The sequence below is a fragment of the Leptodactylus fuscus genome, chromosome 6 (assembly GCF_031893055.1).
Source record: "Leptodactylus fuscus isolate aLepFus1 chromosome 6, aLepFus1.hap2, whole genome shotgun sequence".
Lineage (NCBI taxonomy): Eukaryota > Metazoa > Chordata > Amphibia > Anura > Leptodactylidae > Leptodactylus > Leptodactylus fuscus.
The window spans coordinates 92,219,810-92,363,988 of record NC_134270.1 but is presented as its reverse complement, the minus strand read 5'-3'; positions in this window follow the sequence as shown (position 1 = coordinate 92,363,988).

Genomic DNA, 144,179 nt, shown 5'->3' with positions numbered 1-144,179 from the left:
CATATTATATTGTGTTTGGCTGCTGTGGAGAATATTATACTTAGAGGGGCCACTATGTAGAGTAGTTCCTCCCTTTGAACAGTTCCTCACTTATAAATAATTGTTTGCTTATATATAACAGTTTCCCCTTTTATATTTCACAGCTTCCCTTATAAATAATCGTTCCTTTCTTACATATAACAATTCTTTATTATACGTAATAGCCCTCACTATAAATAATTATTCACTTCTTATTACAAGGAGGAGCTATTAATTATGAGGGGATTATTTTTCCTAATATTCATAAGGGAGGAAGTATTATATGTAAGGGGGGAACTGTTAAAAATAAGGGGGCTATTATAAGTGGGAGACTATATATAAGTCAGGATATTATTTACCAGGGAGGAACTATGATATATAAGTGGGAAACTATTATATATAAGGGGGAACTATTATTTATGGGTAACAGTGTTTTGAACTTTTGATTGTAAGGCTCCATATCTCACTGTAAGGCTCCATATCTCACTGTACATGAAACTACCATCATTTTATAAATCATCTCGGCTATTTTATACATAAATCTGACCTGTAAGTAGTTCTCCAGCTACTTGTCATGTAATTGTATTGCTGTGGTTTTGCTCCTGGTGGTGTAAAAATCCTTTTCTTCTTGTATACTAAAAATTAGAACCTGCTTTCACATTCACTAATAGCTTAGTGTCTTATTAGATTGATCCATAAGCAAATGGTCACTGGTTCAAATTGAGGATCAGCTATGAAGGAAATTTTCCAAAATAAGAGAAACAGCATAATTCAGATCAGCAGTTACAGTCTCTCAGTCAAGAAAACTGCATCATGTGAGAGCCATGACAGTTGGAAGAATACGAAATGAAGTCCGGCCATCCATTTAAAAGCCAAGAGGTGGACGTTCACATGAAATATCAGAGTCAACAAGTTGGCTCATCACAAGGTCTCTCAGTTCTGGTGCGACAAACATGGCGGTGGAGGAGGCCCATATGCTTAGTAATAGTTAGTTCACAGATGTTCAATATCATTATCATCTCTTTCAACTGGAGAAAGTCAATGACCAATGTGATTTGGCAAATTGACACTATCATAGTACATGAAAAAATAACGCTACTATTAATAATAATAACTTTATTTATATAACTCTCTTATATATAATAGCCCCCTAATATATAATCGTTCCTCGCTTATAAATAAGATTCCCTTATAAATAATAGTTCTACTTGATGTATATAATAGTGTTCTAATACAGAGGGAACCTCTGCAGACCTTCTGTAAAAAGGGTTGCGGGAAAAAAAAAGCAAAGTGTTTCTCCTACGGTTTTTCCTCACAGTGGTTTTTTCCTGCAGCCCGCTAGGTAGTTTAAAAAAAAAAAAAAAAAAATGTTTTAATCCTTTTACAAAAAGTCTCCATATTCTGAAGCCATGAACTTTTTTATATCTTTTGTGTATGGGCTGCATAAGTCATCTTTTTTTTTCGGGGCCAGATGTACTTTTTATTTATACCATTTTGGGGAACTTTTTATCACTTTTTATCCAAATTTTGATGGAGGTGAAAAGTAGGATTGAGCTGATCTTGACTTTTCAGGATCGATTTTGAAATCCGATTTCCGATCATTTTTCATTCGAACCCGATCTCGATCCCAATTCCGATCCCAATGCAAGTCTATGGGATTTTTTTTTTTCTAAGATAGGTTTTTTAAAAGATAAAAAAAGGTACCCAAAAACACATACAAGTTCTTAGAATGCATAGAAAGGGCAAGAGAACACTTAAATGGCCATAAAACATTGTTTTCTAATCACTACACAGCATGGAGTCCAAAAATTGAAGCATATGAGCCTCAGAAAAATTGTAACCTATACAAAAAAAATTTTTATGTGCAGGAGGAGCTACAGAAAATCGATGAGACATTTTGTAACAACATTGTTTTCGTTATAATGCTCTCTCTGCCAACGGTGTAGGAAAACTCTCCCTGGCGCTATGACGGCTGATTAGGCCCTGCCTGAAGGTGTTGGTTAGCTACACCCAAGCTAAACCTGGCCCTGACAACTTCTGACTCTCTAAACGCGAAGACCTAAGAGACAGGTGGGGAGAGAGCTGAAACAGGTTAGGGACTGGGATGCCAAAGGCAGTCACCCCTAATGAAAGAATGGGTGCAGCTACAAACAGAAACAGCCAGGATGGGACGTGCTGGAAAACAGACGCAGCACAACCATAAACACACAACAGGAGTTTGAGGAGAGGAACAGTGGAGTAGTGAGGAAAGGGTATCACATGACAGGGGCAAAATAAACCTGAAGCCCTAAACAAAATCTCACTAATACCAAGACAGTGTCAGGCAACCAGAAATACAGGACAGGGGTTGAGTAGAAATGTTGAGGGTTAAACAGACTCTCACACAAGGCAACACTCACATCACTTTCAAATCAGCTCCCAAGACTGTGCAACTTCCACAAAACTCTCCTCCTAAACTGGGCTAAGAATCCTGGTTAGTAGCAACGAAAACCGGCGAGGACTGAAGCCAGCCGTGAGTCTTTTACAGACCCTGAAACTACTTGATTGGTTGATGACAATGTCAAACACCTGAAGCTCGCATCTACTGAGACACCCAGCCAGCTCAAGTATATACTAAGGCAGATACCCAATTCCTGACTCCACAGCTTAGTGTCAAAGAGAACTACCAGAGAGCCACAGGACACCGGCTCTAAATCCCCAGACAAACACCATCAGCAAACACACAATTTTACAAAGAACTCAGGTCCTGACGCAGTGGTTCTGAAAAGAACTTATTACTTCATTTTTAGAAGCATCTTCTTCTGGAAGGAATTCCTCCTCATATTCCACTGAATGAAGCTTTGGGTCATTTACTGCACAAAATGTTCAATGGGGATCCAGTTCACCCCCTTCTAAATTAACCTGTCCAACAAATTTGGAAGAAGCTGAAGGATCTGCTGCATTATTTTATCATTCAATGTCCAAGTTCACAGACATACTGCTGTCATCTGACGATGATGAAACACAAATTCCAGATGCGGCTGCCTTCACCATCAGTCCATGCGATAGTGTGGAAGATTGTCAGAAGAGCCAGTGGATGATGATTATGTTGACAAACTTGGTCTCCATGTGAAGAGGATCAGGGAACTACTTCTGATGATGAGGTTGATGTTCGTTTGCCAGTGCCACCAAAACGTCATCCAACTAATGCACAAATCCCAGTTATAACACAGAGCAGTAAACACTACTCCCGCCGGCATTGTGCAACCCAAAGTGCGTAAAGGTGCTAATACAAAAAAGAAAGGCTCAAAACAAACTGTGTGGTTATATTTCACAAAAGATGAAAATGACCCAACGAGGGTGATATGCAAGACTTGCAAGCAGTCACTTAGCCGAGGAAAGGACACTAGGCACCTCAATACAAATGCTATGTCTAGGCATTTGAAATCTGTACACCCAACACTTTTTAAAATATTTAAACACCAAGAAAGTGAAGAGAGGGATGTGCCTGTGAACGTTGGACCACCCCGAGCTTTGGCTAGTTCTTCCACCTACTGTTCCAATGCCAGTGCCACGTACACACCAAAGTCATGTGTGCCAGGCAGCAGTGCTGGACAGCAGTCAAGTAATTAGCATAAAAGAATTACAGGAACCACTGGCCAAAGAGCCACGTCAGAATTTGACATGCCAATTGCTCCAACATGTTCCTCTATTTCTGGCTCTAATATTCAGCCTACCCTCCAGCAAGTAATGGAAAGGAAAAAAACCTATCCAGCCACACATGAGCGTGCTAAGCTGCTTACCCCCAGAATTTCAAAATTACTGGCCTTGGAAATGGTCACAATGCAAAAAGGTAAGTATATCCAGCAACCAAGGAAAGTCCAGTAGTAAAATAAAACTTAACTTTTATTAATGCATAGTACAGTCCATAAAAAAAACATTAAGATACTGTGTGTGGATAAAAAAAAGGTATTGCCTACAAAAACATACCCAGATGGAAAAACGAATTCACATACGCATGGCTAACCGCTGACGTGTTTCGAGTACTTCAACTCTTAGTCATAGCGATGACACTGATAGTGAGTGCGCAGGATATATACCCTGCCAGCCAAATCTGAAATTGAAATCAGGTGATTTGCACCCGTGGGTTACATATACACACAGCTGATAAAAACAAAACATATGCGTATGTCAGTAATATCAAATCCGTTATAATAATAGTGATACAAATACTATCTGTTAAATTATAAAACATATATAAGAGTAATCACAAATCCATAGGGTAGATAACAATAAAAATCGCATAATCTGCATCATGATTGACATATAGACTATGATCAAGAGCTTGCTGAGTGTGAAAGCATACCTTGGAGGAGAAGATTTCTACACAATGAGACAAAGAAACTCATGATTAATACCATAGAAAAGTCCATTAGATGTTTCCACATGAAATTCATATAGCAAGAGGAATCAGAAACATTATCAGAGAAAGGAAATGACTACAAGAAACACGATCATGTGATGGTCACGTGACTTCAGGAAGTGAATGCAAATCAAGTACAGAAGCAACACATATTAAACTAAAAATCACAAACATATAAACCTGTTTTATCTTTGTACGCTATGGCATAAATGACACAGTGACATGATGAAATAATAAAGTATCATATAGCAAAAAACAAAAAACGATTGACCATATAGCTAGCGTGTGTAATTCAAACAACACATGGTAAGTATCAATGGTAATATAATGATATAATAGCACTAGCAGTATTTTCTGCGAGTGGATAATCAAAAAAAGCAAAAAAAAAAAAAAATATATATATAAAATAAAAATAAAGAAATAAAAATATAAAAAGAAATTGGAAATGGTCCCCTTCTTCTTTGTGGAATCAAAGCTTTTCGCTCCCTGATGGCCCATGCTGTGCCCCAATTTGTTGTATCCAGGCGCCATTACTTTTCTAGAAAGGCGGTCCCTGACTTGCAGGAGCATGTCAAGCAACAGATCAAGCGTGGTGCCCTAAAGCAATCTTTTAGTGGATGTGTGCATTTGACAACGGACACGTGGACTAGCCAGCATGGGCAGGGCCACTACCTATCCCTGACCGCACATTGGGTCAACATTTTTGACCCCTGTCAGAATGTGGACGTCAGTTTGTCGTCTGTTCTTCCAACACCAAGGAGTGTCGTTCATAGGTCTTTGGGGGTTCCAACTTCACCTTCAACAAAATCTGAAACTTCATTTCCTGAGAGTTCCGGGGACGGAATAAGTTCTACAACAGATCCGCTACCAAATGATGGAGCTGGAAATGCACCTCATTTGTTTCAGTGTGCTAGCGGGCGGAGGCAGCAAGCAGTACTGAGATTAATTAGTTTAGGGGAACTGAGTCACACTGCCGAAAACATCAAAGATGATATAATTGGTGAAACTGAGTTATGGTTTGGTCTGCTAGACCTCAAAATAGGCAACGGGGTCTGCGACAATGGTAGAAATTTGGTGGTGGCCCTGAATTTGTTCCCATTGGCGCATATACCTTGCCTTGCTCATGTATTCAATTTGGTGCTGCAAGCGTTCTTGAAACACTATCCCGATCTTGCACCCCTGATTGACAAAGTACGAACATTGTGTGCCCATACACGATGGTCCAGGGTAGCTTCATCTCTCATGGCTCAGTTTCAGCGCAAACACAGGCTCATATGTGGTGTCCTCACCAGGTGAAATTCGACTTTTGATGACGAGAGGGACCTGACGTACAAATGTTCCTCTGGTAACCCTCCATCTTATGGCTGTGTAGTGGGCACAGCTGCATGACGTCTGTTTGGTTCTTCAGTGTCTGGAATACTGCACAAAAGTGGTCAGCGCAAACAACACCAGCATCAGCATTATTGTGCCACTTTTGAGCACATTGAAGGACAGCCTCATAACTTTGAGGGATCAGGAGTGTGCAACAGAGGAGGAAGAGGAGATTTACTTTGAAGACAGCAAGGACTTGGAAGACCACCATGGCCACGATGACTCAAGGGCTGGACAGATCAGGCAATGGTTGGAGACTGGGTCACAGACTCAAATAGCCTCTGTGGGTACTTATTTGCAGCAGGAGGAGGGGGATGAGGATGAGGATGATTTTGATCAAGAGATTGATGTCACTGAAGAGAAGTCATTCCATCAGTCCCAGTCAACAGGCATTGTGCATGGATGGGGGGGATGCAGAAGAGACTATAGTCTGCTTAGTTGGACAGTCATGAATCGCCACCTGACACATTGGTACACGTGTCATTTCATGCTAAATTGTGTTCTGGAAGATAAACGTGCTTGCAGATCCTGAATACTGTGTGGCAACCCTACTTGATCCTCGCTTCAGTGATAAAGTTCCGAGCTTCATTTCCATCACACCACAGGCTTATAGGGATATTGATATGTACCATCAAAAACTGTTGGACAACTTAATGGACACATTTCCGACAGAAAGCAGTGAGTCAAGATCATCTCCAACTCCTGCACACCTTTCACAACGCCATGGTGGTCCCAGAGACAGAAGCACAGCCTGTTGCAAGGGAAATGTGGGCTTAATGGCTAATGCTTGGCTGTCTTTGTTGAGGCCTACTACACCAACATTAAATGTAGAGATATCAGAATGGAGACAGCATTTTTTGTTGCAGGTGCAAGACTATATGAAAACGCACATAGACATCTTACCACAAGAGTCTTTACTGCTGGACTACTGGGTGTCAAAGATGGAAATGTGGCCTGAACTTGCCTAGTATGCCCTAGGATTACATTCCTGTCCAGAAGCTAGTGCCTCTGTGGACTGGCTTATCAGCATTCAGAATACCGGATTCACCACACACCAGCAATACTGATGCCTGCTTTTTCCCTTTGCCAACAGGTGGTTGAGCACTGGTCAGAGCACCTCTGTTTTGTCCTTTTACTTTTTTATTTTTTGGGGGCATGTCTTTTAATAAAATAGTAACTTTAAAGGATATTGCATATGGACAGCCACTGGTTGTTAGAAATAAACGTATAACTTTTTTTGGCTAAGATATATATATATATATATATATATATATATATATATATATATATCTCTGAGGACAGGACTGCCTATTGGATGTGGACAGCTGCTGATTGTCAGAATTAAACGTATACTTTTTTGGCACAGGTATGTATATATATCCCCCTGAGGACAGGACTACAGGACTGCCTATTGGATTATAACAGCCACTGGTTGTCAGGAATAAACATATATCTTTTTGGCATATATATATATATATATATATATATATATATATACAGTCCTATGAAAAAGTTTGGGCACCCCTATTAATCTTAATCATTTTTAGTTCTAAATATTTTGGTGTTTATAACAGCCATTTCAGTTTGATATATCTAATAACTGATGGACACAGTAATATTTCAGGATTGAAATGAGGTTTATTGTACTAACAGAAAATGTGCAATATGCATTAAACCAAAATTTGACCGGTGCAAAAGTATGGGCACCTCAACAGAAAAGTGACATTAATGTTAAGTAGATCCTCCTTTTGCAAAGATAACAGCCTCTAGTCGCTTCCTGTAGCTTTTAATCCGTTCCTGGATCCTGGATAAAGGTATTTTGGACAAACAATTCAAGTTCAGTTAAGTTAGATGGTCGCCGAGCATGGACAGCCCGCTTCAAATCATCCCACAGATGTTCAATGATATTCAGGTCTGGGGACTGGGATGGCCATTCCAGAACATTGTAATTGTTCCTCTGCATGAATGCCTGAGGATTTGGAGCGGTGTTTTGGATCATTGTCTTGCTGAAATATCCATCCCCGGCGTAACTTCAACTTCGTCACTGATTCTTGAACATTATTCTCAAGAATCTGCTGATACTGAGTGGAATCCATGCGACCCTCAACTTTAACAAGATTCCCGATGCCGGCATTGGCCACACAGCCCCAAAGCATGATGGAACCTCCACCAAATTTTACAGTGGGTAGCAAGTGTTTTTCTTGGAATGCTGTTTCTTTTTGGACGCCATGCATAACGCCTTTTTTTATAACCAAACAACTCAATTTTTGTTTCCAAAATGAAGCTGCCTTGTCCAAATGTGCTTTTTCATACCTCAGGCAACTCTATTTGTGGCGTACGTGCAGAAACGGCTTCTTTCTCATCACTCTCCCATACAGCTTCTATTTGTGCAAAGTGCGCTGTATTGCTGACTGATGCACAGTGACACCATCTGCAGCAAGATGATGCTGCAGCTCTTTGGAGGTGGTCTGTGGATTGTCCTTGACTGTTCTCACCATTCTTCTTCTCTGCCTTTCTGATATTTTTCTTGGCCTGCCACTTCTGGGCTTAACAAGAACTGTCCCTGTGGTCTTCCATTTCCTTACTATGTTCCTCACAGTGGAAACTGACAGGTTAAATCTCTGAGACAACGTTTTGTATCCTTCCCCTGAACAACTATGTTGAACAATCTTTGTTTTCAGATCATTTGAGAGCGGGCTGTCCATGTTCGGCGACCATCAAACTTAACTGAACTTGAATTGTTTTGTAGAAAGAAATGGTCCAAAATACCTTCATCCAGGATCCAGGAACTGATTAAAAGCTACAGGAAGCGACTAGAGGCTGTTATCTTTGCAAAAGGAGGATGTACTAAATATTAATGTCACTTTTCTGTTGAGGTGCCCATATTTTTGCACCGGTCAAATTTTGGTTTAATGCATATTGCGCATTTTCTGTTAGTACAATAAACCTCATTTCAATCCTGAAATATTACTGTGTCCATCAGTTATTAGATATATCAAACTGAAATGGCTGTTGCAAACACCAAAATATTTAGAACTAAAAATGATTAAGATTAATAGGGGTGCCCAAACTTTTTCATAGGACTGTATATATATATACAGGGCAGCAGTCCTGGCTCTTACCACCACCAAGCCTGGCTGAGCCACAGAGCCCTGAGAAAAACTGATACCCCCCAACCAAGCATCAGCCATCTGCCAAGCCAAAACCCCCAACATGCCCTGTACAAGGCTCAAATAAAAGGAGTCATTGGGAGAGACAGAGAGCGGTACATCGAGGAATGGAGACGCGCAATAAATAACTCCAAGAAACTCACCGTGTACCAGTCACTGCAAAGGGACTACACCATGGCAACCTACCTGGAGAGAATACGCCACCACAAACACAGACAGACCCTGAACCGGTACAGACTGAGCGTCCTCAACCTGGAGATGGAGACGGGGGCGACACAGGCAGACGTACAAGCCACGGGAGAACAGACTGTGCCAGCACTGTGACCAGGGGGCCCTAGAAGACGAGACCCACTTCCTGCTACACTGCACCAAATACTCAGCTGTGAGGGCTGTCTACTACCAAAGACTCTCTGCCCACATCCCAGACTTCATATCTGCAGACGAGAAGAGGAAACTCTACATCCTACTGGGAGAAGAAGAGGCCACTGTGGAGATCGCTGCCCAATACATGTCCAGCTGGCACCAAACAAGAGGAAGATGAGACTCCACGGACTGTTATACCCCAAACCACCTGCCTCACCCCACCCCACCTCCCCATATAGCAGTCACCAACTAAGAGGAAGATGAGACTCCACAGACTGTTATACCCCAAGTCAGCCACCCCCCCATACAGCTGTTACCAACTAAGAGGAAGATGAGACTCCATGGACTGTTATACCCCAAATCAACCACCCCACCCCACCCCACCCCACCCATACTCTCCCCCTCGACTCCAACTCCCCCCCCCCCGACTTTACTAGCTTTGGCAATGCCAAATATCCATTCGGACGTGCCAATAAAGTCTATTTCATTTGATTTGATTTATATATCTGAGGACAGGACTGCCTATCGGATTATAACAGCCACTGGTTGTCAGGAATAAACGTCAACCTTTTTGATGTGAACGAGGCCTTAGACTAAATCTTCCCAGTCTGGACCAGATTAATTAGACTTCAGTAATAGGACAACAATTTTCTGCAGACCTCCCTGGGTAGTATGACAGTTCTGCATGTTTATAAGACATATACTATATGTGGAAGGATCTTCAGGATGGGGGAGTTTACAGAGCTATGTCACAATGAAATAACTGACTTTAAAAAAGCACGAAATCCCTGGTGGCTCAGAAAAATGCAGTTGTTAAAATATATGAGTTTTAGAAAAAATAAACAGCCGGAGGTTGCAATTACAAAGAGGAGACCTATTAGCTTTTAATTAGCCAGATAAGGAGCAGCTGTTGCCGCACCATCTTCTGCTGTTGAAGAGCTGTGTAAATTACGCCCAAACTATTTTGAAATCTAGAACTTGGGGTTTATTCACATGTTGCAGTCAAGCCACAATTTCCCCCCCGAATTTCAGAAACAGCAGTTTATAGCATTAATAAACTGCAATGTAAAGTAATTACCAGACTGTAACACCTTGAATCTCTGTCATATGCACCTTTCTTATCTCATAAGGAATGGAGTAAGAGAAATGCAAGGGAGATATTACTGTCATCTCAGTGACATCTGTCTGAAGTGGACATTTTGGAAGGATTGAGGAACATTGTATTATGTATATCATGAAAGGTGTGGTGGAGGTGTAATGAAAAAAAGTCGGGGGGCAGAGAAATATGTAGCAGGTGGAAAGGGTAATTCTTGAAGGGAGTATAGGATGCTAATATATTAGTATATATAGTATAGTATATGTAGTATATAGTATATATAGTATAGTATATATTAGTATATTAGTAGCCACATGTAGCCCAAATCCCACCCACAGGCAGACATAAATAAAAACATGGATATACTGCATAGTTGTGCATCCATTGGCTACAACTAGAGATGCGAGAACTAATTTGTTCTGAGCCATGTTCATCATGATTATTCCAAACATTATTTACCCATCAAACCAAATAAATAATAATAATAATAATAATAATAAGAAGAATAATAATAATTCATCTCAGACAAGCTAAGATGGCAAAGTTCCAACACCATGCAGCCATCGCTTCTGAATACTCCTCTCTGGAATGTTTCACGCTCCTACGTTCACAAAGGCAAGGTGTTGTTTCCACTTCGTCCTAGTTTCATGAGTATAAGGGTTCATTCACACAGAGGAAAATGGTGAGGAATTTGGTGTGGAATTTTCCACGCTAAAAAAAGCCTTCCATTGATTTCAATGGGTTCTGCTAGCTTTTTTTCCCACTAGCGTAATTTTCCGGTAGTGGAAAAAAAAAGCTAGCAGAACCCATTGAAATCAATGGGAGGATTTTTTTTTCAGCATGGAAAATTCCACACCAAAGTACCCTGCAAGTACCCTGCTGGATGGCTCCTCACCAACTGCAGCTAGACAGTGTTGCCAGCGACAGTGGTACCAATATTGTTGCTGTATACAAGACTTCTCCCGAGCTGCACCACTTCTCTGGAATGCGCTACCCCGGACAATCAGATTAACTCCCAATTTCTACAGTTTCAAACGCAAACTAAAGACGCATCTTTTCAGACAAGCCTATCACAATGTCTAACGTAAACCCTCAACCCTCCTCTGTCCCCTCTCCCACATTTCCCCACATGATATGATGCCATCTCATGCTAACTTTATAGGTCCAAGCTCCATCCACATGTTAAAGGACACGACTGTCGACGGCTCATAAAGTCTTATGTATATGTAATGACAGTCACCTCTATTACAAAAGTGTCTGACCTCTGCATAAGCAATACCGCCCCTGCTACCTCTTGTGTCACCCCCTCTACCTCATAGATTGTAAGCTCTTGCGAGCAGGGCCCTCAGTCCCATTGTGTGAAATGACTTTCTTTGTAATGTATCTTTCTGTCTGTATTTGAACCCTACAAATTGTACAGCGCTGCGGAATATGTTGGCGCTATATAAATAAAATTTATTATTATATTATTATTATTGCTGTGCTGAAATTGGCTTGAATAACACATTATTCCTATATGGCTCTTATGCTGAATCTACAGTAGTATTGTGCCACTTTATTAATTTATATAGTGACTTTAAAGAGGCTCTATCATTGGTGAAAATCATTTTTAGATAAGCACATCCTTGCATAGCCTTTAGAAAGTCTATTCCACACGTACCTTTTGTATGTAAATTGCCTCAGATCTTGAATAAGTCTGTTTTAATTTATATTTTAATGAGCTTCCACCATGCACCGGAAGTGTCTGTGATCACAGTTTGCTCTATGTGTATTTATAGAAGAGATGAGTCATCAGCACAGCAGCCTCTGCTATACATACACATAGAGCCACTTAGAGACACTTCCGGTGCACAGTGGAAGCTCATTAGCATATGAATAAAAACTGACTTATTTTAAATCTACTGAGATAATTTACATACAAAAGGTAGGTGTGGAGTAGACTTTCTAAAGGCTATTCAAGGATGTGCTTATCTAAAAATGACTTTTCCCAATGATAGAGCCCCTCTAAAGAGGTTATCCTCATAGCCAGAAAAATGTTTGTTCATTTCAGCTGGTTTTATATTGCAAAAAACTCTCGCCTTGATTTGCAGTGATAAAACGGTCTCCCTTTTCACTGCGTTATCAATAATCCTCTAACTCAGTGGTACTCCACCTTAGGCTAAGGCCCTACAGGCCGTAATCACAGCGCTTTAAGCACTTCAGTACCAGGCCAATTTGTGGTCCAGGACCAGACACATTTTCGTTTTTTTTTGTATGTGCGGTTTTGAGGGCTGTAACATTTTTCTCGTATGTCTCATTCAACTAATTTTTTTGGGGACACATAGGGCTTTATTTTTATGTTGTTTTTATTTTCGAATGTGTTTTAATTTTTTTTATATCCGGAAAAATATAAACATAATAGGAGGGAAATTGTGTCTGGTTTTCACTTTAGATTTTTTATTTAATAACATAAAGCGCTAATAAAAAACTTTTATAAAATAGTTTTTCCTCTCTGTTACGGTAATTTTTATTTTGTATGGTGTTGTCTGGGGTGGGGCTATAACCTTTAATAACGGTGTTTTATTAGCGTAATTTATTTATTTTCTGAAATTATTTTATTTTCATTTTCATTATTTTCATCTGATCACTTTTTTTGTTAGGTAGGCTGATTTCCCCTATAACTGAGGCTGCTACATTTAGCCTCAGTTGCAGGAGGAATCCAGCCTCCTGTACACTGTTCTTTAGACTTACTGAGCTGATCTGGGTCCTGTAGGACCTAGCAGCTCTTGTAAGACACTGAGCCCGACGGATCACGTGACCGCCGGGTCAGAGGGCGGCCGCATCATTGCATCCGGCCCTCTGACTGCTTCTGTCCATCCCGCATAGCTTATAGAAGTTCATTCAAGAACCTGAGATGATGTCATCACAGCCTATCACCAGGAAAGGCTATGACTCGTTAGTGGGCGGAGCCACATAGGACTGTGTGCTTTCTGCAAGCTGCCGGTAATGGAGGCTGCTGCATGGTAGAGAAGAGAGAAGAGACAGCATATGTGAGCAAGAGGGGGGAACTAGGGAACTAGGGGAAGATGTAGGGGGCAGTTAAACTGAATGAACATGGAGGGGGGACATTAAACTAGAGGGCAGATGGAGGGGGCTGGAGGAGGATATTAAACCATGGGGGGTAGCTGGAGGGGGACATGTCTGCCTCTAGTTGCCCCCAGTTTAATGTCCCCTCTAGTTTCTGCTAGTTTACACTGGGGCACCTGGAGAGGGACTTAATACTGTGGGACATTTGTAGGGAAACATTATAATGTGGGGACATATAATGTACAGGTGACTTTAGGAGGATTATACTTTGTGGGGCCACATGGAAAAGTGTGAATGTGCATGGAAAGTGAATGGGCGGACTCAGCGAAGAAGTGGGTGTAGCTAAATTTGCCACGGCGCACATGGCCCTGTAGAACTGTTATAATTTCTCATGTGGCCCCATGGGAAAATTAATTGCCCACCCCTGGGCTAGGTTCATGATTGCCCGACAATGGAAATCAGCATTATGTTTGACTGTAAACGAGTTGTTCCATCATGTCAACCTAGCTTTTATACTGGAGCGTATGCTGGTCAGTAAAGGGCACAAATTTTTCTAAATTTCAGACCAAATGGACCCTTTGGTCTTCATATGTAAGGAACGAACGGGACACCCAACCCCGAATTTTGCCTCCTTCCTCTGGAGTTCCCTGATAGCAGCTTTTCTTAATTGAGTTAGTGGTGACTGTACCGCTGGGCATCTCCTTAGTCTCTTGACCGAGATTTAAATTTTATATGCTGTGAAGCTGAGTTGGACATAGATAAGTGTTATTTCTATTACGTTGTTCCGGTTGCTATTATTTTACTGTTTTCTCACATCCTCCCTCCCCCTTCCTTCCCTCCCCTCCCTTTCTTTTTGCCCAGCTCCCAGATCCAGTTGAAGTGACCTTGATTTGTCGACGGAAAGAGTCGTACTTACTCATGTGGTGTGCAGTTGTTCTTATTCTTCAACTGTATACTGGTATTGTATTTGTTTAATATGTATGATGTCACTCCTTCCTTCCATTTATGGTCTGTTGTAGGAGCCTGTTATTATTTTCCCTGCATTCTTTTTCCTTTCCTGTATTTGAAAATTTTTTTCTCAATAAAAACTAAATTAAAAAAAAAAGAAGAAAGTGCAGCGTCGCAGCAGACTTGCCACTGTCCCTACCACAGTGCGATGTAAGGGATAAACATTAGAGATGAGCGAACAGCGTTCGATCGAATAGCTATTCGATCGAATATCAGGCTGTTTGAGATATTCAATTCCAATCGAATACCACGCGGCAAGCACATTAAAAATTCGTATCCCCTCCCATCTTCTCTGGCGCTTTTTTTGCACCAATAACTGTGCAGGGGAGGTGGGACAGGAACTACAACAACGTAGGCATTGAAAAAAAATAGGAAAAAGCCATTGACTGCCGAAATCAGGTATTCTCTGATTCATAAGAATAATGTCGGTCATGTTCGTCTCATTTTCGTTTTGGAGAGATAGGGAGAGCTTGTTCTCAGGGTGAGAAACAGATTGTAGCATTTTCTAGACAGGAAAACATTGTTATAAAACAGCTCTTTTCAGAGCTACACTGCAGGAAAACTGTACACATACAGTGAACCTGCCAATGCAGCAGGGTAGCAGCAGGGGACGTGGATGAGAACGTGGACGTGGATATCCAGCTGGGTATCCAATCCACAGTCCAGGTACTAGAGAGGGGCTGCCAGCAGTGCCCCTTGTCAGTAGCAGAAGGGGGCGAGGACCTGGAGGTGGATATCCAGCTGGGTATCCAGTTCACAGTCCAGGTACTGGAGAGGGGCTGCCAGCACCCAATTTACTCATCCTCCTCCTCTAACCCCAGCCCCTTCACCCTAATGTAATACTGAAAAAACCTCACTGAGGCTCCCCCCCAAGGGCCTGCAATGCATTTTTTTAGGGCTCCCCCTAAAGGGCCTGCAATGCAATTTTTTTAGGGCTCCCCTCAAGGGCCTGCAAATCAATTTTTTTAGGGCTCCCCCACAAGGGACTGTAATTCAATGTTTTAGGGCTCCACTTCAAGTTCCTGCAAATCAATGTTTTAGAGGTCACCCAAAGGGCCTAACACTCTGCTGCTACAAGGCTCAATTCACCATAAGGGCCTACCATTCTGCTGGTGCAAGGCTTAACTCACCCCAAGTAAAACACTACTGGTGCAAGGCTTCTGCTGGTTAAAGGATCAATTCACCCAAAGGGCCTAACATTCTGCTGGTTAAAGGCTCAACTCACCCCAAGGGCCAAAAACTAAGCTGGTTAGAGGCTCAACTCACCCAAAGGGCCTAACATTCTGCTGGTGCAATGCTCAAGTCAATTAAAGGTGCAACGTTTAGATGGTTTCTTTCCAAACTGAGGGTGATTCCTTTTGGTAAGATCTGATGGCTGTTTCCAGCCCTGATTATCCTGGTTGATCTTGTTCAGTAATGAGGCCAGCTCAGCATGAAGATAATATAATAATACATTTTATTTATATAGCGCCAACATATTCCGCAGCACTGTACAATTTATAGGGTTCAGATACAGACATACATAACAAAGAACGTCATTTCACACAATGGGACTGAGGGCCCTGCTCAAAAGAGCTTACAATCTATGAGGTAGAGGGGGTGACACAAGAGGTAGCAGGGGCGGCATTGCTTATACAGTGTTCAGACAATTTTGTGCATTAGGAATTGTGATAGGCTTGTCTGAAAAGATGCGTCTTTAGTTTGCGTTTGGAACTTTAGAAGTTGGGAGTTAATCTTATTGTCCGGGGTAGAGCATTCCAGAGAAGTGGTGCAGCTCGGGAGAAGTCTTGTATACGAGCATGGGAGGTTCTGATAATAGAGGATGTAAGTGTTAGGTCATTGAGTGAGCGGAGAGCACGGGTTGGGCGGTAGACAGAGATGAGGGAAGAAATATAGGGAGGTGCGGCATTATGGAGAGCCTTGTGGATGAGAGTAATAACTTTATATTTTATTCTATAATGAATAGGCAGCCAATGTAGTGACTGGCACAGACCGGAGGCATCGCTGTAGCGTCTAGCCTGATAGATGAGCCTGGCCGCTGCATTCAGAATAGATTGTAGAGGAGAGAGTTTAGTGAGGGGAAGACCGATTAGTAAGGAGTTACAGTAGTCAAGGCGAGAATGAATCAGAGAGACAATATGTGTCTTTAGTGTATCTCTGGTAAGGAAAGGGCGTATTCTGGAGATGTTTTTGAGGTGGAGGTGACATGAACGTGCGAGTGATTCAATATGAGGGGTGAAGGAAAGGTCTGCGTCAAATATGACCCCGAGGCAGCGGGCCTGCTGCCTAGGAGTTATAGTAAGGCCTGAGACTGCAATGGATATATCAGGGACAGATCTGTTAGATGGTGGAAACAGTAGTAGTTCAGTCTTAGAGAGATTTAGTTTCAGATAGAGCGAGGACATGATATTAGAGACAGCAGAGAGACAGTCACTGGTGTTCTGTATGAGTGCAGGGGTGATGTCACGGGAAGATGTGTATAATTGGGTGTCATCAGCATAAAGATGGTACCTGAAGCCAAATCTGGCGATGGTTTGTCCAATGGGGGCTGTGTAGAGAGAAAAGAGCAGGGGGCCTAGGACTGAGCCCTGAGGAACCCCAACAGCAAGGGAAAGAGGGGAGGAAACAGAGCCCGCGAATGAATACACTGAAAGTGCGGTCTGAGAGATAAGAGGAGAACCAGGAGAGCGCAGTGTCATTGAGGCCGACTGAGCGGAGCATAGTGAGGAGAAGTTGATGGTCAACAGTGTCAAAAGCTGCAGAGAGGTCCAGAAGAATAAGAAGAGAGAAGTCACCATTGGATTTAGCCTTTAGTAGATCATTAGAGACTTTTGTGAGAGCTGTTTCAGTAGAGTGCAGAGCGCGGAAACCAGATTGTAAGGGGTCAAGCAGAGAGTTAGCAGAGAGATAACGGATTAACCGAGAATAAACCAGGCGTTCCAAAAGTTTAGAGATGAAGGGGAGGTTAGAGACAGGTCGATAGTTAGCAGCACAGGATGGGTCCAGGGAGGGTTTTTTCAGTAGCGGGGTTATAACAGCATGCTTGAAGGAGGATGGGAAGATTCCAGAAGAGAGAGAGAGGTTAAATATTTTAGTAAGGTAAGTAGTGACAGCAGGGGACAGAGATTGGAGAAGGTGTGAGGGGAAGGGGTCACTACTGCAGGTTGTGGGGCAAGATGAAGAAAGTAGCTGGGAGACTTCCTCTTCTGTGACAGGTTCAAAAGATGAGAATGGACAGTCTGAAGTGCGGCTGGTGAGGGGATCAGTACTATCGTAGGTGTGGGAGTCAATGCCACCTGGGGCTTGGGCAGTAATTTCCTGACGGATCTTATCAATTTTATCATGGAAATACATGGCCAGGTCATCAGCACTAAGGTCTGTGAATGGCGTCTGCACCTTGGGAGTGAGTAAGGAGTGAAAGGTTTCAAAAAGCCTTTTAGGGTTGCTGGAGAGAGAAGAGATGAGGGCGGTGAAATAGTCTTGTTTGGCGAGGTGAAGGGCAGAGCTATATGTTTTAAGCATCTTGTACGTTAGGTTGTCCATGCCCACTAACAGGGCCGCCGATAGGCCAGTACTACTGCTACTGGCGTCAGGGGCCCGGCCAAATTGAAAAATGGGGGGGGGGCGGTTTTGGCTCGCCACCGTGTGCCAGCCCCCTGGCGCCCGTAGCAGTCATTGTGTCCGATTTCAACTCAGATCTGCATCCAGAGGACGCAGATCTGAGTTGAAGACATACGCAGCTGAAGCAAGGAGCTGACAAAGGTCAGCTCCTCGCTTCGCCGCTGCGCGCCTCTCTCGCTGACACATATGCAGCTGAAACGAGGAGCTGACCTGTGTCAGCTCCTCGCTTCGCCGCCGCTGCTACTGGCTTGTAGACGCGATGTGATGATGTCACATCGCGTCTACAACTGTGCGCCAGTGAGAGAGAGGCGCGCAGAGAGCTGCGAGGGAATGAAGGAGAAGGTAAGTGTAATGTCGTGTACGCTGAGGTGGAACGTGAAACTGGGGCAGATGAAGGAGAGGACAGCATGACACTGGGGGCAGAGATGGAGAGGACGGCATGACACTGGGGGCAGAGATGGAGAGGACGGCATGACACTGGGGGAAGAGATGGTGGGACATGACACTGGGGGCAGAGATGGAGGGGACATGAATCTGGGGGCAGAGATGGAGGGGACATGAATATGGGGGCAGAGATGGAGGGACATGACACTGGGGGCAGAGATGGAGGGACATGAATCTGGGGGCAGAGATGGAGGGACATGACACTGGGGGCAGAGATGGAGGGACATGAATCTGGGGGCAGAGATGGAGGGGACATGAATCTGGGGGCAGAGATGGAGGGGACATGAATATGGGGGCAGAGATGGAGGGGACATGAATCTGGGGGCAGAGATGGAGGGACATGACACTGGGGGCAGAGATGGAGGGACATGAATCTGGGGGCAGAGATGGAGGGGATATGAATCTGGGGGCAGAGATGGAGGGGACATGAATATGGGGGCAGAGATGGAGGGGACATGAATATGGGGGCAGAGATGGAGGGGACATAAATATGGGGGCAGAGATGGAGGGGACATGAATATGGGGGCAGAGATGGAGGGACATGAATCTGGGGGCAGAGATGGAGGGGACATGAATCTGGGGGCAGAGATGGAGGGGACATGACACTGGGGGCAGAGATGGAGGGACATGAATCTGGGGGCAGAGATGGAGGGGACATGAATATGGGGCAGAGATGGAGGGGACATGAATATGGGGGAAGAGATGGAGGGGACATGAATATGGGGGCAGAGATGGAGGGGACATGAATCTGGGGGCAGAGATGGAGGGGACATGAATCTGGGGGCAGAGATGGAGGGGACATGAATCTGCAGCAGAGATGGAGGGACATGTATCTGGGGGCAGAGATGGAGGGACATGAATCTGGGGGCAGAGATGGGGGCATGAATCTGGGGGCAGAGAAGGGGGGCATGAATCTGGGGGTAGAGATGGGGACATGAAACTGGGGACAGAGATGGAGGGGGGGACAGGAAACTGGGGGCAGAAATGGATGAGCGGACATGAATCTGGGGGCAGAGATGGAAGGGGAGACATGAAACTGGGGGCAGATGAAGGGTGTATATGAAGCTGGGGGAGAGATAGAGGGGGGACATATAATGTACGGGTGACTGTAGGAGGAGTATACTGTGTGCGGGCACAAGAAAAATTAATGAGAATGGGCGGAGTCAACATAACAGTGGGTGGGGCTAAATTTGCTGCGGCGCGCACATTTTATCCCTCTTTTCGTTCTTCAAAAGTTGGGAGGTATGGGTACAGGGGGCAATGGAAAGATGTTAGAAGGTGGACGGGGGGGGGGATTGTTGGGGCATCGGGTGTGCGGCACTGCGGAGAGGGAACTGGGGCAATAATATATAAGTTTTTAGCTGGAGAACTACAAGGCACACAATCGCTCCAAAGGTATGTGTGCTTTGTATTAATAATGGTGTAGGCTGCTATGCTACTAGCATAGCAGCCTGTTTGGGGTGGGACTTTCACTTTAAAGGAGTGTTCACATTGCGTTTTTCGTGTACGCTGAGGTGGAACGTGAAACTGGGGCAGATGTAGGAGAGGACGGCATGACACTGGGGGCAGAGATGGAGAGGACAGCATGACACGGGGCAGAGATGGAGAGGACGGCATGACACTGGGGGCAGAGATGGAGAGGACGGCATGACACTGGGGGAAGAGATGGTGGGACATGACACTGGGGGCAGAGATGTGGGGACCTGAATCTGGGGGCAGAGATGGAGGGGACATGAATCTGGGGGCAGAGATGGAGGGGACATGAATATGGGGGCAGAGATGGAGGGACATGACACTGGGGGCAGAGATGGAGGGACATGAATCTGGGGGGCAGAGATGGAGGGACATGACACTGGGGGCAGAGATGGAGGGACATGAATCTGGGGGCAGAGATGGAGGGGACATGAATCTGGGGGCAGAGATGGAGGGGACATGAATATGGGGGCAGAGATGGAGGGGACATGAATCTGGGGGCAGAGATGGAGGGACATGACACTGGGGGCAGAGATGGAGGGACATGAATCTGGGGGCAGAGATGGAGGGGATATGAATCTGGGGGCAGAGATGGAGGGGACATGAATATGGGGGCAGAGATGGAGGGGACATGAATATGGGGGCAGAGATGGAGGGGACATGAATATGGGGGCAGAGATGGAGGGGACATGAATATGGGGGCAGAGATGGAGGGGACATAAATATGGGGGCAGAGATGGAGGGGACATGAATATGGGGGCAGAGATGGAGGGACATGAATCTGGGGGCAGAGATGGAGGGGACATGAATCTGGGGGCAGAGATGGAGGGGACATGACACTGGGGGCCGAGATGGAGGGACATGAATCTGGGGGCAGAGATGGAGGGGACATGAATATGGGGCAGAGATGGAGGGGACATGAATATGGGGGAAGAGATGGAGGGGACATGAATATGGGGTAGAGATGGAGGGGACATGAATCTGGGGGCAGAGATGGAGGGGACATGAATCTGGGGGCAGAGATGGAGGGGACATGAATCTGCAGCAGAGATGGAGGGACATGAATCTGGGGGCAGAGATGGAGGGACATGAATCTGGGGGCAGAGATGGGGGCATGAATCTGGGGGCAGAGAAGGGGGGCATGAATCTGGGGGTAGAGATGGGGACATGAAACTGGGGACAGAGATGGAGGGGGGGACAGGAAACTGGGGGCAGAAATGGATGAGCGGACATGAATCTGGGGGCAGAGATGGAAGGGGAGACATGAAACTGGGGGCAGATGAAGGGTGTATATGAAGCTGGGGGAGAGATAGAGGGGGGACATATAATGTACGGGTGACTGTAGGAGGAGTATACTGTGTGCGGGCACAAGAAAAATTAATGAGAATGGGCGGAGTCAACATAACAGTGGGTGGGGCTAAATTTGCTGCGGCGCGCACATTTTATCCCTCTTTTCGTTCTTCAAAAGTTGGGAGGTATGGGTACAGGGGGCAATGGAAAGATGTTAGAAGGTGGACGGGGGGGGGGGGGATTGTTGGGGCATCGGGTGTGCGGCACTGCGGAGAGGGAACTGGGGCAATAATATATAAGTTTTTAGCTGGAGAACTACAAGGCACACAATCGCTCCAAAGGTATGTGTGCTTTGTATTAATAATGGTGTAGGCTGCTATGCTACTAGCATAGCAGCCTGTTTGGGGTGGGACTTTCACTTTAAAGGAGTGTTCACATGCGTTTTTGGCCTCCCTTGCCGGGATACGTTGGTAACCAGTCACAATCAGCTCCCCACTTATCCCTGCACGGAGAACTGCAGGCCCCCCTTTTTTTTTAATGGCCAGTTCTTCGTGCAGGTATAAGTTGACTGCTGATTCTGACCGGTTACCAACGTATCCCGGCAAGGGAGGCCAAAAACGCAATGTGAATAAGCCCTGAGGATTTATTAAGAGTGCTCTTATAGATGGTGTTGGCTCTCTATAGGCGCGGTCACACGTAGCAGATTGTACCTGCAAATAGAATCTGATGAAGCCTTGTAATGGCTTTTCCTGTTCTGGTTCCAAAGAATCTTGTGACTTAATTGAAGAAGAGACAATCTTAAAGGGATATTCCCATGATGCTTGTTCACCAACCTGCAGACTGTTGTGCCCTATTCACTTCTTGCTTTTCTCGGCACATTGGTGGGCAGGGTTTCACTTGCACGGGATTGGTTGTAAATGAATTACCACAGTGTGAAGCTGATGTAGCAGAGCTGGATTTGAGTCAGTTTGCATTACATACAGAGGTAACTGACTCCCTATCTCAGCCCTTATCAGCCAAATTCAATTAAACCGACTGATAAGAGCTCAGAAATCCCGGAGCTCTCACCTCCCCTATCTGAGAAGCTCCGCTACTTATCAGACACAAACAGCTCAGAGCTGCTCCCAGCCTCTCCCTCCCCCCTGAGAGCAGGCAGCTAGATCACTTGACAAATGAGCAGATAATCCCAAGGGTCATAGAAACGGAGTGTAAACAATAAAGTGAATAAATTAAGATAGCGACCAAACAAAGCAGTTTTGATAAAGTAATGCATTTAGGAAAAGTCTTAAATCCACATAAACTAGCAGTATAGATAGGATCCTTGTGATGTGACAACCCCTTTAACCTGAATGCTGGTTGCTTGTGCTGCAGCATTTGGAGTTGGGTCTGTCAGCCTTGTGATGAACTCCTCACAAACACACATACATACACAATAAGAGTTATGGGTGGGTACTGTTGGATTGCCCATTGCCTATTCCATCTGTGGTTGTCATGGGCAACGTGATTTAAAGGGGTGCTTGTTAAGGTTTCATTACCATAAAATTTGGGTTTCAGTCCATACAATTGGGGAGGAAAGAAGGTTTCCAAGTATTTTTCTACTTTCATAGAGGTTTTTTTGAGTGTGGAAAGTGTCTAGTTGATAGGCTGTGATAGTGGGGTAAAAATGTGACTTGGGCGTGTTAGATGCCTCCAGGCATGCTTCCCCTGTGGTCCCAGTTGCATTCCAGAGGTGTTGTCATCATTTGCTGAGGTGTCATAGTGGACTTGGTGACCCTCCTGAGTCGAATAGTGGTTTCCCCTGAAACGAGCATTTTTTCCCCATAGACTATAATGGGATTCGATATTTGTTCGAATAGTCAAATATTGAGGGGCTATTTGAACAAATATCGAATATTCCACTGTTCGCTCATCTCTAATAAACATGACTCACTGCTGGTAGGGGAAGGGGGAGGAAGCCTGGGCTGCACAGAATGCTCTTTATAAGATGTCAGCAATAGCTTCTGCCCCTGGTGTCCTCAGTTCTCCCGATGTATACTTTCCCTATATTAATAGGGAAAGTATGCCACTGATAGGCAGCCCCTGTGTGTGTCAGGGCCCTGGGAAACTGCCGGCAGTCGGCCATCTTTAATCATTACAGCGCTGCTGGCAGCCTGGGGCCCCCAAGCTTACTGATCCAGGCCTCTGCCACTATCAGTGCTCATTTTGTCAATACAAATGCATTGGACAGGGGCCTGACCAGCCCCTGACATCCCGATTGGGCCCCTGGCCAATGCATCTACATCGGGAAAATGAGGACTGATAGTCAGGGCTCGGGGGCCACCAGGGGATTCACCGGTTCCCTGGAGGACCAGTCTGACCCTGCATACAGTCATATACAACACACACACACACCTATCTACACACATACAGGACTCACACAGTATATAAAACACATAATGTAAACACATATACACATATTTTAACAAAGAATATATACCTTTGGCTGAATTGCTGGGTGCACAGGACATTAAGGAAACTCCCGTGCGGCTCTGCCTGGTAATGGAGAAAGCTGTGACATTGCAAGAGACTTCTCCCCTCATACTCCGATGCTGAGGGGAAGGGGCAGCACAGCAAGCTGATGTGTGCAGAGAAACTTTTACAAACAGCGATCAGCAGCTCCTGCAAATGGCAGTGATTTATCTGCTGCTGATCTAGTCCTGATGGAAGAGAAAGTTTGGGGCCCCTGAGGATGTTTGCCTCCCGTCCCCTCTCCTAATGGACCCTGGATAGATACCGAATTGCAAAAGGACCTTTGATGACATCATCACTGACATCATCAAAGGTCCTTTAACTTTAATACTGTTTAGGTAAAAAAAAAAAGTCCCGTGGCTGCCGCCCCCTCCCAAACTGCCGCCTTAGGTGGCTGCCTCACGTCGCCTCATTAGAGGTGTGGCCCTGATTGCAAGCAATAGTTACTAATAGGGGGAGAATTTAGTCAGATATAAGCAATTACAGGCAGATTAGTGATAGAAATCATAGATAGGAGTGATGGAGCAGATCTGTGCTGTTGTATACTAAATGTTTAAAAATACTAACCGGTAGTTTTTATTAGTGAAAAATCTTTTGTTGGGCTAAGGCTCCACATAGCGGACCACAGCAAAGAAGCACTACGGGAAAAACCGAGATAGAAATGCATTGTAAATTTTCCCACAGTGCTTTTCACAGTAAATCTTCCTCTGCAGACTTTCTGCTTCAGTATTGCCTATAGGGAAAATGTTGGTGTTTCCTTAAGTATTATTGATATGCTGCAATTTCCAAAAATCAATTCTGGAAATCAATGGTTTTGGAAACCATAGTATTTTCACTGTGCATATTTTTTTGCAATATGTGGACGGGATTCACTATTTTGCAAGGAATGTAAAATGCTGTGTTTTTTTGCCACGGCATTTCCACTGCGTCTGAGTTATATTTAACCAAAAAACACACTGGAATTAAGTGTGGTATGACTATCTGTCTAAAAAGCAGAGCATTTCACATTTTAAAAATAGCTTTTTTTAAAATAAAAAAATTCAACAAATTTATTTTATTTTTTATAAATAAATATCAAATGATTGATAAAAATAAGACATGTTTGTAGATGAATGCCCACAAACTATGGTTTTTAAAGGGCAACGACATAGCCAAGAAACTATTAAACATTGTACATGTAACCCCCTCACAGGAGTTACTAATGGTTATTTGGCCATATAAGTGCCTTACATGTTATGATAGTTTGTATGTGTTGTCATGTTCATTCAGTATTCATTTGTGTAATGTTTTCAAGCTATTGTTCTCTGGTATCACTTGTCCTAGTGAGCTGTGGTCTCCATAGCAACACACACTATGGTGAGTGGATCTGTAGCTGGAACAGGAAATAGTCATAGCAGGGAGAGGAAGTAGTATTCTGTAAGCAGCCAGGGAAGGAGAAGCAAGGAGAAGTGTGGCAGTGGCCATCTTGTGTTTCAGACACTGTGTGCTGTGAGGATTGCCACAGCAGCAGCAGGGCAGAGAAGCTGTGACAGCGCCCTGCATTACTATCAGTAAGAGAACAGGATTATATCAGTCTAAGCAGAGCTACAACCCTGGCAGCCTGCACCTACCTCTACAAGGTAACTGAGCCCCTGCAGTAAGCCAGAATATGGATCTGCAGACATCTTAGACTCTCTGCTAATACATGGGAAGGTGTCAGCCAGCTACAAGCCACTGTGCCACAGCTCACTGCTACAGGACAAGTGACCAGCAGATGCCTGTTACAATAACGCAGTGAGCACTTCTACTGATCCTGGCCTGGACATTGCCTTCCTTGTAGCTAAGCCCTGGGCTAAAGCTTTTTGTTGGAGGGAGCACTGGCACCCACATCACCATCTCCAGCCCAGGGACCAGCGGGTGTCTCAATACTCCAACTGGCGTCACATCTAACTGACTCTGCCTATTACCCTGTGCACCTCTCTTGGGAGTTCTGGTGCCAATAAGGTCACCGTGACAATCCAGCCTCCTGCACGGTCCTCCCGGGGTGGTCGCATGCATAATTACCAAAGAGCTATTTTATTCGAACAACACAAAAAGTTGCAGATATTGGCAAAAAACATTGCTATAAAGCATAAAGAGCTAAAGAAAAATGTATTTAATAATATTTATAATATTACTAACCAAAAAAAACCAAAACACTATAAGCTGAAGACACACGTAGCAAAAACAGTCCCTGCCAAATCCCATCCACACATTGCAGAAAAATACTCACAGTGGAAATGCTGCGATTTCCAAAACTGCTGGGGTTCTGGAAATTGCATTATGTCAATTATACCTACGGAAACCATGGTGGTTTCCCTGTAGGTAAAATCAAAGCAGAAAGTCCACAGAGAAAACTCTGCATACTTTCTGTGAAAGTGCTGCAGGAAAAAACGTGATGTGTTTCTGCCGCAGTTTTTCCCACAGCACTTTATTTACTCAGTGAACCCTAGCACTTTATTACTGTGGTACGCTATGTGGGGCCTAAGCCTTAAGTATTTCTTCTTTTTGGCTAAGGCCCCATGGGACGACTCACAGCTATAAAGCGCTGTGTGATAAACTGCGACGGCAACGCATCGTTCTTCCCACAATGCTTTAAACAGAAAGTTTGCGGAGTTATCCTCAGCGAAATTTCTGTTTCAATTATATATATGGGGAAATTGCCAGCATTTCCGTAGATATAATTGACATGCTGTGATTTCCAAAACTGCGCTGGTTTTAGAAATTGCAGCGTGTCCGTGCTGCAGTTTTTACTGCAAAGTGGACATGGGATTCGCAAGAATCCCATCCACTTTGCAGTTACTGTAAAACGTCGCAATTTTTCCCATGGTGTTTCTGCCGCGGACAAATCGCAGCTTTTCTGACCCTTTCTTGAATTTGGTTGGCAAAGATTGAACTACAGAAAAAGAGGAGCTCTCTTCACTTGACAAAGTGAATGGATTTGATGTCATCCTTGCAAAACCAGAGAAGTCACTTGTTTATTCTTCATTAAATACCATTCTCTATGGTGTTTGAGCTTTATTTATTATGTAGTTGCGCCTTTTGATAAATTAGGTACACTGAAAACACCTGATCAAATAGGCACAACACACATGGTGACAACATGCGCATTTAATTTATCAACACCATGCGTCTGATTAATAGATCACACTAGAAATAAAAAAGGTGCAAATAATAAATCAGCCCCAATAAGTATATATATTTATATAGAGTAAGTAAATAGATATAAAATATATACTAATGTATACATATATAGCAATAGTACTAATCTCAAAATTTAGAATATATAATTACTAGCCTGTGCCCGCGACTTCATCTGTGTGGTGTTGTTATTTATTAGGGCTTGTACATCAGTTTTATGCCATACACAGCATAGAAAGTCACTATTGTTTTGTACAAATCTGATGTTTGCACAAAAATTGCAACTTTTTTTTATCCTTGTGCCACCCTTGCCACATTCTTGAAAAAAGTGGAGTAAATGATGCTGGAAATCTACACCAGCTATAAACTGGCATAGATTTCAAAGCAGGCAGGTGCACATACAGTAATTTATGAGGAGGCGTCATAAATGAGAAGTACCCTCTAGCTGACGACCCACGTTGCGGAAGCGCATCTTTTTTTTGTTGCAGGTTTTTTGATCCAAAGCCAAGAGTGGAAGGTAGAAGTATAACAGCTTATATATATTTTCTATTCCATTTCCATTCCATTCCTTGTGTGGCCATTCTTGGGTTTGGCTCAAAAAATTGCAACAAAAGAAGCAGCGTTTCTGCAAAGTGAGGCCTCAGCCTCCCATGGTGAGTTTCATTAATAATCCTAATTTTAGACAGTGCAAAGATAGACAGTATTGTAAAATATACTCCATGGTGTGTCTCTGCCCTAAGCCTCCTTGCAGAAGACCGTGTGTTAGGTCAGTGTGCTATCCGGGTTTGTCCTGAATAGCATACTGACCATTTCATTTCCATGGGCATGTACACATGACCATGAATCACATGTGCGGTTCAACAGTCCGGAACAAGTCCTATTCCTATCTGATTATGCACCCCGGTTCTGTCGCTCCTATTCATTAAATGAAAGGGGCCACAGAAGCATGGCCGGTGCATGGGCAGCACAGGGTGACATCCTTTGTGTTCCATCAGTGCCGTTCATTAACGGCAGCTGGTTAGTACACGGTTGAGTTCAACTAGCTTTACTGTGATGAGGCCAGTAATGACAAATACTCTGAAATTAAATAAACAACCGCTAAATGAGGAACTCCTTTAGCCGTGGTAGGACAAACCGTGCTCTTATGGGGTGGATGGAATCACACTATCCCGTGAATTAGTTTGATAAAATCTTGTTTATTGAGGGTAACAGGCACAACTTATTTTGGGTGTGCCTTTTATCCTCAATAAACAAGATTTAATTGAACTAATTCACTGGATAGTGTGATTCCATCCACCCCATAAGAGCATGGTTTGTCCTACCACAGCTAAAGGAGTTCCTCATTTAGCGGTTATTCATTTGGTTCATTTGACGTTGCTCCAACGTACAAGGACAAAGACGCTGCCACCCCCACTTGGGTTTATGTGCCTATATGTGGTTGGGACTATTCACAACCAGTGAAGGTAAGAGGCCAATTAGGCCCCACCTTTATTATTATTTCTTTAACATTATTGAAGTTTTTTAACTGTACTACACTATTGTGCCGCTTGGTGTTTCTTTCCTTCTTGCTATACCCTGAAATTAATGAGTGTATCACTTACTTATACAGCAAGGGAAAGCATCTGTGCCCAAGAGCTAAATGCAGTTATGGTCTTGAAACAGTTTGTAGGGATTGTCTAGTCAAAACTGGATATTAAATTTATTATTTAAATAGGCCGAGGGAAGTGAAAATTAAAAAAAAAAAAAAAAAATTCACCTTTCCCTGATGCTCCGCTGTCTCCCAGCATGATCTGCTCTTCTTGGTCCAGTATTAACGTATGGCGGAAGTCCCAGCCACATGTGACCACTGAGACCAATCAGCGGCCTCAGCGAAGGGCATGAGATATCACTGTCTGTGACATCACAGGTCTCTTCCTGATTGACCTCAGTGGTCTCGTGACCGCTGACACCAATCAGCTACTTCAGCAGAAGGGATATGCCTGAAACATTGCTGTGGTCTGTTTTTCTGTGGTGAATGTAAATTTTATCAAATACTTAACTTGCATCATAATTACTGAGTGTTATCTCTCAAAGAGGATGCTTCTGCATATATGTGGTTGCCAGTGGACACAATAATATGACTGACTTTCTACATATTGGCACCAGTATGCAGCTTAAATGAATGCAAAGTTGAGGAGTGAAAAAGAAACTTTGCCCTCATCATACCAGTGTAGTTGGCATTGCTATCTATAGTGGTCCCTAGATGTACTCTATCATTCAGAAACTGACACTATTCTATATTGTTACCACCTAGACTTGGTCGCACCTTCATCATTTCTACTACTGAAAACTTCTCTCCGGCAGAGAATGTAATGCAGTGTCCAAGGTCATGAAGACTGTTTTAACTGGCACAGCTTCTGTAAGTAGAAAATGGATTTTTCCCTCTTTCCCTCTCCTAGATTTGGTCACTGTAAGCTGTTAAATTCTTCCAGATCTCCACTTGGATATGACCATAAATATCTTGATTGTGTTGTGTTGATTGACAGGACTGGGAAGGATTAAGTGTGGATTTACATAGTGTAGACTCACAATGCCCTTACACGGTCACTAGCTGTGCAGAGAGTCATAGTTATCACGTACATTAACGCTATAATGAAATTAGTAATGCTGCTTAATGCTAACAGTTCTGAATGCAGACTTACGAGTGTTTAAGAAAATGTGGAATCTCACCAAATGGACCTACTCCTTGTGTTTGTTCTTGTTGGCTGCCAACAAAAACACATAATTTTCATTGACAGGCGAGAGAAGTGGCTTAAAGCAACATTCCTGAAGAATTTAATCCCCCTCCTTTTACTGTGAATGCTCACTAAATGTTCAGCTATCTACAATGAGCAGCACTAAGGGCACAGATTCAGGAGCTCTCACATTGCTTTATGCTGGGGGGGGGGGGGGTCACATATTGTTTACTGATGATATGAAGCACAGGTACAGAAAAGCAATAAATGGGTTTAGTACTAAACCTGCCCAAATAAATAAAGATTTGCTGATAAAAATGCAGCATAAGCAGATGAGTCAAGTGGCAATGTTGAGCTATTTAACATGGGCATATTTGGCACCAGTGTTGGACTGGGATGTATAGGGCCCACTAATGGAATTGTTTCTATGGGCCCACTGCCAGGAGTTGAATGTCCTGCTAAATATCTGATCTGCAGGGGCCTAACAGTTTAAGAGATCTAAGAGATCAGTGGGGGTCTAACTGATCAACTGTTTAAAGGGACCGTGGCGATTTTGTGAAAACCTTCATCCCTTCACTATTTACATCACACAAATCTGTTGTGACCATGCAATGTAATTACATTCTGTGATAATATCCACTATAAAATGTGTGATGTGTGTGATGGTGTATATAAAATGATGTGATGTAAATAATGAAGGAGCCCTATACAGTGTAAAATGCTTGATCTTAGCCCCCTCACAGTATAATAAGCTGCACAGTGGCCCCCACACAGTAAAATGTGCTCCACAGTGGCCCCCACACATTATGTGTTCCACAGTAAAAGGAAAATATTTGTTCTCGTACTGTGTTAGCCAGTGGGTAGGAAATATAAAAAAAACTAAAAACTTGATAGTCTTTAGTAGTTGATACCTTTTTAATGGCTAACTAATAATGATGACAGATGACAACGTTTCGGAACTCTTGGCTCCTTTATCAAGTAAATTTAAAAACATTTCTGAAGGATGCATATTTATGTACAAAAGGACACATAGGGATAGAATTCTAGGAGGAAGGGGGGTAGAGGATTACCATCCAAGAACAATTGATAACCAAATCACCAGGGCCACCAGAATACCAAGATCGGATTTATTAAAATACAATACCAGACAAGAAAACAATCGGGTTCCCCTGGTCATCACATATAACTCAAACCTGGAGACGCTGAGAGGAATCACACGCAAATTACATCCACTACTACAAAAAGACCACCGTCTAAAATCCATATTTCCAGACCCCCCCCCCCCTCTCCTGTGCTATAGACAGCCACCAAACCTCAGGAATATGGTTGTTAGCAGCTCACTGTCACCTCCACACAGGACATTTCCATGCAGACAGAAAAGATGCAAAACCTGCCCTCAGATACTGATCACTGACAGGATAGAGATACCAAACTCTAACAGGGAATATCAAATCCGAGGTATGTTCACCTGTAACACACCTAATGTAGTGTATTTAATAATGTGCACCAAATGTCCCACTGAAAATCTGTATGTTGGAGAGACCGGACAGCAGCTTAGAATGCGTATGAATTCACATCACCATACAATTAGAGAACGAAGAATGGACCTTCCCGTGTCAAAACATTTCTGCAATGAGGATCATAATATCACCGATCGCATGAAAATTTGGGTTTTAAGAGGGAATTTTAAATCAAGGAAAGAGCAACGGATTTATGAGTATAAACTTATGACCCTGCTTCAAACTCTGGAGAAAGGGTTAAATCTGTCACATGGGTTTATGGAATCTTTCAGAAATCACTGACCTGAGACCCTGAGAACTGATAAGAACCTGGAATTGTTTACATTGTTTCTACCAATAACTAATAACCCTCTACCCCCTCTTCCTCCTAGAATTCTATCCCTATGTGTCACTTTGGACATAAATATGCAATCTTCAGAAATGGTTTTTAAATTTATTAGTTAGCCATTAAAAATGTATCAACTACTGAGGACTATCAAGTTTTTCGTTTATTTTTTTTGTGTTCCACAGTCGCTCCCACACAGTATAATGTGCTGAACAGTGGCCTCCACAAAGTATAATGTGCTCAACAGTAGCTCCCACACAGAATAAGGTGCTCAGCAGTATCCCCACGCAGTTTAGTGTTATCTACAGTGGCCGCACAAGTATTATATTGTCCCTACAGTGGCCCCAAGCAGTATAAAATGCTTCCAAGAGTCCCACTTAAGCCACTTCAGGTGATCCCCCCCGAATATTTGTGAGGTTCGGAACTATGATTATTTTTAGTTCTATTATTATATTTTGGGGTCGCCTCAGACCACACAGTATGATAATCAGAGGCCCAGGGAAAATGATGGAAAATAACAAACTATTATACTCACCTTACCTCACCTTTCCTGGACATCTTAGCTCCTTCTGGCTGTCTTCTACATACTCTTTGGTCTACTTCAGTGTGTGAATGAGGTCAGGCGCCTCTGATGTCACTGCTGGGGCCTGTAATTGGGTCTGAGCGGTCATGTGGGGCATGCTGATGTCATTACACAGTGAAGTCTGGGGTGCATGACTTCATTCATAGGAAGAACCCCAAATAAGATGCTGGAATCCATAAGCATCCCACTAGAGTATAAGTATTTGTTATATTTAATCACCACCTCTGGGCCTCTGATTATTATATTCTGGGGTATTAGATGACCCCAGTGTATAATAATAGCACTATTGGAAAGGGGACGATATAATACCGGGCCCCTTTCCATTAATGGCCATTTTAGTGTAGTTCTCTGGAGAACTGAGCTTTGAACTGAGATTTGTGGAGGAGGGCAGACGGAGGAGAAGGAGTGCCTGGGAGGAGGGCAGACGGAGCACAAACAGTGTAGGCAGTGGCGTAACTAGGAATGGCGGGGCCCTGTGGTGAACATTTAACATGCCCCCCCCCCCAAACGACACCGATGCCGAAGACCTCGACCGACCCCCTCCTACGCATTCCTGCGCACTCTATTATGCCCCATAGTGGCCCCTACACACAGTATTATCCCCCATAGTGGCCCCTGCACACAGTATTATGCCCCACTGTTGACACCCATAAACAATTATTATACTCTGGGGTCTTTTCAGACCCCAGAGTATAATAATCGGAGACCCAGGGGGAGAAAAACATAAAAAAACACTGTTACTCACCTATCTCCCAGCTCTGCTGCAGTCCTCCGCTGTCAGCCTCCGTTGTAGTCCATCTTCAATTACGTCAGATGTGACATGACCCGCAACGCAGACCGGGGTCATGAGACATCAGACGACTAGGCCTGAAGCCTGTCCGGATCGTGGAGAGGTAAGTAACAGTGATTTTTATGTTTCTTACTTCTCCCGGGCCTCCGATCATTATACTCGGGGTCTGAAAAGATCGATAAGTAAATAGGGCCCGTTACCGGCTGGAGTAACTATTAAGAAAAAAAAAATGCAGCAGTAGTGGCTGTCACAGGGCCCCTAATGTCCCGGGCCCTGTGGCAGCTGCCTCTGCTGCTACAGTGGTAGTTACGCCACTGAGTGTGGGGCGGTATTAAAGGTATGATGTGGGGGTGCTCTGAGGCCTTGGGGAATGCCCAGGGTGTTCCGTAGGGTTAATTAGCATAAAGAAAAAAAAGCAGTTTAAAAAGAAACGGCGGGGACAACAGAAGAGTTAAAGGTAGCAGTAGAATAGTCTTTTTAAAGGCTATTCAGACATGTGTTTAGCTCAAAAGCCCTTTTTCCAATGATAGGATCCCTTTAAATGTTAATAAATATTTACGTGGGAAAATTTAGTAAGGAATCGAGATTTTTCTGGTATATTGATAACTTGTTCCACAGACATACAGGAATACCTTGATGTCATGACGTCTAGAAACTGTGACATGACATCTCTCTTTGGGAACTGGTATGTGTCGCCACCAATGTCCAGTGGGCCATTATGGCATGGTTGCACCTATTTTTGTGGTGATCTTGGGGAACTTGCACTTGAACTTGGCTGCATTGTAGAACATAGATGCCTCTCATTGGCTTCATTGTAGTAAACATGACTATAAAAATGGCCTAGCTGAGCTGTGTAACCTATCCCTCAACCTCCTACCCATGGATCCCCAAATAAAGACACTGACACTAGAGGTTGGAAGAATAGGCCACAGCGGCATTTTATTAACATAACACCTTAAATTAGTGGTTCTCAACCTTTCTAATGCCGTGACCCCGCAATACAGTTCTTTCTGTTGCGGTGACCCCAAACCAAAAAATAATTTTGGTGGCTACTTCATAACTGTAAAGGCTAGTTCACACAGGAGGCAGTATAGCGGATTTATAGCGAATTTAGGCACTGAGAGTGACGCGGGGAGCCGCATCACTCTCGGGTCAAAACACGCTTGCCACGACTGTCACGGCTTCCCCCCCGGAGTCGGCTCAAATTAATGGGCCGACTTCGGAGGTTGCTGCCGCCAGGCGGACGCCACGGCTCACCGAGCCACAGAATCCACCTGAAGGGCAGCCCCCTTTTTTTTTCCCGTGAGCGGCATGTTGCAAAAAACAAGCCTGGCGGTCTAAATAGACCTCCATTGTGAGAGGGCGGATTATGACGTGGATTTCGCGCCATAATCTGCCCCCTCTGTGCCCGTGTGAATGGGCCTTAATTTTGCTACAGTTATGAATCGGAATGTAAATACCTGATATGCATTATGTATTCTGAAACACCCCCCATTATGTATTCCTGAAACGACCCCATCTTGCTCACACACAGCCTGAACCCCTCTATCATTCTCACACACAGTCTGAACCCCACTATCATGCTTGCACACAGCCTGAACCCCACTGTTAGGAGTATTTAGATTCATTGCTTTCTATTTTTCTTACCTGGGGAGTTTTTGGCTGCGCGGTGTCTGGGGTGGCATCCTGGCGCTGCGGGGTTGTCCTGTCGTGGGTATTGGTGCACACCTTCTGACTTGCACGCGCGCACTGTTGGTAGGCAGCTTTATTTCCTGGTTGATTAGTCTGTCCTCCCATTTGCACCTGGGAGGAGTGGTCTCTACTCTGTATTTAAACCCATGCCTCCCATGGTTCTGTGCTGAGTGTCTCTTTTACAGTGCTAGGCCTTAGCAGGAGGAGTAGGTGGTGATCTGGGATAGAGGAAGTTCCGTGGTTGGTTTTTGGGAGGTTTGGGTGAACTAGTTGGTGTTTGAGTTTTCCCTTCTGTGTTCACCAATCCTACCTCTGTGTGTTATTGACTGTGTGAGTGAATTGCCTTATCCTTTGATTTCTACTCAGTTTCCCTGTGTTTGTTTCCTAGTGTGTAAGGTACCTTCCCATATTGATTTGGGGGAATCCTTTCCCACATTTTTCCTGTGTGCTGCTTGTGTTGTTAGTCAGCGCACACCCTTGTCAATCCCTGTCAGTAGCAGCTTCACTTGTTCGTTAGGGGTGACCCCCTTTTAGTCTCCAGTCCCTAGAGATCTTATAGGGCATTCCTTCTCCCACTTCCCTCTAGGCCTACGGAATCAGTGAGAGAGGAGCTGTCGGGGTCAGGCTTAGCCTGAGTACAGCCGACCCACACCTGTGAGGCAGGGACCGGGATAGCTAGTGGGAGTAGTGCAGGGCGAGATTTCCTACTGCTATTCCTTAGCCCCGTTGCAGCTACCTGGACTGACATAACAGTACACTCAGCCGTAAAGAAAAAAAAAAAAAAAAAAAAAAAGGTTCATTTGCATCATGACGGACCTGAAACAGTTGTACCAGGCGGTGCAGCAGATTTCCACTGAGATGGAGGGGATCAAGCTACGAGTGGATGCCATCCAAGCTTCTGACGTATCTCAGTTACAGCAGTTGGCTCAACACACAGCCTCTCAGGTGGAGGGCATACAGAGGCAGGTAAGTAGCGCCCCTGTGGGTCGGCCTCTGGAGCCAAAAGTCAGCTTACCTGAACCCTTCCGAGGTAAGAGGTCAGATTTTTTCCGATTTCAAAAGGACTGTCTTTTGTATTTCCGGCTACGGCCGTTTTCCTCCGGTTCTGAGGTACAGAGAGTTGGGATTATTATTACTTTATTGAGAGATGATCCCCTCATCTGGACACATTCGTTACCAGCCGACTCAGCTTGCTTACTAACTGTAGAGGCGTTTTTCTCCACAATGGGGTTACTGTATGACGACCCAGACAGGGTACGCACGGCTGAGTATAACCTACGACGTTTGGTGCAAGGGGATCACGCTATAGAGAAATATTGCACAGAGTTTCGTAGGTGGGCAGCAGAAGTACACTGGAATGACCCCGCTCTACTTAGTCAGTTTGAGACAGGACTCTCGGACCAGGTTAAAGACCATCTAGTTTCTCACCCTGTTCCGAGAGATCTAGATGAGGCCATGCAGCTGGCAATTAGAGTTGGACGGCGCCTCCGGGAGCGTGGTGACAAGAGTCCTGGGGGGGTTAGCCCTCCTCAATTCTCTGTTTTTAGAGAGGACCCGGGGGACCAACCCATGCAGATTGGGGCCACTGTGCGAAGTGCTAGACCCAAGAGTGAAGGGTCCCGCACAGTATGCTGTTTTGTGTGTGGAGGGATGGGACATGTAGCAAGGGTATGCCCCTCCAGAGAATGGTTCGCCAAGGAGAGTAATAACCCCAGGTCTTTTGAGGGTAAAGGGAGAAAACCTACTAAGGAGGGAGGTGTGTATGTTTCCTGTACTCAGACTGCCGGGTTGACCCTTGATGGATGGGTAAATGGGCAGAAGTGCCGGATTTTGGTTGATTGTGGTTCGGCAGTCAACCTTATTGACTCAGAGTTTTGCGAGCAACTAAGGGTGAGTCCTTTGGTCTTGAAGTCTCAGATACCGGTGTGGGCTATTGATAAGACCCCTCTACAGCAAGCTGTCATCTCCAAACAGGTGGAGGGTCTGGAGTTTATTGTGGGTGGCCACAGGGAAGAGATTAACTTGTTCGTGTTGTCTAAGTTACCAGCACAAGTAGTGTTGGGGTGGCCCTGGCTGAAGTAGCACAACCCTATTATCAACTGGGAGACCGAGTCAGTAGTTTCTTGGGGGCAGGGGTGTAATGGTCGATGTCTGCCCATATCCATTATGTCTTTGTCTATAGACAATTTGCCTCAAGAAATATGCGAGTTCAGGGAGGTCTTTGAGGAAAGGGCAGCCAAGACATCACCACCACATCGCACCTATGATTGCTCGATTAAATTTATACCAAATGCAGTGCTACCCAAGACACGGTTGTACAATCTCACTATTCCGGAGAGGGAGGCGCTCAAGGAGTATATTGAGGGGAGTCTAGAGGTGGGGCATATTCTCCCATCTAAGTCCCCAGTAGCAGTGGGGTTTTTCTTTGTAAAGAAGAAAGATGGAGGGTTGCGCCCTTGTTTGGATTTTAGGGAGATAAACAAAATCACGGTGCGGAATCCTTATCCCATCCCGTTGATCTCGGATCTATTCAGCCAGATTACGGGAGCTCGCTGGTTTAGTAAAATAGATTTACGTGGGGCGTATAACTTGCTGAGAATCAAGAAGGGGGATGAGTGGAAAACAGCGTTTAACACACCCCTAGGACACTTTGAGAGTCTTGTGATGCCTTTCAGTCTAACCAATGCGCCCGCGTTTTTTCAGAATTTTATTAATGATGTACTAAGTGCCATCATAGGGAGGGGGGTTGTGGTCTATCTGGACGATATACTCATTTACACCCCGGATTTGGAGACTCATTGGGAGAGAGTGAGAGAGGTTTTAGATCTCCTGAGGGTTAACCAATTAAGTGCTAAGCTGGAGAAATGTGTGTTCGCGGTCAATAAATTATGTTTCCTTGGCTATATCCTATCGGAAAAGGGATTCGAGATGAACCCTGAGAAGGTCAGGGCAGTCTTGGAGTGGCCGCGACCCGAGAACCTAAAGGCGGTCCAACGGTTCTTGGGATTCTCCAACTATTATCGCCAGTTTATTAAGGGATTTTCTGAGGTTGTGAAACCTATCTCGGACTTGACTAAGAAGGGGGCTGACTGTGCTAAGTGGTCGCCAGAGGCGCTAGCCGCGTTTGAAGAATTGAAGAAGCGATTCTCATCCGCTCCCATTTTGAGACAGCTGGATGAGAGGTTGGCCTTCCGAGTGGAGGTGGCTGCCTCCTCGGTGGGGGTGGGAGCAGTACTTTCGCAGGAGTTCGAGGAGGGTACGCATCCCTGTGCCTTCTTTTCTAAGAAATTCTCTGCCTCTGAACGGAATTATGACATTGGAGATAGGGAACTACTGGCAATAAAACTAGCGTTCGAACATTGGCGTCATTTCCTGGAGGGGGCCAGAAGGCCAGTACAGGTATTTACTGATCACAAGAATTTGGTTTATCTTGGGTCGGCGAAGAGATTAAATGCACGGCAGGCCAGATGGGCTCTATTTTTAGCGTGGTTCCACTTTACCGTGACTTATGTGCCGGGTTCGAAGAATGTTAAGGCTGATGCTTTATCCCGGTATATGTCGACCGAGGAGGAACGAGAGGCGCCTGCCACTATTCTTGGGGATGGAGTGGTGGTAGCAGTATTGGGCGCGAAATTGGAGAAGGCCTTGATCGAAGCGCAACACGCTGCACCTTCCAAGATACCTAGAAACAAGCTGTTTGTCCCAACTACTCTCCGACAAAGTCTCCTGAGGGAGTGTCACGAGTCGGTTCTTGCTGGTCACCCGGGGGTTTCAGAGACCATGAGATTGGTGTCTAGGAATTTTTGGTGGCCAGGGTGGAGTAAGGATGTCTTGCAGTTTGTTCAAAATTGTTCGGTCTGTGCAAGAGCCAAGGCGTCGCATACCCGTCCCCACGGTCTTCTACATCCATTGGAACCTCCTAAGGCACCTTGGACTCATCTGTCTATGGATTTCATCACGGGCCTTCCGGTGTCTAAGGGTTTCACGGTCATTTGGGTAGTCGTTGACCGCTTCACAAAAATGTGCCATTTGATCCCGTTTTCCAGGCTGCCATGTGCCAAGACACTATCAGAGGCGTTTATTAAAGAAATTGTAAGGTTGCATGGTCTTCCTGAGGAGATCGTTTCGGACAGGGGTCCGCAATTTGTGGCTAAATTCTGGTGGGCTTTTTGCAGCAGGTTGGGAGTTACACTGTCGTTTTCCTCTGGGTTTCACCCGGAGTCTAACGGACAAACAGAGAGGAAGAATCAGGATGTGGAACAGTTTTTGAGGTGTTTTGTTCGAGAGAACCAGAATAATTGGGCTGCCTTTCTCCCCCTGGCAGAATTTTCCCTAAACAACCATGATTCCAACGCCACAGGTACCACACCTTTTTTTTGCTCCGGTGGTAGACATCCTGTTTTCGGAGTATTTTCTTCCATTTCTTCCCCAGTTCCGGAGGAGGAGCTATTTTCTAAAAAGCTGCAAGGGGTATGGTCCCGTATCCGAGAGAATCTGGTGCGGGCGTCGCACCAGGCTAAGGTCCAGGCGGATAGGAAGAGAGGAGAGTTGCAGTTCTTCCCTGGTGAGATGGTTTGGTTGTCCACCAAGAATATCAGGTTGAAGGTTCCTAGCAAGAAGCTGGGTCCCAGGTTTGTGGGTCCTTTTAAGATCATCAAGATGGTAAATGAAGTGGCGGCGCAGCTGCAACTACCTAAAAGGTGGAAGATAAACCGGGTGTTCCATGTCTCCTTGTTAAAGAAGGCCAAGAAGGGAACGTCTCCAGTTAAGGTTCCACCAGTTTCTGATTCCGGGGAGTATGAGATATCCCGAGTTCTGGATAGCAAATATGTTCGGGGGAAGCTACGGTATCTGGTGGCATGGAAGGGATACCGTCCTGAGGATAATTCTTGGGTTCTGGAGTCGGATATGTCAGCCCCCAGACTCGTGGAGAAATTCCACAAGGAGTTCCCGAAGAAGGATGCTCCTAGAGAATCCGGAGTCTTCTCCTTGAGGGGAGGATACTGTTAGGAGTATTTAGGTTCATTGCTTTCTATTTTTCTTACCTGGGGAGTTTTTGGCTGCGCGGTGTCTGGGGTGGCATCCTGGCGCTGCGGGGTTGTCCTGTCGTGGGTATTGGTGCACACCTTCTGACTTGCACGCGTGCACTGTTGGTAGGCAGCTTTATTTCCTGGTTGATTAGTCTGTCCTCCCATTTGCACCTGGGAGGAGTGGTCTCTACTCTGTATTTAAACCCATGCCTCCCATGGTTCTGTGCTGAGTGTCTCTTTTACAGTGCTAGGCCTTAGCAGGAGGAGTAGGTGGTGATCTGGGATAGAGGAAGTTCCGTGGTTGGTTTTTGGGAGGTTTGGGTGAACTAGCTGGTGTTTGAGTTTTCCCTTCTGTGTTCACCAATCCTACCTCTGTGTGTTATTGACTGTGTGAGTGAATTGCCTTATCCTTTGATTTCTACTCAGTTTCCCTGTGTTTGTTTCGTAGTGTAAGGTACCTTCCCATATTGGTTTGGGGGAATCCTTTCCCACATTTTTCCTGTGTGCTGCTTGTGTTGTTAGTCAGCGCACACCCTTGTCAGTCCCTGTCAGTAGCAGCTTCACTTGTTCGTTAGGGGTGACCCCCTTTTAGTCTCCAGTCCCTAGAGATCTTATAGGGCATTCCTTCTCCCACTTCCCTCTAGGCCTACGGTATCAGTGAGAGAGGAGCCGTCGGTGTCAGGCTTAGCCTGAGAACAGCCGACCCACACCCGTGAGGCAGGGACCGGGATAGCTAGTGGGAGTAGTGCAGGGCGAGATTTCCTACTGCTATTCCTTAGCCCCGTTGCAGCTACCTGGACTGACATAACACCGACTATCATGCTCATACACAGCCTGAACCCCACTAACATGCTCATACACAGCCTGAACCCCACTATCATGCTCACACACAGCCTGAACCCCCCATCATGCTCACACACAGCCTGAACCCCACTATTATGCTTGCACACAGCCTGAACCCCACTATCATGCTCATACACAGCCTGAACCCCACTATCATGCTCACACACAGTCTGAATCCCACTATCATGCTCACACACAGCCTGAATCCCACTATCATGCTCACACACAGCCTGAACCCCACTATCATGCTCATACACAGCCTGAACCCCCCCCATCATGCTCACACACAGCCTGAACCCCACTATTATGCTTGCACACAGCCTGAACCCCACTATCATGCTCATACACAGCCTGAACCCCACTAACATGCTCATACACAGCCTGAACCCCACTATCATGCTCATACACAGCCTGAACCCCCCATCATGCTCACACATAGCCTGAACCCCACTATTATGCTTGCACACAGCCTGAACCCCACTATCATGCTCATACACAGCCTGAACCCCACTATCATGCTCACACACAGTCTGAATCCCACTATCATGCTCATACACAGCCTGAATCCCACTATCATGCTCACACAGAGCCTGAACCCCACTATCATGCTCATACACAGCCTGAACCCCCCCATCATGCTCACACACAGCCTGAACCCCACTATTATGCTTGCACACAGCCTGAACCCCACTACCATGCTCATACACAGCCTGAACCCCACTAACATGCTCATACACAGCCTGAACCCCACTATCATGCTCACACACAGCCTGAACCCCACTATGATGCTTGCACACAGCCTGAACCCCACTATCATGCTCATACACAGCCTAAACCCCACTATCATGCTCATACACAGCCTGAACACCACTATCATGCTCACACACAGCCTGAACCCCACTATTATGCTTGCACACAGCCTGAACCCCACTATCATGCTCATACACAGCCTGAACCCCACTAACATGCTCATACACAGCCTGAACCCCACTATCATGCTCATACACAGCCTGAACCCCCCATCATGCTCACACACAGCCTGAACCCCACTATTATGCTTGCACACAGCCTGAACCCCACTATCATGCTCATACACAGCCTGAGCCCCACTATCATGCTCACACACAGTCTGAATCCCACTATCATGCTCACACACAGCCTGAATCCCACTATCATGCTCACACAGAGCCTGAACCCCACTATCATGCTCATACACAGCCTGAACCCCCCATCATGCTCACACACAGCCTGAATCCCACTATCATGCTTGCACACAGCCTGAAACCCACTATCATGCTCATACACAGCCTGAACCCCACTAACATGCTCATACACAGCCTGAACCCCCCATCATGCTCACACACAGCCTGAACCCCACTATTATGCTTGCACACAGCCTGAACCCCACTATCATGCTCATACACAGCCTAAACCCCACTATCATGCTCATACACAGCCTGAACCCCACTATCATGCTCACACACAGCCTGAATCCCACTATCATGCTCACACACAGCCTGAACCCCACTATCATGCTCATACACAGCCTGAACCCCCCCATCATGCTCATACACAGCCTGAACCCCACTATTATGCTTGCACACAGCCTGAACCCCACTATCATGCTCATACACAGCCTGAACCCCACTAACATGCTCATACACAGCCTGAACCCCACTATCATGCTCATACACAGCCTGAACCCCCCATCATGCTCACACATAGCCTGAACCCCACTATTATGCTTGCACACAGCCTGAACTCCACTATCATGCTCATACACAGCCTGAACCCCACTATCATGCTCACACACAGTCTGAATCCCACTATCATGCTCACACACAGCCTGAATCCCACTATCATGCTCACACAGAGCCTGAACCCCACTATCATGCTCATACACAGCCTGAACCCCCCCATCATGCTCACACACAGCCTGAACCCCACTATTATGCTTGCACACAGCCTGAACCCCACTACCATGCTCATACACAGCCTGAACCCCACTAACATGCTCATACACAGCCTGAACCCCACTATCATGCTCACACACAGCCTGAACCCCACTATGATGCTTGCACACAGCCTGAACCCCACTATCATGCTCATACACAGCCTAAACCCCACTATCATGCTCATACACAGCCTGAACACCACTATCATGCTCACACACAGCCTGAACCCCACTATTATGCTTGCACACAGCCTGAACCCCACTATCATGCTCATACACAGCCTGAACCCCACTAACATGCTCATACACAGCCTGAACCCCACTATCATGCTCATACACAGCCTGAACCCCCCATCATGCTCACACACAGCCTGAACCCCACTATTATGCTTGCACACAGCCTGAACCCCACTATCATGCTCATACACAGCCTGAGCCCCACTATCATGCTCACACACAGTCTGAATCCCACTATCATGCTCACACACAGCCTGAATCCCACTATAATGCTCACACAGAGCCTGAACCCCACTATCATGCTCATACACAGCCTGAACCCCCCATCATGCTCACACACAGCCTGAACCCCACTATTATGCTTGCACACAGCCTGAACCCCACTATCATGCTCATACACAGCCTGAACCCCACTAACATGCTCATACACAGCCTGAACCCCACTATCATGCTCACACACAGCCTGAACCCCACTATTATGCTTGCACACAGCCTGAACCCCACTATCATGCTCATACACAGCCTAAACCCCACTATCATGCTCATACACAGCCTGAACCCCACTATCATGCTCACACACAGTCTGAATCCCACTATCATGCTCACACACAGCCTGAATCCCACTATCATGCTCACACAGAGCCTGAACCCCACTATCATGCTCATACACAGCCTGAACCCCCCCATCATGCTCACACACAGCCTGAACCCCACTATTATGCTTGCACACAGCCTGAACCCCACTATCATGCTCATACACAGCCTGAACCCCACTAACATGCTCATACACAGCCTGAACCCCACTATCATGCTCACACACAGCCTGAACCCCACTATGATGCTTGCACACAGCCTGAACCCCACTATCATGCTCATACACAGCCTAAACCCCACTATCATGCTCATACACAGCCTGAACCCCACTATCATGCTCACACACAGTCTGAATCCCACTATCATGCTCACACACAGCCTGAATCCCACTATCATGCTCACACAGAGCCTGAACCCCACTATCATGCTCATACACAGCCTGAACCCCCCCATCATGCTCACACACAGCCTGAACCCCACTATTATGCTTGCACACAGCCTGAACCCCACTATCATGCTCATACACAGCCTGAACCCCACTAACATGCTCATACACAGCCTGAACCCCACTATCATGCTCACACACAGCCTGAACCCCACTATCATGCTTGCACACAGCCTGAACCCCACTATCATGCTCATACACAGCCTAAACCCCACTATCATGCTCATACACAGCCTGAACACCACTATCATGCTCACACACAGCCTGAACCCCACTATTATGCTTGCACACAGCCTGAACCCCACTATCATGCTCATACACAGCCTGAACCCCACTAACATGCTCATACACAGCCTGAACCCCACTATCATGCTCATACACAGCCTGAACCCCCCATCATGCTCACACACAGCCTGAACCCCACTATTATGCTTGCACACAGCCTGAACCCCACTATCATGCTCATACACAGCCTGAACCCCACTATCATGCTCACACACAGTCTGAATCCCACTATCATGCTCACACACAGCCTGAATCCCACTATCATGCTCACACAGAGCCTGAACCCCACTATCATGCTCATACACAGCCTGAACCCCCCCATCATGCTCACACACAGCCTGAACCCCACTATTATGCTTGCACACAGCCTGAACCCCACTATCATGCTCATACACAGCCTGAACCCCACTAACATGCTCATACACAGCCTGAACCCCACTATCATGCTCACACACAGCCTGAACCCCACTATTATGCTTGCACACAGCCTGAACCCCACTATCATGCTCATACACAGCCTAAACCCCACTATCATGCTCATACACAGCCTGAACCCCACTATCATGCTCACACACAGCCTGAACCCCACTATTATGCTTGCACACAGCCTGAACACCCCCCCATCTTGCTCACACACAGCCTTAACCCCTCTATCATACTTACACATAGCCTGAATCCCCCTATCATGTTCACACACACACTCTCCATCTTACCTTCCAGCCTCCATTCACTGCAGCTGGCCCTTCCTGTGTCACTGTACTGAATAGCTCCGCCCTCACCAGAGTCCGATCACATGGTCATGACATCATCACAGGTCCTTCAGCCCACTAGGATCTACCCTGCTGCGGACAGTAGTGCGGCTTCTCAGCTGCTAAAGCCATCGGAAATACAGTCCTATGAAAAAGTTTGGGCACCCCTATTAATCATTTTTAGTTCTAAATATTTTGGTGTTTGCAACAGCCATTTCAGTTTGATATATCTAATAACTGATGGACACAGTAATATTTCAGGATTGAAATGAGGTTTATTGTACTAACAGAAAATGCGCAATATGCATTAAACCAAAATTTGACCGGTGCAAAAGTATGGGCACCCTTATCATTTTATTGATTTGAATACTCCTAACTACTTTTTACTGACTTACTGAAGCACAAAATTGGTTTTGTAACCTCAGTGAGCTTTGAACTTCATAGCCAGGTGTATCCAATCATGAGAAAAGGTATTTAAGGTGGCCAATTGCAAGTTGTTCTACTATTTGAATCTCCTCTGAAGAGTGGCATCATGGGCTACTCAAAACAACTCTCAAATGATCTGAAAACAAAGATTGTTCAAAATAGTTGTTCAGCGGAAGGATACAAAACGTTGTCTCAGAGATTTAACCTGTCAGTTTCCACTGTGAGGAACATAGTAAGGAAATGGAAGACCACAGGGACAGTTCTTGTTAAGCCCAGAAGTGGCAGGCCAAGAAAAATATCAGAAAGGCAGAGAAGAAGAATGGTGAGAACAGTCAAGGACAATCCACAGACCACCTCCAAAGAGCTGCAGCATCATCTTGCTGCAGATGGTGTCACTGTGCATCGGTCAACTATACAGTGCACTTTGCACAAATAGAAGCTGTATGGGAGAGTGATGAGAAAGAAGCCGTTTCTGCACGTACGCCACAAATAGAGTTGCCTGAGGTATGAAAAAGCACATTTGGACAAGGCAGCTTCATTTTGGAAACAAAAATTGAGTTGTTTGGTTATAAAAAAAGGCGTTATGCATGGCGTCCAAAAAGAAACAGCATTCCAAGAAAAACACATGCTACCCACTGTAAAATTTGGTGGAGGTTCCATCATGCTTTGGGGCTGTGTGGCCAATGCCGGCATCGGGAATCTTGTTAAAGTTGAGGGTCGCATGGATTCCACTCAGTATCAGCAGATTCTTGAGAATAATGTTCAAGAATCAGTGACGAAGTTGAAGTTACGCCGGGGATGGATATTTCAGCAAGACAATGATCCAAAACACTGCTCCAAATCCTCAGGCATTCATGCAGAGGAACAATTACAATGTTCTGGAATGGCCATCCCAGTCCCCAGACCTGAATATCATTGAACATCTGTGGGATGATTTGAAGCGGGCTGTCCATGCTCGGCGACCATCTAACTTAACTGAACTTGAATTTTTTGTCCAAAATACCTTTATCCAGGATCCAGGAACTGATTAAAAGCTACAGGAAGCGACTAGAGGCTGTTATCTTTGCAAAAGGAGGATGTACTAAATATTAATGTCACTTTTCTGTTGAGGTGCCCATACTTTTGCACCGGTCAAATTTTGGTTTAATGCATATTGCGCATTTTCTGTTAGTACAATAAACCTCATTTCAATCCTGAAATATTACTGTGTCCATCAGTTATTAGATATATCAAACTGAAATGGCTGTTGCAAATACCAAAATATTTAGAACTAAAAATGATTAAGATTAATAGGGGTGCCCAAACTTTTTCATAGGACTGTATGTATTTTCCGATGGCTTTAGGCGACCCCTGTGTTTTGGTCGTTCGACCCCCGCCGGGGTCGCGACCCACAGGTTGAGAACCGCTGCCTTACATGAACCATTAAATTACCATATTCATAAACATAGCAAGAATGACATTAAACCCACATACCAAACATTGCCTAAATTTACATATCCAAACATAACTCCCCGTTTACCTAACCGTCCAATCCCAACCATATTAATCCAGGAATCGTATCCCCTCCAAGAAGGAGGGGCCTCTGAAGGCACCACCCCGGAGACACCACCACCACCACCTCCAAATATTACCCCCAGCCGTAATTCACCTAGCCCAAGGGCACCAACATCGGAGGCAATTACTTCCTGTATACCCCTGACCACAGGACTTATTATCCATCATGGTTTTCCACCAACATGCATACTACCAAGAGGGTGGAGATGACCCCTTATTCCTCCACCCCCGTTGTGCCTCCAAAGACCTCTCCTCTCCATGACGCGCGCGAGTGACCACTTTACTCGTGCTCGTCTCCCCAAACCCGCACAGCATGGGTAATTCCTTCCTGGATACCAACCAGCAACCAGATATCCTGCCCGATGGCATTGAGTTGAACGCCATCACGCCGGAACAAGTCAAGCGACACCTTTTCAAGTTCCCTATGCCTTACATCCAAGCCACCATGTCGCACCACGAAGCGGCCCACCACCTGATTGATCTTAATCCTCGCCCGGTCGATGCCAGATACTGAACGAGCATGTCTCCAATGCATACGAGCCACAATGTCTGACCACACTATAAGGAGCCCAGGGAAGGACGACCACAAGTGCAGCAAATCACGCAATCCCAAATCATTTCCCCCAGCATGGATCATTAAAACGTCAGGGGGTCTGTCCATGTCCACGTAATACTGCACTTCAGACAATAACCTGGACCACAACATGCCTCTCACTCCTATCCACTTAACTTGCACCAAGGAACGATCGAATCCCAACTGGCGACCAGACGGCCGGACATCAGCATGAACATCACCCCAATGAACATAAGAGTGGCCGACGACCCAGACCAAGCACGGAGCCACATCTGCAAAAGAAAACAAACAGGAAAAAGGACCATAACACAAGATACCACTCCCCCAAAAAAGACAAAAACACTGGCCTCCCCCACCCACCCACAAAGTACGACCCATCACACTAAATGAGGCCTCACATACAGTACAACCTTAAACAGTCAGACTCCCACCTGCCTATCTGCCTAATGACCTCAGGTGGCAGACCCCACCTAGCCGCCTCTGTCGCAGCACCAATGCGGAAGGAATAAGAGCTGTACTCACCGGGGGGGAGGCGCAATACCTGCAAGCCACGACGCAACACCTAAACAAACTGGAAACGTGACAAGCAAGAGGAATCCTCATGCACCGACAACGAGGCGCTGCCTGGCGGGCGACGACTCAAGAATGATTCAAAACAAGCCACCGGGCAAGCAAGTGACCCCGGTAGGGGACACAATTGCACACCATGCCCCTACTCTCCTGATCGGTTTTGGACCAACACACCCAGCACACCAACTCCCCCTCGGCCACGCCACAGTCAGACAGCTGCAGACCACCCGAACGGACCCTGCTAGGGGACACAAGCTTCGACACCCTAAAGGCCCCAAAGAACGCTAGAGAAAAAGCCAGACTAAACAAGCCCACTTCATATGCAGAGGAACACACACCTGCCAGAGCCCCCAGAAGATCCACCAGGATGTGAAATGACAATGGCCGACGAGAGTCCCGGACCCCAGAACCCCTCCTAAAACCCCTAGCGGCCTGCCTCACCAAAAACGTCTTAGTAAAATCCCTGTAACCCTGAAACTTGAACCAGAACGCCAATGCCGCTAACCTTCTGGACAACCCAGCAGAAGAAATCCCAGACCCGAAAAAGGACCACACAAAAAACAAAACAGCCGCCTCCCAATCAGAAGGAAGTAGACCTGAATACAATTCCTCCACCAAACCGTCCCACTCAGCCCAAACCAGACTATACCCTCGCCAAGTAGAGTCCCCCAAGGAACGTCTCACCAGAGCCAAAGCCATCTTCAGACCAGCCGCCATAGTTCCTCCGGGCAAGGCACACCTACCAGATCCGCCTCCGACACCAAGTCTTGAAACCGATCCCACTGGAAACGAGAAATGTCGTCATCAATCACATTCCTGCAACCAGGCAAATGCACAGCCACAAAATGAGCATTCACCTCCAACCCCCTCAACACCAGCTGACGCAGTAATCGCACCACCAGCGGAGAGTTAGCAGACTGCGAGTTAATGGCCTGCACTACCCCCCTGTTGTCACACTGAAAACGAACTTGGCGGTCCCGAAGCCACTCCCCCCAAATCACTGTGGCCACCACTATTGGGAACAGCTCTAGTAGCGCAAGATTCCGCACCAGACCCTCCCAGTGCCATGCATCCGGCCACTCCCCAGAACATCATTGACCCTGAAAAAATGCCCCAAAACCAAATGTATCTGCCGCGTCCGTAAACAATTCCAAATCAGCATTAGACACCGGCACTGCCAAAAACACAGAATGCCTGTTGTAACGAGCCAAAAATTACCCCCAAACCACTAAATCCTCCCGCAACTCAAAAGGCTGCCACACGCCCGCCGTGGCCACGGCCAGGCGCCGGCAAAAAGCTTGCCCCATTGGCATAAATCTACCAGCAAAGTTAAAGGGGTATTCCAACGTCGCATACTCACCAGTCTTCACTGCTGTAAAATCTTTCTTCTTGGTTTCTTGCATCATTTGGTGGGCGGGGTTTCACATGCAACCTGCCATTTAGCTCCACCCCCAAATTATTGTGTAGCTCCGCCCACCGCATAGCGTGATCCTATGGGGCGGCTGAAGGGCCTGTGATGTCATCAAAGGTCCTTAAACACTATATGCACAATATTGGACTATAAAGTACAGGCAGGAGCAACCACTTCTATGTCGGTCTTAGCCAATAACGCCCCAGAACCATACCACCGCACCCAACCCAAAGCCGCATCAAACGAAGCGTAAGACTGCACACAAGGCTGGGTCAATATCATCATTAACCGAATCCCCATGCGAAAGGGTGCGAAAGGTGGTGGATGAGGTGGAACTTGTTAGGCTCCTTCTTGGGTACGACCCCCAAAGGAGACACCCGCAAACCGTCCAAGGGCAGGCGGTCAAAAGGCCCCACCATACGACCTAGTTCCACCTCCTTCACCAGCTTATCAGACACCACTTGAGGGTGAGCTAAGGCTGACGCCAGGTTCCACGGCTCCCTCCCCACCCCAACATTTGAACAAGGAATTCTGAACCCCACCGAAAACCCCTCTAACAAACGTGCCGCCACCACCCTATTTGGATACTGTCCTAACAGATTTGCCGTCCTTCCCCCCTTCACCGGCGTTGCCCCTCTTTTGGTCAGCGTCGTCCCCCTTACCCTTACGTTTCTTAAAGCACCGGGTGAGGGCGTGCGCCCCCCTGCAACCAGAGCACTCATGCTTGAATCTGCAGTGCCGAACTTGCATTGAAAGTCATTGAACTGCCAACAACAGCCTTTACCGGTACCCGCTGACCATCCAGACCCCGAGCCCGAACCGCCGGCTCCCTCACGAAAGGACTGCCCCCTCCCCACCCTTCGGAGCGGCCATCAGCTTCATCCAGCAGCTGATGTCCTTATGATCCCAACATAGGGAAGGCCGCACCACCTTCCTCTGACAAAAATGCTCGTCGTAGCGTAGCCAAGCATTACCGCCGCACACATGGTACGCCTCACCGATTGGGTCCAAATAACAGAAAAGGGGCCGAGCAATTCTCGGGCACCCACTGTTCCTTAAGTGAACCCCACTGAACTTTCTATGACCTACTGCTCCTCATCCATTTTAAGTCATGTGCCCTTACTCCACTACCCCTTCGGGTTCGCTACGTGGGGGCTATGTTTTCAGATAATCTGTCCCTGGTTTAATCATGATATATTGATGGATTCATTATATTATACAGAAAGCATGCCTTTTATTCACTTTGTTGTGATTTTTTCATTTACAAGGTGAACTCTATGGACACATTTGTCTGAGCACAATATTCTAGACTCATGAATGAACAATATATCAATGAAAGATCTGGACAGGTTGCCTGCCTCTACCCTACTTTAGATGTGACCTCAGCCTAGGAGATCCTGTTCCCATCACATCCTACAACAACACTGAGATGATCAAGTTCACGTGTGTTATCTTTGAGTATAGAGTGCAGCCCCTTATTTATCTTGTGGCCTCTACCTGTCATCAATCATGTTCAGGAAGCAGCAGAAGATCCGGTTGAGAAAACAAGTAAACAGCTCTGATATAATGACCTTTAGTGTTTTACTGTAGGACGTCTCCACTGTATGATTAATGAATTGTGTGATCTCCACCAGAAACTAGATCTCCCATCATATGCACCAGACGCAATGTTTCTACAAATTTCTCTTCTCTTGTCAGACTGATCATTGTCCTACCCTAGATACTTAGCATTCCACTGCCATATTTTAATCTGAACTATAACTAGTAAATCTAATTATATGAGCTAAAGGATGCACATTATAAGTCATGGTAAAGCAGTGCATATGGACCCACTGTGTCACTAAACCAGTTTGACTTTCTCATATTCCTGAGGGTGTTGTCTAAGCAATCAATTGACCTTCACCCTTTAACCTCCATACAAGTAAGAGAAATAAATAAGAGAAATAATAAATAATACAGTAATCTGGACTTTGCAAAAGATTACCAGGTCACTACATCTAGGAGTAGTTCCAGTGTTTGTGACAGCTGACCCAGGTGGGTCAAGAGGGGACAGTGCATGAGATGTGGTGATGAAATCTTAGGTAAGTCAGGCAGAGTTTGTGTAATGGTAAGTCGGCCAAAATGTTTAAACAGGCAGAACAGATTCAGAGCATCGACAGGTACAGGAGAGTGGTTGGGAACTAATAGATGAGTTTTACAGTTTCTTGTACGCATGTACTAGGGTTGTCAGGTGGCGTCACAGTTATTTTATCATCTGTCCAGGCATATAGTAATAAGTTTCATGTAGTATAACACTCAGACCACCATACTGTAAACCCTCAGATCCAGTTATTATTTTACAAAGTAAGATCAAGATCCGAAGCATCTATAGTGTAGCCTGATCTCCAGCAAACTGTGTTCTACATTCAAGGTTTATGGTGTGGATGGTATAGACAGCCATCTTGGGCAAGAAAGTGGGAAGAGGAATGAAAGTATAAATAGTTTCTCTAGTTAAAAGCTTCCACTCTTCATGAGCTTCTACTACACACCAAATATCTTGTAAGAAATCATGTCATTATTAGTTAATAGTATCCTTAGCCAACCCTGTGTGGTTCATGATGGGAGGAATGTGGTGGCGAGGGACATATCTGTCTCAAAAGCAGGCCACAATGTAGATAGCTCTATTAGGCCTGGTTCACATTTGCATTCAGTATTCCATTTGGAAAGTCCACTTGGGGACCCCCCCCCTAACGGAATACTGAATGCATTAAAAATCGTTGAGCAATGAAAGTACACGGACCCCATAGACTATAATGGGGTCTGTGTGTTTTCTGCGCGCTGTCTGCATGAGTCATGCGGCGAGAAAAGTACTTCAGGAACTACTTTCCTCTCCGCATGATTGTGCATATTATCATTTATTATCATCATACTTTCATTGCTCACTGCTTTTTAATGCGTTCGGTATTCCATTCAGGGGGTACTGAGTGGACTCCCCGAACAGAATATTGAATGCAGATGTGAACCAGGCCTCACCTGTCTAATAAATTCCAGAGCATCACGCACTCAGAAGCCCCAGCCAACTAGTGGTCCAGGTACAAAATATCCCAAAACGAGGGTTAATTCAGTGGTGGCTCACTGGCCAGCTGAGGGTATGTTCACACATCAGTATGCCATCAGTACGTTTGAATTCAGTTTGAGACTAAAAATGGACTGATGCACATACTGATTGTATACTGACACCTTTTTATGCTGATAGCAAACGGTGTCTGTCCCCTAGAGGACAGATAAGGGGATTAAAAGTAGAAAATTGTAAACAGTCAGGGACAGCATTCCAAAAGCAAATAATGGCAGCTAGATATTCTCCATTGAGATTGTGCACTGCCGTCGGTTGGTGAAATGCAGTTGATTCACAATCAGTGCTTTGCTGTTATTTCTGCAGTATATATATATATATATATATATATATATATATATATATATACACATATATATATATATATATATATATATATATATATATATATATATATATATATCTCATGAGGAAAATTTAAACTTTGGCCAAAAAAACCCTTAACAAGAATTCTAGCAGGACTGACTGTCAGTGAAAATTATGTTTAAACATTGAGTATACAGAAGAAACTGCTCTATTGTGCAAAATTATTGTGGTCTTCTTACAGGAGAACACCACAAAATGACTGACGTAACAGCCAACTGTGCATGTTCATTAGCCATTTTGTGGTGGTCTCCTGTAAGAAGAGGAGAATAGCAATGACAGCACAGTGCTCAGAGCATAAGGGGGAACATCCCCTGTGCTTTCTGAGCACAATGAAGAATGAAGAAAAATTCAAAAACTGCAGCGCGGACCTTCAAGTTAAAAGTAAGAGATGAATAGCCTTTATAAAGGCTATTCGTACATGCTTTTAGATTAAAACAGGTGTTTTAATGCTAGAATCCCTTTAAATCTGGCTACCTTTCCTTACTTGATTCTCTAGCTTTATGGCTTGCAAATTTGCATGCTTTTCAGGACTGTGCTCTATACAATGTAGTGAGATTGATCATTGATTCTTCCCTACGTTGACCATTACTGCAAATGCCTTGTGATCGTGCTTACAGCACCTTTTATAGTGTATACGAGATCACAACTGTAAAGTGTCCGCCTACCACTGTCTATTGTCTAAGAGGTTGTCAGGTGGTGCTAGAACGTCACACTGACTCACAAAACACTGGTCTTTTCTGTAGTTTTAGGGTGCATTCACACTATGTTTCCTGAAGCTTATTCTGAACGTAAAACACGTTCAGAATAAGCGGCGTATAAAGCAGCTCCATTCATTTCTATGGGAGCCGGCATACGAGCGCTCCCCATAGAAATGAATGGGCTGCTTCTTTCACTGCGAGCAGTCCCATTGAAGTGAATGGGAAGTGCCGGCGTATACGGCAAGCTCTGCTCATGCCGAGCCGTACACGCCTGCACTTCCCATTCACTTCAATGGGACTGCTCGCAGTGAAAGAAGCAGCCCATTCATTTCTATGGGGAGTGCTCGTATAAGATAATCCTTTAATAGTCCCACATTGGGGAAATTTCAGCATGTTACAGCAGCATATTAATACAGATACAGGATAATACAGAGTAATATATTACAGACGTAGACATACATAAGCTGAGAGTAGAAGATATACTAGGAGTCCATGGCAGCTAAGGAAAAACGGAAGAGAAAGAGGAAGACCTCATGGTCATCGTCATAATCATTAGTTCTCTGTGCGGAGTGATCTTCGTTTGGTCTGATGTAGATTATACAGCCTGGTCGCGGTTGGAAGGAAGGACCTGCGATAGCGCTCCTTCTCACACTTGGGGTGAAGCAGACGGTCACTTACAGTGCTGCCAAGTCCCATCAAGGTCCCATACATGGGGTGGGATTTGTTCTCCTGCATGGAGCTCACCACAGACAGTATCCTTCTGTCACCCACCACCTGTACTGGGTCCAAGGGGCTCCCCAGGACAGAGCTGGCCCTTCTGATCAGCCTGTCAAGTCTATTTCTGTCCCTGGTTGACATACTGCTTCCCCAGCAGGCCACACCGAAAAAGATGGCTGAAGCAACCACAGAGTTGAAGAAGGCCCTAAGAAGTGTCCCCCGGACTCCGAAGGCCCTCAGCCTCCTGAGCAGGTAGAGTCTTATCTTATCTTATGGTAGAGTTGGAAGGGACCTCAAGGGCCATCGGGTCCAACCCCCTGCGAGTGCAGGTCTTCCTAAATCATGCTATACGTGAAGAAATAAGCAAGAAAAAAAGGTTTGATACTCAGCCCAAATGTGGTTGAATCTCGGTCTTCATATATTGAGTTCCTCCCCACCAATATATCCTCGATAAGGCTTTGCCCGGAAGATTGAACTCCCTCGACTTGGAGCAGTATACACAAACTTCAACGATGAAAGAAATCCAGCAAAAGCCGTGGTGGATAGTTGAATATAGAAAAATTCCTTCTTTATTGTAAATCACATCTTCTTAATAAAAAACGCAATAGGTACAGACATTACAAACAAATAGCGTCAGACTGACGCTATTTGTTTGTAATGTCTGTACCTATTGCGTTTTTTATTAAGAAGATGTGATTTACAATAAAGAAGGAATTTTTCTATATTCAACTATCCACCACGGCTTTTGCTGGATTTCTTTCATCGTTGAACTTCCTAAATCATCCCAGCATATGTTTATCCAGATTCCGCTTGAAGATTTCCATTGATGGAGCGCCCACCACCTCCCGTGGCAGCCTATTCCACTCTCTCACTACCCTCACTGTCAGAAAGTTTTTCCTAATGTCTAATATGTATCTCTTTCCCTTTAGTTTCATCCCATTGCTTCTTGTACTTCCTTGTGCTAATGAGAATAGGATAGATCCCTCTGCACTGTGACTACCTTTCAGATATTTGTAGACTGCTATTAAATCTCCCCTCAGCCTTCTCTTCTGCAAACTAAACAATCCCAGTTCTTTTAGACGCTCCTCATAGGACATGATTTGCAGACCTTCCACCATTTTGGTTGCTCTTCTCTGGACTTGCTCCAATATATCGAGTCTGCTGTGGCCCTTTCTGTGCAGTGCTTCCAGGTGATCAGCCCAGTCTAGTTTATTATTGAGGAGCATGCCCAGATACTTATAGGTCCTGATTATCTCAATACATGTTCCTTGGATCTCCACCGGGGTCGGAGCACCTCTCCGTTTACTAAAGTCCACCACCATCTCCTTGGTCTTCCCAGCATTAATCCTGAGCTGGTTCTGCTGGCACCATTCAACAAAATCTCGGTTTAAGTCTCTATATTCCCTATCGTTGCCATCAGTGATAAGGCAGACTATAGCAGAGTCATCGGAGTACTTCTGTAAGTAACAGCTGCAGGAGTTGTGCCTAAAGTCAGCAGTGTACAGTGTGAAGAGGAATGGGGCAAGAACTGTATGCCGACTCCCATAGAAATGAATGGAGCTGCTTTATACGCCACTTATTCTGAACGTGTTTTACGTTCAGAATAAGCTTCAGGAAACGTAGTGTGAATGCACCCTTACTGTGCAATACAAATGGTGGCTGCCAGGTTAGTTCCTCTGAGATGAATCACCATTAGTTCTTTTTTTTAAAAAACAAACTGCTTGAAATATTTGGGTTTAGGACAAAGCTTCCACCAAGGGGTTAGGTGTCTCCATGGAGAGATTTTCTGGTTCACATTGCTCTAGAAACCGTAGCATTGGGGCCCAATGTTGTGTAGGGGAGAAGTCTATATATAGATATGCCCTGGTGCCACTTTGAGAGTTGTTTAAGAGGCAATATTCTGCAAGGAAGAGTCCTCACACCATCTGCCATCCTGTTAACACATTTATCTATCAGAGCAGCACCAGTCACCTCCACCTGTTAACTACTAGTTGGAGTCTTGTCATAGAAAGAAACCTGGTTCTTCTCTGCAGTCTAGCAGTGAGCCATTTACTCTATCTATGTAAAGTAGGGACTTTGCTGAAGTATCCTGGAAGGGAAGGGAGAATCCTTCACAAGGTGATTCATGAATTGTAAAAGTAGGAGTGGTCATTTCAAGGGCACAATTAAATATACTCACTCCATATAATAATATTGGACCACAGACTGTTACATAAAATAAACAATTGCACTATTTTTCAGTGATCACATTAAATAGAGTGTTAATTTTATTGTGTACTTTCTCTCTCTATATATTGTCAGGGTCTGAGGTTGCTAGGTGGGGTGGCATAGACACACAAGTCCAGTTTCTTTAGTCCAAAACAAAGGTAGAGTTTATTTTCACTCAAAACAAAATGGTGCAGCAACAACAGGAAACAATAGAAAAATAAATCCCTGCCCGGCTAGGCTCTAACTAAACACAGAATAGGTTACCACACCTAGAATAACAGAAATCGAAAACCAGTTGAATAATTCAGGACACAGCTCCAAAAACCGACCTCTCTGTTTGGCTATCCAGCCAAGCTCTGCCCAAGTGTTGCTGCTGGAGCAACTTCTTAAGCCTCCTTGAAGAGGAGACTCCCTGCAGCTGAGTTGTTGCCGGATCATCCCCAAAGTGTGAACTGGAGGGGGGTGGAATGACAGGTCCCACTACCAATCCTACCTGTCATTCCTAAAAATCCACCCAATACTGAGCATTCACCAAAATGCTCAGCAGACGAAAGTTGTCTGCTGAGAACAAACATTCCTTCTGGAGTTTTCTCATCTCACCCACCTGAGTAGTCTGTGTGAGATGTACACCCCCTCCATTACCTGACCCACCATCGGCTTACAGTATATATATATATATATATATATATATATATATATATATATATATATATATGTGTGTGTGTGTGTGAAGAAACTATTTCCTTATATATTGAAAGTTATATTTTATCATTTGGTATGAGTTGGGGTTGACAATCCAGTATCACACCTAATGGTGATGTATACGAGGCAGGCACTCTACTTCTTGAGCCACTGTCTCAACTGCTGTCAATGGGAGATTTTTCTCTTATCAGATTTTAATAGTAAACACACAATATCAAAGTTTAATAAGGGAAAAACTTCCCATAGAGAATAATGGAGGCAGTGGCTTAAGCAGTAGAGTGAATGTCTTCCATAGATCAGTACATGTGATCCTGGTTTCAAAATAAATGGATGAGGGGATACCCTTCATTGTGGTGACATAACAGTACAGTGAATACTAATGAGCATGTAGTTGGGTGAAAGTTAATGTTCAAGCAAAGTGGCCTGAAAACTAGAAGACTCCCAGTAAAACCAGGTGAGTTAACATGTCTGTAGTAATAGGTGACCATAATGTATAAGTGACTGGCGTCACCTGTGGGCTAAATTCTGGAATCGAAAGCTGAGTTCACACTGAGTTTTTTGTACCGGATTTTGATGCGGGAATCCACCTTATGATCCTCCTCAAAAAACGCCTGCTGCGGCTAGCCACAACTGGATGCTGATGCAGTGTACCAGCATCCAGTCTTGGCATTCCGCTCTGGATTAGGCCCAAGTGAATGGGCTCAATTGAGAGGAAGTGTTGCGCCGCGGACGCACGGAATCCACAGAAAGATAGGGCAGCTCGCTTCTTTTTTCCATGAGCGTGAAAAAAACGGAAAAAAGAAGTGAATGGCTCCCATTGAAGTCAATGGGAGACGTTTTTTTTTAGTCAGATTCTGAGGCGGATTCCGCGTCAAATCCGGTCCAAAACCCCCCGTGTGAACTCAACTTATGTGCGAAGTAAGCTCTTTGCTGTAATATTAGAAAATTGATCTGTGTTAACCATTTGTTGTACAAAGAGCTACCTTAGCTGTGTACCTAGCAAAGTTTTGATTAGCTGCACATAAGAGTCTGTATTGCCTGTTTCATTTGCCATTACACCGCATGAGCCTTACAATCTGCAATGTCTTCTAAGATGTAGTGGAGTACACTGGGGTGATTCAAACTCAGTATACTATTTAACTACCACAGTCATGAGGAAAGGATGTGGAGTTTTCAGAGAGTTTCCTGTGGAATTTTAATGGAGTAAGGGTTTGGCTAAGGTCTAGTTCACATCTGCATTGGTAATCCGTTTGGGGGTGTCCGTATGGGGACCCCTTGAAATGACTACCGAACACATTGGCAAGTGGTGTGCAGTGAAAGCACACGAATGCCATAGACTATAATGGGGTCTGTGTGCTTTCCGCACGGTCTCCGCACGGAACATGCAGACAGGAAAGTAGATCTTGAACAACTTTTCTGTCCGCATGTTCCGTGTGGAGACCATGTGGAAAGCACACAGACCTCATTATAGTCTATGGGGTCCATGTGCTTTCACTGCACACCGCTTGCCAATGCGTTTGGTATTCCGTTCGGGGGGGTCCCCATGTGGACTCCCCCGAACGTATTACCGACGCAGATTTGAACCAGGCCTGAGGGTACCATGCTACAATCAAAACCTGAGGTGAAGGACAGGTGGTTGGTCTTTCACACAGACAATACAAGTACGATGGTTTCAGTTAATAAGCTTTCCTGTATCTGGCCCTTTCCTAGAACAGTAAAAGCATTTGGTGGGAAGTCCAAGTGGTGGAACAATAATTTTAGAGCAGAAAATGTACTTGGTCAATAACTTGATTGCTGATTCATTACTGGGGAAGTTGGAAACCTTATAGTACGTGTTGTTCAAAGCCTCATGTCATTGCATGAGAACCATACAATAGGTAGAAATCTGAGCCGACACAACATGAACCTTCAGTAACATATAGATAATGTAAAAAAGCCCCCAGCTGTGAGCATGAGGATATCCTCACTATGCCCTGTGGCCTCAGTGCTTGGGAACCCTTTTTCAGTCCATGTGAACTATGTTAAAGAATTTACAGTTATTTGTTGCCTTCCAGGCTTCTATAAAAAGGAACATCAACCCACAGAAATGTGTTTTACCTGCAGTCAGAAGTCAAGAGGTAAAGTTTTTCTAAGCAACATCACAAATATCCTCAATTACAACACATTGCACCTGAGAACCATAAAACCCATCTTTTACTGTGTGCTAGTAAATTGTCAACCCAAATACAAGTATGCTGTTCTCTTATCATCAGTGCACTATCTTGTACCCCTAGGGTCAATATGTCATTACCCTGCACCCCAAGTGTCATTACCCTGCACCCCAAGTGCCATTGAGTCATTATCCTCTAGCCCAAGTGTCAGTGTTTCATTGTCCTGTAATGCTAGTGTATTTACTAGTGTGTCATTGTCCTGTACCCAAAGTTTCAGTATATTATTATCCACTACACCAAGTGTTTGTGTGTCATTGCAAGAATTACAGTTTCACAGATGCTAATGTTTTTATGCATTTATGGTTCTAGTACTGCTGAGATTCTGTTTGAGATTCATGGTGATTGGTGGTTGGGCAAGGGTTAATCCTCTCAAGATTTTCCCAGCAGGACATGTCACTGTAATTGTAATAAGCTATAAGAAGATATTGGGCTATACAAAAGGAGAGAAGGAAGGGCACGGCTGTGACCTCTACTGCACAGTATCACTTACACTAATAGACCCAGTAGGAGCGGTCATTTCCATATCTTTCCATAAATACAGGCCTGACTTCTGGTAAAGCTTGATATTAAACATGCTCTGTATACTTAATACTTGTCATAGAGCAAGAGTAGCTACAAAATGAGCAGGAGAGCAGAGAGTTGTCAGGGACATCCTTGTCAACTTATGGCAAAACTGTTCTATTATGTGTTCATTTTGTCATGGCATTCAGAGTTGACATCCTGAGTCCAATGCATTACTTTGCTTGTTCCATTGTCTTCTTCAATGAAATCACTTCCCCAGCATTTAATAAATATGTAAAAAAAAATGAACCCATGATGTAGGTAAATATCTGCTGCTGAACATGATACCCTGGATATAAAATACATCTGGCTCAACTTATGGAAAAGATTATATGTAGACTTCAGATATGGCCATCATTCCCTCTGCGCCAGAGGATGCATATTTGGTATAAGACCCTGTCTTGCAGAAAACATGCGCCACAATCCCTGATCTGCACCTCGCTGACCATGTTGTGCAAATGTGGGTGGAGCAGAGCGGGACACCTCAACCCAAAAGATTCATTATAACTCATGCCAGTTTTCCATTTCTAGCAGAAGAACAACTGACTGATTTATGTGTGTGAGAAGTGTGTGAAGAAGTTCCATCGGTTGCAATATTTAGTTCTGAATATATATGGCTTCCTCCTTACTCACTATGTATCCTACTTATGTTTGGCATTTGGTCAGCCTTCAATACCAACAGGTAGTTTCTCAACTAACACACTGTATTATTTTTCAGTGTCAATATTGCTACCATATCTTCACCATGAAAATGTGATGGCACTGTGTGTGCTTCAGTATTTGCAAGGTTTCTGCACTGGCACATTATAACATTTTCCAGTGTCAATATTGCTACCATATCTGCACCATGAAAATGCAGCGGCACTGTGTGTGCTCCAGCATTTACAAGGTTAATATGTTTTTAGGGTAAGTGATTCCAAGGGTAACATAATATTCTGTATGTGCTTTACGCACCAAAGATTGACTTAGCATTGACAGCTAACATTCCATTAGTTGGAGGCTGCCTCAGCTTTGTGTGGTTTTACAATTGATTACCTGATGAAATCTTATCTAAAATCTTTTTATTTCATGCTCTTATGGACACCAGGGGAGCACAGTGCATCCAATTTGGCTCTAGGTCTGTTAATGCACACAGCCCATTGGATGTGGCCTAGGGGTTATCAAAAGAGATTTTAATTCTTGCTCTCCACTATTTTGTGTCAGGTTACCAGTAATTGGAAAAATTTCATTAGTTATGAGGTTACATATTGATACATTGTATCAGGTTTGCCACCCTTTTCTTTAATGCTCACTGATTAGCTTATTTCCTCCATTGGGTTTGTGGGTTCAGCAAAAGTGGTAACAAGGTCAAAACATTCTAGCTTAATGCAATGTGCTGCACCTTTAGACGCGTCACTCTCCAGCCAGGACCTGCAGCTAAATGGATAGAATCAATGTAGAGCTTCTCACACTGCTCTGTTATGGGAATTTATTGGCGGTATATCAGATCTCTTCCTCCTGTGGTCACTGAACACTGTAATCTCACCGCTGTCGTGCGGTCTGAAAATTATGTGTTTTTCTGGAAGAGGTGATGTTAAACTTCACTCAATATCAAGCAAGAGGATATCACACATGAAGCACTGCCGGTTAATTGAGAGGAATTTAAAAAAAAAAAAAAAAAAGACAATTTTAAAACTTGATCACCAACTCACATCACTATCTCTGCAATCTCACACACTTTGGACCATAGGAAGCCCTGAAACTTCACATTCCCCTCTACAGCCTCGCCCCTAACCCCACACAATCTCATATACATATACTTTACCATTTTGCCCCTCCCCTTAACGATACTCCAGGAGGCTCTCTTTAACGCTCCAGAGCAGCCATGTTTGCCGACCCCCACCGCTCTGACAATCCACGACACCGCCCACCCATGTCAATACTCCTAGGCCCTAGGCAGTCTAATAAATTTTAAAAAAAAATGTTTAAAAACAGTAAAAAAAAAAAAAAAGTATTAAAAATTCAAATCACCCCCCTTACCTAGAACACATATAAAAGTAGTTAAAAACTGTGAAACACATACATGTTAGGTATCTCCGTGTCTGAAATCAGCTGCTCTACAAATATATAAAAATATTTTTCCTGTTCGGTAAACGCCGTAGGGGGAAAAATAGCCAAAAGTGCCAAACCGCCGTTTTGTCACTGTTTTGATTCTGATAAAAATTTGAATAAAAAGTGATCAAAGCAATAACATTTCCCGAAAATGGTAGAATTAAAAAGTACACCTGGCCCCGCAAAAAAAGACGCCCTATGCATCCCTGAACACTGATGTATAAAAAAGTTACGGCTGTCGGAATATTGTGACTTTTAGAAAAAATTTTTTTTAACACAGTTTTGGATTTATTTTAAGGGGTCAAAAGGTAAATAAAACCATATAAATTTGGTATCCCTTGAACTGTACCGAAACACAGAATACAGGGGACATGTCATTTTGGCTGCACAGTGAACGCCGTAAAACCAAAGCCCGTAAGAAAGTCGCAGAAATGCATTTTTTCTTCAAATCCACCCCATTCTGAATTTTTTTCCTGCTTCCCAGTACATTATACAGCATAATTAATGGTGGCAATATGAAGAAAAATTTGTCCCGCAAAAATTAAGACCTCATATGGCTCTGGGAGCGGAGAGATAAAAAAAAGTTATGGGGTTTAGAAGGAGGGGAGTCAAAAACGAAAAACAAAAATCAAAAAAGGCCATCGGCGAGAAAGGGTTAACAGGAGAGCGGAGTACAGTCAGAAAGAAAAAGCAGAGTCAAGAATGGAACCAAGAGATCAAGGCATGAGACACAAGGGACACAGCAGAGGAGAGCTATCCACCAGAATGGACCGAATAGCCAGTGGTGAGTGAGAGCGGAAGTTCAGAAGATATAGGTTCTGGCAGGACCATCATCACCCCTGCAATGGAAGGAGAAAGGCCGTGGTTCATGTCAGGAAAGGGAAGGCCACCCCCACATGCTGCAGCAGAAGTTCTGGCCCAACTCCTAACAGCTGGAAGGAGATAGGCCATGGTCCATGTCAGGAGAGGGCCATCAACCCCCGCATGCTGCTGTGGAGGTTCTGGCATGACCCCTACCATTAGTTAGTGAAATATGTGAGTGAAAACAAATAGATCATTTTTATTGCTGAAAAACAACAACCAGCATAAAAAATGAAGATAAAGTCCATTGGTCAAAAGGAAAAAAAATAAATGCACATGTGGAAAGTGACTAGTGTCCCAGAGGCTTGGTGTCTCAGGTGGCTACTGAAAAGATCTAGGCTGTGCTAAGTGCATGGATGGCATGTGCATCAGATGCCATGTGGTCCACATGCCATGAGGAAGACCATCAATCCATGGCATGGCATTGTCGGGAGTCATGAATTAGTTCATGAAGTTCCACCAAGTCACGTGGCACGTGCTCCTCACAATTTCAGAGATGGTGGCTTTATCAAGCTGGAATTGGAGGTTCAGGGATGTATAACTCTACCTAGTTGGCAAAAATCTGAAAGCGGAAGAGAAAAAAAAAAAATAGAGTAAACATGTTAAGACAAATTTTCATACCTGTAATTGTCCAAAAAAGGCACAAATGAAAAAAGAGAGAGAGTTCAATAAGGCATCATGAACACAAGAATATTTAAATTCATTGTATGATCTGAAATTATGATTTTGCAGCTGTGAGCAGCTGATAGAAAATACTAGAAAGTACAGTAAAAATGTCTGTACTAGAGATGAGCGGGTAGTGAAATATTCAATGTTCGTTTTGAGTAGCCCCTCAATATTCTACTATTTGACCGAATATCGAATCCCATTATAGTCTATGGGGAAAAAAATGCTCGTTTCAGGGGAAACCCAAATTCGACTAAGGACAGTCATCAAGTCCACAATGACACCCCAGGAACTGATGCCAACACCTCTGGAATGCAACTGGGACAGCAGGGGAAGCATACTTGGGTGCATCTAACATGCCCAAGTCCCAGGATTACCCCACTATCGCAGCCTATCAACTAGACACTCCAAAATCAATATGGAAAGTGGAAAAATACTTGGAAACCTTCTTTCCTTTACAATAGCATTGACAGAAACACAAATTTAAACCTAAAGAAACATTAACATGCGCTCATCACAATTCCTGCTGACCAGGCCCGAGCACCACGAACAGGTGTTACAATGGCTAGCAGATAGTGCTTCCAGCGGCTTTTCCACCAGCCAATCAGCCACTACCTCCAGTCGTGTTCATACCCAAGAGGCTCCTCCTTCTTCCCAACATGCCCAATCTTCCCAGCAGAGTCATCCCACCCTTGCCCCCTCCCAGGAGCTACCAGAATAATTTCTTTGTCCTGATGCCCAGGAAATCCAGCTGGGGGCCCAGGCCATGGTCAAGCTACTGCAGATGCAATGCCTACTGGTGAGGGGCAGCCAGCATTGTGCTCATCCACAATCCCTGGCTTGATGGCAACATTAAGCAGGGTGCAGGGTACAATGCAGACCAGGCCCGAGCACCAGGAACAGGTGTTACAAGGGCTAGTGGTTAATGCTTCCAGCTTTTCCACCAGCCAGTCGTGTTCCTACCCAAGAGTCTGCCCCTCCTTACTCCCAACATGACCAATCTTCCCAGCAGAGTCATCCAACCCTTGCCCCCTCCCAGGAGCTGTTTTTGGGTCCTTTTCCACTCTTTGACTCTGTTTAACCACTTCACGAATCCAAGGAGCTAACAGACAAATTTCTCTATCCTGATGCCCAAATACTGGAGCATCTGCCATCTCCTGCTGATTTTGTGGTTATGGACCTGCAACAAGCATTTCTTGGCCTCAGTGATGATGACTAGATACAATTGCCATCAGGGCAGGCTGTGGTTGGTTATGTTCGGTTTGCAGTAAGAAGAGATTGAACAATTGGAAAAGGAGGTGGTAGATGACGAGGCCACCGACCCGACATGGACAGGTCTACATGGACATGGACACATGATGTCTAGCGGGGAAAGCAGTGTAGATGTGGAGGCAAGCTAAGCAGGAAAAAAGGTGGCTAGAGGCAGAGGCATGTCCAGAGGCACAGGACAGCTGCTTCACAGAAGCCAGGTCTGAGGCAGCAAGGTCCAAGATGTTCCCTATTCTAGCCACCTGAGAGAAACTCCCCCATTGAGGCTAATCGCTATCTGACCCTCAGCAGTAAGTCTTTCCTTATCTCTCCAAGCCGCAAATGACACGAACATGGCTCTCAGTATTCTTATAAATCCGAGGTCACTTGATTTCGCCAGCCAATGACTTTTTCCTACTTTTTTTCGATGCCTATGTTTTTCTTTTTCCTGTCCCACCTCCCCTGCACAGTTATTGGTGCAAAAAAAGCACCAGGGAAGGTGGGAGGGGATATGGATTTTTACTGCGTTTACCACGTGGTATTCGTTCGAAATCGAATATGTCGAATAGCCTGATATTCAATCGAATACCTACTCGATCGAACGGTATTTCCTCATCTCTAGTCTGTACATTCAAAAGCAGATATGAATATTCATTCCAGTGTTTGGGTCAGTGAAAATCGCATACAACACACAAATAGTAATCTGTGGCCCATCTGTTTTTGATTCCAGGACATGTATGGTTGTGGCCATGAACACAATGTTTTATGAACAGAGATGAGCGAACAGTAAAATATTTGATATTCGATATTCATTTTGAATAGCCCCTCAATATTCCACTATTCGAACGAATATCGAATCCCATTATAGTCTATGGGAAAAAAAAGTTTGTTTCGGGGGAAATCCAAATTCGACTCAGGAGAGTCACCAAGTCCACTATGACACCTCAGCAAATGATGACAACACCTCTGGAATGCAACTGGGGCAGCAGGAGAAGCATGCCTGGGGGCATCTAACACACCCAAGTCACAGTATTACCCCACTATCACAGCCTAACAACTACACACTTTCCACACTCAATACAACCTGTACAAAGTTCCACTTGCCCACCAACGCGTGGACAAGTGCATGCGGCCAGGGATGCTACATCTCCAATCACGGCACACTGGGTGAATGTAGTTGAGGCTGGGACCGGGTCGCAAACTGTGATGGCCTGCCTTGTCTCCCCCCCAATCTGAAACACCACCCTCCTCCTCCTCCACTACCTCCGCCGAAAGTTCAAAAATACCTGGAAATCATGTTTTCTCCCCAATTACATGTACAGAAACCAAATTTTTAAGCTAAAGAAACATTAAGATGCACTCATCACAATCCCTGACTTGATAGCTGTGTTAAGCAGGGTACAACACTGAACAAGACCGAGCACCAGGAACAGGTCTTACAATGGCTAGCGGATAATGCTTACGGCTCCTTATCCACCAGCCAGTCAGCTACTACCTCAAGTACTCTTCCTTGCCAATCAGTCTGGTCCTCCTTTCTCCCAACATGCCCAATCTTCCCAGTACAGTCATCCCACATTTCCTCCCTCCCAGGAGATGTTTTCAAGTCCTTTAACTGTTCCTCACTCTGTCCAACCAGTTCACCAATCCCAAGAGCTACCAGACGACTTTGTGTGTCCTGATGCCCAAACACTGGAGCATCCGCCATCTCCAGGTGATTTACTTGTTGTGGACCAGCAACCCGTCCTCAGTGACGCCAGTGCTGGTGCCGCAGTCCAGACCACCAGCCAGGTCACCTCCACATCTGCCTCTGAAACTTTGGGGAGTTCACCCTCATCCTCCCCTTTTCCTGCCACTGCTTCTTTTGCCTGCACCATCATGTGCCTCTTCCCAGCAACTCTCCATATCCCAGGCCTTTCATCGCAAGCAGAAGTACAGCGCAACCCACCCACATGTCCAAGCCTTCAACGGCCTCATCTTAAAACTGCTGGTCCTGAAGATGTTCCCGTCCTGGCTTGTGGAGACTTGGGCCTTCTGTGACCTGCTGGCAACTGCAGCACCTCGCTATGCCGTCCCCACTTCTCCCCGTGTGCCGTCCACACCTTGCACCAGCACGTGTCCTGTAATATCAGGTAGGCCCTAAGTTGCACAAAGTTCCACTTGCCCACCAACGCGTGGACAAGTGCATGCGGCCAGGGATGCTACATCTCAATCACGGCACACTGGGTGAATGTAGTTGAGGCTGGGACCGGGTCGCAAACTGTGATGGCCTGCCTTATCTCCCCCCCAATCTGAAACACCACCCTCCTCCTCCTCCACTACCTCCGCCGCCGTTAAATCGACCCCAGCTACGAGCTGGAAACGCTGCAACACTGGCGTGGGGAGACATCAGCAGGCCGTGCTGAAGCTCATCAGCTTGGGGGACAGACAACACACTGTGAGGGATGCCATTGTGGATGAGACGGTAATGTGGTTTTCGCCGCTGTACCTGGGCCCAGGCATTTTTTCATGTATGATAATGACCGGAACCTGGCAGCGGCTCTGGAGCTTGCCAGCCTCCAACACGGTCCATGCCTGGCCCATGTTTTCAACTTATTGGTGCAACGGTCTTTAAAAACGTACCCCAATGTTCTCGAGATACTGGGGAAAGTGCGGAGTTTATGCGCCCACTTTGGCAAGTCTACAGTAGCTGCTGCTAGCCTCAATACACTTCAGCAACGCCTACATCTGCCTGAAGCACTGGCTGTTGTGCGAGGTCACCACACACTGAAACCCTAGATACCATATGATGAGCAGGGTGTGTGAGCAGAAGAGACCTTTGATGGAGTTCCATCTCCAAAACCCAAGAGTTCATCTAAGTCAGCTCCCTCAGTTTCTGCACCATGAGTGCCCACGGATGGCAGACCTATGTGAAATCCTATCCCATCCTTTCCATTGGACACTTTACAAACTCACTAGAACCTCTATGAAAGTGGATAAATAATTTTAAACCTTCTTTCCTCTACATTAATATGGACAGAAACATAACTTTAAACCGAAAGATGTGCTCATCACAATTCCTGATTTGACAGTTGCGTTAAGCAGGGTGCAGGGTACAACGCAGACCAGGCCTGAGCACCAGGAACAGGTGTTACAATGGCTAGCGGATAATGCTTCCAGCTGCTTTTCCACCAGCCAGTCAGCCACTACCTGCAGTCGTGTTCATACCCAAGAGTCTGTCCCTCCTTCCTCCCAACATGCCCAATATTCCCAACAGACTCATCCCACCCTTGCCCCCTTCCAGGATCTCTTTGCAGGTCCTTTTACTGTCTCTCCCTCTGTTGAACCACTTCCCGAATCCCAGGAGCTACCAGACGACTTTGTGTGTCCTGATGCCCAAATACTGGAGCACCCACCATTTCCTGCCAAATTTGTGGTTGTGGACTCGCAACCAGCATTTCTGGGCCTAAGTGATGATGACAAGACACAGTTGCCATCAGGGCAAGCTGTGGTTATGTGTGGTTTGCAGTAAGAGAACAGTGAGCAATTGGAAGAGAAGTTGGTGGATGACGAGGCCACCGACCCGACATGGACAGCAGTGATGTCTAGCGGGGAAAGCAGTGTAGATGATGTGGAGGCAAGCTAAGCAGGAAAAAAGGTGGCTAGAGGCAGAGGCATGTCCAGAGGCACAGGACAGCTGCTTCACAGAAGCCAGGCCTGAGGCAGCAAGTCCCAAGATGTTCCCTCTTCTAGCCACCTGAGAGAAACTCCCCCATCGAGGCCACATTCCTCGATGGTGTAGAGATTTTTCAATGTATACGCGAAGGAAAAATTTAGTGCAGTTTGCACACTTTGCAGTAAACTGAGTAGGGGCTCTGAAAAGAGCAACCTTACGACCTCTGGTATGAGCCGTTATTTGGAAGGCAAGCCCTGGGCTCAGTGGGAGAGAGCAAACGCAGGAAAATCGTGGCCGGCGTTGCCAACACTGACTCTTCCACAGTTTCCTGTGCTGGAGATGCAGTCCAGACCACCAGCCTGGACACCTCAATATCTGCCTCTGACACTTTGTGGAGTTCACCCTCATCTTCCCCTTTTCCTGCCTCTGATCCTCTCGCCTGCACCATCATGCACCTCTTCCCAGCAACTCCCCATCTCCCAGGTGTTTCATCGCCAGCAGAAGTACAGCGCAACCCCCCCACATACCCAAGCCTTCAACGGCCTCATATCAAAACTGCTGGCCCTGGAGATGTTGGCGTTCCTGCTAGTGGAGACTCATGCCTTCTGTGACCTGATGGCACCTCTGTTGGTGTGCCGTCCCCGCCTTGCGCCTGTTATGTCAGTCCAGGTAGCTGCAACGGGGCTAAGGAATAGCAGTAGGGAATCTCGCCCTGCACTACTCCCACTAGCTATCCCAGGCCCTGCCTCACGGGTGTGGGTCGGCTGTACTCAGGCTAAGCCTGACCCCGACAGCTCCTCTCTCACTGATACCGTAGGCCTAGAGGGAAGTGGGAGAAGGAATGCCCTATAAGATCTCTAGGGACTGGAGACTAAAGGGGGTCACCCCTAACGAACAAGTGAAGCTGCTACTGACAGGGACTGACAAGGGTGTGCGCTGACTAACTACACAAGCAGCACACAGGAAAAATGTGGGAAAGGATTCCCCCAAACCAATATGGGAAGGAACCTTACACTAGGAAACAAACACAGGGAAACTGAGTAGAAATCAAAGGATAAGGCAATTCACTCACACAGTCAATTATACACAGAGGGAGGATTGGTGAACACAGAAGGGAAAACACAAACACCAACTCGTTCACCCAAACCTCCCAAAAACCAACCACGGAACTTCCTCTATCCAAGATAACCACCTACTCCTCCTGCTAAGGCCTAGCTCTGTAAAAGCGACACTCAGCACAGAACCATGGGAGGCATGGGTTTAAATACAGAGTAGAGACCACTCCTCCCAGGTGCAAATGGGAGGACAGACTAATCAACCAGGAAATAAAGCTGCCTTCCAGCAGTGCGCGCGTGCAAGTCAGAAGGTGTGCACCAATACCCACGACAGGACAACCCCGCAGCGCCAGGATGCCACCCCAGACACTGCGCAGCCGAAAACTCCCCAGGTAAGAAAAATAGAAAGTAATGAACCTAAATACTCCTAACAGCGCCAGCACGTCGGCCCTGAGTTCCGCGCTTTGCTGTAAGGTAAACTTGAACACCGATGCATGGACAAGTGCCTGCGGTCAGGGACACTGCTTCTCTGTAATGATAGGACGGGTGAATGTAGTTGAGGATGGGCCCGGGTGCAAACTGTGGTGGCAGGGCCTCTCTGAAAGCCTACTCCTCCGCTGCAACCTTGACCACACCTGTGACCTGTAAGTGCTTCAGCACTGGGGTGTGGAGATGTCAGCAGGTCATGCTGAAGCTCATCAGCTTGACCGACAGAAAACACACTTCCCCCGAGGTTAGGGATGCCATCCTCGATGCGACGGCAATGTGGTTTTCCCCACTGCACCTGGGCCCAGGCATGTTGGCGTATGTGATAATGGCTGGAACCTGGTAGCAGACCTGCAGCTTGCCAGACTCAAACACAGTCCACACATGGCCCACGTTTTCAACTTGTTGGTGCAAAGGTTCTTTGAAACCTACACCATTGTGCCTGATATACTGGTGAAAGTGCGGCCATTTTCGTAAGTGAAAAGTAGCCTCTGCTAGGCTGTAAACATTCAGAGCACACTCCTGTCATCTTCGCACTGTTGGCTGACAGAGGAAGACGAGGGGGAATTAAGTGGCATTTCGTGTCAAAGTCCCACATGAGGCTTGAGGGGAAGTTCAGTGCATCCCATTGCTTCAGCACGGATGGTGTGAAGGGGAGTGGAAAATGGAGGAAATGGAGAGTGACCCTTCCAGTTGAGGGCAGTGAAATCATGCCAAGTAACACTCTGGCACACATGGCTGACTTCATGTTGGGTTGCTTTTCCAGAGACAAAGGCATAGTTCACATCATGAAGAGCAAACAATACTGGATTTTTGCAATCCTCGACCTCCGGTATAAGAAAAAAATCTAGTCCTTCGTTCTGGTAGGGGAGAGGAAAAATCACATAAATGATTGCCACAAGCAACTGGTGCAGAATATGATGGAAATGTTTACGTAAATCCTCGCTGGCGGCAGAGAGGAGATTTCCTCCAAGAGGCTAACAACTGCCATCTGGTCCACAACCACCAGGGGAATACTCTCCAAGGTCTGGGACACGTTAATGCCCCCCCTCCTCGGCCAAACTACCGCCACTGAGGGACCTAGTGTCATCAGGAGGGAAAAGTATAAGCGCATATTGCGTGAGTATCTGGCCAACCACAGCCCTGTCATCTCCGATGCCTCTGCGCCTTACACGTATTGGGTGTAGAAGTTGGACCTGTGGCCCTTGGGGTGAGTGGAGGCTTCCCCCAGCAGAGGTTTGAGTGAGTTTGGTGAGGGGGCGCAAGTACGTCCCGCAGTTAGCCTTTTTGGTTACATACCTACATAATAGATGAGGTTGGATAAAGACATTAGTCCATCAAGTCAAACCTATAACCCTCCAATCCCTATACTGTTGATCCAGGGGAAGTAAAAAAAAAAACCATGAGGCTTATGCCAATTTCCCCATTTCAGGGGAAAAAATTCCTTTCGGACTCCAAATCTGTCAGTCAGTATAAAAACCCTGGCTCAATGTCTCCTTAAAATCATGGTGGCATAGAGTGTACACAATGAACCCCAACTGTCACTTGTAGAGCCACTCTTTTACTTGTAACTGCATGATAGAACCTGCGTGTCTATGCTCTCTTGAGATAGAGACAGATTGGGGCCCCTGCATTTTAAGTTTATGCCCCATTCTTTTGCTTCAGCCCATAAACAGAGATGTTATTTTGTGCCCATTAGTGCCAATTCAGCCGTGCCACCCCCAGGATTAATTCTTTTACCCCTCTTTTGGAGTTGTCACTTGCCCCAGCAGCGTATACAGTGTCAGGCCCACCATTCAGCTTCAGCCCATAAACAGAGATGTTATTTTATAGTTAGCTGTATACCACTTTTCTTTGGGAGTGGAATACAACCAGTAAAGCTGAATTCAGTGTATATATAATTAGGTTTTTGGGGGTACACACCATGGAAAACTGGATTGAGCATATATAGCCTGACAATTGCTGTGTATCCCCCTTAGGTTTGGGGGGTGCACACCTTTAAAAACTGGATTGAGTGCATATAGCCTCACATTTGCTGTGTATTTCACTTACGTTTGGGGGTACACACCCTTAGAAACTGGATTGAGTGCATATAGCCTGACGATTGCTGTGTATTCCCCTTAGGTTTGGGGGGTACACACCTTTAAAAACTGGATTGAGTGTATATAGCCTGACAATTACTGTGTATCCCTCTTAGGTTTGGGGGGGTACAAACCTTTAAAAACTGGATTGCGCATATATAGCTTGACAATTGCTGTGTATCCCACTTAGATTTGGGGGCACACACTGTGGATAGCTGGATTGAGCGTATATAGCCTGACAATTGCTGTGTATCCCAGTTAGGTTTTGGGGGTACACATCGCGGAAAGCTGGGTTGAATGTATATAGCCTGACAATTGCTGTGTATCCCACTTTGGCGTTTGGGAGTACACACCGTGGAAAGCTGGATTGAGCGTCTATTGACTCCTCTCCCTGCAGTATATAGCTCTGAGAAGAGCTGTTGTTGTTCTTCAGTTTTTCCTGCCTAGCAGAAGCTAATCCCTATCTAGCCCTCAGCAGACTTCTGTCCCTATCTCTCACCAAGCCGTAAAATGAGACGAAGATACCGGCGACTATTCTGATTTCGGCAGCCAATGGCTTTTTCCTATCTTTTTTTTCAATGCCTACGTGGTCGTAGTTCCTGTCCCACCTCCCCTGCCCAGTTATTGGTGCAAAAAAGTGTCAGGGAAGGTGGGAGGGGATACAAATTTTTACTGCATTTGCCGCGTAGTATTCGATTGGAATCGAATACCTCGAACAGCCTGATATTCGATTGAATACCAATCCGAACGCCGTTCGCTCATCTTTATTTATTAACAAAATGAAACTAACATATTTAAAAATATGAATAATTGGCCTTTCCTTTGGAGTGATGGCCCTCTTGATGGTGGTACTCTCCCACTGAAGATGTGCTGAGATGATACCATCCAGCTGATCAAAAGTCTCGACTGGCATCCGGAAGAAATTTTTACATTTTTCGGGGTATCTACAAGTAAAAAAAATCATATTATATCATGGGTAATTCATCGACAATTCAGTAGCACAACACATTTTGATGGATTTTTTGGGATCACAATTAATGCAATGTTAACAGGGAGCAATATGCATGCACCATCATACTGTTATCCTCCTTGTTAGCCTTCTTGTAGCTGACAAAGAGTGAGCAATTGAGTGTAACCTGTTCTCCACTCAGGATATAGTCTTCATATAATTGTAAAAATAATCACCATCTCAGTTCCAGCTAAAAATGTCCAAGGTAACCCCTTCTATACTATAGGATTTTGGGATGAACCCAATACTGGTACCTGTTCATCCACTGAATCTTTCTTGTTCCTGTTAATGAAGCAAATTTATAAAAAAAAATACTTAATATGTAAAAACAAACACTTGGTAATTTGACCAACAAAAAAGATTGACATACCTGTCCTAATCCTTTGACGCTATATAATATTCATTGTAATCTTTAACACAAGGACCATTTCATTCCTCCTGACTTTAATGCACCCATTGCTGGGGCTACTAGAGGGCCCTAGAGCTGCCAGCATAAGACATGTGTCTACCAAAGTGAGGTATAAAATGGCCTCTGCAGAGACTTTGGTGGAGTTTGCTATACCTAGTGGGCGTGCATAAATCCAGGTGAGAAATACATTTAAATCCCACAATGAAATTCTGTGTCAAATTCCACGTCAAATTATGCAGCAGTGTTTTATAAGCAGAATCTGCCTGAAATTCAGGAAGCGGAAATGTTATTTTCATGGCTGAAAATGAAGAGGAATTTCTATTCATTTTCTGCCTCAATTTTCCGAGCACGGCCTATCTGTGATGGGATGCCAATGCAGTACATTAGGCCCAGATGAATGAGCCTAATAAGCAGGGAACCTTGAGCCACAGAATCAGTGGCAGAACTGAACTAGATGCTTATTTTTTCAGCATCCAGCTGCGATCTCTGCATCCCACCGAAAACAATGGGAGGCAGAATTTGAGCAAAATCTGCCGGGGATTCTGGGAGGAAGGGGGGTAGAATTCTGCGTGAGTACAGCAATTGGCATTAATATGGTAGTGTGAACATAGCCTCACAGACCTCATCATGTAATCAGAAAACTCGAAGAAGTATTATCAAGACAGAAGAGAGGTTGTAACACCTAATATAGTTGTTATTTCTATTTGTTTACATCATATTCTGAGAAAATAATATTTTGCAAGTTTGAATAAAATCTATACATATTTTTAAGCAGAGCAGTTGGCCTCTCAAAAATATCTCTAAGCTTATCTGTGGCAATGCCTCTATCCATGTTTCTACACCTTGATCCTAAGCCAACATTTAGTCAATGCAGAGAAGATTAAGGTTGCAATGAGCCACCTGCTCAGTCCTCTCGCTTAGTCCCTAATATAAACACACTTTGTTAGAATCCTGCACAATCTGTGTTGCATATCAATTTCAGCTTGGAATAAGTGGTAGCATTTAAGTATTAGGTAACAAAGGAAGTGATTAACCCTCAGCTCCAGTGCCCAGACACCACTTCCATACTGGCTGTTATAAATGAGTACCAGTAATGTGAGAACAACAGAGGAGGGTAATGTTTGGGGGGCTCTGCCCATCACCCCACATTTCTCCACTTACAAATGAGATTTTAATGATCTTAAAGGGGCTCTCTCAGCAAAATTTTGCTGTATGAGCCCCACATATGCGTGAATAGCCTTTAAAAAGGCTATTCTGGCACCGCTAATCTTATTTTAAACCCCCGTCCCGTTTTAAAATACAACTATAAAAACATATAGGTAAATCATACCTGAACGTGCACCGACGTCATCTTCTGGCACGCCTACCTCTTCTTTCTTCTTTTGGCGACGCCCTCTGGTCCTGGCTCTTCCCCGGCTTCATCTTCATCCTCTTCCGGCGGTTCAAATCCGATTGGTTGAAATCCAGCACGTGCGCAGTAGCGCTCCCTCCGGAGCGGCACTGCCATTGAGAAAATAAAGATGAAGCCGGGAAGAGCCAGGACCGGAGGGCGTCGCCAAAAGAAGAAGAAAGAAGAGGTAGGCGTTCCAGAAGATGACGTCGTATCGTGCACGACCGCCCCCTGTGCATGCAAAGGTATGATTTACATATATGTTTTTATAGTTTTATTTTAAACCAGGATGGGGGTTTAAAATAACATTAGCAGTGCCTGAATAGACTTTTTAAAGACTATTCACGCATATGTGGGGCTCATACAGCAAAATTTTGCTGATAGAGCCCCTTTAAGGGTGGCAACCCACTCTGTACCAAATGTACTTAGAACTGCACTCAGTTTTGGCTCCATAGGTGCTTTCCCTTATGAGTAAGTGATACACTGATTAATTCCGAGCTATTTCTCAATACTGAAGTTTTCCTGGTAAAGAAGCACAATATAGTGCACAATATAGTGTACCACCACTGAGGGTGACTAATTGGTTTGGACAATATTCCAAATTGTTTTTTTTTTTTTTTTTTTTTACGAAACCAAACAAATAGAGATTTGAATATGCATGATTTTTAAATTTTTAGGCCGGGTTCACACGATGTCTTTTGGCACGTAATGTGGCACGTAGACGCCGCAGGAGCTTTTGCGGCCTGTCTACGCTCCCATTGATTTCAATGGGAGCCGGAACCGTATACGCGGCGCTATTTTGCGGCTGCCGCAAAATCACGGCCGCAAAATAGCGATGTCTTTTGGCACGTTATGTGGCATGTACAAGCCACGGGAGCTTTTGCGGCCCGTATAGGCTCCCATTGATTTGAATAGGAGCCGGGACCGTATACGCGGCGCTATTTTGCGATGCCGCAAAATCACGGCTGCAAAATAGCGCCACGTATACGGTCCCGGCTCCCATTCAAATCAATGGGAGCGTATACAGGCCGCAAAAGCTCCCGCGGCGTCTACGTGCCACATTACGTGCCAAAAAATATCGTGTGAACCCGGCCTTACTCCTCCCTTAGGCCTCCACCTATTATACTCTAGGTTTGAAGATACTCCAGTGTATTATGATATTACTTTGACATAACTTCAGCTGCGTTTGCCTTAGAGAGACAGAAATTGTATAGATAAGTTCCTAGGAGTGCTAAGTGTATTCTGCACTATGTTTTAGGCTGGGGCCCGATGTGGCATTTCCTCTGCGGAAAAAATCAATTATATCAATTATTGTCAATTATACCTAAGGAAACACCAGTGGTTTCCCTATAGGGATATATGAAGAAATAAGTCCACAAAGGAAATCTCTGCGCAAAGCATTGTCGCAATAATCTGCGATGCGTTGCCATTGTGATTTTTTGCAGCAGGACGCGACATAGGGCCTTAGCCTTAAGCAAAATTAAGGTGCAGCTTATACCAAACTTGTTGAAACCCAAACGAGTCAGGGACCCTGATAGTGGAACCATCATAAATCAGGCACATTCTCAGTTGGTTGATGCGTCTCTGAATAAATCTCATAGCTGGTGTAGATTTCTAATGTAATTTATGCTACAAATGTGGCAGAGAACGACATAAAAATCAAAAGCACCACTAATTGTGCCTTTTTTTTATACTTGTTTGCAGACTGTAAAACAGGACTTTAGTTTTGAATATGTGTTGCAGTCCAGAGGGAGAGAAGATGGGAGTAGTAGAGGCAGAAGATGTGCCACTGGATAAGTCGAGTGTTCTCAATCATTCTCCCCAGTTCTGTTCCTAGGCTGGACCCCAATGAGGGGGACCTGCTGTACTACCTGATGGTGAGGGTAGTAATTTCACTTCTGGTTGATGTTTAGGCTCTAATGGCACTTCAACTATAACTTCACTCTTCAACCTCAGATACTGGGGGCTTTACTCTAGTGTAGTACTGATAAAGGTCTGGTTACCTTTTAGAACATGGTGGGATAACACCTCCTGTCAATGGACTACACTACTCCTCCTGGCACAATGTCTAAAATGTATACAGATAACTCCCTGCCTCAGGGCTGTGTCTAGTAGAGCAGTAGAAACATTAGGACTCCACACACTGCTCAAACTATCACTACACTGAGGTTGTAGTGGTAAGACCTAAGTATCCCAGACAATCCCAATGGCCTGCGATAGGCCAGAGCTGTACCAAGTGAAGGGGTTTGAACCACTGGGAAACCAAAGAGAAATAACAAAAAAGCTGCAAAATAAATACAAGCAACACATAACATCGCCGAAACGTCGCTTTGAACGGGGTTCAAACCCCTTCTGCCTCTACTACAGGACATACAAAAACCCAAAGTAACAAAGACAAACACATTAAAAGCAGGAACACTCTGGGATGCTGCATAAGGTGCAGTCTCCAGGGGAAACAAAGAAAGTTTCCCACACTGGTCTTAATAGTCACTGGTCATAAATTAGGCTCATCCTCTTCATGTCTATGTGCCTAAATAGAATCCAATGCCAGCTCCTTGCAACATTTTTGCCAGAAAACCAGTGTAAGGGGGCATTCACATAATGTAACGCTGTGTTGATACTGTCACGTAAACTCGTGTCAGAATCAGCGCTGCAAAACAGAATCCCATTGACTTCAATGGGTTACATTTAGCGCGCGTAACACATTGAAATCAATGGTAGGCTTTTTAACCCATTGATTTCAATGTGTTACGCGCGCTAAACAGAACCCTTTGAAGTCAATGGGATTCTATTTTGCAGCGCTGATTCTGACACGAGTTTACATGTCAGAATCAACGCCGTGTTACATCATGTCAATGCCCCCTAAATGATGATACATCTAATGTAGTTTCAAACAGGTAAAGCTGCTTTTTTAGTTGCAGATTTTGCTGTGGTTTTTTGAGCCAAAGCCGGGAGTGAATTGAGCAGAAGAGAGAAGTATAAGAAACTCCTACATATTTCCCATTCCCTTTGTAGCCATTCTTGGCTTTGGCTAAAAAAAAATAAATGCAGCAAAATCTGCAACAAAAAAGGCTGCTTTTCCGCAATGTGGGGTCTCAGACTAGTTTAGGATTGCAATATTTCATCTTCTCGAGAAGACCAGCAGAGCACAATTCCTGCTCCCAACCAATAATTCCATCTTAATGGGGAAGATATTGCTTATCACCTTAGAGAAATAATAGTGTCATTAGCACATTACTTTAATTCTCTTTTAAATATTGCATTATCCACTTTTTGGTAAACATTGCTGCGTCTTGTTGGAGAGATGGCTCCTAGCTCATTGCTTGCCTTATTGTGGCTCAGATGTTTAGAGCCAATCTAATTAACCTGCTCCAAACTTCATTTCCACTGAAACACAATCAATTGTAACTCATTTTGAAATCACGCTGCTTTTTCTAATTGTGAGCTGTGTCTCTGATGACTGTGTGAGTAAGTAAATTATTCTGCTCTGTATATTAGAATTGGGATATTTACACTGACAGGCCCAGGCATTACTGATGAGGGCGAGGCCACTGATTGAATCATGCAAACACAAAGCAGATTTCTAGCCTCTAATAAATGAAAAATACAATGAAGGCAAATTAAACCAGAAGGAGCAATGTGCTCATCAATACTGAATGTGTGGCAGAAGGAGAATATATCAAGAAATGGCACAGAAGGAAATTGTGTTATGAAGAGAAATGAACATCTTCTATGGTAGCATGAATTATGTAGAAATTGTACAGTCAGTTACTTCCAGTATCAGTGTGACTTTGGAACCTTTGAACTGTCAAGCAAAAGTAACCGAAAAAACAGTAAATAATAATAATAATAATAATAATAATAATAATCCTATTAATATTATAAATGTGAAAGTTTGTGAGTTTGTGGGTTTGTGTGTTTGGATGTTTGCATGTTCGGATGTTTGTTCCTCAATCACGGAAAAACCGCTCCACCGATTTGGCTGAAATTTTCCACAAACATAGTCACTACACTCGATTAAATAATAGGCTACTTTTTGTCACAATAGCGCACATACGTTTGTGCCAGGACCCCCACAAAACCCAAACTCACACCACCATCTCTGCAATCTCACACACTTTGGACCATAGCAAGCCACAAAATTCCTATTGCCCTCTTCAGCCTCGCCCCTAACCCCACACAATCACATATACATATACTTTACCACTTTGCCCCTCACCTTAACGATACTCCAGTAGGCTCTCTTTAACGCTCTGGAGCAGCCATGTTTGCCGACCCCTACCGCTCTGACAATCCGCGACACCGCCCACCCATGTAAATACCCCTAGGCGGTCTAATAAATGCAAAAAAAAAAGTTTAAAAAAGTAAAAAAAAAATATAAAAAAAACAATAAAAAGGATTAAAAATTCAAATCACCCCCCTTTCCCTAGAACACATATAAAAGTAGTTAAAAACTGTGTAACACATACATGTTAGGTATCCCCACGTCCGAAATCGCCCGCTCTACAAAGCTATACAAATATTTTTCCTGTTCGGTAAACGCCGTAGCGGAAAAAATGGTCAAAAGTGCCAAACCGCCATTTTTTCACTGTTTTGATTCTGCTAAAAATTTGAATAAAAAGTGATCAAAGCAATAACATTTCCCGAAAATGATAGAACTACAAAGTACACCCGGTCCCGCAAAAAAAAGACACCCTATACATCCCCGTACACGCACATATAAAAAAGTTACGGCTGTCGGAATATGGCGATTTTTCAAAAAAATTTTTTTAACAGTTTTGGATTTTTTTGAAGGGGTCAAAATGTAAATAAAACCATATAAATTTGGTATCCCTGGAATCGTAACGAAACACAGAATACAGGGGACATGTCATTTTGGCTGCACAGTGAACGCCGTAAAACCAAAGCCCATAAGAAAGTCGCAGAAATGCATTTTTTCTTGAAATCCACCCCATTCTGAATTTTTTCCCTGCTTCCCAGTACATTATATAGAATAAATAATGGTGGCATCATGAAGAAAAATTTGTCCCAGGTAAAATTAAGACCTCATGTGGCTCTGGGAGCGGAGAAATAAAAAAGTTATGGGGTTTAGAAGGAGGGGAGTCAAAAACGAAAATCAAAAAATGCCATCGGCGGGAAAGGGTTAACTTCAAATACTTCTGTCCCAAAGTCACTATGTAAAGTTTCTCACAACACCGTATAGCAGCTCAAATACAAAGTAACTTCAACACAAAAGTCTCACGTATTCTCTGAATTAAAGCAAAAACAAGATACAAAGTTACATTTCATATCCCATACCTTATACACAGTATGAAAACCTTACCCACGCCTGTATATACCCACTGCTACAATCACCGCAGACCAAGTCACGGGTACCAGCTAGTAATAAATAAACCTTCCATATGCTTCATGATATCTTATACATGACAACATTCAGCTCAATGGAAAAGATAAATATGGGCAAAATGGGGAACCAGATCACAATCACAAAGATAGTGGACAGAGAAGCGCGAGAATCCAAATACCAGATAGTCTGGGCCAATATTCAGAGCTGTCTAGAATCTAAAATCTACAATCTGTGTTCCATAAGATGCATAGCTATAAGGCAGATGTCATTGAAATGCACTATCATGGAAAAGAGTCCAGTTTAATACAGATATCCATAGACAAGTGTTTGTATAATGAAACGTTATACAATTTTTCTATATATACTTTCTGTAACAATTCCTCATAAGCCTCATTAAACCTGTTCACTATTTGCCATATTATGTTATCAGGTGCCTGAAGGAGTTCACCATATAAAGCAAAGTTGCACTCTTCTGTGTCAGCTGTTTCTTCACACCATTGCACCAGTTGTGTAACTAATGGAGTGGCAGCCGTAGTGGCTGCCACAGGGCCTGGGACATTACGGGACCCAGGGGGACCCTGAAGTTTTTATTTTTTTTTAATATGCCATTACCAGCAGGTAACGGGCCCTATTTACTTACCGTTCCCCGCTCCTTCTCACGGCTGCCTGCGCTTCCCCTTTCTTGGATGCAGCCGTGATCAAGAGCAGGGATCGATAAGTAAAACTGCGTGCCTGCAAACTGCACAAACACTGCTATCATTATACTCTGGTGGGTTTTCAGACCCAAGAGTTTAACAATTGGAGGCCCAGGGGAGGTGAGAGGACATAAAAAATACTGCTACTTATCTCTCCTGCACTCTGGCAGGCTTCGGACCTGTTTGGTGACATTCAGATGTTATGTGGGCTGGGCCTGTATCATTATGTGTCACGACGCAGGCCTGGCTTACATGACGTCTGTACCAACATCGAAGATGGCCAAAATCAGCGGGGAGTGCGCCGAGCCCAGGAGAGGTGAGTAACATTGTTTTTTTAAGTTTGTATTTTCTCCTGAGTCTCCAATCATTATACTCTATTGTCTGAAAAGACCCCAGAGTATAATAATTGTTCATGAGTGGTCCACAATGAGCAATAATACTGTGTGAAGGGACCCCTACAGGGCATAATGCTGTGAGCAGGGGCCAATATGGGGCATAATAGTGTGTGCAGGAATGTGGGGGCTCAGTCAGGGTCAGGGGGTGGGTTGGTCAGGGTCGGGGGGGAGGGGATGGCATGTCAAATGTTCGCCTTGGGGCCCAGCCATTTCTAGTTATGCTACTGCATAGTAGATCCGATCTGCAGTAGCAGCCACCATCTTTAAAGATAAGCATCCGCCGTAATAGTACAGCGGATGTTGGGAAGGAGTTGAGACTCTAGAGACATAAAGATCAAGCCCCACTGCCTTGCTGATTCTTACCTTCCTTCCCAAACATTTTTCTAGCCTCAGCAGGCATTATTACTAATTTGGTATTTTCCTCCCACAGCATAGTCCATAGATCAGCGCTAGGAGTTGAAGTTGACTCTTCAACTGCTTTATAACCCACAACTTGTTATTAGGATAGCACAAAAACAAACAAAAATTGTGAAAAGCCTAAATTCACTAGAGATGGGGGTATAGATTAAAACTAATAACTTTATTGTATACAAAGTTTAAAAGATATGTAAAAAAAAGAATCTTTTTAGGCATTAGGTAGCTTTATATATGTAAGCTAGCCACCTTTTTGCTGTCATCTAGATTTGGCTTCTGGGAGATTTATAGCAACACCTATCCACCCCAGGCCTGGCTGATAGTGTGTTAATAAAAGTGAAAATACACCTATCTTAGCTAACTATTCATTTAGGGAATTATGCAATGGGAGTTATTGCTTCACCTGATCCCCACTCTGTAAGGCTCCATTCCCACGGAGTAACGCGCCGCTCATTTAGACACGTAAACACGTGTCAGAGCGAGGCGCTTCAAAACAGATCCCATTGATTTCAATGGGTGCCGGATTATGTGTGTTACACATTGAAATCAATGGGATCTGTTTTGAAGCACCTTGCTCTGACATGTGTTTACATGTCTAAATGAGCAGTGTGTTACTGCATGGGAACGGAGCCTAACTGCGACTATTGTAGTATCGTTAAAAGGTCATTACTGACTTGTGTATAATCTAGTGACTCCCAGTATTTTGTATCACATTGAGGAGCCCTATAAAGTCGCCTTATCATATTACCTTCTAAGGGACATGCATTCTTTTTTGTTCCATCAATTTTGTGGGGCCATGTAGAAGTCTATTAGTGATGATCTCTGTTAAAAACAAGTTGTGTCACAGAGTATTAACAACGTGTGGCCTATACAAGGTTTGAACTTCCCTTTCATTTTATCCTCACACACTATAGGAGGGGCTTTTTTATGTATCTTTTAAAATTTGTATACGATAAAGTTATTAATTTTAATCTATACCCCCATCTCTAGTGAATTTAGGCTTTTCACAATTTTTGTTTGTTTTTGGGATATTTCATTGTGTGGTAACTAGAGATGAGCGAACAGTGTTCTATCGAACACATGTTCGATCGGATATCAGGGTGTTCGCCATGTTCAAATCGAATCGAACACCGCGTGATAAAGTGCGCCAAAATTCGATTCCCCTCCCACCTTCCCTGGCGCCTTTTTTGCACCAATAACAGCGCAGGGGAGGTGGGACAGGAACTACGACACCGGGGGCATTGAAAAAAATTGGAAAAAGTCATTGGCTGCCGAAATCAGGTGACCTCCATTTTAGACGAATAGTGGATTTCAAATCCGGGTCATATGAGAATGTGAACTTTGTGACTATGAGACAGGGATAGCTGTACAGGCAGGGATAGCTAGGGATAACCTTTATTTAGGGGGGAATGTTATTAAAAATAACTTTTTGGGGCTCTATCGGGTGTGTAATTGTGATTTTTGTGAGATAAACTTTTTCCCATAGGGATGCATTGGCCAGCGCTGATTGGCCGAATTCCGTACTCTGGCCAATCAGTGCTGGCCAATGCATTCTATTGGCGTGATGAAGCAGTGCTGAACACCGGTGGAGTAGTTGAGCTAAGCACACAGATTCAGCTCTGCTTCAATCAGCGCTGGCCAATGCATTCTATTAGCTTGATGAAGCAGAGTGTGCACAAGGGTTCAAGCGCACCCTCGGCTCTGATGTAGCAGAGCCGAGGCTGCACAAGGGTTCAAGCGCACCCTCGGCTCTGATGTAGCAGAGCCGAGGGTGCGCTTGAACCCTTGTGCAGCCTCGGCTCTGCTACATCAGAGCCGAGGGTACGCTTGAACCCTTGTGCACCCTCGACTCTGCTACATCAGAGTCGAGGGTGCGCTTGAACCCTTGTGCACCCTCGGCTCTGCTACATCAGAGCCGAGGGTGCGCTTGAACCCTTGTGCACACTCTGCTTCATCAAGCTAATAGAATGCATTGGCCAGCGCTGATTGAAGCAGAGCTGAATCTGTGTGCTTAGCTCAACTACTCCACCGGTGTACTTGAGCTAAACACACACATTCAGCACTGCTTCATCACGCCAACAGAATGCATTGGCCAGCACTGATTGGCCAGAGTACGGAATTCGGCCAATCAGCGCTGGCTCTGCTGGAGGAGGCGGAGTCTAAGGTCGGACCTGAATGGAGACTGGTGTGCAGCGATCTTAGACTCCGCCTCCTCCAGCAGAGCCAGCGCTGATTGGTCGAGTTCCGTACTCTGTCCAATTAGCGCTGGCCAATGCATTCTATTAGCCCGATGAAGTAGAGCTGAATGTGTGTGCTTAGCACACACATTCAGCTCTACTTCATCGGGCTAATAGAATGCATTGGCCAATCAGCGCTGGCCAATGCATTCTATTAGCGTGAACTGAGTTTGCACAGGGGTTCTAGTGCACCCTCGGCTCTGCTACATCAGATTGCTACATCTGATGTAGCAGTGCCGAGTGTGTATCAGATGTGTAGTTGAGCAGAACTGGCTCAGCACTGCTAAGTCTCTGCATTCGCATAGGAATGTATTGGCCAGCCTTCGGCCAATCAGCGCTGGCTCTGCCGGAGGAGGCGGAGTCTAAGGTCGGACCCGAATGGAGACTGGTGTGGAGCGATCTTAGACTCCGCCTCCTCCAGCAGAGCCAGCGCTGATTGGTCGAGTTCCGTACTCTGGCCAATCAGCACTGGCCAATGCATTTCTATGGGGAAAAGTTAGCTTGCGAAAATCGCAAACTGACAGGGATTTCCATGAAATAAAGTGACTTTTATGCCCCCAGACATGCTTCCCCTGCTGTCCCAGTGTCATTCCAGGGTGTTGGTATCATTTCCTGGGGTGTCATAGTGGACTTGGTGACCCTCCAGACACGGATTTGGGTTTCCCCCTTAACGAGTTTATGTTCCCCATAGACTATAATGGGGTTCGAAACCCATTCGAACACTCGAACAGTGAGCGGCTGTTCGAATCGAATTTCGAACCTCGAACATTTTAGTGTTCGCTCATCTCTAGTGGTAACCTTTTCATCAAATTATGGTGTCTGTAATCAGTAGCACAGCCCGTTATAGTCACAGCTCAGTAATCAGACCTCTGTCTGGTAATGAGTTGTGCTCATCACATAACTATGGACTGTATATCACATGAACATGGACTGTATATCAAATCGCCTAAATAACTACATATATGAAATTGCACAAATTGTACCACCCAGTGAAACCTACGGGGGCAAGGGAGAGAGAACAAGGGTGGAATGACACGTGAGGTATTCAGGAAAAAACATAAGTTCAGTAACCAAAAAACTCAGTGTGAACTTACCATAAGGGTAAGTATGGGCCTAGTTTGGAGGAGGGAGTGTCTTCAGGACGAATCGCGAGGCGAATCGGCCTGAAGCATGAGGATCTCGCTTCTTCCGGTTCCCGAAAAAAAAAGCTGACCAACTCCCATTGATTTCAATGGGAGCCATCTTTTTGCTCAGGATTTTGAGGCGGATATGACGTGTATTTTGATGTGTATTTTGATGTGTACATGTGTGAAAAAAATGTCATTGAAGTCAATGGAAGTCTAATTTTTACACGTGAATTCTTTACGCATGTATTTTGCCAAAATACAAGCGCGTTTACTCCGTGTGAACGGGCCCTAAGGCCCCACATTGCAGAAAAGCTCCATTTTGCTGATTTTGCTGTGTTTTTTTTTTAGGCAAAACCAGGAGTGGTTTGAGCAGATTGGAGAAGTGCATCATTTATATTTACAATTCCTTTTGTAGCTACTCCTTTGTTTGGCTCAAAAAAATGCAGCAAAATCTGCAACAAAACAAGCAGTATTCAGCAACATGGGGCCTTAGCACCTGAGTTTTCTAGTACCTACAAAGTGGATGGGATTGTGGCTAATCCCATCCACCAACTGCAGAAAAAAAGCCACAGCATGTCAATTATACCTGCAGAAATGCTGGTAAACTCTGCAATGAAAAAAAACTGCTATATATGCTAATATATATCTACAGAAAATAGGGCAGATTTTATTTTTTGAACACCAGTTTTCTGGCACAAAAGAGCAGAACTATCACTTAGTACTTATTACTGGGTGGGACATAGGGTGTCATTATTATCATCTGGGAGTTATGGATGAAGAATTTATGTAGCGGTTGGGGAAAAGTGGGAAGGCTTCTGTTACAAAAAAGGAACCAATAATGTGAGTTGTATTCTGCAAACAAGGAAGAAAATGTCATAGTGGTCTGCATCAAATGTAAAAATAAACATAAAATCTGTAAAGAAGCCAACTATGTGTCACTGGATGTACTCGTAATCTATTCACTTATATGGTCTGCAGATCCAATGTTATTGTTAATATTGGCATTAGTACAGCATACTGGGTTTTATTCAATAGTAGTATGGTGATAATATTTGTCTGTCTGTCTATGTATCTGTCTAGACCGTAGCAATTCCAATGGACCTGCGCATCTGAGCAACATGCTGTATGGACAAAACACACTTCTAATCTCATATATGATGCTACCCATAAGGTTTTCATTGAGACCTGGATGTTCACAGTAAATGAGACTATCATATTTATAGTTGCGCACATTAGAAGTGACACGTTGTGAGGCTAGGATTACACTCAGAAGTTCCTTACTGCTGCAGACACATATTGAAATCATGAGTAGCTCACAACGAATTATGCTCAGAGTTGCAAATTTAATAGGAAACACTCCATGAACCTGGAGTAGAATCAGTGTCTAGGCCTCCATTGACAGTGAAGGGGTTAACCAACTCGGTCACATCCTAGCATTCTAATATAATAAGGGATGTTTATCCCAAGGAATGTCAGATGTCATGGAAATTGCTGTCTTTGAACAGTCTCTACTCTTGTATACTAGGAGATGATCAAAGATCTCTTGCCTAGTATCTGGAGATTATGATCCCATCTGTAGACTGGCAGGTGGATAACCTCTATCACTCACGGCTTCAGACACTGTATAAAAATTCCCTGGGTTGCATATAGCATAATGTGATGGTGGAATCCCTAAATTGCACCGTATGTATACTATGTTGCAAATAAACAATGAGGCTGATGAGTCATGTAGTATACAGTAGAAACACACATGTAAAAAAATTTGTGCACTGTAGTTTTAAGAGCAGGCCATAGGACTGGTCTGAGTCAGTCACATGGCAGCATGCAGCTAGCATCTCCACACAGTTCCCTGACATGGCTCTGAAAGATCTATTGTAAAGTAAATGCATGCCTCATGACAGTAGCTGGATAACAGTAATAATCACGAATAACATCCCTATGGCTTGAGACTGATGTGATATGGAGTCCTGTGTGAATGAGTCACTCCTGTTAGTGACAAAATATAGAACTGTACTTTAGTGAATAAGAAAAAACACAAAAATTATGGATGCACAGAAGATGGGCCCCAGGAAAGTGACCAGGATCTCTTCTAGAGATGGGTGAACCGCTCACTATTAAATTTAGTTTTGGGTTTTATAGCAATATTTGCCCATTTTGATGACTTGCATAATATGTTGGATACACCACCAGCAGCACCCTTTCAACCATTAGGTTTAAGGGCGAACAAGATAATACTCCCAAGGCAAACTAACTGGGCCAGCTCCTTCCACTGCTCTAATCTATTGGCCATTGAGTAAGAGTTATCTGCTCGAATATATGTGCACTCTAGGTACAACTATATCTACTGGTGAAGTGTGTGTCAGATGCCTGTTGTGGCTCTAGTTGGCACTACGAGATGAAAAATTCCTGGTTCATAATTTTCCAGATACTGGGCATGGCAGCAGCTGCTTTTACTCTTCCTGACACGTGGAGCTGTGGCACTGGCAAAGAAGATCAAGATCCTTTTATGACAGAGATGAGTGAGCGAAGTAATCAAAAACTTCATCTTCATTCTCAGAAGTACAACAATCCTGTGACTACTGGCATTGCCACCAAGACCAAAAGTAACATTGTTGCCACTTTCTGATTGTTAGTACCTGCACACGTGTTTCCATGTCCCAAGCCCTTTCATTTTGCAGCCATTTTGTTTTTGTTACTGCACACACTACTAAATTATACTCAAATTATTTCAAGAACAGTCAGAGAAATCAGCAAAGGGAAAAACTAAATCCAAAAAGGTTAAACAAACTATCAAAACTTATCTTTTAATAAATACTAGTAAAAAACAAACAAGGAAATCCATCTATAATTCAGTAAAATACTCCACTGCCAAGGTAAGACTGTGTTACGGAATCACTATATAATAACAAAAGAATAGAGATGAGCGAACAATAAAATATTCGATATTCATTTCGAATAGCCCCTCAATATTCGACTATTCGAACGAATATCAAACCCCATTATAGTTAATAGTGAAAAAAATGCTTGTTTCAGGGGATCCCACTCTTCGACTCAGTAGAGTCACCAATTCCACTATGACAACCCAGGAAATGAAGCCAACATCCTGGAATGCAACTGGGACAGCAGAGGAAGCATGTCTGGGGGCATCTAACATGCCCAAGTCACTGTATTATGTCGGGATTCCTGTCAGCTTGTGATATGTGGGAGCTGACTTTTTCCCATAGGAATGCATTGACCAGCGTTGATTGGCCGAATGCCATACAGAATACAGCATTCGACCAATCAACACTGGTTCTGCCGGAGGCTTGTCTGTGAGGAGGTGGAGTCTAAGGCCGGACCAGAATGGAGACTGCTGTGGACCGATCTTAGACTCCGCCTCCTCCGACAGAACCAGCGTTGATTGGCCGAATGCTGTACTCTGTATGGCTTTCGGCCAATCAACACTGAAGGTCACCTGATTTTGCCAGCCAATTACTTTTTCCGATTTTTTTTCGATGCCTTCATTGTCATATTTCCTTTCCCACTTCCCCTGCGCAGTTATTGATGCAAAAAAAGTGCCAGGAAAGGTGGGAGGGGATACAAATTTTTAGTGCGTTTGCCGCGTGGTATTCGATTGGAATCAAATACCTCGAACGGCCTGATATTCGATTGAATACCTATTCAATCAAACAGTGTTCCCTCATCTCTACATAAGAAACAATAGCCACAATCTGGATCATAAATAAATCAGATATCACACAAGGGCACAGAGACCCAATGAAACAAAAGCTAAAAAAGACAATATCTTACCTTAACCCAATTAAAATGTATAGGCTTGACCAAAGGAAGACACTAGAAGTAGCTGATCCAGGAGTAGGAAGGATGATGGTCAGTAAATATTCTTCAGGATTGAAGTAGGGATAAAATCTCACTAGTACGGCATTAGTGGAATACGGCACTAGTGATCCCTCAATTCCTAAACTCAGAGCCACAGCCTCAGGTAGCTTTAGACCCCAATTGAAACCTGATCATAGATAGTTATCCCTAGAAAAGCCCTGTCTATAAAGCAAATGATAACCAGGGAATTAGTAGCTTAGTTAAATTAACTCAATGAATTAAAGATCCCTACATATTGAAAACATAGAAATGGTCTCCTGAAAGGCATGTTTAATTTAGCAATCGTAAAACTCATCAGGGGTAAAACTAAAAACATATGGTCAAAGTTATACTGAACATAACAAAAGGAATGCTTAAATTACATAGATTCTTTTTTTTATATTAGTTATGGTTGCATTACTACAGCCTCTGTATGTATTTACCAAAGGACTTATTTGGACTTTTAATTAGATCTCGATACAAACCAATGGACCTTTTTGCAACTCATATATTGAGCTTTATTTGTTCTTACCCCAAAGACTTCCACATCAATCTAACACTCAGGATTGCTTTGTATTACTGTGATACCATGTTCTTACGTTTCTTTATTATGTTTATATGTTTATACCTTTCCTTTTGAAAGGTATAAACATAAAAATTTAAAATTTGTATTAACAATTTAAAATTTGTATTAACAAAAAAAAAAAGTTTGCTGGAGGGCCCAGTTTTTGCTAGTTACACTACTGTTTGCAGCTCTCCCTTCTATATTTCCCCGAGGTTTTCCCATGTTCAAATCTCTACACTTGGTACAGCCCTGGCCTATCACAGGCCATTGGGCGGAATCTGGGAGACTTAGGTCTCCTGGGGAGCCGTTACAGCCTGAGTTGCAATCTAGTGTGTGTAGTTGGAGTCAGTGCATGCCAGCACTGTTTGCTGAGGCCTAGTGGTTCCTATCCAGCCCCTGAGGGGGAAGAATTCAAATCCAAGGCTCAACTTAAGACAGCCCTGAGAGAGGGAGACCAACCCTTTGGACACTGTGCCCGCAGGCATAATGTGCTCAAATCCAGTCAAACTGATTGGTCTGTGTTTCATAATCCAGATGGACAATGACCCAAAACATAAAGCCAAAGCAACCCAGGAGTTTATTCACGCAAAGAAGTGGAATATTCTTGAAATGGGATGTGTTTATAAAATCCTTTAGTTCCTCATATATTTATGCAATAATATTGTTCAACCCACTGAATTAAAGCTGAAAGTCTGAACTTCAATGGCATCTGAATTGTTTTGTTCAAAATTCATTGTAGTGGGGGTGGGGGGGGGGGCGTGGCTAGCCGGCGTGGAGAGAGGAAGCATTCAGCTGAGCTCCTCACACTCCGGCACTGAGTCTTTATCATATCAGCCACATCTGCAGCTGTATTTCACCCGGAATACCCCGAGGCCTTCCCCCTGGCCTCAGTCAATCACCTGGGGTATTAATTTTTATTTTTTTGGGGATCTCCGTGCCCACACCTGGACCCGCGGCCTACCTGCAGGGAAGGATATCCACCATCTTAGGCCTTGTGGCCTTGTTTCCTCTGCTGCTCATGCAGCCTGCTGACATCCCTCGCTGGTAACCTGGGATCGCTGTGCTGCCAGAGTAAGACTAAACTGCTCTCACTCCATCTGACTCACCTCAGTGAAGCCCAGTGAAGCACCTCTGTCCTCAGAGCCTGCAGCCTGCTTGGCCCCAATCATCCAGCCGCCAGAAGACACTCTCCTCCACACTGCCTTACACACTACAAAGGAGCTGCCTGGACGCTGACCTACCATGCTGTTGGGTCCTGGTGAGTGATTTACACTGGACTCGGCGTGTCTCTACAAAAGAACTAATTTTTACTGTAGGTTGCAGTGGGTGAAGGGAGTGTCGAGCCCCTACTCCACCATCAGGGGGGCTCCTCACCTTCCCCTACATGCTGCAGGGTGTGTGCTCTGCTGTGTGCCTCCTCTGCCTACCGAAAACACTTGTCAGCTCAGAGCCTGTTATCTCCTCTACACCTTGGAACCCACTTTTTGTGTTCCTGGATAACCCTCCCTGGCGAGTATTACCCGTCAGGCAGAGACCTTGATACATTTATGTCATACCCGAATACCGGGTTTGACTATGGAACTGTGTGAGACTGGAGAAACTGCGAGTGTACCTTCATTACCATCTATGGTCATTTTTCATCGTGACATGACCAGAAGACGCCCTAACACTTCTACTGCTCCCACCTGCACCTCAAGTCGTTCTCTCACCCACTCACCATCCATATCTAGCTACCTTTCCCGCACCGGGACCCCAGTCGTAACATCTGACAATGAAGACATGGCACCCCCATCCCCAACACTGCACCAGTCACAACGCCTCCCTCAGTGTCTATCATCACCTCTGAACCTGACATACAACCCTCAGATTCAGTCCCACCACAGTGCTCGGCAGCCCTCGTAGCTCATGCAGACTTTCAACTGCTCCGGGACCTTATTCAAACTCTTCCTACCAAACAAGACTTGGATGATGTAGTTTCCTGACTAGAGTAATCAAAGGCTCAGGCCCTTGATGCTGTCAAATCTGATGTGTCTCAGCTTACCACCAGGGCTGACGCTGCAGATCAAACACTGCTCTCCTCAATCTCGCTCTGAGGTCCACCTCCAGAATATTGCCTTACTCCTGGATGACCAAGAAAATCGTGGTCGCAGAGACAATATTCGCATACGTGGCGTTCTGGAGAAGGGCCCTCAGGATGACCTGTTTGCCAGAATCAACACAATCTTCAATGTCGTGACTCAATGCCCCCTGGAGGCTACCTTTGTGATAGACCGGGTGCATAGAGTTCAGTGTTCTGGCCCAATTGACCCGGCTAACCCTAGAGACATCCTGTGCAGGTTTCATTACTTTACAGATAAGGAACACATCCTTAGGCGCGCATAGGCTATGGGTCCAGTGCCCTTTGAAGACACCTCGGTAAAGCTCTACCCTGATGTCTCGATGCGCACGTTAGCCATGCGCCGTGCCCTCCAACCAGTGCTTGCTCTCATCAAGGATAAAGGGGGATCCTATAGATAGGGTCACCCTTTTCATCTGATTGCCCATGTTGATTCCTCCTCAATGGTTGGTCCTTACCCCAATGGATCTGCTTGATTTATTCACCTCACTGGATGTGGCCTCTATATCTATTCCGAACTGGCTTGCCTTGGACCCCCCCCCCCCAACCTGAGAGGTCCGGGGCCATCGCGGCCCCAGACGCCCCTCTTCAGCTGCCTCCTGTGAGATAACCCATTCCATACAGAGAACTGAAAGATCTTTAAAGGGGTATTCCCATCTACATAATTATTTTTAAATTTGTAGATAATTAAAAGTTAAACATTTTTGCAAATATAAGTAATTAAAAATTCTACAGAGTTTTAAAGATTTTCTCTAACTTTCTTAGTGGTGATAGTGTTATCTTGATTGGTTGCCATGGATACGACCACCAATGCAGAAACTTTCTAAGGTCAGAAAATCCACCATGATTTCTTTATTGTGACCGGGATATCTTCTGATACATGTAGTGTCCCTGCATGATAACCCAGGTACAATAAGAAAATCATAGTTGGGTTCCTGACAAGTCCCAGACCATAGAAAGTTTCTACATTGGTGGTCGTATCCATTGGCAACCGATCAAGACAACAGACTGTCACCACTAAGAAAGTTAGAGAAAATCTTTAAAACTCTGCAGAATTTTTAATTACTTATATTTGCAAAAATGTTTAACTTTTAATTATCTACAAATATAGATATGATTATGTACATGGGAATACCCCTTTAAGTTGTGATATCCCTTCTACTACTTTTTTTTTTTCTAATCTGTACCTACTGTCTCTGTAATGCCTGTACCTTGGAGCATTTGTGTTTGTGGAGTATTTATGTTTGTGTTGCACTATTATTTTATCTTATCTGTAAACTGTGGCCCCTAATAATCCTAAAAATGTGTATCCAAATGAAAGTAAGGGATTACACTTGTGGTTGTAAATCTATGCTGCATCATGAGTCTGTATAAACCCAAACACTCTAAGATAACCGTGTGTGATCTAAAAAAACATATATATATATATATATATATATATATATATATATATATATATATATATATATATACAGTGGGGCAAAAAAGTATTTAGTCAGTCACCAATAGTACAAGTTCCACCACTTAAAAAGATGAGAGGCGTCTGTAATTTACATCATAGGTAGACCTCAACTATGAGAGACAAAATGAGAAAAAAAAATCCAGAAAATCACATTGTCTGATTTTGTAAGAATTTATTTGCAAATTATGGTGGAAAATAAGTATTTGGTCAGTAACAAAATTTCATCACAATACTTTGTTATATATCCTTTGTTGGCAATGACAGAGGTCAAACGTTTTCTGTAAGTCTTCACAAGGTTGGCACACACTGTTGTTGGTATGTTGGCCCATTCCTCCATGCAGATCTCCTCTAGAGCAGTGATGTTTTGGGGCTGTCGCTTGGCAACACGGACTTTCAATTCCCTCCAAAGGTTTTCTATAGGGTTGAGATCTGGAGACTGGCTAGGCCACTCCAGGACCTTGAAATGCTTCTTACAAAGCCACTCCTTCGTTGCCCTGGCGGTGTGCTTTGGAACATTGTCATGTTGAAAGGAAGGAGGTTTGCACTCAAAATCTCACGATACATGGCCCCATTCATTCTTTCATGTACCCGGATCAGTCGTCCTGGCCCCTTTGCAGAGAAACAGCCCCAAAGCATGATGTTTCCACCCCCATGCTTTACAGTAGGTATGGTGTTTGATGGATGCAACTCAGTATTCTTTTTCCTCCAAACACGAAAAGTTGTGTTTCTACCAAACAGTTCCAGTTTGGTTTCATCAGACCATAGGACATTCTCCCAATACTCTTCTGGATCATCCAAATGCTCTCTAGCAAACTTCAGACGGGCCCGGACATGTACTGGCTTAAGCAGTGGGACACGTCTGGCACTGCAGGATCTGAGTCCCTGGCGGCGTAGTGTGTTACTGATGGTAGGCTTTGTTACATTGGTCCCAGCTCTCTGCAGTTCATTCACTAGGTCCCCCCGCGTGGTTCTGGGATTTTTGCTCACCGTTCTTTTGATCATTTTGACCCCACGGGGTGAGATTTTGCGTGGAGCCCCAGATCGAGGGAGATTATCAGTGGTCTTGTATGTCTTCCATTTTCTAATTATTGCTCCCACAGTTGATTTCTTTAATCCAAGCTGGTTGCCTATTGCAGATTCAGTCTTCCCAGCCTGGTGCAGGGCTACAATTTTGTTTCTGGTGTCCTTTGACAGCTCTTTGGTCTTCACCATAGTGGAGTTTAGAGTCTGACTGTTTGAGGGTGTGCACAGTTGTCTTTTTATACTGATAACAAGTTTAAACAGGTGCCATTACTACAGGTAATGAGTGGAGGAAAGAGGAGACTCTTAAAGAAGAAGTTACAGGTCTGTGAGAGCCAAAAATCTTGATTGTTTGTAGGTGACCAAATACTTATTTTCCACCATAATTTGCAAATAAATTCTTACAAAATCAGACAATGTGATTTTCTGGATTTGTTTTCTCATTTTGTCTCTCATAGTTGAGGTCTACCTATGATGTAAATTACAGATGCCTCTCATCTTTTTAAGTGGTGGAACTTGCACTATTGGTGACTGACTAAATACTTTTTTGCCCCACTGTAAATACCAAGCTGCTAAAATAGCAAGTGAAAAGTGCAAGAGGTCAAGTTGAGCACCACTACTAGGTGCACTCACATGATCCCACGGACAGGTATTATGGATAATACCCTATCTAAAATTTTGCTAATAAAGACACACATGATGTCAGATGATGCTTCATAGATTTTTTGATGCAGACAGATGAAACATCAAAAGTTGCCATAATGCTAACAATGTTCAGATCTGAAAAAAACAATATTTAACTCAGATTGGCATACTACATTGTAAATCATCCCAAATGGAAGGGCACAAAACTGGAACCAACATAGAAAATAAAAAAATATATAATTGTAAAATAAATATATATGTATTTATTGTTATATAAATATATAGTCTAATGTATAAAGATGTGCACAATTAGGAAAGTCCCCTATAAATGTGAACCTGGTGATTAGGACAGTGACAAGGTTATACTGACTCAATACACAATATTCAATCCAATAAAATATATAAAATCTTATTTGACAAACTGTGAGAAAAAAAAATTGTATAATATACTGTAATAGAAAAAAACTCAAAAATGTGAATAATATAATAATGACCCCAAGGCACCAGAGAGTGGGGAAAAAAAGTCTCTTGATAATTAGAAAATAAAAATATAAACGTAATGTTAAATAATAATGAAAAAGTAACATAAGAAAGAGAAACAGACGGCACAGCTAGTTCCCCATATATATAAGCTGTAATAGCTACCACTTTGAAATATTCTTCTTGATCGGGAATACTGACAATAAAACGGTGGTGCTCACAGACCCCAGAAAAACAGCGAAAATATGCAAAAAATGATAAGAAGAAGGATGTGGGTGGGCACTCACCAATAAGTAGACGGCATTTTCTTTTATAATAAAAATAAGTCCTTTATTCGGTATACATAAAAAGTTCCTCAGGGAGGGAGTGATAGCATTATTGGCAGAAAAAATGGCAACAGCCGTTTCGCGTTAAACCAAACGCTTTTTCAAGACTAAAAATGCATACTAGTCTTGAAAAAGCGTTTGGTTTAACACGAAACGGCTGTTGCCATTTTTTCTGCCAATAATGCTATCACTCCCTCCCTGAGGAATTTTTTATGTATACCGAATAAAGGACTTATTTTTATTATAAAAGAAAATGCCGTCTACTGATTGGTGAGTGCCCAGCCGCATCTTTCTTCTTATCATTTTTTAAATAATAAGGAAATAAGGTAAACACTTATAAAACTGAAAACTTACCCTTCCCAATTGTTAGTGTTTCCTGTTGTTAAAAAATATGTAATAAGCCAATTATTCTAGAAGTGATTTAGAACTTTTATTTATTTTATTTTTATTATATTTTTTTAAAGCTTCTTTTTTTTCACTATTTTATGGAAGATTCTATACATTACTATTGCGGCTGGTCATAGACCCCCACCCCATTACCAAAAAAAAAAAAAAAAAAAAAAGTTTTTTTTTTTTTTTTTTTGCTTGACTCGCAAGGGGGGCTTTTTCAGCACAAAAACTGTGCTGAAAAACTAGGTTTATACTCAAGTATATACGGTGCTTATATTTGAAAAAAAATGTTTAACTTTTAATCATCTACAAATATAGATATGATTATGCACACGGGAATACCCCTTTAAGGCATAATAACAACAAAACAAAAACACCACCTTTGCTTCTTCCTGTACTAATGCCCTGTTGGTGTGGCATTCTGCTCGTGTAAAGTGATCATTTTTAGCAGCTTTTTTTTTTTTTTTTTTTTTTAGAAAGCCACTTCTTCATCACTTCTCAAGCAGGAACAGTACCACAAATTTTCTCTCCAAAATAACAAGCCTGCTGTCCTTACAAGCCAAAAGGGGCTAATTTTGGAATAAAATCAATTACCTTTTGCAATATAACTGCCATGCCGGTATGAAAAAAAAACATGAGCAAGCACTTTTCCCCAAAACAAAACAAATTTTTAGAGCATTTTAAATGTAAAAAAAAAGTAAAACCAGACATATCCTGAAGACTTGTCCATCATATTATGCCTTCTGCACTGCCACACGTTCTCTCAGCTGTCTAGTGCCTATCACCACTCATGGGAAGAATATGCAAATCTGTCTCCCAAGATGTAAATAGGGAGACAGTGCCTCTGTTATGCTGCCCTCTATAGCAAGCACCCTGAACAACATGCCTGACTTCCCAGAAGCCTTCACTGCATGATGCGAGGTTATAACCAAATCAATTTCTCAGCTATGGGCGGCACCGTTTCTGTCTCTTTGGACTTCATAAGCGCAGCCTAGAGAGAATTGATTTGGTTTAAGTGAGAGTCTGAAAGACCAGATTGTGGGGATAACGTCTATCCTTAGGGAGAGACCACCTTCTCAGGTGTGTGGAGACTTATACAGCCATAGTTGCTCCACTGCAAGGGAACATGGGAAGAATATGCAAATCTGTCTCCCAAGATGTAAATTTGGAGACAGTGCCTCTGTTATGCTGCCCCCTATAGCAAGCAACCCTGAACAACATGCCCGACTTCCCAGAAGCCTTTACTGCATGATGCCTATCACCACTCAGGCAGACATGTCCTGCAGCCTTGTCCATCATATTATGCCCTGCTCCTCTTCCACATATTTGTTTAGTTGTCTAGTGCTTTCTACCATTGCCACCACTCATATATGTCCTGTGGCCTGGACTATCATATTATGCCCTGCTAAACTGCTACACGTTGTCACAGCCTTCTAGCGCCTATCACCACTGCCACCACTTAGGAAGACATGTCCTGCAGCCTTGTCCATCATATTATGTCCTGCTGTGCTTCCACACATGTTTGTTTAGTTGTGTAGTGCCTTCTGCCATTGCCACCATTCAGTCATATATGTCCTGCGGCCTGGACTACCATATTATGCCCTGCTGAACTGCCACACATGTTGTCACAGCTGTCTAGTGCCTAGCACCACTGCCACCACTCAGGCGGATGTGTCCTGCAGCCTGGTCCAACATATTATGCTCTATTGGGCTGCTGCAAATGTTGCCACCACCACCACCACCACTCAACCAGACATGTTTTGCATCCTAATCCATTATATTATGTCCTACCACCACTCAGCCAGTCAGACATGTCCTGCGGCCTGGTCCATCATATTATGCCTTGCACTGAGACACTTGTTGCCATAACTGTTTAATGCCTACCATCACTGCTACCACCATCCTGTGAGCTGGTCCATTATATTAGTCCCTGCCTCACATGTTGCCACAACTACCACTACCACTACTCATTCACACATGTCCTGTGGCCTAGTGCATCATCAAATTTCACTACATCACACTGTGGGTGTAAAAACAAAAAAAAAATTAAAAAAAATTCACATCTGCTTATATCATGGGATAATTTTTGGAGCCTTTTTTTTTTTTTTTTTTTTTTAAACTTAAAGCTAATTCTTCGACTAAGGACCCACATAGCAAGTGCAGCCAAAAATTGCTGTGGAAAACACTGCAGCAGAAACACATCCCAATTTGTTCCACAATGTTTGTTCCATAGCAGTGTTTTGCAAAAACGCTTTTTGAATTCGCAGCATTTCCGCTGCAGTTTTTTTTCACAGCAATATGTAGATGGTATTAGCCAGAATTCCAACCACTTTGCAGGTTATGTAAAATGCTGTGTTTTCGCAATGTGGGACCCCTTGGCCTTCATCGCTTTTCAATTTGGCTTACAAATTTGTCTTCCAAATAATCCTTTAGCATTAATAAGCCATAAAAACAAGCACATTTTTCTACAAAACCATTGTTTTTGCTGTATAACCAATAAGAACCACAGGAAAGTATCTTTTTCCTCCAAAAAGTGTAATTTTTTGGAGAGTTTTAAATGCTAAAATGTATAAAAGTGAGTGTCAATTAGTGTATAAAGTTTAAGTTAAAGCTAAGTTAAAGTTAAGTTAAAGCTTGTATCCACTGCTTAATATTTGTTTTATCCATAGACATATATGTCACATTCTGTACTATGTTTTAAGCTGCTTTAAAGTGAGGTTCATACCGAACTTGTTCAATTCGAAACATGGTCTTGGTCTCCAACCACCGAAACCCAAAACGAAACAAATCTTGAGAGGTTTGCCCATCTCTATTTGTGACGATTTAACAAAAAAATGACTTTCTAAACATAGCAGGACGAATAACCTTCTGGATTTTTTCCTGTTAAATTGGGGGTGGCTGGAATTCTAATGGGCTCATCATCCTCTATCTCAGGGGTAGGGAACCTTCGGCTCTCCAGCTGCTGTGAAACTACAACTCCCATCATGATCCTTTCACTTCCATGGGAGGTCCAAGAACAGCAGAGCAAGTATGCATGCTGGGAGTTGTAGTTTTGCAACAGCTGGAGAGCCGTACGTTCCCTACCCCTGCTCTATCTGGGCACAGGTAAATTTATTACTTCAACAGGACAAGCTGTTTTTCCACAGAGATTAGTCTGTAGGAGTTTACTTCTGACTTAAATTTAGTCCACCAAGGTTCAAGTGAGTTTATAGCAGCGAGCCTTGTGGGTTCAGACCCCTCTTCTGCAGCAAGCATTTTGATTTAGAGGCTGCCAGCTTATACAAAGTCAACTATAAAAGTGAATAATTCTCACTGAAGGGTCCAGTCATAACATCCCAGGGAACAAAGCTTAGCCAAGTCTAATGGAGAGCATATGTGATTGATTGGCTTGTGGCTAATGACTTAGATCATGAGCTGTAACTTCAATCTGTGACTCCAATGACTGAGATTTACACAATTTTAATAAAGTGGGAGCGCTCAGCCGTGGGCAGACATGCCCTGCCCTAGTTTATAGCCTGTTGCTGCTCTGGAATGATGGATTCACAGATATATTGGAGACATGCAGCTTTGATTAGTGGCTGGAGATTGGAAATGTGGGGATTAAAAGGTGAATTTGGAGAGTTCACAGGGTTTCCATGTAAGATCTCTCTCATAACAATCACTTCTGTTCTTTTTATCCAGATTTTCCTGGTGAATTATTACAGAAGAAATTGTTTTGACATGCTGTGAATTAAATCAAATGTACATAGAGCGGGCGTGTTGGCTCCTCTCCAGATAAGTCATACTAACAAACATTAGTCTCTGGGGCCATGTATTGGTCATTTTTCAGAAAGAGCCCAGAACAACACCCCATCGATATTATAGAGACTAATACATCTGTTTTGCTCACTTTCTGTCTACAATTGTACATGTTGTCAGTGGTGAACCTAGCCTCTCTGCTGCCTGAGGCGGACGATCAAAAGACGCCCCTCCCCCCCAGATTCAGTCCAGGGTGGTGGGGGAATGGTGTTCATCTTTTGATCGTCCACCTCAGACAGCGATGGGGGGGGGGGGCATTAAAATAAATGCAATGCAGTAATACTCACAGGAGACGCCTCCCCACATTTCCTGTCTCTTCCCTTTGGATCTATCTATACAGTGGTGGCCAAAAAACTGCACCACCAGTGGATTTTGTCAAATGTATGTGATGCGTATAAATTGAGTCCCTGCAGATGATATGTATACCTCCTACTACAAAATCGACTGAAAAATGTCTTGTGACAGGTACAAAATTGCCAAATATTCGTCAACCAGGAGAGAAGAGGATAGAAATGGAAAAAGACAAGAAATCATTGTCGTATCACTCCTTACAACCTAAGTAACTTTTATTGTTTTTTTCTGTCACAAACACAAATGGAACCATAATACAACAGTATGAGATTATATATAAACATATTTTGGTGCTTAATATTTTGTTGATCCTGCTTTAGCGGCAATAACTGCTTTGCATCTGTCTGGCATGGAATAAATCAGGTTCTGAATATATTGTTGGTCAATTTCATGATGCCACACTCTATTATTGACTTCTTGGATTTGAGTTTTACTCTTTGGCTTCTTTAAAACAATTTTACAACCCATGATATGCCAGCAATGTTCAATAGGATTAATATCAGGACTGTTTCCAGGCCATTCCAACACTTGGATTTTGGTTTTGAGGAATTCCTGGACCTGAAGCTAGTGGAGAAAGAGAAAATGTTAATAAAATGTTGTAATAACATTAGGAAATAAACATATGAATAAATCGGATGAGAACTACTCACTGACTTTTCTGTGTAGCAAGGTGCGGAGTCATGTTGAAATATGTAGTTTTGGTTGTCTGAGTAGTGATCAGTGATAGTCGGTTTCAGAGATGTCTCTAAGATGTCACAGTAGCGTTTTGCGTTCACTGTTCCTGTGATTAACTTCATTTGACCTACTCCTTTACTTGTTATGCATTCCCAGATCATTTGGCCTACTGGAAACTTTACAGTTGGAACTATACATTCTGGTTGGTATGTTCCAATTTTCGTCTTCTCACATATCGTTTCCCATCTGATCCATGGAGATTGAATTTTGATTCATCAGAAAAGATGACGTTGTCCCACTGTTCTTTTCTCCAAGAAACATGTCTCTTAGTCCAAGCAAGTCGCTTTTTCCTAATTTCTTTGGTCAACAGTGGCTTCTTTTTGGGTAGATAGGCACGAAGACTACATTCTGTTAGACATGTTCGGATAGTTTGTGCACTTATTTCAACAGCAGACGCATTCTGAAACTCAACTTTTAGGTCCGAAGCACTAGCATGACGATTACAAAGACACAATCTCTTTAAGTATCGGTCTTGAGATAGGGTAGTAACTGTTTTTCAACCGGATCATGCTTTTCGCTTCAAATCACCTGCCTCCCGCTTTAATTTCAGTAACCGAACCAAGGTTGAGTGGTGACAGCTTAGTTTAGCAGCAACGGCACATATGGACAACCCTTCCTGGGACAGAGCAAAAGCTACACTTTTTTTTTTTCTCGGTGTCAACTGGACGTAACGCGCCATCTTTGCACTTCAAGTAATCAAGACACTTATGAGTAATGTTTACTTTCCACCATGCTATATATAGAAAAGGATGATGCGATACCTTGAAATTATTGTTTGATGCCAAAAACTCCTTATTATTCCTGCCAAAAACTCCTTGCAGAACTGACTGTACTTACACATACGATAGTACAGATCATATCTTCTATCAGTGAAGAACAATTAATTAACAACTAATTCTAATCTTATCTAGTACCCCTATAACATTCCCTTCACACATGGTCTAATATTGCTCCACAGACACAGTTAATGTTCATGTCTTCCATATGGATTAGCAGCAAAATTACTGCAGATTTGACCTTTTATATTTTATATTAATTCTGCATCCAAATTTACATGTTTTATGGCATAAAATGACGCCACATGTGAAACCATCCATAACTTGCACACCACAGGACACCTTACATTCTGCTGCACATACACATCACTCTCAGGTTTCGTGCATCTGATGTTCTGCATTGGTATTGTGGAACATGTTATTTCATATAAAAGCCAAGGCAACCTTGTTAGATGATGCACAAAGGGGCACATTTATTAGAGATGAGCGAACACTAAAATGTTCGAGGTTCGAAATTCGATTCGAACAGCCGCTCACTGTTCGAGTGTTCGAATGGGTTTCGAACCCCATTATAGTCTATGGGGAACATAAACTCGTTAAGGGGGAAACCCAAATTCGTGTCTGGAGGGTCACCAAGTCCACTATGACACCCCAGGAAATGATACCAACACCCTGGAATGACACTGGGACAGCAGGGGAAGCATGTCTGGGGGCATAAAAGTCACTTTATTTCATGGAAATCCCTGTCAGTTTGCGATTTTCGCAAGCTAACTTTTCCCCATAGAAATGCATTGGCCAGTGCTGATTGGCCAGAGTACGGAACTCGACCAATCAGCGCTGGCTCTGCTGGAGGAGGCGGAGTCTAAGATCGCTCCACACCAGTCTCCATTCAGGTCCGACCTTAGACTCCGCCTCCTCCGGCAGAGCCAGCGCTGATTGGCCGAAGGCTGGCCAATGCATTCCTATGCGAATGCAGAGACTTAGCAGTGCTGAGTCAGTTTTGCTCAACTACACATCTGATGCACACTCGGCACTGCTACATCAGATGTAGCAATCTGATGTAGCAGAGCCGAGGGTGCACTAGAACCCCTGTGCAAACTCAGTTCACGCTAATAGAATGCATTGGCCAGCGCTGATTGGCCAATGCATTCTATTAGCCCGATGAAGTAGAGCTGAATGTGTGTGCTAAGCACACTCATTCAGCACTGCTTCATCACGCCAATACAATGCATTAGCCAGTGCTGATTGGCCAGAGTACGGAATTCGGCCAATCAGCGCTGGCCAATGCATTCTATTAGCCCGATGAAGTAGAGCTGAATGTGTGTGCTAAGCACACACATTCAGCACTGCTTCATCACGCCAATACAATGCATTAGCCAGTGCTGATTGGCCAGAGTACGGAATTCGGCCAATCAGCGCTGGCCAATGCATTCTATTAGCCCGATGAAGTAGAGCTGAATGTGTGTGCTAAGCACACACATTCAGCACTGCTTCATCACGCCAATACAATGCATTAGCCAGTGCTGATTGGCCAGAGTACGGAATTCGGCCAATCAGCGCTGGCTCTGCTGGAGGAGGCGGAGTCTAAGGTCGGACCTGAATGGAGACTGGTGTGGAGCGATCTTAGACTCCGCCTCCTCCAGCAGAGCCAGCGCTGATTGGCCGAATTCCGTACTCTGGCCAATCAGCGCTGGCCAATGCATTCTATTAGCCCGATGAAGTAGAGCTGAATGTGTGTGCTAAGCACACACATTCAGCACTGCTTCATCACGCCAATACAATGCATTAGCCAGTGCTGATTGGCCAGAGTACGGAATTCGGCCAATCAGCGCTGGCCAATGCATTCTATTAGCCCGATGAAGTAGAGCTGAATGTGTGTGCTAAGCACACACATTCAGCACTGCTTCATCACGCCAATACAATGCATTAGCCAGTGCTGATTGGCCAGAGTACGGAATTCGGCCAATCAGCGCTGGCTCTGCTGGAGGAGGCGGAGTCTAAGGTCGGACCTGAATGGAGACTGGTGTGGAGCGATCTTAGACTCCGCCTCCTCCAGCAGAGCCAGCGCTGATTGGCCGAATTCCGTACTCTGGCCAATCAGCGCTGGCCAATGCATTCTATTAGCCCGATGAAGTAGAGCTGAATGTGTGTGCTAAGCACACACATTCAGCACTGCTTCATCACGCCAATACAATGCATTAGCCAGTGCTGATTGGCCAGAGTACGGAATTCGGCCAATCAGCGCTGGCTCTGCTGGAGGAGGCGGAGTCTAAGATCGCTCCACACCAGTCTCCATTCAGGTCCGACCTTAGACTCCGCCTCCTCCAGCAGAGCCAGCGCTGATTGGCCGAATTCCGTACTCTGGCCAATCAGCACTGGCTAATGCATTGTATTGGCGTGATGAAGCAGTGCTGAATGTGTGTGCTTAGCACACACATTCAGCTCTACTTCATCGGGCTAATAGAATGCATTGGCCAATCAGCGCTGGCCAATGCATTCTATTAGCGTGAACTGAGTTTGCACAGGGGTTCTAGTGCACCCTCGGCTCTGCTACATCAGATTGCTACATCTGATGTAGCAGTGCCGAGTGTGCATCAGATGTGTAGTTGAGCAAAACTGACTCAGCACTGCTAAGTCTCTGCATTCGCATAGGAATGCATTGGCCAGCCTTCGGCCAATCAGCGCTGGCTCTGCCGGAGGAGGCGGAGTCTAAGGTCGGACCTGAATGGAGACTGGTGTGGAGCGATCTTAGACTCCGCCTCCTCCAGCAGAGCCAGCGCTGATTGGTCGAGTTCCGTACTCTGGCCAATCAGCGCTGGCCAATGCATTCTATTAGCCCGATGAAGTAGAGCTGAATGTGTGTGCTTAGCACACACATTCAGCTCTACTTCATCAGGCTAATAGAATGCATTGGCCAATCAGCGCTGGCCAATGCATTCTATTAGCTTGATGAAGCAGAGTGTGCACAAGGGTTCAAGCGCACCCTCGGCTCTGATGTAGCAGAGCTGAGGGTGCACAAGGGTTCAAGTGCACCCTCGGCTCTCCTACATCAGAGCCGAGGGTGCGCTTGAACCCTTGTGCACACTCTGCTTCATCAAGCTAATAGAATGCATTGGCCAGCACTGATTGGCCAGAGTACGGAATTCGGCCAATCAGCGCTGGCCAATGCATCCCTATGGGAAAAAGTTTATCTCACAAAAATCACAATTACACACCCGATAGAGCCCCAAAAAGTTATTTTTAATAACATTCCCCCCTAAATAAAGGTTATCCCTAGCTATCCCTGCCTGTACAGCTATCCCTGTCTCATAGTCACAAAGTTCACATTCTCATATGACCCGGATTTGAAATCCACTATTCGTCTAAAATGGAGGTCACCTGATTTCGGCAGCCAATGACTTTTTCCAATTTTTTTCAATGCCCCCGGTGTCGTAGTTCCTGTCCCACCTCCCCTGCGCTGTTATTGGTGCAAAAAAGGCGCCAGGGAAGGTGGGAGGGGAATCGAATTTTGGCGCACTTTACCACGCGGTGTTCGATTCGATTCGAACATGGCGAACACCCTGATATCCGATCGAACATGTGTTCGATAGAACACTGTTCGCTCATCTCTAACATTTATAAAAACTGATGAATTTACAGTCTTAATAGACAGCCCGACTAGCACAGCGAACCAGAGATTTATGAAGAGGCTGCGGCGTCCTGACACTAGAATGGAAATCTGTCAGATAGGACCTGGCATATACAGTCCTATGAAAAAGTTTGGGCACCCCTATTAATCTTAATCATTTTTAGTTCTAAATATTTTGGTGTTTATAACAGCCATTTCAGTTTGATATATCTAATAACTGATGGACACAGTAATATTTCAGGATTGAAATGAGGTTTATTGTACTAACAGAAAATGTGCAATATGCATTAAACCAAAATTTGACCGGTGCAAAAGTATGGGCACCTCAACAGAAAAGTGACATTAATAATTAGTAGATCCTCCTTTTGCAAAGATAACAGCCTCTAGTCGCTTCCTGTAGCTTTTAATCAGTTCCTGGATCCTGGATAAAGGTATTTTGGACAAACAATTCAAGTTCAGTTAAGTTAGATGGTCGCCGAGCATGGACAGCCCGCTTCAAATCATCCCACAGATGTTCAATGATATTCAGGTCTGGGGACTGGGATGGCCATTCCAGAACATTGTAATTGTTCCTCTGCATGAATGCCTGAGGATTTGGAGCGGTGTTTTGGATCATTGTCTTGCTGAAATATCCATCCCCGGCGTAACTTCAACTTCGTCACTGATTCTTGAACATTATTCTCAAGAATCTGCTGATACTGAGTGGAATCCATGCGACTCTCAACTTTAACAAGATTCCCGATGCCGGCCTTGGCCACACAGCCCCAAAGCATGATGGAACCTCCACCAAATTTTACAGTGGGTAGCATGTGTTTTTCTTGGAATGCTGTTTCTTTTTGGACGCCATGCATAACGCCTTTTTTTTATAACCAAACAACTCAATTTTTGTTTCCAAAATGAAGCTGCCTTGTCCAAATGTGCTTTTTCATACCTCAGGCAACTCTATTTGTGGCGTACGTGCAGAAACGGCTTTTTTCTCATCACTCTCCCATACAGCTTCTATTTGTGCAAAGTGCGCTGTATAGTTGACCGATGCACAGTGACACCATCTGCAGCAAGATGATGCTGCAGCTCTTTGGAGGTGGTCTGTGGATTGTCCTTGACTGTTCTCACCATTCTTCTTCTCTGCCTTTCTGATATTTTTCTTGGCCTGCCACTTCTGGGCTTAACAAGAACTGTCCCTGTGGTCTTCCATTTCCTTACTATGTTCCTCACAGTGGAAACTGACAGGTTAAATCTCTGAGACAACTTTTTGTATCCTTCCCCTGAACAACTATGTTGAACAATCTTTGTTTTCAGATCATTTGAGAGTTGTTTTGAGTAGCCCATGATGCCACTCTTCAGAGGAGATTCAAATAGGAGATCAACTTGCAATTGGCCACCTTAAATACCTTTTCTTATGATTGGATACATCTGGCTATGAAGTTCAAAGCTCACTGAGGTTACAAAACCAATTTTGTGCTTCAGTAAGTCAGTAAAAAGTAGTTAGGGGAATTCAAATCAATAAAATGATAAGGGTGCCCATACTTTTGCACCGGTCAAATTTTGGTTTAATGCATATTGCACATTTTCTGTTAGTACAATAAACCTCATTTCAATCCTGAAATATTACTGTGTCCATCAGTTATTAGATATATCAAACTGAAATGGCTGTTGCAAACACCAAAATATTTAGAACTAAAAATGATTAAGATTAATAGGGGTGCCCAAACTTTTTCATAGGACTGTATTTGCATTCTAATTCATGCCAGAAAACTGGCACAAGGGGCCTTGCACCAAATGTATGCGTCAGTATCATCCCTCTGTGCCAGAAAACTGGTATATAGAGAATGATGAATCCCTTTCATCAGTTTGTGTCCCCAAATGCATTTTTTATATATCCCATTTAAATCAACTTTGTTTAGATTCCACATGACATTTCTCGCCTTAAGTGTATTTTTTGTACTAATGACGCATACACAGTATCTGATATATGGGAGTCGAACCCCAGACCCTATTGCCTCTGGGCACCAGATACTACAGACCAGTGGACGGGGAACAGAAGCAGCCCTGCTCGTATTTAGAAACCACTGAGGCAAATTACATACTAAAGCTAGGTGTGGAACTTGCCTTTCTAAAGTCTATGCAAGGATGTGATTAGTTAAAAATGACTTTTCCCAATGATAGAGCCCCTTTAAAACTTGATTGCCTAACAGTAATATTTTAGATCAGTGGAGATCAAACTATTAGGACCCCCGCAAACCAGCTGTTTCCCAGCAATGTTTACATGCTGGGCACTGGCTACTCACTCCCTGTATTCTTGATAATTCTGGCTGTGGTTACTATACCTGTATCCCTTTCAAGTCTATTGGACACCACTGCAGCCCCCATAACTGCTGCTATCAAAAATATGTCTTAGGGATGGGGTAGGTGCCCACAACACTTTAGCTACACCACTGGACTGAAACATGTTACAGCTAAAACCACTCCTATAATTTCTAGATGACCCCATCCTAATATTTCACACCTAACAAGTATAGTTTATGGTTTATTCCTTCAGCTGGATCATTGAATTTCTACACAACTGTACTTATTCTACAATGCCAGCTGAGATTTTTTGTGAACTATGGACACTACTACAGACCTAGCCATAGAGTAACATCTCCTGCCCATCTACAGATGATAGAGCACTAGCAGAACCAGCCACGACATCCTCCATTCCTCTGGACATTAGACTATCAGTCATGATGCCCATATCACATATGTAAGAGCTGGTACATGTAGTACTGGCAGGCAGGTGACACTTAAGGATTCTGTGACCTCTGACATCATGTGACCTTCACACGACCAACTGTCATTTAGTCTCAACTATCATTTAGTATTCACTGAAGATGGTGGCGACTAAACTGTACCACTGGATCTCAGCGATACTGCGGAAAGTGCCCCTCATTGGACACAGATGAAGTGACAATAGGACGAGAGAAGAGGAGAAAAGGGAAAATGAGAAAAGAACGAGAGAAGAGGATGGAGAGAAGAAGAAGAGGATGAAGAAGATGAGAGGAGGAGAAGATAAGAAGAGGGAAGATGAAAAGAGGAAGAGAGAAGAGGATGGAGAGAGCGGATGTGTGAAGAAGAAGAGAGGAGGAGAGGCCAGTATATTGAAGGATGACAGCTCAAGACCAGGCAGCTTGGACCCCGGAACATCCAGCCTCTACCCTGACTTTTACATCAACCGCTTCCTCATCCATCAGGAGTTGGGTAGGGGCAAATTCGGCCAAGTAAGTTGTGAAACTTTTTATTTTTTGTTAATAAGACATTGAACCAAATTCTTTCTTGCTTCCCTTTGGAAAATTATTGTTTCCTGTTATCAGCCATTTAGGCAAACTGCATTTTCCATTAATAAAGTAAATGATAGGATGTCCAGAAAGTTCCCATGCTCCATGATAACTCCTTTATATCTAGTGCTGAGGACCTCCAATAACTTTCTATATATATATATATATATATATGTGTGACTCCTATAGAGCTGCAGTGTAATAAGCCTCCACATAGTCTATTCTCATAGAAAGGGATATCCACTGTGATGGGGTGCTGGTCTCAGGGACTGAAGAGATTGGAAAATGTGCATTGTTATTTACCTGCCCTGGTCTGTGTAGGCTGCAGTAAGAACACAATGTATATATTGACATCTGTACACATACTACAACCAATGTCCACCTAGATCTGTAACTATACTTGACCATTATTTCACTGTTCCTATCTACAGTTTCTTCTAGTTATGCCTATGTATATGGTACATTATATTTGCCCACTTCTTCTGATCTGTAGGGTCTGGATCCAACTGACTGCTGACCACTCAGATAAAATCCCCCATGTAATAAATATGTAAAAATTTCCCCTGTGACCACTTGACTCAATGACTTTTCCATCTTTTTCTTCAGATGGTCCTGGCATCAGTCCCCGGCCAAAATATCTTCATGGCTGTCAAGATTGTCAACAAAATAAGGGACAACGCAGCAATTATGAGAGAGAGGCAGATACTCCTCAAGGTCTGAGACTGCCCATTCCTCTGCCATCTATATGCCGCACATCAGTCTCAGGAAATTGCCTACTACATCATGGAGTATCTGTCTGGCAGCAGCCTGGAGGATTTACTGAGAAGGTATGGTAGTCTGAACATCAAAACTACAAGGTGCGTGAATGACGTGGGAAAAGCTTGAAAGTGGACTGAAAGGTGGAAAATATATGGTGACACGTCAGGTCAGATATAGAAGATACTGGAGGGAATACAGATGACCATGTACAGCGTTTCCTGCTGCTGGTGACGGTTTGATAATAGCAGGATATTAGGGTATTGCTAGAGAATGATACTACATTCTGTCCTCTCTACCAGATTCTACACAGCAGAGATGGTATGCGGCCTCCAGTTCTTCCATGGAAAGAACATTATCCACAGGTAAGCAGATTTAATTTGTAATGGTGGAATAATGTACCCAGATTTTCCAGAGTCCTGAATGATGCTTGGTTTTGCTGAGGCATATGCCATGTCTTTTATATCACTACAACCTTGGAAAGATTTCCTATTCTCTTTCATTTACACTTCATCTGTCTTCTTTCATTGCAGAGATATGAAGCCAGCCAACATCATGCTGGACGGGAATGGTCACATCCACATCATTGACCTGGGGCTTGCCCGAGATGATGTCACCTCCTCCAATAAGATCCATGGAGTGGCGGGCACCTTATGTTATATGGCCCCAGAGATCTTTTTAAGAAAGGATTATGGTGCAGCAGTGGATTGGTGGAGCCTGGGGATTATTGTGCACAGAATGTCATCAGGATGCTTCCCATTTAACAAGGTGACATTATCCATCAACACAGCCAAACCAGAAATTTCAACATTGCTGAACACCGATGTACAACACCTGCGTGTTCAAGGGACTGCTGCAGAGAAAACCTAAGAAACGGCTGGATGTGAATGGTAACATCAGAGACCATCCATTCTTTAACACCATCTGCTGGGAGGATCTGGAGATGAGGAGAGCACAGCCGCCATTTATACCATCCAAGGCAGTTCTGGAGAACCAACATCTTCTGTGGCTGGAGGAACAGACCTTTCACCCTGCGTCCAATTTCTCATACATGTCACCAAGCTGGACCCGGTAAGATCCTTCTGCTCTATTGATGATGTTCATGAGAATACATGAGAATTTCCTTTTGCAGCTCGCTTCATAGTCCTCTCCCTCCTGTACTTTATTCTCATTGCTCCTGCCAATTATTATGTCTCTACTTCTTCTTAGGATCATGGAAACTTCTTGATTGTGAAGGCATCCATGACCATCTGGTGAGTATCCCCTACACACACCTATACACCTATGCATACCTATATATACCTATATACACAGAGCTCCAACCATTATATATACAAACACTGTAACTGAATCTCACATACCTGGGAAAGTTTCTAATAAAGAACTTTTCCTCTAACATAACTAAAGTCTTGGAGTTATCCCCTCCTCAGTTATGTCTCATGTTAGCAAATCTGATCAACAACCTCCTCTGTTGCAAAACTCTTAACATTGACACATAAGAATGACAGGCTTAAACCATCATAGAAATCCACACTTTTACATATCAGGTAGAAATCTGCTTAGAATACAAGTCATCCTATTATATTAGCTCACTTGTCTATATTCATAATATGTTAAAGTGTTTCTTCTGTGTCTTGCAGGATCAGCCCGTGCCTAATGTCCAGAACATTGTGCCTCCTGACCCATACCTCTGCTGCTGGAAGAGACCTCGGCTGCCTGCAACATCCTCTCTAAACATCCCAATGCTGCAGATCTTCCATCAAGATCTGGTTTGGGGTATAACAGTCCGTGGAGTCTCATCTTCCTCTGGTTTGGTGACAGCTGGACACGTATTGGGCAGCGATCTCCACAGTGGCCTCTTCTTCTCCCAGTAGGATGTAGAGTTTCCTCTTCTCATTTGCAGATATGAAGTCTGGGATGTGGGCAGAGAGTCTTTAGTAGTAGACGGCCCTCACAGCTGAGTATTTGGTGCAGTGTAGCAGGAAGTGGGTCTCGTCTTCTAGGGCCCCCTGGTCACAGTGCTGGCACAGTCTATTCTCCCGTGGCTTGTACGTCTGCGTGTGTCGCCCCATCTCCATCTCCAGGTTGTGGATGCTCAGTCTGTACTGCTCAGGGTCTGTCTGTGTTTGGGGTGGCGTATTCTCTCCAGGTAGGTGGCCATGGTGTAGTCTCTTTCCAATGACTGGTACACAGTGAGTTTCTTGGAGTTATTTATTGCGCTTCTCCATTCCTCGATGTACCGCTCTCTGTCTCTCTCAATGACTCCTTTTATTTGAGCCTTGTTCAGGGCATGTTGGGGGGTTTGGCTTGGCAGATGGCTGATGCTTGGTTGGGGGGTATCAGTTTTTCTTGGGGCTCTGTGGCTCAGCCAGGCTTGGTGGTGGTAAGAGCCAGGACTGCTGCCCTGTATGTGTAGAATGATAGTGCCCTCTTCTGCATGGTGAGCCATAGGGAGAGTCTGCCTAGTTCTGCCCTGCAGGCCATGTTGGAGGTGCTGTGATGGACATGGAGCAGGTACTTTGCAGAACTCCAGGTAGAAGTTCTCTGTTGGGCTGGAATCCCACTTTGACTGGTCTGGGTAGGTCGCTGGGCCCCAAACCTCGCTGCCATAAAGAAGGATCGGAGCAATGACTGCGTCAAATATCTTCAGCCAGACCCTCACCGGTGGTTTAAGGTGGTACAGTTGTCTTCTGATGGCGTAGAGGGTTCTGCAGGCTTTTGCTTTCAGGGTTTCTATTGCTGCCTTGAAGCTTCCTGATTGGCTGAGCTCCAGCCCCAGGTAGGTGTAGCTGTTGGTTTTCTCCAGTGTGGAGCCGTTCAGTGTGAATTGTGGGGTGGGGGCTTTGTTGTGGCCCTTCTTCTGAAATATCATGACTTTGGTCTTCTTGTGGTTGATGGGTAGAGCCCATGTGGTGCTGAATTTTTCCAGCACTGACAGGCTTTCTTGGGGGTCTTTCTCGGTGGGGGACAGGAGTAGGAGGTCGTCAGCGTATAGCAGGAACTTCACCTCCCGGTCGTTCAGGGCGAGGCCTGGGGTTGGTGAGGCCTCCAGGGCTGTAGCCAGTTCATTGATATAGATGTTGAAGAGCATTGGGCTCAGGCTACAGCCTTGTCTGACCCCTCAGGCCTGTTGGCAGTATGCTGTCCTTTTCCTATTCACCTTCACACTGCACTGGTTTCCGGTGTAGGAGCTCTTGATGACGTCATACGTTCTTCTTCCTATTCCACTCTCTAGGAGTTTCAGGAGCAGGCCTGGGTGCCATACTGAATCAAACGAATTCTTAAAGTCCACGAAGCAGGCGAATATCTTGCCTCTTCTAGTGTTGTGGACGTGCGTCTTGATGAGGCTGTGCAGGGTGTAGATATGGTTCGTGGTGCGGTATTTTGGCATGAACCCTGCTTGGCTCTTGCTGAGGACCCCGTGTTGTGTAAGTAAGTGTCATGTAAGTATATTTTTGGAAAAAATATGTATAGATGTGTATGTGTTTACATTATGTGTCTTATTTACCGTATTTTACGGACTATAAGGCGCACTGGACTATAAGGCGCATTGCCCATGAGCGCCTTATAGTCCGTCTCGGTTCATATATAAGGCGCATCGGACTATAAGGCGCAGTGCACATTATATGTTATTGAAAGCGGCGGCAGGCAGACTTTGCCAGCGGCCGCTTAACCCCCCGCGTGCCAGCTGCTTCTATTGGAAGCGCTCGGCAGGCGAGGAGGGGCTCTATCAGCAAAATCATGCTGATAGAGCCCAACCGTAAAAGTTACATTAAACTACACCCCCCCCCCCCCCCCCCCCCCCCGTTAAATAAAACCCTGAAACAGATTCTGAAACTTACCGAGTGGTGCAGGGTGGGCGGGCATTCAGGCCTCCTCTTCCTCCGATGTTCCGTCCTCCTCCTCCGGCGCTCGCTAACTGATAATGGCCTGGCGCATGCGCAGTAGCCGTAGTAGAAGCATTATGATATTGCGCATGCGCCCAGGCCATTATCAGTTCGCGAGCGCCGGATGAAGTGGTCAGGACATCGGAGGAAGAGGAGGCCTGAATGCCCGCCCGCCCGCCCTGCACCGCTCGGTAAGTTTCACGTTCTGTTTCAGGGTTCTGTTTCACGCCGGCGTGACAGCAGGGCTGCCGGACACTTCCCATTCATTTCTATGGGAGCCGGCATGCGAGCGCTCCCCATAGAAATGAATGGACTGCTTTTTTCCATTCATTTCTATGGGGAGCGCTCGCATGCCGGCTCCCATAGAAATGAATAGGAAGTGTCCGGCAGCCCTGCTGTAACGCCGGCATGTACGGCTGTGATACACGCCGGCGTTCCGTAGTGTGAATGCACCCTTACGGTGCCTTTTATGTATGTATGGAAGCGGCACGCAGACTTTGCCGCCGCTTCCATCCATATATAAGGCGCACCGGACTATAAGCCGCACTTACGATTTCTGAGGAAATCGTAGGTTTTTATGTGCGCCTTATAGCCCGGAAAATACGGTACTGTGTGAGTCCTGTATGTGTGTAGATAGGTGTGTGTGTATATTGTATATGAATGTGTGTGTGTGAATAGATGTGTATATGTGTAAGTATATACAGCATATCAATGTCTGTGTATCTATCTATCTATCTATCTATCTATCTATCTATCTATCTATCTATCTGTCTATCTATCTCCTATCTATCTATCTCTCTATCTATCTCTCTATCTATCTGTATTTGCTTCTATACATGTCTACCATTATACATACTAGAATTGTATTTTATAATGTGATGTTTAGGCCCGGTTCACATCTGCGTTCAGGTTTCCGTTCGTGGAGTCTGCTTGGGACCCCCCAAACAGAAACCTATACGCATTAAAAAGCGATTACTTTCAGGGTCTCCAATTATTATACTCTGGGTTCTGAAAAGACTCAGGGTATAATAATTGTTCATGGGTGTTCATTATGGGGCATAAAGGTGTATGCAGGGGCCACTATGGGGCATAATAGAGCGCGCAGGAATGCCGCGGTGGTCGGTCGGTCGAGGTGTTTAGTGTCAGTCAGGAAGGGGGGGGGCATGTCAAAAGTTTGCCATGGGGCCCCGCCATTCCTAGTTACGCCACTAACACACACCTAGCTATAAGTATAGACACATAGATATAAATATAGACACATACACTAGATGCACATATAGATAGTGTCAGGGTCTGGGGTTGCTAGGTGGGGTGGCATAGACACACAAGTCCAGTTTCTTTTAGTCGACAAAGGTAGAGTTTATTTTTACTCAAAAAGATAGTGCAGCAACAAAAGGAAACAATACAAAAATAAATACCTGCCCAGCTAGGCTCTAACTAAACACAGAATAGGTTACCTCACCTAGAATAACAGAAATCCAAAAAGCCAGTATTATCATTCAGGACACAGCTCCAAAAATATGATTTCTCTGTCAGCTCTCCAGCCAAGCTCTGCCAAAGTGTTGCTGCTGGAGCTGGCTTCTTAAGCCTCCTTGACGAGGAGACTCTCTCAGCAGCTGAGTCGCTGCCAGAACATCCCCAAAGTGTGGAATGGAATAGAGGGGGGTGGAATGACAGGTCCCACTACCAATCCTACCTGTCATTCCTAAAAATCCAGCCCAGTACTGAGCATTTACCAAAATGCTCAGCAGACGAAAGTTGTCTGCTGAGAACAAACATTCCTGGAGTTTTCTCATCTCACCCACCTGAGTAGTTTGGGTGAGATGTACACCCCCTCCATTACCTGACCAGCCATCGGCTTACATATCCCTTCCCTCTTCTCCAGACCGGAGGCCTGGGCATTTGTGGCCATCATACAATGCACCCTTGACAGGGCATCAGCGTTTCCCAATAATTTCCCTGGCCTGTGTTCTACATCAAACACAAAATTTTGCAGAGACAGGAACCATCAGGTAACCCTAGAATTTCTGTCCTTATTGATTTTCATCCATGTAAGGGGAGTAACTTTCTCCCCAGGAGGTAATACCTCAGAGCACCCAACGCCCACTTAATGGGCAAACATTCGCTCTCTACAATGGTGTAAATTTTCTCAGCGGGGGACAGCTTCCTGCTCAGGTACATTACTGGATGCTCCTCACTATTTACAACCTGGGACTCCTCACTATTTACAACCTGGACAGCACTGCTCCATTTGAGGCATCTGTCTGCACCAGGAACTCCTTCCTAAAGTCAGGGGCTATCAGCACTGGCTGCTGGCATAGAGCTTGCTTTAACCTCTGGAACACCTCCTCTGCCTCTGGTGTCCAGTGGATCATCACTGACTTCTCACCTTTCGTCAGGTCAATGAGAGGAGCTGCAATAGAGACAAAGTTTGGCACAAACCTCCGATGGTAGCCCACAATGCCAAGAAATGCCCTGACTTGCTTCTTGGTTAGCGGTCTTGGCCAGTTCTGTATTGCCTCCACTTGATTTGGGGCTTTATTACCCCTTTGCCAATGACATTAGCCCAAGTACTTGGCTTCCTCCAGCCCTAAAGCACATTTCTCAGGGTTGATAGTAAGGCCTGCCTCACTTATGGAGTCCAGTACTGCCTGCACCTTACAGAGATGACTTCCCCAGTCTGGGCTATGAATGACCACATCATCCAGGTAAGCTGCTGTGTAGTCACGATGTGGCTGCAAGATCTGGTCCATCAACCTCTGAAAGGTAGCAGGAGCACCATGCAAACCAAATGGCATAACCCTGTATTGGAACAGATATTTCCAGAACAACAAAGGCAGTTTTCTCCTTGGCTTCTTTAGACAAAGGTATTTGCCAGTAACCTTTTGTCAGGTCCAGTGTGGTTATGTACCTGGCATTACCCAACTTCTCAATCAGCTCATCAACCCTGGGCATGGGATAAGCGTCAAACTTGGAAATCTCATTCAATTTTCTAAAATCATTGCAGAACCGCCAAGTACCATTGGGCTTTGGTATCAATATAATTGGGTTAGACCACTCTTTTGGATTCCTCAATTACACTTAACTCCAGCATACGTTTAACCTCAGCTGGCACTACCTCCCTACGTGCATGTGGTATTCTGTAGGGTTTGAGGTTTACTTTCCTCCCAGGTTCTGTCTCTACATGGTGCTCTATCAGGTTTGTACGCCCTGGTAGATCAGAGAACTTGCGTCTATTTTTCTGCAGGAACTCTTTTGCCTCTTGTTGTTGGGGCACTGAGAGGGTCTCATTCAGACGGACTGGAGGGATTGGTGGCAACGAATCACTCACCTCTGTATTTGAGGCCACTAAGGGTTCCCTCTGGTTCCAGGGCTTAATCAAATTCACATGGTAGATTTGAAAAGGCTTCCTTTTCCCTGGTTGGTGAACCTTATAGTTGCCTGGCCCTACTTTTTCCACAATTTCATATGGGCCTTGCCATTTCGCTAAGAACTTGCTCTCCACAGTAGGCACCAAAATAAGGACTCTGTCCCCTGGGTTAAACTCTGGCAGAACGATTGTAAATTCTGCTTTGGGCCTCTTGTGCTCTTTGCAGATGCTCTTTTACAATTGGCATGACTGTTGAAATGCGATCCTGCATTTGAGCTACATGCTCTATAACACTACGGTATGGGGAAGCCTCAGTTTCCCAGGTTTCTTTGGCTATATCTAGTAAGCCCCTGGGGTGTCTACCATAGACTAATTCAAAAGGGGAAAAACCTGTAGACGCTTGTGGAACCTCTCTAATAGAGAACATCAGGTATGGCACCAGGAAATCCCAGTCACAACCATCTTGTTCTACCACTTATTTAAGGGTCATTCCATATCAAGTGATCCAAATAGGAATATTTTTTTTACCTGACGTCTTTAGATTTTTTTTATTTTTATTTTTTATGAAGTACAACTTAAGTTAATTACAAATAAAAAGTTTAGAATCTCTTTCAGTTAATTTTTTATAGACTTCTAAAGTTTCGAAAAAGTGTGAATTTTGGCCTGGTATGGCTTTACATTTTTTAACATATCTTGGGCTAGAATTAAGATAAATAGGTGGGAAAGGCATCATTTTTCTCAGAGCGGTACCGGCTTTCATTTGATATGTCACAAGACAATGTTTCTTTATATTTTGTTTTGGAGAAATCAAATTCAAAATTTTGATGCGCAATTGTGAAAAAAACGTATGTTTTAAAATTGTGAAAAAATGCATTTGTGTTACTTGTGTTCTTGGTTATATTTGTACAGGTTTTCAACTTGGGACCAAATTGGGATCAATTTTTTTTAATTTTTTTTTTTAAGCCTTGAATCATCTGATTTTATGTTTGTGTGAGCTTCTTCCTTTTTTCTTTTCAAATTACAACTTGCTGAATTCAACATTTATATGCAACAATAAAAAACATAAAAAACAAATACTGTAAGTGCCAGAACAAATACATCTTATCATCAGAACACAGCTTGTTTAGCATTTTCAACCTGAATGCATTGAACAAACCGAAAGAAAAAAGCTCATATCCTCAAGTGGGATTTTCTAAATAGTCTCATCCTAATTATATGTTAACAAGAGTACAAGAACAAATATTTATAACACCTATTTCTACATGTAACAATTGTTTTTTATTATATCACTAAACATGTAATTTATTAAGAAAAATAGTCCAGTAGATAAATCCTCATTCTATAAAATATAAACTAATCAAACAATTAATAGGACATTATTAAACTACTGGCCTTTTATCATCAATTTGTCCTTTCTAGTGAGTGAAATGTAATCTTGTCCATAAGCGCTTACTAGCAATGGCCATTTCCTTTTGTGTCACAGAGTATGTATGGCCTGTCATGGTGTTAGGCTCCACCTGAGTTAATATCTGATTTTTGTTGACTTGTAAAATGTCTGGTTTTCTTGGATACACAAAGGATTGTCAGTGACTGCATCAACATATACTGAGCAATGCAATATGAGAACATAACAACATGACTTCTGTATTAATTACTCTACTCTACCCTTAATAATAAGGGACATGCATCAAACATGAAGATTGGAACCTCCCTTCTTGTGGTTATCTGAGGTGAACTACAATAAGTGTCCTACCATAAACACACCTCTGAGAGAGATGGTCGCACTCTAGTGTCATATTACAGGACCTGTATACTGCTAGTCTGACACTAGTTAACATTACAATTTTGTGAGGTGGATCATTCTCTGTACATATCTCACATATAGACCCCACACTTTTAGACCACAGGCTGAACAGATCTGAATTCAAGATTTTTGGAATGACACTGTAATAGTTATATTTTAAAATATTATCCCATCGCGATCCCAACTTGAATTTTGGTACAGATGTGGCATTTTTTTGAAATTTTTAAATAAAACGTTTTTTTTTTCGGAAATGCGTTTTAAAATTTTGCGTTTGCGTTCACATGGGTAAAATATTAACAAAGATACTCTTGTGACATATTTGGTGAAAGCCTGTATAGTTCTGAGTAGAATGGCGTTTATTTTGTTTCTAGCCTAAGTTATGAGGAGAAATGTGAAGGCAGGCAACACAGAAATTCGCACTTTTTCTGCACTTTGAAAATCAATTAAAAATCTCAAAAAATTTCTAGAATTTTTTTTCTTCACATTTTGCATTCTCTGACACACTATTACCAAATAATAAAATCTCAAAAGAATTAAAAATATAGAGGGAAAAATCACTGGTTCACTTGACATGGAATGACCCTTAACCCCTTAAGGACCAGGCCATTTTTTGGTTTCGCATTTTCGTTTTTCCCTCCTCACATTTCAAGAGCCATAACTTTTTCATTTTTCAGTTCACAGAGTCACATCATAGCTTATTGTTTGCGGGACAAATTGTACTTTGTAATGGAGAAAAAATGCATTTGCGCCATTTTCTTATGGGTTTAATTTTTACAGCATTCACTGTTTGGTACAAATGACATGTTACCTGTGTTCTACGTGTCAGTACAAACGCGGTGATACCAAATTTATATAGTATTTGAAATTTTTTGATACTTTTAAAAAAATGATAAACTTTGCAAAATAGAAAAAAAAAATTGTGTCATCATGTTCTAACACCTGTAACTTTTTCATATTTCCATGTATGGAGCTGGTTGTGGTGTCTTTTTATGCGGGACAAGATGACGTTTCTATTGATACCATTTGGGGAAAGATCCGATGGTTTGATCACTTTTTATTAAATTTTTTATAGGAGGCAAAGTGTTGAAAAAAACACTTTTTGGCTGTTTTTATTTTTTTTGCCGCTACGCCGTTCGCAGTACGGGATAAATGTTTTAATATTCTAATAGTTCAGGCATTTTGGAGCGCAGGGATACCTAATATGTTTATGTTTAATGTTCTTTAATTACTTTTATAGCTGATCTAGGGAAAGGGGGGTGATTTGAACTTTTATATTTTTTTTATTTTTTTAATACTTTTAAAAACTTTTTTTTTTCTTCTGTTACATTTATGATCAGACCCCTTAGGTACCTTGAAACCTAGGGAGTCTGATCGCTCATACTATTCACTGCAATACTACAGTACTGCAGTGAATATCAGAATCGCAGCACTTCTATTAGACGATGCCTCTGGCATCGTCTAATAGATCTCGGGCAGAGACAAGCCTGGAAGCCTTCAATAGGCTTCCGGCTGTCATAGCAACCGATCACCGCCCTCTTGTGACGTTCAGGAGGGCGGCGATCGGCGAAACATGGCGGCGCCCATGCCGCCTGCGCTGTTTACACGCTGCGGTCGCGTTTGACCGCAGTGTGTAAAGGGTTAACAGCAGCGATCGGCTCGGGCACCGACCGCTGCTGTTAGTGGCAGGTCCTGGCTGTATTATACAGCCGGCATCTGCCGTGTATGGAGCGAGCTCAGCGTGTGAGCTCGCTCCATACATCCCCATGCGACCCATGACGTACAGTTACGTCAAGGGTCGCTAAGGGGTTAAGCATATGCTTGAGAGTCTTATTAAAACGCTCCACTAACCCATCTGTCTGGGGGTGATACACAGAGGTCCGTATGTGGGTAATTTTAAACAGCTTGCATAGCTCTTTCATCACCTTTGACATGAACGGTGTGCCTTGGTCAGCCAGTATCTCTTTAGGTATGCCTGTTCTTGAAAACATATAGATTAACTCACGGGCAATACTCTTTGATGTCATATTACGCTAGGGAACCACCTCAGGATAGAGAGTAGCATAATCTAAGGCAACCAGAATATATTGGTGACCTCTAGCTGACTTGACTATTGGACCGACCAAGTCCACACCAATCCTTTCAAGCGGCACTTCAATGATGGGCAGGGGAACCAAGGGACTATGGAAATGTGGGGCTGGGGCATATACCTGACACGTAGGACAGGACGCACAGTAGTCCTTCACTTCCCTGTACATGCCTGGCCAATAAAATCTTTGGTGTCCCAAATCTAGGTGTCCCCCAGCACATGATTATGGGCCATATCAAGTACCACACGGCGGTATGGCTTTGGTACAAGAAGCTGCTCCACAATTTCCCCATTACTTTTTGCAACCCGATACAAGAGGTCATTATTCATAGGAAAATGTGGGAATTGGTGCTCAGCATCAGGTTCCTGAGGCACCTGTCACAATATCACGAGCATTAGCAAGAGTGGGATCTCTCAACTGTGCAGTACCAAAATTATCCTGTGAGACCTCTAATTCAGGTATGTTAGGCTCAGGAGCTGGGGAAGAGGCATCATCCTCCTCTCCAGCTAGGACCTGTAACGGAAAGGTGTCGCCCTCCTCATGCACTTTGGGCGTAGGCGGGGTTTCCACCTTTGGCTGTATGGTTGTACTTTTTCCCCACAATTCCCAGAACAAAGGGAAATCACGTCCCAAAATCACATTATGCATAAGGTTTTTTTACAACACCCACTTCATAATAAACAGATCCTAATATAGTCTCTATTGTGACCTTGGACATGGGGTAGTCCTTGACATCCCCATGGATGCAACAAACACTCATATGTTTGTCCGGGATAAAGTCCCCAGCTATCAAGCTGGCATGCACCAGAGTGACCAGGCTACCAAAATCCAACAACGCCTGGACAGAATGGCCATTCACCTCAACTTGACAGACCTGAGGCCCAGTCTCCAGTCCCGGTGCCGCAGCACAGACAGGTCTGGCAAATAATGATCGACGCCTACCAGAGTCACAGTCCATTGGCTCAGAGGTGACTGGGCACTGGGCAACAATATGTCCCCGCTCATGGCATCTCCAACACTGTACCAGCCCTGTTTTCTCCAGCAGAGAGTCCCTTCTTGGGCTGGTGGGCTGCCTAGAAAACACATCTCCAGCTCTTTTCCCTCCGCTCTCAAATAATGGAACAGTCTTACCAGAAGGTGCCCTCCGTCGGGTGTTCCTGGGGGATGGTCGCGCTGTAGGGTCATCATGGAGTTCCGCCTCAGTCGGCAGGTACCTTTCCAGAAGGCTGACGAGCTGGTTGGCATCTTTGGTCTCTATGTCCAACCCAGCGCTGCAACGCAGGAGGAATAGCTCTGGTGAACTGGTCTAGGACCACCTTTTCCACCATCTTTGCAGGGGTACAGGTGTCTGGTTCCAGCCACTTTTTCACCAGGTGAATCAGGTCGTACATCTGGGATCTGGCAGGTTTGCCCATATGGTAGCTCCAGGTATGTACCCGCCGGGCATGGACAGCAGTGGTTACCCCCAACCGAGCAAGAATTTCCGCCTTTAACTTATCATAGTCCTGGACATCTTGCTGGCAGAGGTCATAATAGGCCTTCTGGGGTTCACTGGTCAAATAGGGTGAAATGACGTCTGCCCAGTCAGCAGCTGGCAGTTTCTCCCGTTCGGCCACTCTCTCAAACACAGTCAGGAAGGCCTCCATGTCAACATCTGTGGTCATCTTTTGCAAAGCTCTTTGCACAGAGCTCTCATCTCTGTGCTCTGCAGGTCTCTGCAGGCCAGTGACACCAGTCTCTTTAAGGAGCGTAATCTGCTCCAACAGCAAATGGTTGGTCTCCTGTTGCTGCACATTAGACGGAACGAGATGCTTCAGCATCTCCTTCATAGTCCGGGTATGACCTCTCTGTCAGCTCTCCAGCCAAACTCTGCCAAAGTGTTGCTGCTGAAGCTGGCTTCTTAAGCCTCCTTGACGAGGAGACTCTCTGCAGCAGAGTCGCTGCCGGAACATCCCCAAAGTGTGGACTGGAGGGGGGGTGGAATGACAAGACCCACTACCAATCCTACCTGTCATTCCTAAAAATCCAGCCCAGTACTGAGCATTTACCAAAATACTCAGCAGATGAAAGTTGTCTGCTGAGAACAAACATTCCTGGAGTTTTCTCATCTCACCCTCCTGAGTAGTCTGGGTGAGATATACACCCCCTCCATTACCTGAACAGCCATCGGCTTACAATAGCTAGACAGATAAGTATAGATACACATACATACAAGTAGGCAGATACAGAGATAGATAGATAGATAGATAGATAGATAGATAGATAGATAGATAGATAGATAGATTGATTTAGATGTCGTCTTTGATCCTGGGACATGATCTGATCACCATATTTGGGGTCAGGAAGGAATTTTTCCCCTTTGGACAATTGGCTCACTCCTCAGAAAGGTTTTTGCCTTCCTCTTGATCAACTCAGCCTTAAACAGGTTTAGTAAAATAAACCTTAAGTGGATAAGGGAATAATTCATATAACAGAATATAAAAATAGAAAAAAAAGAAAAAATAGTTTGTTTCATATAATGTAAAGCTTACACTCACCGGCCACTTTATTAGGTACACCATGCTAGTAACGGGTTGGACCCCCTTTTGCCTTCAGAACTGCCTCAATTCTTTGTGGCATAGATTCAACAAGGTGCTGAAAGCATTCCTCAGAGATTTTGGTCCATATTGACATGATGGCATCACACAGTTGCCGCAGATTTGTCGGCTGCACATCCATGATGCGAATCTCCCGTTCCACCACATCCCAAAGATGCTCTATTGGATTGAGATCTGGTGACTGTGGAGGCCATTGGAGTACAGTGAACTCATTGTCATGTTCAAGAAACCAGTCTGAGATGATTCCAGCTTTATGACATGGCGCATTATCCTGCTGAAAGTAGCCATCAGATGTTGGGTACATTGTGGTCATAAAGGGATGGACATGGTCAGCAACAATACTCAGGTAGGCTTTGGCGTTGCAACGATGCTCAATTGGTACCAAGGGGCCCAAAGAGTGCCAAGAGAATATTCCCCACACCATGACACCACCACCACCAGCCTGAACCGTTGATACAAGGCAGGATGGATCCATGCTTTCATGTTGTTGACACCAAATTCTGACCCTACCATCCGAATGTCGCAGCAGAAATCGAGACTCATCAGACCAGGCAACGTTTTTCCAATCTTCAATTGTCCAATTTCGATGAGCTTGTGCAAATTGTAGCCTCAGTTTCCTGTTCTTAGCTGAAAGAAGTGGCACCCGGTGTGGTCTTCTGCTGCTGTAGCCCATCTGCCTCAAAGTTCGACGTACTGTGCGTTCAGAGATGCTCTGCTGGCTACCTTGGTTGTAACAGGTGGCTATTTGAGTCACTGTTGCCTTTCTATCAGCTCGAACCAGTCTGGCCATTCTCCTCTGACCTCTGGCATCAACAACGCATTTCCGCCCACAGAACTGCCGCTCACTGGATGTTTTTTCTTTTTCGGACCATTCTCTGTAAACCCTAGAGATGGTTGTGCGTGAAAATCCCAGTAGATCAGCAGTTTCTGAAATACTCAGACCAGCCCTTCAGGCACCAACAACCATGCCACGTTCAAAGGCACTCAAATCACCTTTCTTCCCCATACTGATGCTCGGTTTGAACTGCAGGAGATTGTCTTGACCATGTCTACATGCCTAAATGCACTGAGTTGCCGCCATGTGATTGGCTGATTAGAAATTAAGTGTTAACGAGCAGTTGGACAGGTGTACCTAATAAAGTGGCCGGTGAGTGTATATACTAATAATAAGCTTTTTTTTTCACACCAGACTGGCTTTTGATCCTGGCACTTGTTGATCGCCATATTTGGGGTCAGGAAGGAATTTCCTACCTTACATGAGGACGATTGTCTCTCTCCTCAAGGGGGGGGGGTTTACCCAGTGTCGGACTGGGGTGTCCAGGGCCCACCAGTGGAATTGTTTCTAGGGGCCCACCATCAGGACCCCTGCAGACCAGCATTACCAAGACAGGGCGACTGAAGTTAAAAACATGTCGGGAGCCATGCTGCTCACCCACCACACGATGTGCACCACCACAGTACCTAAACCCACTGCTACACACTGTATGGAATATGAGCAGCGTGGCTCCTAGAATGTAAGATCCCGTTCACACGGGCACAGAAGGAGCGGATTATGGCGCATAATCCACATCATAGTCCGCTCCCTCACAATGGTGGTCTATGCAGACCGCCAGGCTTCTTTTTTCCGTGAGCGGCATGCTGCCGTTCACTGAAAAAAGAAACAGGCTGCCCTTTCTTCACGTGGATTCCACGGCTCAGTGAGCCGCGGCATCCGCCTGGTGGCAGCAACCTCCGGAGTTGGCCCATTCATTTGAGCCGATTCCAGGGGGGAAGCCGCGACCGCGACAGTTGTGGAAGGCGGGTTTTAACCCAAGAGTGACGCGGCTCACCGCGTCACTCTCAGTGCCAAAACCCGCTATACCGCCCCCCCATATGAACTAGCCCTTACCATTACCTGTAGCCACACTGTCCTGGAAGAGCTGATCTGCAGAGGTCCTGGCTGTTGTATCATCACAGATGTAATATTGATGGCCTATCCTAAGGACAGACCATCAATATTAGAAAGATGGATAAATTCTTGAAGGTAAGTTCACACAGGGGTTTTTTGGATCGGAACCTCAGGTGGAGGCCACCTCAGGTTCCAATCCAAAAACAGGGGAGTCACGACTGAAAGCCTGTGCACTGCACTGGTATCCAGCCACACACTCTGCTCCGGATTAGGCCCAAATGAATGGGCCTAGTCCGGAGGAGGGAGTGTCTTCAGGCAGAATCGCGAGGCACAAGCCAGCTCCCGGAAAAAGCTCCTGAGCGGCTCCCATTGATGTCAATGGGAGCCGTCTTTTTGGTCAGGATTTTGAGGCAAATACGGCCTCAAAATCCTGACCAAAAATCTCTGTGTGAACTTAACACAGCGTCCCGCAGCAAAAAAGCGCTGCAGGAAAATCTCTGGCGGCAACGCATCAGTTTTCCCCCAGTACTTTTTGCAGAAATTCCGCAGAGCTTTCCCTTGAGGACTTTCTGCTTCCTTTATACCTATAGGGACACTATAGGTGATTCTGTAGGTATAATTGACATGCTGCAGTGTCCACTGTGTGTATTTTTCTGCAATCTGTGGATGGGACTGCACACACTATATACCTACATACTGATATATATATATATATATATATATATATATATATATATATATATATATACAGTTAGGGCCAGAAATATTTGGACAGTGACACAAGTTTGGTTATTTTAGCTGTTTACTAAAACATGTTCAGAAATACAATTATATATATAATATGGGCTGAAAGTGCACACTCCCAACTGCAATATGAGAGTTTCCTCATCCAAATCGGAGAAAGAGTTTAGGAATCATAGCTCTGTAATGCATAGCCTCCTCTTTTTCAAGGGACCAAAAGTAATTGGACAATGGACTCTAAGGGCTGCAATTAACTCTGAAGGCGTCTCCCTCGTAAACCTGTAATCAATGAAGTAGTTAAAAGGTCTGGGGTTGATTCCAGGTGTGTGGTTTTGCATTTGGAAGCTGTTGCTGTGACCAGACAACATGCGGTCAAAGGAACTCTCAATTGAGGTGAAGCAGAACATCCTGAGGCTGAAAAAAAAGAAAAAATCCATCAGAGAGATAGCAGACATGCTTGGAGTAGCAAAATCAACAGTGGGGTACATTCTAAGAAAAAAGGAATTGACTGGTGAGCTTGGGAACTCAAAAAGGCCTGGGCAACCACGGATAACAACAGTGGTGGATGATCGCCGCATACTTTCTTTGGTCAAGAAGAACCCGTTCACAACATCAACTGAAGTCCAGAACACTCTCAGTGAAGTAGGTGTATCTGTCTCTAAGTCAACAGTAAAGAGAAGACTCCATGAAAGTAAATACAAAGGGTTCACATCTAGATGCAAACCATTCATCAATTCCAAAAATAGACAGGCCAGAGTTAAATTTGCTGAAAAACACCTCAAGAAGCCAGCTCAGTTCTGGAAAAGTATTCTATGGACAGATGAGACAAAGATCAACCTGTACCAGAATGATGGGAAGAAAAAAATTTCGAGAAGAAAGGGAACGGCACATGATCCAAGGCACACCACATCCTCTGTAAAACATGGTGGAGGCAACGTGATGGCATGGGCATGCATGGCTTTCAATGGCACTGGGTCACTTGTGTTTATTGATGACATAACAGCAGACAAGAGTAGCCGGATGAATTCTGAAGTGTACCGGGATATACTTTCAGCCAAGATTCAGCCAAATGCTGCCAAGCTGATCGGACGGCGCTTCATAGTACAGATGGACAATGACCCCAAGCATACAGCCAAAGCTACCCAGGAGTTCATGAGTGCAAAAAAGTGGAACATTCTGCAATGGCCAAGTAAATCACCAGATCTTAACCCAATTGAGCATGCATTTCACTTGCTCAAATCCAGACTTAAGGCGGAAAGACCCACAAACAAGCAAGACCTGAAGGCTGCGGCTGTAAAGGCCTGGCAAAGCATTAAGAAGGAGGAAACCCAGCATTTGGTGATGTCCATGGGTTCCAGACTTAAGGCAGTGATTGCCTCCAAAGGATTCGCAACAAAATATTGAAAATAAAAATATTTTGTTTGGGTTATGTTTATTTGTCCAATTACTTTTGAGCTCCTAAAATGTGGAGTGTTTGTAAAGAAATGTGTACAATTCCTACATTTTCTATCAGATATTTTTGTTCAACCCTTCAAATTAAACGTTACAATCTGCACTTGAATTCTGTTGTAGAGGTTTCATTTCAAAACCAATGTGGTGGCATGCAGAGCCCAACTCGCGAAAATTGTGTCACTGTCCAAATATTTCTGGCCCTAACTGTATATATATATATATATATATATATATATATATATAACATATATACATTTATATAAATTCACTCACACTCACTCACACATACAGGTACAATCATACAGTACTCCCACAGTATACAAGTCACATACCTTAACCCTTAAGTACTATCATGGTGTCTATCAAAATGATGTGTATGATAGTGGTGTATGATAGACACCATGATAGTACTTAATGTATTCACTGAAGGAGTAATAAAATAAAACTTAACTTTTAATAATGATGTTTAAAATAGGATTCTAAAATCACCCACAACCTGTATACTCATGGTGCTCAGGGGTAGGTAGATTAGAGGTATGTCCATGTAGTAAGGGCCATACTATTGATAATTGCCTCCACTATCCCTGTTGCACCACTACACACCCCTAGATACAAGCAGGGGTTAAACTTGTATAGTCAGTAGCTTAGTTTTAGCTCGGACCTGATTGCAAGCACGGCTGGACTATTCCTAGCATCCTAGCCATTAATGTTTTAGCAGAGAAAATAAAGTTCTGCTCCCAGCATATTCCTCTCAACGCGTTTCTTTAACCCTATTACGGGTCAGGTCATCAGGAGGAGTAGTGTACTCAATCGTACTAGTTGTAGTGCGGTAAGAACCGCAATTCCCCCGTCCCGTATGGTAGGACGGAGTACTGGTATATGCCGCCGACCGCGGCGTCTCTCTGGGATATAAATCCAAAACTCCGCCCATACACTCACGCCCCTCGTGACGTGGCGCTCCATCATTGGTCGCGCTCATATACTGAGACGGAGGCTGTGTGTATGGGTCCGATATCGTAACACTATTAGCCCTGAACGCTGTAATCATAAATAGATCACCGGCGTGGTGATAGCTCGCTGGTAAGTGAAGCATAATCATGTAAATATGTACCGGCTTATCTTGTCTCATCATTGATATGGTACATTAGTTGGCATGTTTGTTGCACAACAAATCGCATCATCTACAAAGGCGCTGACCATATTTATTTTATCAATAAAGACAAAAGGATATTAACTCACAAGTATCTGCACATCGCTACATTGTATAAGACTAATGCTAAGCCATGATGTTGTTAGAATCATATAATATAGTAAGTTCACTCACTAATCAACCAGATACCGGAGGTAGTGTGAACTACTACTAATATGATGGTAAGTATGTATATAGTATAGCAAGCTAGAGATATCGGGAGAATGAAAATTATTTTAACCCTTTATAACTACATGCAAGTGAACTATATGCATGTGAGCGATTGCATCTAGATGAAGCAAGTATAACCAATATTTTCGTTTAACCCTTTAGGGCTCAATGATTGCATCCTGTAGATCCAGGCCGCCTCTTTTTGTAATATCCTTTGATGTAAATCCCCCCCTCTAGGATTAGGTCTAACAATCTCAATGCCTTGGAACTGTACAGCCTTAATGTCACCCTCATGGTGATCCCAGATGTGTCGGCTTAAAGGTCTATCTTCCTTCCGCCTAATATTGCCGATGTGATCTAAAATACGGCGGCGTAACTGGCGTGATGTCATGCCAACGTAGTTCTTAGGGCAGCTACATGTTGCTACGTATACCACTCCTTCACTAGTACAGTTAACAAAGCTACGGATATCATATGTTTTTCCGGTGGAGACACATGAGAACGTAGGGCCCGTTTTAATAAAATCACACGCCCTACATTTTCCACATTTAAACATTCCATTAGGCACATTTTTGTTGAGCCAAGTAATTGCAGGTATTGGAGTCATATGGCTGTGTATCAGCCTATCCTGAAGATTTCTACCTCTCCGAAAAGTGATAGAGGGTATATCCTGCAATAATCCTGCAATATCTGTATCTAGCTTTAACACATTCCAGTTGGAATGAATAATAGATCTCACTTCTCTATTCAGATGGTCAAATGTTCCAATAATTCTAATTTGGTTGTTCGCATTATCTCTAGGACGGGGATTGAGTAGGTCAGTGCGATTCTGTGTACGTGCATAATTATAGGAATCGGTCAAAACTGATTCCGGATAACCACGTGTTTTAAGTCGGCTGGAAAGGTCCTTTGAGGCATGTTGGAATGAAGAAAATGAGGAACAATTACGCCTCATTCTCAAAAATTGTCCCTTGGGAATACCCTTTCTCAAGGGAAAGGGATGGTGGCTGTCCCAAGAGAGGATGTTATTAGTGGCAGTCTCTTTTCGATATACTTCAGTAGACACGTCACCCATTTCATCGATAGTGATTCTCAAATCCAAAAATGTAAGTTGGCATGTATTCACCTCAGCGGTGAATTTGAGATTAAGATCGTTCTTGTTTAATATATTGACAAATTCATTAAACTGTGCCTCCGTTCCTGCCCAGAAAATCAAAATATCGTCAATATATCTAAGCCACATCTGCACCATTGACGTCCACATTTCCATATCCTCAGAAAAAACTTACCGCTCCTCCCACCATCCCAGATATAAATTTGCAAAAGTTGGTGCAGCGGGACTGCCCATTGCAGTCCCGACGGTCTGGAGGAAGGAGCGGCCGTCGTACGTAAAATAATTACGTTTCAGAATAAACTGTAGGAGATCCAGCACGAATTGACTGTGCTGGGCATGTGGGCCCCCACGTGTCTCTAAGAAGCGCCCTACAGCCCCACACCCCTTATCATGGGGTATGGAGCTGTAGAGCGCCTCAACATCCAAGCTGGCAATGAGTGTGCCACTTGGGAAGGTTATTCCATCCAGCCTCCTGAGTACATCCATTGTGTCTCTTGTAAAGGATGGTAAAGAGAAGACAAATGGCCTCAGTATCCTATCCACGTACACACTAATGTTTGTAGAGATGCTGTTGATTCCAGAAACTATTGGTCTCCCTTTAAGGGTTCCCAATATCACCCCATCCGAAATAACTTGACTCATAGCCAGTTGGAGGCCCTGAAAGGGTTAGAAATGGATACATCCATTGTAATTAAACCCTCAGATAAGGGGGGAAACATCATCATTATGGATCGTGATAAGTACAAAACCATGTGTTATGACATACTCAACTACCCCCAAGCGTATCGTGTATTAGAAAGGGATCCAACTGAGTTGTTTATGAATGAACTCATTGCATTATTAGACAAGGCTTTGAATGATGGGGTAATTTCGTATACTGAATGGGAATTCATGATGCCCAAAAAACCAGTAATACCTACCTTCTATTGTCTCCCTAAATTACACAAAGGGGTGTCCCCCCTTAAAGGGAGACCAATAGTTTCTGGAATCAACAGCATCTCTACAAACATTAGTGTGTACGTGGATAGGATACTGAGGCCATTTGTCTTCTCTTTACCATCCTTTACAAGAGACACAATGGATGTACTCAGGAGGCTGGATGGAATAACCTTCCCAAGTGGCACACTCATTGCCAGCTTGGATGTTGAGGCGCTCTACAGCTCCATACCCCATGATAAGGAGTGTGGGGCTGTAGGGCGCTTCTTAGAGACACGTGGGGGCCCACATGCCCAGCACAGTCAATTCGTGCTGGATCTCCTACAGTTTATTCTGAAACGTAATTATTTTACGTACGACGGCCGCTCCTTCCTCCAGACCGTCGGGACTGCAATGGGCAGTCCCGCTGCACCAACTTTTGCAAATTTATATCTGGGATGGTGGGAGGAGTGGTACGTTTTTTCTGAGGATATGGAAATGTGGACGTCAATGGTGCAGATGTGGCTTAGATATATTGACGATATTTTGATTTTCTGGGCAGGAACGGAGGCACAGTTTAATGAATTTGTCAATATATTAAACAAGAACGATCTTAATCTCAAATTCACCGCTGAGGTGAATACATTCCAACTTACATTTTTGGATTTGAGAATCACTATCGATGAAATGGGTGACGTGTCTACTGAAGTATATCGAAAAGAGACTGCCACTAATAACATCCTCTCTTGGGACAGCCACCATCCCTTTCCCTTGAGAAAGGGTATTCCCAAGGGACAATTTTTGAGAATGAGGCGTAATTGTTCCTCATTTTCTTCATTCCAACATGCCTCAAAGGACCTTTCCAGCCGACTTAAAACACGTGGTTATCCGGAATCAGTTTTGACCGATTCCTATAATTATGCACGTACACAGAATCGCACTGACCTACTCAATCCCCGTCCTAGAGATAATGCGAACAACCAAATTAGAATTATTGGAACATTTGACCATCTGAATAGAGAAGTGAGATCTATTATTCATTCCAACTGGAATGTGTTAAAGCTAGATACAGATATTGCAGGATTATTGCAGGATATACCCTCTATCACTTTTCGGAGAGGTAGAAATCTTCAGGATAGGCTGATACACAGCCATATGACTCCAATACCTGCAATTACTTGGCTCAACAAAAATGTGCCTAATGGAATGTTTAAATGTGGAAAATGTAGGGCGTGTGATTTTATTAAAACGGGCCCTACGTTCTCATGTGTCTCCACCGGAAAAACATATGATATCCGTAGCTTTGTTAACTGTACTAGTGAAGGAGTGGTATACGTAGCAACATGTAGCTGCCCTAAGAACTACGTTGGCATGACATCACGCCAGTTACGCCGCCGTATTTTAGATCACATCGGCAATATTATGCGGAAGGAAGATAGACCTTTAAGCCGACACATCTGGGATCACCATGAGGGTGACATTAAGGCTGTACAGTTCCAAGGCATTGAGATTGTTAGACCTAATCCTAGAGGGGGGGATTTACATCAAAGGATATTACAAAAAGAGGCGGCCTGGATCTACAGGATGCAATCATTGAGCCCTAAAGGGTTAAACGAAAATATTGGTTATACTTGCTTCATCTAGATGCAATCGCTCACATGCATATAGTTCACTTGCATGTAGTTATAAAGGGTTAAAATAATTTTCATTCTCCCGATATCTCTAGCTTGCTATACTATATACATACTTACCATCATATTAGTAGTAGTTCACACTACCTCCGGTATCTGATTGATTAGTGAGTGAACTTACTATATTATATGATTCTAACAACATCATGGCTTAGCATTAGTCTTATACAATGTAGCGATGTGCAGATACTTGTGAGTTAATATCCTTTTGTCTTTATTAATAAAATAAATATGGTCAGCGCCTTTGTAGATGATGCGATTTGTTGTGCAACAAACATGCCAACTAATGTACCATATCAATGATGAGACAAGATAAGCCGGTACATATTTACATGATTATGCTTCACTTACCAGCGAGCTATCACCACGCCGGTGATCTATTTATGATTACAGCGTTCAGGGCTAATAGTGTTACGATATCGGACCCATACACACAGCCTCCGTCTCAGTATATGAGCGCGACCAATGATGGAGCGCCACGTCACGAGGGGCGTGAGTGTATGGGCGGAGTTTTGGATTTATATCCCAGAGAGACGCCGCGGTCGGCGGCATATACCAGTACTCCGTCCTACCATACGGGACGGGGGAATTGCGGTTCTTACCGCACTACAACTAGTACGATTGAGTACACTACTCCTCCTGATGACCTGACCCGTAATAGGGTTAAAGAAACGCGTTGAGGGGAATATGCTGGGAGCAGAACTTTATTTTCTCTGCTAAAACATTAATGGCTAGGATGCTAGGAATAGTCCAGCCGTGCTTGCAATCAGGTCCGAGCTAAAACTAAGCTACTGACTATACAAGTTTAACCCCTGCTTGTATCTAGGGGTGTGTAGTGGTGCAACAGGGATAGTGGAGGCAATTATCAATAGTATGGCCCTTACTACATGGACATACCTCTAATCTACCTACCCCTGAGCACCATGAGTATACAGGTTGTGGGTGATTTTAGAATCCTATTTTAAACATCATTATTAAAAGTTAAGTTTTATTTTATTACTCCTTCAGTGAATACATTTTCTTTGAGTAATTACCCCTCAGTGATACATGATAGTACTTAAGGGTTAAACAAATATAAACATATACATATTAATTATTACATTTACCAAAAAAAAGAAAAAAAAAAAAAGAATATACTAACATTTGTGAAGAAGGAAGTGCAGCATGGTTGTAGACTGCTCCTGTCCCCACACTGTACGATGTAAGGGATAAGCGATGACCCACTGCTGGCAGGGGGAGGGGGGGGGAATTCCAGGCTGCACAGAGAGAGGATAGCGATAGGGGAAGCTGCAGCTGCTGCACAGGGTGTCCTCAGTCCTCCCGATGTATACTTTCCCTGTATTAATAGGGAAAGTATACCACGGGCAGGAGGCGCCTGTGGAAGTGTCGGGGCCCTGGGAAACTGCCGGCAGCCGGCTATCTTTAATCATTACAGTGCTGCCGGCAGCCTGGGGCCCTGAGCTTACAGATCCGGCCCCGGACCACTATCAGTCCTCGTTTTCTCAATGCAAATGCATTGGCCAGGGGCCCGAACTGGCCCCTGACATCCCGATTGGGCCCCTGGTCAATGCATCTGCATTGGGAAAACGAGGACTGATAGTGAAGGCTCGGGGCCTACCGGGGGATTCCCTGGCTCCCCGGCGGGCAAGTCCGACCCTGGGTTTACCTTCCTCTGGACCATCACAGTCTATAAATAGGTTTAGTTTAACATATTATATATTTTACAGCCAAATATCATAAATATTATAGAGATTATAGTATTATAAAATAGATCTATTTAAGAAAAACTTATTTTTTTCTCATTAGGCAGCTTAGATACTGTCTTTTGATCCTGGGACTTGCTCTGATCGCCATATTTGGTGTCAGGAAGGAATTTCCCCCCTTACATGAAGACAATTGGCTCTTTCCTTAAGGGGGGTTTTCGCCTTCCTCTGGATCAACACAATTTATAAATAGGTTTAGTTTGACACAAATTATATTGTAGACAGAAACACAATATTGTAGTATACATTTATAAGAGAAAAAAAAATATTAAAAAAACTAAATAAGATAGTTTCAATACTGACTTTTGCTAGGGACACCCATAAATAATATAGATACATTAAAAAATAGGTTTAGTTTGGCACATTTTATACTGTGCACATAAACATAGTAATTTAGTATACATTTATAAAAGAAAAACAACAACAACTAATATTTAAACAAAAATATAGGTTAGATACCGTGTTTCCCCGAAAATAGGACGTACCCCGAAAGTAAGGCATGGCAGACATTTTGCTGCCTTGCCTAATATAAGGCGCTCCCCCGAAAGTAAGACATACTGAATAGAAATGAATGGAAGTAGCCGGCAAGCGGGGGGTTAATCGGCGTGCCGGGCGCTTCCATTCATTTCTATGGGAGCGTGTGTGTGCACCGACCGGAGGCATTAGCGCTGGATGTCTGCTGACACCAGCAGACACCAGGCGGCTATGGCGGCCGCCCGACTCCCGGGTGGCCGGCATAGTTAAACATCCGGCAGCGGGAGTCGGGCGGCCACCATAACCGCCTGGTGTCTGCTGGTGTCAGAAGACATCCAGCGCTAATGCCTCTCCTGCCGGGTGTTTAACTATGCCGGCCACCCGGGAGTCGGGCGGTCGCCATAGCCGCCTGGTGTCTGCTGGTGTAAGCAGACATCCAGTGCTAATGCCTCCGGTCGGTGCCCACACCGCCCGTGGGCATTAACCCTTCTGACGCCGGTGATCGCGTTGGCATGACAGCCGGGAGCCTTGTAAAGGCTCCCCGGCCTGTCTGCAGTGCTTTTCTTTTGCAGGCTGCTCTATGCTCTATGCTCTATGCTCTAAGAAAAAAGAAGAAAAAAAAAATTAAAAAAAAATCAAATATATATATATATATATATATATATATATATATATATATATATTAAAAATTCAAATCAACCCATTTCCCTAGAACACATATAAAAGTATGTAAGTACTGTGAAACACATACCGTACATGTTAGGTATCCCTGTGTCCAAAATCGCCTGCTCTACAAATCTCTAAAAATATTTTTATACTGTACAGTATTTAATAAATGTTAATTTTTATATTTAGCAATATATGTGAATTCTTCTTTGAAAAAAATAAGACACCCCCTGAAAATAAGACATGGCGCATCTTTGGTAGCAAAAATTAATATAAGACACCGTCTTATTTTCGGGGAAACAGGGTACTGACTTTAGCCATGTACTTACATATATAGAAATGTTATATACTTATAATATAATATTAATACATTTAAAGAATAGGTTTAGAGTAGAGATGAGCGAAGAGTAAAATGTTCGATATTCGATATTCATTTTGAATAGCCGCTCAATATTCGACTATTTGAACGAATATCGAACCCCATTATAGTACATGGAGAAAAATGCTTCGTTTCAGGGGATCCCACCATTCGACTCAGGAGGGTCACCAAATCCACTATCACACCCCAGGAAATGATGCCAACACCCTGGAATGCAACTGGGACAGCAGGGGAAGCATGTCTGGGGGCATCTAACATGCCCAAGTCAATGTATTATGTCGGGATCCCTGTCAGCTTGCGATATGCACGAGCTGACTTTTTCCCATAGGAATGCATTGACCAGCGTTGATTGGCCGAATGCCATACAGAGTACAGCATTCGGACAATCAATGCTGGTTCTGCCAGAGACTGGTCTGTGAGGAGGCGGAGTCTAAGATCGGACCAGAATGGAGACTGCTGAGGACCGCTCTTAGACTCCACCTCTACTGGCTGAACCAGCTTCGATTGGCCAATCAGCGCTAGTCAATGCATTCCTATGCCGAATTGTAGCAGTGCTGGCACTACTACACCGGAGATGAAGTAGAGCTGAGTGTGCGCTGAATCCTGCTGCACACTCAGCTCTGCTGCATCGGACTGCTACATCGGGCCATGCGTTCAGCTCGACTACTCCGGAGTAGCCAAGCTCAGCGAATGGCCAGCTCTGCTTCATATCCGATGTAGCAGTGCTGGGCGTGCGCTCTGCTTGACTGCATCTCCAGCTTACTCTGCTGCATCGGACTGCTACATCGGACACTGCTACATCGGCCAGCACTGCTACATCGGAGATGAAGCAGAGCTGACCATTCGCTCAGCTCGGCTACTCCGGAGTAGCCGAGCTGAGTGCATGGCCTGATGTAGCAGTGCTGGCTGATGTAGCAGTGTAGCAGTGTCCGCATCGGCTGAGTCGAATAAGTTATAGTTGCTATAACTTATTATCCATAAATGAATATGAAGCTGATTGAAAATGACAATTTTTCCAGGAATACGTCACTTCAGTGCGTAATATATTGTGCCTGACTTGCATCAGAGATGAATGCTCTAAAAGCTGTTGTGCCCAGGATACCCGCTTACCAGTTTTTGGCGTGTCTCTGCTGACATAAGTTGGGCACAACATATCGGGCACTGAAATGGCAAATGTCTGGAAAATTTTCATTTTTAACTTCTCATTATCAGTTGCGATTTAATTTCTAGAAACTAAATAAATGCAACACTCAAGGGTTAAAAATGCTTGTTACACCAATTGATAAATCCCATCAGTGGGCTAGTGTCCAAAATGCGGTGACACATCTGCGGATTCCACTTTATTGGCTATTCAGGGGCTTTACAAAAGTGTCATGATGTCCAAAAACCAAACTGTGCTCCAAAAATCAAAATAGTGCTCCTTCCCTTCTGCGCCCTGCTGTGTGCCCAAACTGCAGTTTATGCCACATGTGTGACACTGGTGTACCCAGGATAATGTACATAATGTCATATGTGGGTATAAACTGATATTAGGGCACAGCCGGACACATAAGGGAAGAAGGGTTATTGGGTTTTTGGTGCACAGACGGTTTGGTTTTTGGATGCCATGACACTTTTGCAGAGACCCTAAACTTGCCCCTACAAAATGGAGTTTACAGTTACCTCCAGGTCCCTCCAAAAGCAACATGGTCCCCAGAAAGTCCCTCTAAATCTGTACCCAAAAGCTAAAAAGCACAGTGCTCCTTCCCTTCTGAGCCCTGCTGTGTGCCCAAGCAGCAGTTTACACCCACATATATAATTTTTTGCCCCTCGGGATGGCCCACTTAATAGTTTTAGGAGTGCAACACAAAGTGGGTGCAATGTGTTGGGCACCGAAATGGCATATTTCTTTCGAAATTTCAATTTTCATTTTGCACATTAATTTTTGGGAAGCATTTTAGGCACAAAATGATAATACGCCTTGATACATTCCTTGATAGGTGTAGTTTCTAAAATGGGGTCACTTTTGAGGGGTTTCCATTGTACTGATACTTTAGGGGCTCAGCAACTGCGACATGGCACCAGAAAACTATTCCAGCAACATCTGCCCTTCAAAATCCAAATAGCGCTCTTTCCATTCTGAGCCCCACCATGTACCCATACAGCAGATTATGACCACATATGGGGTATTGCCGTGTTCAGGAGAAATTGTGTAACAAACTGTGGGGGGCTTTTAATTCTTTAACTATTTGCAAAATTAAAAATATGGCGCTAAATGGACGATTCATTGGAAAAAAAAGTAATTTTTCATTTTTACGTCCCAATGTCAATAAAATCTGTGAAACAACTGTGAGGCCAAAATGCTCACTCTACCCCTAGATAAATTCTATGAGGGGTGCAGTTTCCAAAATGGGGTCACTTTTAGGGGGTTTCCACTATATTGATATTTTAGGGGCTTTGCAAATTCGACATGGGACTTGAAAAATATTCCAGCAAAATCTGCCATTCAAAAGCCAAATAGCGCTCTTTCCATTCTGAGTTCCACCATGTTCCAATACAGTAGATTATTAACACATATGGGGCATTTCTGTGTTCAGGAGAAATTGTATAACGAACTTTAGGGAACTTTTTCCCCTTTATCCTCTTGTGAAAATGAAAAATTTGGGGCTAAATTGACAGTTTATTGGAAAAAAGTAATTTTTCATTTTCATGCCCCAATGTTAATAAAATCTGTGAAACAGCTGTAGGGTCAAAATGCTCACTATACCCTTTCATATGTTCTTTGGGGTGGTGTAGTTTCCAAAATGGGGTCACTTTTAGGGGGTTTCCACTGTATTGGTACTCTAGGGGCTCTGCAAATGAGACATGGCACCTAAAAATTATTCCAGCAAAATCTGCCATCCATAAGCCAAATAGCGCTCTTACCATTCCAAGCCCTGCCATGTTCCCATACAGCAGAATATGGCCACACATGGGGTATTGCTTTAACCCATTTGTGAAAATGGAAACTTTGGGGATAAAGTGACATTTTAGTAATTTTTCATTTACACATCCGAATGTTAGTAAAATCTGTGAAACAACTGTAAGGTCAAAATTCTCACTATAACCCTTGATGAATTCTGTGAGGGGTGTAGATTCTAAAATGGGGTCACTTTTGGGGGGATTCCATTGTTTTGGTACTCTAAGGGCACTGCAAATGAGACATGGTGCCTGAAAATTATTCCAGCAAAATCTGCTGTTCAAACACCCTATGTCACTCCTTCCCTTTCATGCACTGCCTTGTACCCAAAAATTAGTTTACACCCACATGTGGGGTATTTCTGTGCTCGGGAGAAATTGCATAACAAAATGTGAGATACATTTTCTCCTTTAACCCTTTGTGAATGTGTTAATTTTAGGTCTAAATGAATGCATTAGTGAAAAAAAAATGAAATGTCTAAATTTCACCTCCATATTCTTTTTATTCTTATGAAATGCATAAAGAGTTAACAAACATCCCAAATGCTGTTTTGAATAATTTGAGGGGTGTAGTTTTGAAAATGGGGTGATTTATGGGGGTTTCTATTATACAGGCCTTTATAATTCCTTACAGAACTGAAGCGGTCCCTAAAAATTTGGTTTGGGGAATTTTCTTGTAAATCTAGAAAATCGCTGTTACACTTGTAAGTCTTGTAACATCAAAAATAAATTAAAAGACAATCAAAAGATGATGCCGATATAAAGCAGAGATATCGGAAATAATATTTGTTCATGTATTTGGGTGGTATGACTATCTGCCTGAAAAGCAGAGAATTTCACATTTTGAAAATTGCAAATTTTTCCAAATTTCCATAAAATTCCATTTCCTAGTTTTTTTTTTATAAATAAATACAAAAATATTGATTAATGTTTACCACTAACATGAAGTATAATGTGTTACGAAAAAACAATCTCAAAATCACTTGTGTAAGTTAAACCGTCTCAAAGTTATTGCCATTTAAATTGACACATGTCAGTTTTGAAAAAAAGGCCTGGTCTTTAACATACTTTTGGGCCCGGTCCTTAACCGGTTAAAGCCCATGTCACTGTGGCTAACCTCCCTAGATGTGGATAGAAAAGAAAAATTGACAAGAGATTTCAACGCAAGATTGTGCGGATGGTGGATAAAGAACCTCGACTAACATCCAAACAAGTTCAAGCTGCCCTGCAATCCGAGAGTACAACAGTGTCAACCAGTACTATCCGTCGGCGTTTGAATGAAAAGGGACTGTATGGTAGGATACCCAGGAAGACCCCACTTCTTACCCAAAGACATAAAAAAGCCAGGCTGGAGTTTGCCAAAACTTACCTGAGAAAGCCAAAAAACGTTCTGGAAGAATGTTCTCTGGTCAGATGAGACAAAAGTAGAGCTTTTTGGGAAAAGGCATCAACATAGAGTTTACAGGGGAAAAAAAGAGGCCTTCAAAAAGAACACGGCCCCTACAGTCAAACATGGCGGAGGTTCCCTGATGTTTTGGGGTTGCTTTGCTGCCTCTGGCACTGGACTGCTTGACCGTGTGCATGGCATTATGAAGTCTGAAGACTACCAACAAATTTTGCAGCATAATGTAGGGCCCAGTGTGAGAAAGCTGGGTCTCCCTCAGAGGTCATGGGTCTTCCAGCAGGACAATGACCCAAAACACACACAATGGTTTGAGTGAAAGCACTGGAGACTTCTAAAGTGGCCAGCAATGAGTCCAGACCTGAATCCCATAGAACACCCGTGGAGAGATCTCAAAATGGCAGTTTGGAGAAGGCACCCTTCAAATCTCAGGGACCTGGAGCAGTTTGCCAAAGAAGAATGGTCTAAAATTCCAGCAGAGCATTGTAAGAAACTCATTGATGGTTACCGGAAGCGGTTGTTCGCAGTTATTTTGTCTAAAGGTTGTGTTACCAAGTATTAGGATGAGGGTGCCAATACTTTTGTCCGGCCCATTCTTGGAGTTTTGTGTAAAATGATCAATGATTTGACTTTTTTTTTCATTCTCTTTTGTGTTTTTTCATTGCAAGCAAAATAAAGTAACTCAGAAAAATATCCCGAAATGCAATAAAACTTAACCTTTATTTATGCTGTAAAAATTAAATAACCGTGCAGTAAATGACAACTCAAAAGGTCTATTGAAATGGCTGACATGGGGGGTTGATCACATGGAGGCTGATGTGTAATAAATAATTGTCACCAAACTATATTGGGGTAGGTATACACAATCACTACCTTATTATCCTCTGCTCATTAATATATCCAAACATAGAGATTTGGATATATTAAAGGGGTATTCCCACGTCGCATACTCGCTAGTCATCGCTGCCGTAAATTCTTCTGTCTTCTGGCTTTGTTGCGTCATTGGTGGGCGGAGTTACATATGCAAAGCCAGCGGCTGCATGTGCGCTGCCGATGCACTAGGCATCGGACGTACAGCCTTCACAATGTAATACAGACCCGGCATCCGCTGTAATAGAGAGGCGGATGCCGGGGAGTGTAGACGCTGGCACAGGTGCCTGCAACATCTCTATGCTCCTGCCCTGCATGAAGCCAGCAGCAGCAGGAGCGATGCTGCTATTCCGCTCCTCCGTCCCCCCCTCCCCTCCAGAATATCAGCATCGCTCCTGCCACTGCTGGCTTCATGCAGGGCAGGAGCGTAGCGATGTTGCAGGCACCTGTGCCGGCGTCTACACTCCCCGGCATCCGCCTCTCTATTACAGCGGATGCCGGGTCTGTATTGGCGGCCCCTCCCCCCTCCCCCCTCAGAGCAGGCAGACACATCACTTGACTTATGACCAGATAAGTCAAGGGATGTGTCAAAAAAAAAAATGAATAAAGTAAGATAGTGGACAAAGAAAGCAGTTTTGCTGAAGCAATGTATTTAGGAAATGTCTTACATTCACATTAACAAGCAGTATAGATAGGATCCTTGTGATGGGACAACCCCTTTAATGAAGATATTAATACCAAAGAGTTTGTGCTTGTAATCATTTTCCGGAAGAAAATGAGTATTATCTGACAGAATTGCAGGGGTGCCAATACTTTTGGCCAACACTGTACAATTATGCCCCATAGTGGTCCCTGCACACAGTATTATGCCCGATAATGGCTCCTACATATAGGGCAGAATCAGGACATGTGATCAGTGGGGGTCCCAATGGTCAGATCCCCAGTGATCTACATTTTTATTGCTAGAGAGAATAGCTTGTTGCCTCTGGTGCTGGAGGCTGACATCTGTGTCCCTGGTATAGCGGCTGGGCCGAATTACTACAGCCCTGCCCCCAATGACTGGATACACAGATGCAGTATTCACCACCACCTATATACAGGGAACAGAGCTGCACTATTCACCCCAACGCCTATATACAGTGATCTCAGATGCAGTATTCACCACCACCTATATACAGTGATCACAGATGCAGTATTCAACACCACCTATATACAGTGATCACAGATGCAGTATTCAACACTGCCTATATACAGTGATCACAGATGCAGTATTCAACACTGCCTATATACAGTGATCACAGATGCAGTATTCACCACCACCTATATACAGTGATCACAGATGCAGTATTCAACACCGCCTATATACAGTGATCACAGATGCAGTATTCACCACCACCTATATACAGGGAACAGAGCTGCACTATTCACCCCAACGCCTATATACAGTGATCTCAGATGCAGTATTCACCACCACCTATATACAGTGATCACAGATGCAGTATTCAACACCACCTATATACAGTGATCACAGATGCAGTATTCAACACTGCCTATATACAGTGATCACAGATGCAGTATTCAACACTGCCTATATACAGTGATCAGAGCTGCAGTATTCACCACCACCTATATACAGTGATCACAGATGCAGTATTCACCACCGCCTATATACAGTGATCAGACCTGCAGTATTCACCACCGCCTATATACAGTGATCAATGCTGCAGTATTCACCACCTCCTATATACAGTGATTACAGATGCAGTATTCACCACCACCTATATACAGGGAACAGAGCTGCAGTATTCACCACCACCTATATACAGTCTACAGAACCTTCTGCTTCCAGATCCGTCCTCTGTATAGGTTCTAGCACTGGACACTGGCTGGAAGTGCTGAGTGCTGGACCCCACTGATCTAATACTAGTGTCCCTATCCTAAGGGAGGCCATCAGTATCAAAAATGCCCTCTAGCCCAGAAAACCTGTTTGATGAAAGTTTGTTTATAGACCACAGAGAAAACAAAAATGAAAACAGGACAATGAATATTTTTAGTGAAAAAACTATTTTTAATTTTATATTTAGTATCAAAAAGATTTTAGTTAAAATACAAAGAAAACATTATATATGTACAAAATATAGAAAGCCCCACGCAGGGGGCATATAAATAAAGATCACATATAAAAACCCATAATGTACAGCATAATTTAAGGTAAAAAAATAAATTAAAAACCCATAAAAGGGAGACCGAGGAAGAGGGGAAGGCAAAAATTATCAAGGAATGGGAAAAGGAAGGGGAGAGGCGGAGGAAGGGAATCCTAGACTACATCACGTTAGATGTAGTAGATACTTAAGTGACCACTAGTCATAATGGACATCTCATGGGACCGGTAACAACCAGTGTCAGATCCTGAGGGGTCACGCCTACACTGCACTGGGATTGGTTGTTACTAGCAATAGGTGGATTCACACCAGCATTCCATTTCCGTTGGGGGTCTCTGTCCCCTATTCTGCTTGAAAAATGCGGAGAAAAATCCTACAAGCAGCACTTTTCTCTCCACATGATTTGTGCGGAAAACACATGGAATCCATTATAGCCTATGGGGTCTTTGTGGTTTCATTGCTCACCGCTTTTTAATGTGTTCGGTATTCTGCTCGGGGGGGTCCCCAAGCAGACTCTCTGAACGTAATACCTAACACAGATGTGAACCAGGCCTTAAATAGTGCGAGTCAGCCTACACATACCATTATGCATTATCTCCCTCTCACTACCTCCCCGTCTCTCTAGCTATCCTGCCCACTACTAGACCTTCCCAACTAACTTAGCCCACCACCCCCATCTCCCAGCTGCGACGGAGAGTTCACACGGTGAAAAAGGTTTCCGCCGTGTGAGCATACCCTAAAGGTACCATTATTATTCTGTACAATGTACTTGGAAGCTGGAAAAAAAATCAGTAGTGGGTTGAATTTGAGAAAAACTGCATTTGTGCAACTTTCTTATGGGCTTTGTTTTTACAGCATTTGCTCTTAGCTAAAATGACATGTCCCCTGTATTCTATGTTTCCGTACGATTCCGGAGAAAACAAATTTCTATAGTTATATTTACATTTTAACCCCTTAACAAAGATCTAAAACGTTGCAAAAAAATTTTTTTTTTCTTCAAGTTACCATATTATGACACCCCAGGTGTACTTTTTAGTTTTACTATTTTAGGGAATGTCTATTGCTTTGATCACTTTGTATTCAAACTTTTATCAGAGGCAAAACAGTGAAAAAATAGCAATTTGGTACCTTTGATTTTTTTTTTCCTGCTATGGCGTTCACTGTACAGGAAAAATATTTTTATAGACCGGGCATTTTCAGACACAGGGATACCTAATTTGTATGTGTTTCACAGTACTAAAGCACTTTTACATGTGTTCTAGAGAAAGGAGGGGTGATTTTAATTTTTACTTTTTTTTCTTGCATTTATTAGACCCTTTATATATTTTGAAATGCATTACAAAATTGGCAATTCTACTTCAGGCTGCATACATGTAGAGGA